The sequence below is a fragment of the Hyla sarda genome, chromosome 5 (assembly GCF_029499605.1).
Source record: "Hyla sarda isolate aHylSar1 chromosome 5, aHylSar1.hap1, whole genome shotgun sequence".
In the NCBI taxonomy this organism is placed as follows: domain Eukaryota; kingdom Metazoa; phylum Chordata; class Amphibia; order Anura; family Hylidae; genus Hyla; species Hyla sarda.
Window position 1 is genome coordinate 257720530 of NC_079193.1, and position 140178 is coordinate 257860707.

At 45.3% G+C, this 140178-nt stretch overlaps 1 protein-coding gene across 1 annotated transcript; it reads right to left on the reverse strand.

Annotated features, from left to right (window-relative positions):
* Nucleotides 1-1728: 1728 nt before the first annotated feature.
* VAPA (VAMP associated protein A) lies at nucleotides 1729-81451 on the reverse strand. Its single transcript, XM_056521563.1, has 6 exons — nucleotides 81069-81451; nucleotides 38342-38494; nucleotides 29797-29900; nucleotides 27912-27992; nucleotides 10255-10401; nucleotides 1729-8087 (listed from the first exon to the last, which is right to left on the reverse strand). Exons 1-6 carry the CDS (start codon nucleotides 81148-81150, stop codon nucleotides 7971-7973), a joined length of 684 nt encoding a protein of 227 aa, XP_056377538.1. The 5' UTR covers nucleotides 81151-81451; the 3' UTR covers nucleotides 1729-7970.
* Between the last annotated feature and the right edge of the window lie 58727 nt (nucleotides 81452-140178).

Here is a 140178-nt window from a genome sequence, read left to right on the forward strand (position 1 = left end):
GCATACTTAACATAAATGTTCAGAACACCGGGGTGCCGGCCCAGAGATCGTAGAGGGATCAGCCGTTGGGACCCCTGTGATCAGACATCTCATACCCCAGCCTTTGCTTATATTCCGGGTGTATTGTAGTTTTCTTTACCTTATAGTTACAGTGGCTGAAGGCTAATGCACAGACGCAACCTCACTCCTTTGCAGCTCCGAGGCGAAGTTTCCACTTTTTTTTTTCTCAGCCTGGGCAGGAGGTACACATTATAGGGGAGAATTATCAAAACCTGTGCAGAAGAAAAGTTGTCCAGTTGCCCCCAATCAGATTGCTTCTTTTATTTTTCACAGGCCTTCCTAAAAACGAAAGAAGCAAGCTGGTTGCTATGGGCAACTGGGCAAGTTTTCCTCTGCACAGGTTTTGATAAATCTCCCCCACTATGCCTGTTGCCCAGCAAGAATAAACCAGTGCTCTGTATATAATATTGGTTTACTTCAACAGTTTGCTGAGCTGAGCGTTATGCACGGGCGCAGCAAGAAAAGGTTAACTAGCACTGATGAGCAGTGCCAGTTAACTTCTTGGGGGTATACGGACATCTATATAGATGGCTGTATACTGTGGGCAGAGAAGTCCACTTACCCACCTTGGTTCTGGTCCGGTGTAGCCCCACCTCTAGTAATGAAATCACTAGAGGCAGAACATTACAGACAGTAATGTGGTAGGTAAGCATGTTATAAATGTATATTGTGAACAGACCCTTTCTAATAGTGTTAGTATAACAACAGCTGGAGAGTCCCTGTTTGCTTTATGCACTCTCTCGTGGGAAGAGCGCCCTAAATGTACTACCTTTATTTTGTCTTTTTCTTTTCTTCTCCCTTCAGATATGTGCATGTGGTGGATTACGTTGGATTCTGTGAATTACGTCAATGACCAACATTTTTTTCCCTTAATAAAATGGTTGGCTAAGCCTGTGAGGAAGTGCTGTTTTTTGTTTTTTTATTTACGAATTGTTTTTTTTTTTTTTTTAATTTACAGGCTTTGTAATGGAAACTAATCGGAGTCCATCACTTAGCCGGGGCCAAGAGTTAGCCCAAAAACAGCTTGTGCTAACCCCCAATTATTATTCTAGAACCCATCACCACAGGGGTACTGGGAAGAGCAAATACCAACAGACCTGGTTCATAAAAAAAACAGTAACAGGCTGGCATTATTCAGGCTGGGGAGGGCCAAAAACAATGGTTCTCGCCCACCCTGGTAATGTTTGGCTGTTGCTACCTGGTTGGTATCTGGCTGACACTATAAAAATATGGGAAACTTTTTTTCTTTTTAATGGCTAACAATACTGCCAGTTAATTGTGGAGGTCCCAGCAGGACACTTTGTGATCACTTAATATCAAGAGACACTTCTAATAAGAGATTATCCAAAGAGGCCAACCACTTTAACCAACTATCATATGTGCTACCAAATATTAACTCCAGTCCTCACATACCAAGTCACAATTTGATGGCATCATATTAGAGAAAGCTTATAGCAATTTATGATACACTGACAATATGTATGTCATCTAAGTAATATTAAGAAAAACATGGGAAAAAAAATGACCTTTTGGATGTACAGGAGGACAAATCACTGTGGCTTTATATGGTTCTCTAGCACGAAGTTACAAAAGCAAGGGTGGCTTTACAATTTACTCCATGTTATAATGCAAAATTACATTAATAAGACAAGCAATCAGACAAAGAAAGACATTGAAGGAACAAAGACAGTTTAATATTTCATAATTTAGTACGGTTGACTTCTTCCAAAGACACTGCTGATAGCAAAATATTCTGAGCATTACATTTTATATACAACATTAAAGAGGATCACTATGAATCAAGGAACAGTCCAAAATTTTACAGCACCCCATGTAAGACTGATGCAATTTTGCACTAAATTTAAGCAAAATCTCCACATGGGACCCTAGGGATGATAACAAATCTTTAAACCAAATTGTGCATATGACCGTAGTCCTGAAATGTCAAAGAAATTGAAATACATAAATCATTACAATACATATTTATAGAAGACAAAAGTCTTTCATTGCTTTGTGAAATGAATTCTCCTTTAGCGTATGACAGTAAGACTAGATATTCTAGTCTTGTACAGTATGGCTGCCAGTTAGGCTATTCACAAAAAGAATAAAGAAGCCACATGAATAAAACAGTCCGGGTTCGAGCAGCACACATCTGAACTTGGACGGTTGTGTGTTCAATTGAAGAGGTCATCCAATATATATTTTTAATCCTTGCTACTTGACTGCATTTACACGGTCACCATCAAACAACTGGAGCAATTTACAAAATATTTAAGGAAAGGTGAAATACACCTCAATGGTCACATAAGCACCTAAAATTCCAAAGTGTATGCCTTAATGTAAACTGCAGTGGAGTACAAGATTGAAGAGGATTCTGACAGAAAAAAAAAAGTGGGTAATAAAGGACATTCCTCAGACAATAAGGATAGATGAAAGCCATTATACATTAAACAGGAATAAGCTTATGTTGGAAGATGAGTATTGGGATGTAGTGTAGTATATATCATAATTGTGCATCAGCTCTCTAAAGCAACCCAACATATCAAGATATAGTACTTTACTGAATAGTCATGCTCCAAGTAGACTATATACCGATCCACAAATATAACATCTACTTCGTACACACAGGATCAACGCACGCAAAACATCCCAAAAGAGGTGAGCCCCTCACATAATCTTTTATAAGAATGTGTCTTTACTTGGTATAGTATATAAACTTCTACTTTATTGAGGCATCTTCATCACGAGCTGGCCAATTACGATAGACTGCAGTCATCTGAATGGTCACTTGACCAACAGCTGTCATTCTCAATCCATAAAAATGCACTATAAGCTTGGCTTAACAGGCATATTAGTTCAATAGGTAAAATAGTATAGTAAAATAATCTAAAAAAAAAAAACCCTTATTTTTCAGGGAATCCAAGCATTAGCTTAGAGAATAGAGAATTGGTTGGCATAACACATTAGAATCTTAACAGATCCCTTCAAAATCTAAAGACTAATATCTAAGGTGTAAAGCTAACTTTCCGATAAATGAAATGCAATAGTCTGCCATACACAGCATTGGAATCAAATATCAGCCCAATTACGGCTATTCTCAGGCTGAACCAAACCTGCATATTGATTTCTGGCACTGCTAATATTAAGGGGGCGGAAAATATAGGTTCAAAAAGGGATAGATGTACACATGTATGTCTAGCTACAAAAACAGTAGGAAGTATAAACAGGATTACTATTTGTAAAAATGGATTAAGTAGACAGATTAAGGAAAATGCAAAAATTAAGACTTTGCCTTGTTAAATGAGTGCTATGCAGGTACATTTTACAACACTTTATACTATTTAAAGGGGAACTCATCTCCTCAAGTTATCACCTATCTACAGGATATGGAATAACTTTCTAAAATAAGAATAACCCTTTTAAGAAGAACTCCTCAAAGTAAAAAAAAACTAAAACAAGATGGCTCTTAATAGTGTCCTTGTCATGTAAATGAACCTCTGACATGTCTGTGTGACATGTAAAAAAATTTAATCAGTTGAGATCTTAGTGCTGATAACCCCATGATCATTGCAACAAGAAGAGAGAAGTGCCCAATAGCATGCTTCTCGCCCTGACTCGTGGCAATCTTCATCCAACTTCACTAGGCAGTCCTATTAGTCTAGTTCTAATGATCCAGGGGTGTCTCAGCAATGAGACCTTGAGCTATCAAATCTTTTCACATGTGAAATCAAAATGTAAACATTTTTTGAATGACAGGTACACTTTAACCTTAATATTCCACTAGCTCAGGGGTTAAAGGAGAACTGCAGCAAAACATTTTTCATTTCCCTGGTGCCCAGTCTGCAAAAACTAAAATAACTCTCCTTCATACGTTCCACCAATATGGGTGTCCCGGTCTTCAAGTGCTGGTCTTCTTCCTGGGGTCGGTGACTCATACTGCGCTCAGCGTATCGCCGGCCACAGCGATGTCCCGCCTCGGCCGGTGATAGAGTAGGAAGAAGGCTGGGCCCAGGCTCCTTACATGACAGTGCACTCAGCCTATCAGCGACCAAGGCGGGACATCGCTGCGGCCGGCGATACGCTGAGCACAGTATGAGTCACAGAGCCCAGAAACCAGGAAGAAGACCAGCACTGGAGGACTGGGACGCAGATATCAGCGCAACAGATAATGTAGGAAGGTGAGTTAAAGTTTTTTGTTTTCTTTTTAGTTTTTGCAGCCCAAGCACAGGCGAAATGAAAAAAATGTTTCTCCTTTAAAGAAATATAGGTGTTGTCGGCTGGGGTCCAAACAAAGTGCAGCTGTCCATTTTCCTCACAGTAACCCCACAGTAGTTGCTTGGTCACCAATGGGGGAAAAAAAAAAACTACTTTGACTATAGAGTGTTTGCTTTACTTAATAGACAGACACAAATAGCTAAAAAGGTACAGCAGTACATTATGGGGATCCCACTAAACAAGTCCCCACTCTTTGCTTCCTGGTATGGAAGGTATACAGATGAATTTAAGAAATGCAATTCTGATTTGCATTTAGAACAGTGACGTCATAAGACACTTCAATAACCAAGGGATTGTGCATTAGCAATCATGTTAGGGGCCCTTTAACTTCTCTACCCTTTTCCTTCATAACTGACTAGAAGTAAAATGCATATGTAATATTTCAAGTTTCTAATAGCCAAAAATTATGTGGATAAGTGATCAATAAAACAAACAAAAATTTACTTAATACCTTATTCTGCTAATTGTGCATAAACCAATACATTTAGGATAGGATTATGGAACAATCAACTTTTAGGGCAAACTAACTAAAAAGATAACAGAACCGATGCAGCATGAGGTATATTCAAGTTGATCCCCATTTGTAAAATCTGTGGGGGTGTGACAAAAAGTAAATTGTAGAATGAACTTTCCTTACAATAAAATAAATCAAATAATTGCTTACTTATCTGGAAGACTAAAATGTGCATGCTTGCCAGGAAAGACAGCTTACTATAGATATTGCGATTACCCAAGTTTGTTTATTATGATCATTTTGCCTATGTGAAATTGTGTATGTGTGGGGGGGGGGGGGGGGGGGGCTAGCTAATTCCCATCGTAAACTATCCTTTGATTCAACAGTAAGGGCTGGTTCAATGCATAATAAAATAGTGGTCAACCGAGAATGCTGAGGCTTTAGGTAAAGCCCTTGACCCCACATGACAATGAATGTCCCAATCATCAGCACCAATGGTTTGTTGGGAAAAAGTGTTCAGTCTCCATTATAGTCTAAGGGAGGCATGAATGCAGCTAACAGAACAGCCATTAGCCATTTAATAGGACCCTTTGTCATTTAATGGACTTTAAATAAAATGTGGGTCTTTATAGGGTTGTCTTGCAGCACAAACTTATCTGGTCCTGGTTGAGAGGCTTCTTGCTTTTGTCTCAAATATAGGGCACTTTTGAGACTGAGTTTGCAGGGGATAAGAGCAGCTGAGAATGACCTTTATTTCCTTTTATATGCCAGTCCAAGCCCATAGACAATGGAGTGGGGCTGGACAACCCCTTTCCCATGATGCAGAAACATTTGTCTGTATGCTCTTTTCTGTCTCAGAAGTGTATGAAGTTCAACAGTTTAGCAGAGAACACAAAGAGCTGTACTGTATGTCACATTGTCACATAGAACAATAAAAAGCAAGGGCCACACAGTTTTAAAGTGCTGAAAGTGTCCCCCAGGTCTGCCCATAACCCCCCACTAGCCTATAAAGAGAAAGTTACATAACAGAGTAGACTTGCCTAGCTGGATTTTAGCATAACAGCATTTATAAAAGTCAGGAAGATCTAATAGGCAAAGACTCACAAATGTGAGGGACATTAAAGTCTGAAGTTATGTAGCAAACTTTTATTAAATAGCTGCAAACATTTAGATTTTTAACTCTGCTGACGAACTATAGGATTAACATTGAATGCTACAGAAGACATTTTTAGCCTGCCTGGTCCATTTGCTATTAATCCATACGAAATGCACAGCTAGCTAGAAGGTAACACCATCTACTTAAATGTCATGGTTAATAGGTAAATATACATAAGGGGGGATTTAAAAAAAGGAAACCAATGACAGCTTGCAGCATTCATGTTCCCATTTGCGGATGACTCCCTGCATAAATTTTACTACACAATTTCTTAATAGGAAACACAAGGGGAAAAAGCTGGACAAAAAGGAGGGGAGGGGGAAGGCACATAAGCCATAAAATAATAGTCAGAATTAGGATAGGTTATTTATCAATATGCAGAATGTATATTTTTAACAATAAAAAGACACTGGATTAGACAGAGGTAAAAACAAGTTGTAGTGTTTCTAATCAGTATGTCCTTATTCTTTCTTCATATGTGCACTGATAAGGATACAAAATCAGTGGGAACAGAATGCATTCCACTGTACAAAAATATTGCAGCCTTTTTTTGATTATAGAAAATTTCACACAATTTTGATACGACAGATTTGCAGAACAGGGAGAACCTGGAATAACTGACTACAAGGAGTCTCTCTACTGAAAGAGGTCTGTCCTAGTGATGAGCCAATGGAGGCTCCTGAAATTTGTGTGCTATATGAATATTGTGTGTTGCCTCCCATTTGACTGTCTAAGTCAGAATACCATACACGTGTCCCCTTTGGCCGCCGAAACACATTTTACTCAGTAGCAGGAAAGAGCTTTTATATGAGCGGTCTAATTGCCACAGACTGTGTAACAGTGAGAGATTGGGTCTAATGTTTATACGTAAAACCCAAACTTAACTTTAAAAGGGTCTTATAGATATCCTAAATTAAAGGGTGTTTTCCCCACCATAAAAAGTTACAGCATATAGAAAAATACATGCTTGAATGGTGGAGACCGCCACAATATGAGTGTCCCCCATTAGCAGTGGAGAGATGAATCTGCATGCATGGGCAATGTCTGATATATTGTATGGGAGATACAGAAACAGCCAAGTGCAATAACAATGCAGAGCGCTTGTGAATAGTTCTCTCCTCTGTGAACTTGGGATCCCATTGTCATGATGAAGCAAATATGGCATATCCTATCCATATGCCATGTTTTTTTGTTTTCAATAAACAAATATTTGGGTGCCCAATAATTCACATAGCTATGCAAAGATCTGTAAAAAAAAAAAAAAATGCAGGAAACCATATTGAATTAGCTCCTGTAGTTAAATGAGAAGGGGTGAGAACAGCGTACCTTATTTAATACTGATCGGTTCTTCACAAGCTTTCATTGCACCTATAGAAGTGACTGTCATAGACACAAAGAAAACCATAAGTACCAAAATCAGTGCAATACACTGAACTTTAAGGTTTTCCATTATACAGACATGTAAATGCTACGCAACAGGAAAAGGGACTTTAATTTTTTCTTTATTCCGTTCGGTGTAAATAAGATGGGAAATAATGGAGACAAAAAGAAATCTGTCTCACACAAAGAAATTAAACTGCTATTACATATACATTGCAAAATAAAGGATTTAGCATTTACATTGAAAATACACCATCCCAGGATACCTCGATCTTATACCTGAATGAGATTAGCAATCTCCGGAAACCATGTTGCAAAAAGTAAACACACAAAATTTAAAACAATTAAAATAACATAAAAAACTTATTAAAACCACAAAGATTGTTGGATTACAGTTTTCTTCCCGATAAAAGGATCGAATGTGTGACAAGTCTTAATGCTGACATATGAACACACACTTTTGTCCCATCGCCAAACAGTTGTGTGTTTTTTTATTTTTCATTTGAACTGTGAAACAGGCGATGCCCATATGCTGCTGTACATAAGCTGACATGGCAGCTAAACAACTTTAGAAGGGAGAAAAAGGGGGGAGGAAAAAATAAAAAAAAAAGAAAAGAAAAAAAGGAAGACCCTTCATGCCTTAATTTACAAGATGAATTTTCCTAAAAAGAAACCAATGAAAATTGCTGCAATAACAACAAGAAGTGATGGGATGGGGTTGCCTTGATCTTTCAGCATTCCTCTGCCCTTCCTCCTCTCATCCTGAAAATAAAAACAAAACAGTGATTAATTTCTATCTTTTTAATCCAATACTTTAATACAAGTGTGAACATAGCAAAGAAGTACCAAGACTAAACCAGACAGTTACAAAAAATATTTGAATAACAGATTGAGAGGAAATGGTCCATAGACTCCCATTCTAGTCTATTATGGTAGGGCTTGACAAATCCCAGACGCCAGGTTGGCTAAGAATTTTGCTGTATCGTCTAGGTTTCTGTAAGTCCTTTCCATTAGGGATTGGGGGAAAAAAAGCTTTACTTACTGTCACGATCACACCCTATCGGTCCAGCCAAGACGCTAGAGAGAGCGTGATGGTGCAAGGGTTAAAGCCGACCAGACCTCTGGGTACCCACTACTAGTCCCAGCAAGTCACCAAATTAACCCTCAGATAAACGTGTTTCCACCCGAGCTGCCTTCAGAAAGGTGAGCTCATATATTTAGAGATCAAAGACCAGAGCTGATTAATTAAACATTTAATCTGATAAAAGGTATCACAGTGCTATGCATAAAAATAAACAAATGACATACAGGTATAAGAATATATATATATATATATATATATATATATATATATATATATATATATATATATATATATATATAAATAAGAGTTTAGCAAGACAAGTTCAGAAAGCAAAAATGAAGTTCTTACAGCACGATGATATTAGCAGTCCATGAGAGAGAGTGAGGTTCCAGCTGTTCTTAGGATGGTCTTGTCAGCTTGTTCCACAGCATTGAACACACACGCTAGCATTGTTAAATATTATATATCTCCTTTTTGGAGGGAGACTCCATTCCCCCCCTCCCCTCTGATCCCACCAGGGGTGCATCTCTCTTCCTGGCCCTCTTATCTGGTTGATTATATGATGGGACCAGAGTGCATGATTTCAAAGGAGATGTAAACACACAGCCAGACCCCCAATAAACTGCAACACACAAAAGACACAGGATACACCGTCTGAATGACCCCTCACCCCCCAGGTCTTAAGTTTATACATAGATGCAATTATAAAACACATGTATGTTTCCATAATCAGGCCTTGGGCCTGACACTTACCTCCAGTCCAATGCTAATCCCCAGTTCTGCCTCTTGTCAGCGCTACAATGTTACATAAGCAGCGGATGTCAGCAGCCAATAAGCAGCCATATTCTATACTTTTGAGTGCACGGCGTGATCTCCAAGCCTGCCGATTGGCTGTGGCAGTCATCTGATGTCAGCTGCTAATGTAACACTGTTGCACCAACCTAAGACAAAACAGGGGAACAGGAGGGAAAGGATGTAATTAAGGCATTTTTTCCCCTATCTATATTGGAAAGAGCTTAAAAACACAAAATAAAATTCTTTGTCACCATTCTTAGTCAAGCCTTACCATAGGAGACTACAATAAGAGCCTATGGAAAATTTTCTCTCAACTGGTTGTTCAAATAATTTCTTTCTTATAACTTATTGACTCCCTAGGGTCAGTCTCGGTACTTATTTGCTCATGACATCGGCTGCTCACATAACACAGTTTGTTTTTTTTCAAAGGTGAGGGCACATTATTGATCGTGACACATGAGGGCGGCACCAGTGATCATAACACGAGGGGGGACACTAATGACTGAACATATGACGTCAAGTTGTGTGACATGCAGCATCCTGGCTCCTAACTTTTTTTTGCTGTCTTCTCGGTTCATAACAAATCTGTCAAGCCCTGTCTATGGTATTCATTACAGAAAAATATATACTGATGTCTCATTTTGATGAATAGGGGCATCTGGAAACTTTTGACATACAGGCTGAGTAAATATTAAAATGGCAGCATAGCTATTCTTTGGCTGACAGCCATCTCACCCCAACTCTTCTTACACACACATACATGCTCATCCAAGTACATTTGTGTATGGGGAGAGCAAAAATTTGTTTAGCTGACAGGTATCAATTTTGTTTGGCCAGCCTTTGTAAGGAGTATGGTTTTAAATGATGCATGGATATAAATAAAGAAACAGTACATACAAGAATAACAAAGAAGTAGAAGTTTAAATCTAACATGTAAACCCCTACTGAAGCATAGACAGAATAGGGCAAATATATGAATTATGACTGATCGGACATTGATGAGAGTTTTCATATGTCAATAACATTTTAGAAAAATCTAAACAATCTTACTTTCAGCAGCTGATTCTCATCTGACAGCTTTATCATCTCAGACTGAAGTCTCTTACACTCCTCCATGAGCTTCCGTGTTTCAGTGTCATCCATTGAAGCACTACCCTTTGGAGGCAGACAAGTAAACAACTTTGTAGATTCATGTGCCTAGAAAACATACCAATAAAGGAATTATGTACAGAATACTTTGCAATGTTATACAATACATTACATACAGTATATTACTTAAAGGGGCATTTCCACATCATATAGCATACTCACAAGAGTAAGCACCCTTGGAAGTTTCTGTAACTTACATAGACTAAAATGGAAGGAGCCTATATCCCTAACAACTGAAGTTAATGGGTAGCGAAATCAGCAGCAAAATACGGCACAATCCTCCCCTTAGGGTGTATTCACATGTACAGTATACTGCACATATTTAATGCGCAGGATTTCAAACTACAGATTTTATGCTGCAGAGTTCAATGTTAACTTGATGACTAAACACAGCTTTAAATCTGCAGCTTCAAATCCTGCGCATCAAATATGAACAGGATACTGTACATGTCAATACACCCTTAATGGGTAGTGTGATGTAACAGGCTTGGGCCAGGCCTTCTTCTTGGTACCCCAGGAAATCGATGTGGTCAGTAATAAGCTTAGTGCAGTGGGACGTGCCAGGACCCAGAATGTGGAGGAAGACCTGGGCTGGAGAATGGGAGGAAGGCAAGTTATTAAAGTTAAAGAGTAAAGCACCCTACTGATAGGAAAGAGAAAAAATGTCTGTCCCCAAGATCACTACTTTATCTCCCCCATCCCCAGTCCTGAGATGCTCCCCATACATCTACATACATGGATGTGACTGATGGCAGCAGCACTTTATCTTGGGCAATGTCTGATAGTTAGGATAAGGGTGCATTCACACCATGTGTTGCGACTCACAGATCCGGTGGGAGATCTGTGCCAGACCCCATTCATTAACAATGATCCAAATGGAATTAGCTAGTAACTCCGTTTGAGTCCTTTTCCAACAATATCAGATTTTCAGCTCGAACTGAGAATTGTGGTCTGCTGTGGTCTCCAGACTGCTGGATCTGTGCCCTGGAGGTACAAGACGTGGTGTAAATGCATCCTTATAATTGACTTTCACTCTCTGTACTTCACATACTGATTGTGAGGAGTGGTGTTAAAAAAAATTCCTGGATACCTTCTAAAAATATACAGCCATGGCCATAAAATGTTGGCACCCCTGAAATTTTTCTAGAAAATTAAGTATTTCTCACAGAAAAGGATTGCAGTAACACATGTTTTGCTGTACACATGTTTATTCCCTTTGTGTGTATTGGAACTAAACTAAAGGGAGAAAAAAAGCTAATTGGACATAATGTCACACCAAACTCCAAAAATGGGCTGGACAAAATTATTGGCACCCTTAACTTAATATTTGGTTGCACACCCTTTGGAAAAAATAACTGAAATCAGTTGCTTCCTATAATCATCAAAAAGCTTCTTACACCTCTCAGCCGGAATGTTGGACCACTCTTCCTTTGCAAACTGCTCCAGGTCTCTCTTATTGGAAGGGTGCCTTTTCCCAACAGCAATTTTAACCCCTTAAGGACCCCTTAAAGCATTTTTCCGTTTTTTGCATTTTCATTTTTTCCTCATCACCTTCTAAAAATCATAACGCTTTCAATTTTACACTTAAAATTCCATATGATGGCTTATTTTTTGCGCCACCAATTTTACTTTGCAGTGACAGTCATTTTACCAAAAAAAAAACACTGCAAGAAACTGAATTTTTTTTTATTGTGCAACATAATTGAAGAAAAAAAAACTGCCATTTTGTAACTTTCGGGGGCTTCCATTTCTACGCAGTTCATTTTTCGGTAAAAATGACACCTTATCTTCTGTAGGTCCATACGGTTAAAACGATACTCTACTTATATAGGTTTGATTTTGTCGTACTTCTGAAAAATATAACTACATGGAGGAAAATTTATAAGTTAAAAATTCTTCTGACCCCTATAACTATTTTTATTTTTCAGTAGCCACAGTTCCCTGTTTCTGCTAGTCCTTGGCAATATTCCTGTTATTACTGGTATCAAAATGGCAATAATGCTGGGAGAGTAACTCAAGGATACCCACATGTTTCCTACAATACACAGACAATATATGGAGACCATATAGAGGGGCATTTACTAATCTTTTACTATGTAGTCTGGTTTTTACCCTGTTTTTTTCTACTTCATTTTTGACTATGTGCGACAAATTTACTAAATTGTTGCACGGCATTAATAAATTTGGCACACAGGCAAAAGTGGGAAATTTACTTCATGTAGTAGAAAAAATAGTCTGTTCCTTTTTCCTGCTGTCTGAATAGGTTTGGCTGCTGGTTTCCTTCTGGATCTTTTGTTTTTGAGTTATTTTTTTAGCTTTTTCACCACATCTAATTAATTCAATAACTACAGTGGTCCCTCAAGTTACAATATTAATTGGTTCCAGGAAAACCATTGTAAGTTGAAACCATTGTATGTTGAGACCATAACTCTATGGAAACGTGGTAATTGATTCTAAAGGCACCAAAATGTCATCCAAAATAGGAAAAAGTGACAAAGAAAAATAAGTAGATAACTAATATAGATAAAGCAAATCCTTACATATAAAAGTAATAAAGATCTGCTGGGAGCTGTAAATTACTGTCTATGTCAGTGTTTCCCAAGCAGGGAGCCTCCAGCTGTTGCAAAACTATAACTCCCAGCATGCCTGGACAGCCAAAGGCTGTCCGGGCATGCTGGGAGTTGTAGTTTTGCAAAAGATGGGGCCACCCTGATTGGGAAACACTGGTCTATGTAGAGGACAGGAGCTTCTTCAGGGTTCCTGTACAGTACAGGCAATGTCCCAAACAAGTAATGGAGTCGCCCTCACCTGGTGTCCAAAATGGCAGCTAACCCTGATACAGGTAAAGTGTACAGAAAATGTAATACCAGACACCAGTCAGTGCATACACTTCAGTAATACAGGGGTTTTACCAGTGAATGCCCATTTTGATTGGTTGGTTCTTCCAGCCATTGACACGTTTCACAGATCTGGACTGTCTGTAGCATTGTATGTTGAGTCTGGTTTCAACTTACGATGGTCCAGAAAAGACCATTGTATGTTGAAACTATTGTATGTTGAGGCCATTGTAAGTTGAGGGATCACTGTAAATTGTAGTCATGGCTCAGAAGTGGTAAACTGTGTTTAGTGTGTGTGTGTGTGTGTGTGTGTGTGTGTGTGTTTATTACATTTTTTTAACACAGTTTTTTTCTCCCTTAATGTACTTACACTTTTTTTTTTTGGTTACTTCTTCTACAGATCTGTGTATCCTGTGGACTCCTTCGGATTCGGTGGACTACTTCGACGACCAGCGTTTTTCTTTGCTTGATGTTAATAAAATGGTTAACGAGGGCTTGTGAGGGAGTGTTTTTTTGTAATAAATTTTTTTTTAAACCTGTTGTGTTTTTTTTTATTTTACTTTACTAGACAGGCTTAGTAGTGGAAGCTGTCTTATAGACTGAGTCCATTACTAAGCCGGGCTTAGCGTTAGCCACAAAAACAGCTAGCGCTAACCCCCAATTATTACCCCGGTACCCAACACCACAGGGGTGCCGGGAAGAGCCGGTACCAACAGGCCCGGAGCATCAAAAATGGCGCTCCTGGGCCTAGGCGGTAACAGGCTGGCGTTATTTAGGTTGGGGAGGGCCAGTAACAATGGACCTCGCCCCCCCCTGGTAACGTCAGGCTGTTACTGTTTGGTTGGTATTTGGCTGAGAATAATAGGGGGACCCTATGCGTTTTTTAAATAGATTTAATTATTTATTTAAAAAAAAAAAAAACGCATAGGATCCCCCCTATTTTCATTCTCAGCCAAATACCAACCAAACAGTAACAGCCTGACGTTCCCAGGGTCGGCGAGGACCATTGTTACTGGCCCTCCCCAGCCTAAATAACGCCAGCCTGTTACTGCTTAGGCCCAGGAGCGCCATTTTTGACGCTCCAGGCCTGTTGGTACCGGCTCTTCCTGGCCCCCCTGTGGTGTTGGGTACCGGGGTAATAATAGGGGGTTAGCGCTAGCTGTTTTTGTGGCTAGCGCTAAGCCCAGGTTAGTAATGGACTCTGTCTATAAGACAGCTTCCACTACTAAGCCTGTCTAGTAAAGTAAGAAAAAAACACAACAGGTTTTAAACATTTTTTATTACAAAAAACACTCCCCCACAAGCCCTCGTTAACCATTTTATTAAAAGCAAACAAAGAAAAACGCTGGTCATCGAAGTAGTCCACCGAATCCGAAGGAGTCCACAGGATACACGGATCTGAAATGAGAAGAAAACAATGGGTTAGTACATTTATTATCACCTGCTCACACATCTCCCGCCCCGCACGACTACAACTGCCAGCATGCCCTTACAGTAAGGACATGCTGGGAGTTGTAGTTGTGTGGTGCAGGAGATGTGTGGGCAAGTGACAAGCTTGTCCCCTGCCCCCAGCTGCAGGACTACAACTCCCAGCATGCCCTTACAGTAAGGTGGGGCGGAGGCCGGGCACAGTGTTTCCCAACCTGGGACTTGTAGTTTTGCAACATCTGGAGGCACCCTGGTTGGGAAACACTGTTTTAGGCCAGTGTTTCCCAACCAGGGTGCCCCCAGATGTTGCAAAACTACAAGCCCCAGCATGCCTGGACAGTCAAAGGCTGTCCAGGCATGCTGGGAGTTGTAGTCTTGCAACATCTGTAGGCAACCTGGTTGGGAAACACTGGCCTAAAACAGTGTTTCCCAACCAAGGTGCCTCCAGATGTTGCAAAACTACAAGTCCCAGCATGCCTGGACAGTCAAAGGCTTTTTGGCTTTGGCCTTTGGCTGTCCAGGCATGCTGGGAGTTGTAGTCTTGCAACATCTGGAGGCACCCTGGTTGGGAAGCTTGCGCAACTTACCGGCTTCCGTAGGATCCAGCGCTGCACGACACTGCCGCGCGACGATCTCCGTCAGCGATCGTCGCTGGAGCCTCGGAAGGGTAAGTGAACGTTTTCGCCGGTCCCCTTCAGCTGTTTAGTTTTGTAACAGCTTGAGGACTACAGTTTACAGACCACACACCAGTGGTCTGCAAACTGTGGCCCCCCAGCTGTTGCAAAACTACAACACCCAGCATGCCCTGATAGCCAAAGCCTATGGCTCTCAGGGCAGGAGCCCGGGCTGACATTACAGTGCAGCCGCCCGGGCTCCTCATACGGCCTCCCCGCTACCCCCTCCACCCCCTTGTCTCCCGCCCGGGCTCCTCATACGGCCTCCCCGCTACCCCCCCCCCCTTGTCTCCCGCCCGCGCCGCTCAGCTCCCGCTGCTACAAGACTACAACTCCCAGCGTGTCCTCACTGTAAAGGCATGCTGGGACTTGTAGTCTTGCAACAGCAGACAGATGGGAGTTGTGTGGCGCTGGCAGGTGAGAGGGGGGGGGGGGGATGTAAATCACTGCAGTGTCCCGGTAGCGCAGTGAGGGTAGCGGGGAGAAAGTATGTCGGAGCCCGGGCGGCAGTAGCTTTTCCTGCTCCATGTTGGAGCTGGAGTAAATTTAGTCAATTTTTACGGCCGTTGCGACACTTTATTGCGCAACTGCGACTGTCTCAGTTAATAAATTCCTGACCACTGCAAGTAAAAACTGAAAACTTGCGTAAATTAAGCGGGAAAAAAAAAATTTGACTTTCTAGCTCTTGCTAGGGAAAGTCGCACAATTTATAGGGTAGGCGCAATTGCGACAATTTTGCGCCAAAAATAGTCAGAAAAAAAATGACTAAACCCCTTAGTAAATGCCCCTCATTGTGGCTGAATGACACAGTCTGGAGGTGGCTGAAGCATGAGGAGACCATATAGTGTCTGAATGGCACAGCCTGGAGTTGGCAGAAGCTTGAGGAGACCACTGAAATTTAAGATTTTGAAATTGAAATTGAGGATTTTGAAATTGAAATTTTAACTCCCAAGTTTTAGTGTCCCTGCCCTGGCATGTGGGTAAAAAGGACCAAATCTATCAAGGAGTCACATGTCAGCACAATAACAGAGCCTGGAGGTGGCATCAGTATGAGGAGACCATGTAGTGGTTGAATGACTGCCTAGAGTTTGTGGCAGCATGGGGAGACCATATATAGTGTCTGAATGGCACAGCCTGGAGTTTGCGGCAGATGAGGAGACAATAGGGCCTCACAATCTCTAAGAATAAAAGATGAATTTTGACATTTCCATTGAAGATAAATGGTACCTAGTGCTACCATAAACATATATAAAGTCCTAGGCCCAGCAGCATCACTAAACCATGTAGTTGCTGTATGACAGACTGGAGCTGGTTGAAGCATCAATAAACCATATATTGGATGATTGGCACAGCCTGAAGGTGGCTGAAGCATGAGGAGACATTATAGTGGCTGAATGACACAGCCTGGAGTTGGCTGAATCATGAGAAGAGACCATATAGTGGCTGAATGAGACAGTCTGGAGGTGGCAGCGGCAGCATCAGGAGTCCTGAAAGTGACCCGGTGACAGAGTGGTGCGGTGGGTGGCAATACCGCAGCCGGTGATGAAGGTGGGTGAAAAAAGGTCTGATGCGGAGGAATGTTTGTAACTGGGGAGCAGCGCCTTAAATCTGTTTGCCACTATCCATATTTCTGAAGTGTTGGTGTGCCACCATGGTCAATCTACTCTCACGCAGCAGGCATTGGTGGTTGGAAATCCTGGCTGATCCATGTCTGATTCATCTTCACAAAGGTCAGTCTCTCCATATCTTCCGTGGACAGACGAGTTCACAATGGCCCTCGCTGCACTAAACACCCGCTCTGATGGCACACTACTGGCCGGGCAGGACAGATTTTCAATGGCAAACTCTGCTAGTTGCAGCCACAAATCAAGTTTGGCTGCCCAGAAGTCCAGCGGATCTTCAAGGTGTGTTGGCACGGGCATGTCAAGGTATGCCACCACCTGCTGGTTTAGGTCCTGCTCCAGGTGTACCTGCTGCTGATGAGTCGCTTCACTATGCGGGTGAAGAAAGCAACTTATCAGCGAATGTAGACTCAGGCTGCTGCTGATGGAGCTGGTACTGCTCCTGCCACCTCACCCCTCCCCAGCAGCCATGGCAGTGAAAGGTGAGCATAGGGGGCCTCCCCATAAAGACCTGCGAGAGGATGGACGATGACTACAAAGGATGCCTCTGTAGTAGGTCACTTTGTCCTCCCTATTTTTGTGGCGGTAACGAGGGTCCAATAAGGTGGAGATCCAGAAGTAATCACGCTGCCGAATAGTGACAATTCGGCTGTCACTACACAAGCAAGTGAGCATGCATCATGCCATTTGTGCAAGTGAATCGGAGGGACTCCCTGCCTCCATCTCCACTAGATCCTCTGGCTGTTCCTGCTCCTCCTCTCCTGTCAGATTACTAGAAAAACAACCCATTTGGCAAAACCTAAACTGTGCCCCTCCCCCTCCTCCAGTAAAGCCCTCACAGGGCTCATGCGGCCGTGGGATGTAGGCGTCACATCTCCAGTGCCCTGACCTACCATCATTTCCAAAACGTGTTATAAGAAATGAAGCAGTGGAATTACCTTGTTTATCCCGTAATCCTGGCGACTTAATAATGTGGCTTCCTCAAAGGGACTCAGCAATCGGCAGGTGTCACGAATGAGCTGCCACTGGTTCACATTAAAGTTACACAGGGGAGTACCCCTATCCGCTTGGATCATCAAGAAATCTGTGAGGGCTTCTCTCTGTTCGTACAACATATGGAGGGTGGAATTCCAACATGTGGCAACGTCACAAATAAGAATATGTTGGGGGATACAGTTATGACGCTGCAGCTCAAGGATGGTGTGCTTTCCGGTGTACGAGTGACTGAAGTACATGCAAAGTTTCCTTCCCATTGTTAGGAACACTTCAGGAACTGCTTCACAACCAGATTGAACATGTGTGCCATGCAAGGTGCATGGCTCAGCCTTCCCAGTCGCAGCGCATGCAAGATGTTCTTCCCGTTGTCAGTCACCATGGTTCCCATTTGCAGTTTTCGTGGAGTAAGCCATGCTCAGATTTCTTTACAAGTGACTTGGCAGTTCCTACCCTGTGTGACTTTTCACCAAGGCAAACCATGTGAAGAACAGCGTGACACCGCCGTGCCCTGCACACATGGTATGCTGAAGGGCCACTGAGACTTGTATGGGCAGTGGAGGCTGAGGACATGGTGGAGGATGAGGAGGCGGAGTCGCACACTGTCATCACAGGACCAACGGCCTGAGAGCGTGGAGGAGGAAGCGGCGTGACCTGTCCAAGTTGGTGTTGTGGCTGTGCAGGAACCACAATCACCCAGTGAGCCGTAAAGGACATGTATTGTCCCTGACCATAGTTACAGCTCCAGACGTCGGCGCTGCCGTGCACTTTGGTACACACCGACAGGCTCAAAGACCAGACTACCTCCTCTTCCACAAAATTGTGCAGGGCTCATACTGCCTTCTTCGCAAAGAAATGACGGCTTAGCACTCTCCACCTCGGCTCCGCACAAACCATCAGTTCTCTGAAAGGTGCATAGTCCACCACTTGAAAAAGGAGGGACTGCAGCACCAGCAACTTGGACAGGAGCACATTCATCTTCTGCGCCATTGGATGAGTGGGCGCATACTGTTGTCTCTTGGACATGGCTTCGCCGATGGATTGTTGGCGGAATGGCTAACAAAGTAGGAGGTGCAGAAGCATCTGGAACGACAGAAGGAGGGTATGAAATACAGCTCCCTTCGGCTGAGGTGGTGGAGACTTGGCTGGCTGAAAGAGGGAGCGGCGTGCCACTGGGTGATGCAGCAAGCTGGACCACTACATCAGAGCCACGGTTCTCCCAGGCCGCTTTATGGTGGCGAAGCATATGTTGACACAGGGCCGTGGTGCCAACATTGGGAACCTGGCCACGCTTCACCTTCTACAGACATATCTTGCATGTGGTTATGTGAACCTCCTCCGGATGCTTGATGAAAAACTGCCAGTAACGCAGAGTAACTGATTTTCCCACCAACAGCCCGCACTAGTTGACTGCCGCCGTCTCCAGGAATCCCTGTTCCACTACCTCCGGGGAAGATAGGCTGCTGCGAAGCAGGTGCTCTCCCCCAGGCACTTTGGCTCCAGAATTTCCACTTCTACCACCATGCTGACTGCCAACCATGCTACCACATTGCTGGCTCAGCTACTGCCTCACGGGCAACTTGCAACTCTCTTCTCCTGATGATGAAGCCCCTTCTGCACACGGCTCCCAAATGCGATCAGATTCATCATCAACAAGTGACTGCACGTCACTGATGTCCTCCTCAGGTTCCTCAACAGTGTCTGCTTCAGGACCCTGAACCCTGGCAACACCGCCTCCCACCTCACTCTCCTCATCACTACTTGCCCGACTAGTGGAGGAAGCAGCAGGTGTCTCCTCCACTTGTTGGCTGGGCAGTAGCTGCTGACTGTCCTCTATTAGATCGTCCTCAGTGAATAGTGGAGCTGAACCCACAGCATAAGATACTTCTGTAGGGGAGGGAACAGTATAAGACAGAGGCAATTGGAGGGCAGGGAACAGCATAGGACAGAGGCAATTGGAGGGCAGGGACTGCTCCAGGGCCATGCCAACTGAGGGTTGTGTCTGAGAAACCCACCGACTGTTAACTGGGGGTATCAGACGTCACTTGTGATGAAGTGGATGACCGTGTTAACCAATCGATGACAGCAGATGGGTTGCTGGTCAAGAAACAACCACTAGCTGATACCGGGAGCTCAGGCCTCTCGCTGCGACTCCTGCTGCCACTCACCCTTAGTCTGCTGCGACCTCTGCCTGATGGATTTAGGCCTCTGCCACTCCTCTGTGCAAATCCTGGCGCTTCTCTGCCTGACATACTTAGTGCGTATATGAGGGGAGTACAATACGCTTTATACAGTATTTGCCTAGAACAGCAGCAGGTGTGTACTTTTGCCTGGACTTTCACAGTATCTAGGCCCTTGTCAGATTAACAGGTTTAAAATAGTACACTACTTAGATGTAGGTATGTGGTATGCACTTATGAGGGCAGAAAAATGCACTACAGTACGCTTAATAAACGTATTTGAGTAAAACACCAGCCAATTACTACTTTTGACTGTCCTTTCACAGTATGTAGGCCTTTGACAGATTAACAGATACAAAATAGTACACTACTTAGATGTGGTATGCACTAGAGATGAGCGAACTTACAGTAAATTTGATTCGTCACAAACTTCTCGGCTCGGCCGTTGATGACTTATCCTGCATAAATTAGTTCAGCTTTCAGGTGCTCTGGTGGGCTGGAAAAGGTGGATACAATCCTAGGAAAGAGTCTCCTAGGACTGTATCCACCATTTCCAGCCAACGGGAGCACCTGAAAACTGAACTAATTTATGCAGGATAAGTCATCAACTGCCAAACGGAGAAGTTTGTGACGAATCGAATTTACTGTAAGTTCGCTCATTTCTAGTATGCACTTGTGAGGGCAGAAAAATGGGCTACTGTACGCTTAAAAAAAAATAAAAAAAGCTGTGTACTAAAGACAAAATTTCACTCAGTGAAAGACTATTAGGAATGGACTGTTATTATACCGTCTACAGACTGGTATACCCAGTAGATGATTTGTAGTGGAACAAAGACACAGAATTGTGCTGAAAAATTATTCCTGCCTCCTCTGCTAAGGTTTATGAAGTTGAGGCATCTTGTTAAAATGTATGAGGCAACACACAGCTCTCTCCCCCTTTCTGTAATACAATGCTGAAGAAAGTAACTGGGAGGTTTATGGCTGCAGTAAAAATCCTTTTTAGTGAAAAAAACACTGCTCTCTGTCCATCATAATGCTGATGTGACTAGGATGTGAAACACTGCTGGAATGAGCTTGTCACACACAGCGATGTCCGTCCTATCTGTATGCAGAGTAACGAATGATATGACGAGCCGCAAAATGGCTGTTGAATATATAGGGCTGTGACATCATAGGGGTGACTGGCTGCTGTTAGGCTGCATCCTGCATGTGATTCAGGGACATCCGGCCTACTTCCCTTCCCGCCTTACCAGCATTCCTTGCCCCATGTACTGACACGTGGATCCGCCATTTTAGATGCCCTGGACAGCAGTAAATGGAGTTTAATGAAGCGATACATGCGCCGATATTCACATTCGATGCGAATCGAATAGTTCACGAAATTCGTAATAAATTCGGGTTCATCAGCTTCAATTCACTCATCTCTAATCCACACCCAGGTAGATTAGCTACAGTGCCATGGGTTGCAAACTTTTTGATAATGTTGCGCACTGTAGACAAAGGCAAATCTAGATCTCTGGAGATGGACTTGTAATCTTGAGAATGTTGATATTTTTCCACAATTTTGGTTCTGAACAGACAGTTCTCTTCTCCTCTTTCTGTTGTCCATGCTTAGTGTGGCACACACAGACACACAACGCAAAGACTAAGTGAACTTCTCTCCTTTTTATCCGCTTTCAGGTGTGATTTTTATAATGCCCACACCTGTTACTTTCCCCAGGTGAGTTTAAAGGAGCATCACATGCTGGAAACAATCTTATTTTTCCACAGTTTTGAAAGGGTGCCAATAATTTTGTCCAGAAATTTTTGGGGGGAGTTTGGTGTGACATTATGTCCAATTTGCTTTTTTTCCTCCTTTTTTGGTTTAGTTCCAATACACACAAAGGGAATAAACATCTGTATAGCAAAACATGTGTTATTGCAATCCTTTTCTGTGAGAAATACTTTTAATTTTTTTAAGATTTCAGAGGTGCGAACATTTACGGTCATGACTGTAGGTTCCTGTACAAAAAGCATTGATAACTACTGCAGGTGTATGCAGGGGTTAACTGTGGTTAAATAATAAATTACAATAATACGTAAAAAAAAAAAAACTTGCTCCTAATTTTTATGCTCCTAGATTTAAAACTAATTTGTCGAGCCCTGCTTGGAAACCAAGATCTTTACAGGGCAGGGAATATTTTCTAGATACTATTGTAATATGGGCATCCTGCTTAGGGGCCCTATCCAAATTAGCTCACATGGGACCATCAAAAGATATATTTCCTCTTAATTGCCGAAGGAACAAAAGTCTTAAATCGGGTTTGGACCACTCTTTCAAATTTAACCCCTTAAGGACCAGGCCATTTTACACCTTAAGGACCGGAGCGTTTTTTGCAATTCTGACCACTGTCACTTTAAACATTAATAACTCTTGAATGCTTTTAGTTATCATTCTGATTCAGAGATTGTTTTTTCGTGACATATTCTACTTTAACTTAGTGGTAAAATTTTATGGTAACTTGCATCCTTTCTTGGTGAAAAATCCCAAAATTTGATGAAAAAAATGAAAATTTAGCATTTTTCTAACTTTGAAGCTCACTGCTTGTAAGGAAAATGGATATTCAAAATATATATTTTTTGGGTTCACATATACAATATGTCTACTTTATATTTGCATCATAAAATGTATGAGTTTTTACTTTTGGAAGACACCAGAGGGCTTCAAAGTTCAGCAGCAATTTTGAAATTTTTCACAAAATTTTCAAACTCACTATTTTTCAGGGACCAGTTCAGTTTTCAAGTGGATTTGAAGGGTCTTCATATTAGAAATACCCCATTAAAAGACCCCATTATAAAAACTACACCCCCCCCCAAAGTATTCAAAATGACATTCAGTATGTGTATTAACCCTTTAGGTGTTTCACAGGAATAGCAGCAAAGTGAAGGAGAAAATTCAAAATCTTCATTTTTTACACTCGCATGTTCTTGTAGACCCAATTTTTGAATTTTTGCAAGGGGTAAAAAGGAGAAAATGTTTACTTGTATTTGTAGCCCAATTTCTCTCGAGTAAGGACATACCTCATATGTCTATGTTAATTGTTCAGCGGGCGCAGTAGAGGGCTCAGAAGGGAAGGAGCGACAAATGGTTTTTGGGGGGCATGCCGCATTTAGGAAGCCCCTATGGTGCCAGAACAGCAAAAAAAAAAAAAAAAAAAAAAACACATGGCATACCATTTTGGAAACTAGACCCCTCAGGGAACGTAACAAGGGGTAAAGTGAACCTTAATACCCTACAGGTGATTCACGACTTTTGCATATGTAAAAAAAAAATTTTTTTTACCTAAAAATGTTTGTTTTCCCCAAATAGCGGAAAATACCCCCCAAAATTTGAAGCCCAATTTCTCCCGATTCAGAAAACACCCCATATGGGGGTGAAAAGTGCTCTGCTGGTGCACTACAGGTCTCAGAAGAGAAGGAGTCACATTTGGGTTTTTGAAAGCGAATTTTGCTCTGGGGGCATGCCGCATTTAGGAAGCCCCTATGGTGCCAGGACAGCAAAAAAAATAAACACATGGCATACCATTTTGGAAACTAGACCCCTCGGGGAACGTAACAAGGGGTAGTTTGAACCTTAATACCCTACAGGTGTTTCACGACTTTTGCATATGTAAAAAAATATATATTTTTTTTTACCTAAAATGCTTGTTTTCCCAAAAATTTTACATTTTTAAAAAGGGTAATAGCAGAAAATACCCCCCAAAATTTGTTAGGCAATTTCTCCCGAGTACGGCGATACCCCATATGTGACCCTAAACTGTTGCCTTGAAATACGACAGGGCTCCAAAGTGAGAGCGCCATGCGCATTTGAGGCCTAAATTAGGGACTTGCATAGGGGTGGACATAGGGGTATTTTACGCCAGTGATTCCCAAACAGGGTGCCTCCAGCTGTTGTAAAACTCCCAGCATGCCTAGACAGTCAACGGCTATCTGGCAATACTGGGAGTAGTTGTTTTGCAACAGCTGGAGGCTCCGTTTTGGAAACAGTGGCGTACCAGACGTTTTTTATTTTTATTGGGGAGGGGAGTGGGGCTGTGTAGGGGTATGTGTATATGTAGTGTTTTTTACTTTTTATTGTGTGTTAGTGTAGTGTTTTTAGGGTACAGTCGCATGGGCGGGGGTTCACAGTAGAAATTTTGCCGCACCTCAAACTTGCAGCCGGATACTTACTGTAATCCTCCGCCCATGTGAGTGTACCCTGTACATTCACATTGGGGGGGGGGGGGGGGGAACATCCAGCTGTTGCAAAACTACAACTCCCAGCATGTACGGTCTATCAGTGCATGCTGGGAGTTGTAGTTTTGCAACAGCTGGAGGCACACTGGTTGTGAAACACCGAGTTTGGTAACAAACTCAGTGTTTTGCAACCAGTGTGCCTTCAGCTGTTGCAAAAGCTACAACCCCCAGCATGTACGGACAGCGGAAGGGCATGCTGGGTCTTGTAGTTATGCAACAGCTGGAGGCATACTACTTTGGCTGGGGATGCTGGGGATTGTAGTTATGCAACAGCTGGAGACACACTGGTTTGCTACTTAACTCAGTGTGCCTTCAGCTGTTGCAAAACTACAACTCTCAGCAGTCACCGACAGCCAACGGGCATGCTGGGAGTTGTAGTTATGCAACCACCAGATGCACCACTACAACTCCCAGCATGCACTTTAGCTGATTGTGCAAGCTGGGAGTTTTAGTTACACAACAGCTGAAGGTACACTTTTCCATAGAAAGAATGTGCCTCCAGCTGTTACAAAACTACAAGTCCCAGCATGCCCATAAGGGAATGCTGGGAGTTGTGGTGGTCTGCCTCCTGCTGTTGCATAACTACAGCTCCCAGCATGCCCTTTTTGCATGCTGGGAGCTGTTGCTAAGCAACAGCAGGAGGCTGTCACTCACCTCCAACGATCCTCGCCGCACAGGTCAGTCCCTCGTCGTCTCCGCCGCCGCCGCTCCTGGGGCCCCGATCCCAACAGGGGCACCGGGGATCGGGGTCCCCAGCACCCGGGGTGCACGTCCTGCACCCGCTCACGTCCTCCGGAAGAGGGGCGGAGCGGGTTGCGGGAGTGACACCCGCAGCAGGCGCCCCGATTGGTCGGCCGGTAATCCGGCCGACGAATCAGGGCGATCGTGAGGTGGCACCAGTGCCACCTCACCCCTGCTGGCTCTGGCTGTTCGGGGCAGTCTCTGACGGCCCCGATCAGCCAATAATTCCGGGTCACCGGGTCACTGGAGACCCGATTGACCCGGAATCCGCCGCAGATCGCTGGACTGAATTGTCCAGCGATCTGCGGCCATCGCCGACATGGGGGGTCATCATGACCCCCCTGGGCGATATGCCCCGATGCCTGCTGAACGATTTCAGCAGGCATCGGGCACCGGCTCCGCTCCAGATGGTTGCGGGGGGCCGGTAAAACACATGACGTTCTCATACGTCATGTGTCCTTAAGGACTCGGAAATGGAGACGTATGAGAACGTCATGTGTCCTTAAGGGGTTAAAGCCTCTATTTTTATGCACTGGGAATGCCGTTTTATGGACATGTATCAAGACATTCAAATAAAATATCATGCACAGTTTTAGGGTCCACAGGTTTTTCCACCTTCATAGTAAGGATCGACCGATTAACGGTTTGGGCGATATTATCGGCCGATAATCCCGATTTTGGGCATTATCGGTATCGGCAATTACCTTGCCGATAAGCCGATAATGACCCCCCAACCCCCCGCACCGCCCCAACCCCATTGCCTCCCCCATCCCCGGTTTTATAATTATCTGTTCCTGGGGCCCGAGGTCCACGCTCTGGCTCCTGCTGCGTCCTGCGTTACGCTGTGCGCAATGACGAGTGTCGTGACGCGACGTGACGTCACCGTCAGTGCGCACAGTGACAGCTCAGGAGGACGCCACCGGAGCCAGATGTAGAGTGGACCCTGGGAACAGGTAATTATAAAACCGGGGATGGGGGAGGCAATGTGGCCGGGGTGGTGCGACGCAGCGCGGCGGTAGGTGGCGCGGAGCGGTGCGGCGAGCGGTGCGGCGGTGGGGGGTGGCGGTCATTGGACTCAGGACCCCCGGACAGGCAGGGGGAGAGAAGCGGGTGGCGGCGGCGGTCTATGGCACCGCAAAAGCCACTGCAGTTCATTGATTTAAAGCGCCCGTTTTAAATCAATGATCTGCAGCGGTGTCGGGGGGGATAAATAGCCGATAACTTATAACGGAATATCGGTATAAGTTATCGGCCATCGGCCCTAACCTCCACCGATTATCGGTATCGGCCCTAAAAAAACGATATCGGTCGATCCCTACTTCATAGTAGGTCTAACAGTCTTAACCAATTGCTCAACTTCTTCCATTAAAAATAACTGCTTTCCTAAAGCCTCTTTTCTTCCACTGACCAATGAACTAGCAGAGCCAGTTCAATCCAATTCCAGTACTTCCTTGTTCTCCGACACATATACCTGCATATACTGCTGAAGATGGATTAGGTTACTCCAGATGCCTCAGCAAATATCAAGCCCAACTCTGGACCTCCTGTCTGATCTTTCCTCCGAAGGACATATACAAGGAGGGAGAGTCTTCCACTATAATCTTTTCCACATATAACTTGCAAGTCAATTTCATGTAATCCACAGCCAAAGTCTTGCTACATCTTACACTCTATAAAATGCGTTTTTTAAGTAGCTTTTATAGTGACCTCCTCGCCCTAAAAGAATAAAATCAGTGTGGCAGAAAACAAGTGGAATAAACTCACCAACTCCAAAAAAAAAAATCTCGTACTGTAGCCTGGGAGAAAACTTGTGTTCCAGAATCCACAAATTCCTTTCTGTTTGGGTCGCCACTAGCAATCATCATGCAGACAAAGTTCCAAATCGAAAGCCAAACAGTTTTCTAACCGCTGGCTCCCTCCAAGAGACTGAATAAGCCAAGCAGCTCATTTAACCTTTCCCTTCCCTGTAGTCTAATGTCTCCTCTTGGTCATCTCCAAGTTACTTATCCTCCATTGTGGTGTTGTGGCAAAGGGGGGGGATTTCATTTTACAACTTTGCAAACCACCAACAGCTGAGGTGAATCCATGTTAATATTACATGCTGCGTCAAAGCTGTAGCAATCACATTACAAAGCAAGGAATTACAGCATAGGAGATTTTAAAAAGATCATGGAATTGTGGCAGTAAAAATAAATATTAAATTGCCTAAGCCAGTGAGGACTATTAAAAAGATCACCTGTTGCTTCAAATGAAAATGTTGGTGGTTTGTGCACAATGCTTGTATCAGAACTTTCTGCATTCAGCACCAGAGAAACAGATTCCTCTTGCAGACACCAACTCCTACTGCTGGCATAGATAAGTGGTGCTCCACACCAAGCTGATGCTGAAACAAAAAAGTTATAAACTTCGCCAATGGGAACTGCCCTGCTGGCAGAAACTACTCTTTCCTGAACCATTGTGGAAAGGTGGGAAGTTCTATATCAGGTTCCCTATCCTTATCCTGGACCCACCCTCATGATATGGTCATAGGTGAAAAGACATCTCTTAGGCTTCTTTCACACTGCCATTGCACCCTGTAGAGAACGTCAACCCCCCCCCCCCCCCCCCCCCAAGTTTGACGGCCGTCAGACGCTGACGTTTTTCAGCGGGAGAAAAAGACTGTGCATGCTGTATTTTTTCCTCCCAATATTTTCCAAGGCGGCCCTTACACTACCACGTCACAACGGTAGTGTGAAAGAGGCCTTAGAAAGGTAATCCTCTCATTAGGTAAAGTGACAAGCCAGAATATAGATTAAAAGGTTTCCTTACCGGCTTCTCATGTTCATGTGGCATGTCAAACACACACTTTAATTTAGAATCCATAAGATCATCAGGTTTAGCGTCTTTCCACTGCAGTAAAAGAAAAATAAATACACAGATTAGAAAAATACAAAGAAACACTGTCCTGTACTACTAGTAAGCACAAACTAAGGGCACGTTCCCACTTAGCGTATTTCACGCCGTGCAAAACCTGCAGCACCAGCAGTGGGAAATACGCTGCATATCCTTCGCTCACCATACACACAAGGCTTTACGGCGGCAGCCCTATGCCCTGTGTGTGTAACGAGTTTTGTAGGCGGAGCTGCATGTCAGTGTCACGCCGGCACACAGCCCTGCCTCCAAAACTCACTACACGCATAGGGCTGCCGCCAGAAAGCCTTGTGTGTATGGTGAGCGAGGGATAAGCAGCGTATTTCCTGCTGCTGCAGATTTTGCCCAGCGTGAAATACACTGCGTATATGCTAAATGGGAACGTGCCCTAATGGTAAGGAAAACAAAATCAAATAAATTTCATTTTTTAACACTTCAGTTTCCTAGTGTTCTGTAATTTTGAATAATGTATCAGAAGTTTCCAAAGCTTTACTTATGCCGTGAAACTGGCATGACATTTTGGGCCTTCACTTAAAAAAAAAAATTAAATACTCGGATAATCCATCACTAACTGCTCAACAGAAATTCACCCACTCAGACAATAGCAATTAGAGCTGATAGGTAAAGCCAAAAATGTGTATCTCTGTATTTTTCTAAGTTATGGTGGTTCCACGGAATTTTCAAACCCCCAATCATGTGACCCATGGGCGCTGCTTCCCCCCCAAAGTCATGAATGACAGTGGCATTCATCACCCGTAGGGCTCCATGTAAAAAAATAAAAAAACATCTATACTTGAAATTTGACTGGACATGGACTTATGGAATAGGCTATTCCATAACTTTCCTCCCTCCATTATATGGATGTATACAAGCCAGAACACTACGTTACCCTCTGCTTAGCTAATAGACCTATTTGGACACATTTAAAGAGTGTCTGTCAACAAATAAAATGTTTAATATAGTCTTCCTTGTGTAATTAGCAGACACTTTTCCATTCACTTGCTTTTAAAATTAACATAAATATGTTTAAAATGTAATAGAAAAAACAGCCACTAGGTGGCTCTGTTCTGTTCCACAATTAATACAGTGAGTTTGGTCTCCTCCCAGACTGGCAGGAGACCAAACTCAGGAAGGGTTTCTCTGCACTGAGCTTTATTAACAGCTGCACAGAGCCTCATTGAAAGCTGCAAAGAGGCTCACTGTCATTTGCATAGAGCCTCACTGAAAGCTGCACAGAGCCTGAGGTCTTCTATTCATCATAGCACTACAACAATGTGAGGATGGAAGTGGTCCCCCAGCAGGCTTCTGTGATGTCATGCCTGCTGGGAGATTGCACTATGTGAGCAAAAGTAAAAAGGTTGGATACACAGCTTCTTTTTTTTTTAAGGCTGGGAGCAGTGTTAGGAGTAGTTAAGGAACATAGCCTGAGTTAGTTTAGAAAAGTTTGTTTGGCGACAGGTACTTTTTAACATTTATTTCAGGAGTACACTAGACATACATTATATGAATCCAGCCTAATGTATATTGGGGATTATAGCATAGGATTGGGCATATTGGGTTTCAATATGCCCCACTGTTTGTTCCCAGTCAAGATAAGTTTCTGTCAAAAGGCCACTGCCGTAGCTTATTCCTCCAAGCCTACTAAAAAACATGATGGTTTGTTTACAGAGGGAATCAGCAGGCTACAGAATCTACTCAAATATTTGCCTTACATATTTCCTGACTTGGGACTGGGCTTTTTGCATTATAATTTTGCAAAGTTAATTTTTTTTTTTTTACTTACCACTGTTTCCATGTCTGTCATATTTGATGGAGCAAAAATGGTCTGCACCATGAACTTGTGCTTACTCTTTTCATTTGGATCATAGTCAAATGGTTGTAGCATTACTGTTTTAATAAAAAATAAAAAATATAAAGTACATTTTAGTAAAATCATCATATATACTGGAACAATGAGATTTATTTTCTTTGGTTAGAAATATTCCAAATCTATGGATCATTTTCAGTCACTGACATTTTTGCTCAGGGGGACTGGAAAGCCAAAAGGAGCAAAAAATGTAATTTAAAAAAAACAATTTTTTTCTCCAGAGATCACACCTTTTGTTGACTCCCACAACAAATTCTGCGAGTCTGTGCCCATTAAAACCGCAGTAGCCTGTTCTTGGTAAAAGGGAACCAGTCAGCACCCTTATGGCTTAGAATCTCTCCCTGGTACTATGCATTTTCAGAATAAGCAACTTGAATCACGGGTGGATCACTTCATCAAACATAGTTAACTGTACATGCGTAAATAGCCCAAATCAGTTTTGTATCCGGTGCAGTGCCGTAGATTGTGATTTGCCTTAGATTGTGATGGAGTGACTCAGCAGTTTTCCCTGCTCGAGCGCTCCGCCTCCATTACATTCTATAGGCTGACACTCGCACACCACCCCCCCAACCATTGGTTACTGCGGGGGCTGGGGTGTGCGAGTGTCACGTGACATATTTAATCATCAGGCATCGCAGCTCACGGCAGTCTCACTTGGGCTATCACAGGGAGAGGATCTCTCCCTGTGATAGCCCGAAGCTGCACGGAGCTCTCATGGCCTTTGTGGCCCGATTTCGAGAGCGGAATGGAGCCACAGAAGTCAATCCATTTAATGTCCTCCCCGCTGCGCCTGTCAGCTTGTGTGCCCCTCGAACAAGCTGACAGTCAGTGTCACCCGCCAGCGCGATCACTATTCACCGCTAACGGGACCCCTGTGCCCGCTAGCAGTGTTGTGATCCCGCCCGCGGCTCTGTTCCCCGCTCCCTGTTAGCTCAGGGAACAGGAAAACAGATTTAAAGGGCTTCGGGTGCAGGGAGTACTGCGCATGCCTAGGTAGGTAGCATAGATTTACTTTTAGTGTAGCGTAGTTTAGGATTAGTTTGAAAGAGACTACAACTCCCAGCATGCCCGGGCATGCTGGGAGTTGTAGTGCAGGGAAGGGCCCACAACTCCCTGCATGCCCAGACAGCTGAAGGCTGCCTGGGCATGCTGGGAGTTGTAGTTTAGCTGATGGGACCACAACTCCCAGCATGCCCAGACAGCTGAAGTCGGCCGAGCATGCTGGGAGTTGTTGTGCAGTGAAGGCACCACAACTCCCGGCATGCCCAGACAGCTGAAGGCTGCCCGGGCATGCTGGGAGTTGTAGTGCAGGGAAGGGCCCACAACTCCCAGCATGCCCAGACAGCTGAAGGCTGCCCGGGCATGCTGGGAGTTGTAGTGCAGGGAAGGGCCCACAACTCCCAGCATGCCCAGACAGCTGAAGGCTGCCCGGGCATGCTGGGAGTTGTAGTGCAGGGAAGGGCCCACAACTCCCAGCATGCCCAGACAGCTGAAGGCTGCGCGGTGATTCTGGGAGTTGTAGTGCAGTGAAGGCACCTCAACTTCCAGCATGCCCAGACAGCTGAAGGCTGTCCGGGCATGCTGGGAGTTGTAGTTTAGCTGATGGGACCACAACTCCCAGCATGCCCAGACAGCTGAAGGCTGCGCGGTGATGATGGGAGTTGTAGTGCAGTGAAAGGACCACAACTCCCAGCATGCCTAGACAGCTAAAGGCTGCCCAGGCATGCTGGGAGTTGTAGTTTTACACAGGTATAAAGTAGTGTTAGCGCGATTTAAGCGTAGTTAGCGTAGCGTAGTGTTAGCTCAATTTTAGCGTAGCTTTAGTTTAGTGTTAGCGCAGTTTTACATTTTTAGCGTAGTGTACATTTAGCGTAGTGTAGTGTAAGCGCACTTTTAGTGTAATGTGTGAGCGTAGTTTTAGTGTATTTAGCGTAGTGTAGTGTTAGCGTAGTTTTAGTGTAGCTTAGTGTTAGCGCAGTTTTAGCATATTTAGTGTAGTGTAATGTAAGCGTAGTTTTAGCGTACCTTAGTTTTAGCGTAGCTTAGTGTTAGCGCAGTTTTAGTGTATTTAGCGTAGCTTAGCTTTAGCACAGTTTTAGTGTATTTAGTGTAGTGTTAGCGCAGTTTTAATGTATTTAGTGTAGTGTAGCGTTAGCACAGTTTTAGCGTATTTAGCGTAGCGTATTGTTAGCGTAGTCTTCGAGTAGTTAGCGCAGCGTTAGTCTAGTTCTAGCATAGTTAGCGCAGTTGTACACGGGTGTAGTGTAGCTAACTTAGTTTTACAGGCAGATAAAGCGTAGTACAGATAGTTTAGCGTGGGGTGTAGCTTAGCTTAGTAATAAAGTAAAGTGGCTACAACTCCCAGCATGCCCAGACAGCCAAAGGCCGTCCGGGCAGGATGGAAGTTGTAGTTTTGCAAAAGTAGCAGAGGCAGTTGCGCTCTGCTACGTTAATGCAGTATACAGCCATCTGTATAGATGGCTGTATACGGTGATCACAAGGCCACTTACCCACCTCCGTTCCTGCTCCGTCACTGGATGTGTAGCAACGCAGGAAGATGACAGAGCTGGAACGGGGGTGGTAAGTTAGGCTCTCCAGGTACTAATCCATTTTTGTGTGTTTTTCTTCTCATTTCAGATACGTGAATGCGGAGGACTACATCGGAATCGGTGGACTACGACGATGACCTGCATTTTTTCTTTTCTTTTAATAAAATGGTTAACGAGGGCTGTGGGGGAGTGTTTTTCCTAATAAAAATGTTTTAACTTGTGTTTGCTTTTTTTAATTACTTTACAGGCTTAGTAGTGGAAGCCGTCTTGTAGACGGAGTCCATTACCAAGTCGGGGCTTAGCGTTAGCCCCAAAAACAGCAAGCGCTAACCCCCAATTATTACCCCGGTACCCACCGCCACAGGGGTACCGGGAAGAACCGATACCAACAGGCCCAGACCGCCAAATATGGCGCTCTTGGGCCTAGGCGGTAACAGGCTGGCGTTATTTAGGCTGGGGAGGGCCAGTAACGATGGTCCTCGCCCACCCTGTTGCTGTTTGGTTGGTATTTGGTTGAAAATGAAAAGACGGGGAACCACACACACGTTTAAAAAAAAAAAAAAAAGGGGGGGGGGTGTTCCCCGTCTTTTCATTTTCAGGCAAATACAAACCAAACAGCAACAGCCTGAAGTTACCAGGGTGGGTGAGGACCATTGTTACTGGCCCTCCCCAGCCTAAATAACGCCAGCCTGTTACCGCCTAGGCCCAAGAGCGCCATATTTGGCGCTCTGGGCCTGTTTGTATCAGCTCTTCCCGATACCCCTGTGGCGGTGGGTACCGGGGGAATAATTGGGGGTTAGCGCTAGCTGTTTTTGGGGCTAACGCTAAGCCCGGACTTAGTAATGGACTCAGTCTACAAGACGGCTTCCACTACTAAGCCTGTAAAGTAATTTAAAAAAAGCACACACAAGTTAAAACATTTTTATTAGGAAAAACACTCCCTCACAGCCCTCGTTAACCATTACTACTACACCAACTATGTTAGAACTGGACTAACACTACGCTACCCTAACTACTCTAAGACTACGCTGCGCTCACTACTCTAAGACTACGCTAACAATACGCTATGCTAAATACGCTAAAACGGTGCTAACGCTACACTAAATACATAAAAAATTCGCTAACACTACACTAAATACACTAAAACTGCTAACACTACACTACACTAAATACACTAAAATTGCGCTAACACTAAGCTACACTAAAACTACGCTAACACTAGACTACGCTAAATACACTAAAACTACGCTAACACTAAGCTACACTAAAAGTGCGCTAACACTACACTACGCTAAATGTACGCTACGCTAAAAATGTAAAACTGCGCTAACACTAAACTAAAGCTATGCTAAAATTGAGCTAACACTACGCTACGCTAACTACACTTAAATCGCGCTAACACTACTTTATACCTTTGTAAAACTACAACTCCCAGCATGCCTGGGCAGCCTTTAGCTGTCTAAGCATGCTGGGAGTTGTGGTCCTTTCACTGCACTACAACTCCCAGCATCACCGCTCAGCCTTCAGCTGCCTGGGCATGCTGGGAGTTGTAGTCTCTTTCAAACTAATCCTAAACTACGCTACACTAAAAGTAAATCTATGCTACCTACCTAGGCATGCGCAGTACTCGCTGCGCCCGAAGCCCTTTAAATCTGTTTCCCGTTCCCTGAGCTAACAGGGAGCGGGGAACAGAGCCGCGGGCGGGGTGGATGGCTTGCGCAGGCGGGGACACAACACTGCTAGCGGGCACAGGGGTCCCGTTAGCGGTGAACACTGCGCTGGCAGGGACAAACATAACACTGCTAGCGGGCACAGGGGTCCCGTTAGTGGTGAATAGTGATCGCGCTGGCGGGTGACACTGACTGTCAGCTTGTGCGAGGGGCACACAAGCTGACAGGCGCAGCGGGGAGGACATCGTAAATGGATTGACTTCTGTGGCTCCATTCCGCTCTCGGAATCGGGCCACAGAGGCCATGAGAGCTCCGTGCAGCTTCGGGCTATCACAGGGAGAGATCCTCTCCCAGTGATAGCCCAAGTGAGACTGCCGTGAGCTACGATGCCTGATGATTAAATATTAAGTGGTGTGCGAGTGTCAGCCTATAGAATGTAATGGAGGCGGAGCGCTCGAGCAGGGAAAACTGCTGAGTCACTCCATCACAATCTATGGCAAATCACAATCTACGGCACTGCACCGGCTTTTAGCACACAGACTGCACCCGTAAATGCTCACAATGTAAAACTTAAGCTTTTGGCTATTTTATTTATAAAAAGTCATCACAGAAGGCAAAATGGTGTACCAAATTACAATGAGCAAATACTGCTTTCTTCAAGCAAAATAACCACTACAGTAGCACATATCAGATTTTTATGATGTACCAGAAGCTGTCTACTTTGTCTCAATGTCAAAAACATATCCAAGTGTGCAAAATCTGAGCAACAATCTCTGGCAAGAGCTACCATAGAGGAACTGGGCTGCTACCTTGAAAGGTTCCTGAATAACAACAGGAGGTAACAAGTGAAGTAAAAAAAACTTTCTTCCAAGCTTTGTTTTATTTTATGTTTAATAGATGTTGTCAGACAAGGAAAACTTAGCATCTGTTGCTGCAGATAATATGAGTAACTTTATCATAAAAATATTCTGCTGCTGCAATGGCGACCTTCCCTAAAAACAGGAAAAAGCCACAGAATGTTGCAAGATATGAAAAGTATACCTATACGAGTCTATTCATACTGCAGAATTACCGCTTGCGGAATTCCGCCTCAAAATTAAAGCCCATTGACTTCTATGGGATTCCGCACTCCCATTCACACTTTCGTGTAACATTCGTGTTTCGTAATTGAGCAAGTATTGAGAGCTGGCACATAGTGGGGAGCACAAAACGGGAAAATTATTCTCCAAGAAGACAAACACTATTGATGTGGCAAGGGAAGATTTTATTATAAGATGATCTGTTTCCCATGACATTCCCTTTAGTGCAGCATGTTATTCTATTTCATGCATTAATAAGGCTTCCTCCTCCATTGTGAATTTCATGTGACTTAACAAACTACATCAAAACAACAAATAAACTCAAAAGTTTAATATTTGCTTAGGACATTTGAAACACTGAATGAAGGTGGTCGTCAGAAAGAAGGTACATTCTTCTGCCAGTTTCCCGCTACATGGTGTAAAAAAAAAAAAAAAAAAAAAAAAAAAAAAGGCAGGCATAACTTATCCCTCTGGTGGTCCCGATGGCCTACGTCTGGGTGTTCCTTTTTATGTTCAGCTCCAGTGACACTCGCTGTCGAGTGCACAAGCTGAGGGTAGGAGAAGATGACGACTCGCTGCAGGAGTAAAGGGAAAATGCAAGGCCACTGTCTGATGGCACACAGACCGTGAGCGGTGCATGAAGTCCGGAGCCAAAGGTGTCCAGTGGCGCAGCATTAAGTTGTTCTCCTGCTGCTTCTGTGAAGTTAATGGTGTATCCGTGTGCAGGAGCGAGCACTCCAGAGTTACAAGGATTCCAGTTCAGACTTTAGGGTAGCAGTGTCCAGTATGGAAGTAGGTGATTTAAGTTAAGCAAACCTACAGTTATTTGGTTTGTCGCGAACCTGGCGGCTCGGCTGTTGATTACTTTAGTCTGCATAAATTAGTTTGTATTTCCAAGTGCTCTGGTTGCCTGGAAAAGATGGATACAGTCCTAGGCGACCTAAGACTGTCATCCCGGACTTTTCCAGGCAACCAGAGCACTTAGAAAGCTGAACCATTTTATGCAGACTAAAGTAATCAATGGCCGAGCCACCAGGTTTATGACAAACCAAATTACTGTAGGCTCGCTCCACATTAATTATGGTTAATGTTGGATAGATTGGTTCAAATTGCTAATAACTAGACATGTTTCAGGGGTTTTGTCAAGACAAAATCAGATAGTAGAGACAAAAAGACAGGGATTAATTGGACATGAGAACTATGTACATAATATATTAAAAGAATCAGGCTATGTATGTTGAAACATAAATTCAGCTATAACCCTAAAAAAAAAGGAGATAAATACACTACTATAAGAATAAGTAATAGCATGGTATATGAATAATAAAATAAAAGAATGCAGCACAAAAAAGATTATAAAACTAACAGCACACGGTTGAATCTTTGGGCTAGACACAGAGGCCCATACTGAACCAGGCTCTCACAGCTCCGGTTACAGAACCTCTGAAATGGACAACTTGCTATTAGCAATTTAAACCAAACTATCCACTTTAACCATCATCACCTTCTACTACCATGCTGGACACCATTACCCTAAACTCTGAACTGGAACCCTTCCGGCCCTGGAGTGCTCACTCCTGCAGAGGGATGCAGCAACAATACCGAAGCAGAAGGAGGACACCTTTATCTCCAGACTTCTCCTCACACAGCACACACTCTGTAAGCGTGCCATGAGACAGTGGCCGCGAGTGTTCCCTTAACTCCTGCAGCAAGACATCTTCTCCTACCCTCAGCTTGTTCTCTCGGACGACCTGCCAGCTGGCAGTGTTGCTGGAGCTGGGCATCAAATAGAACACCAGACCAAGGACATCCGGACCACAGGAGGGGTAGGAGGTGCTAAACGCAATTACTAATTTTACTAACAGGAATCAAATTTTTTCTAAAAAAGCCTAATTTATTGCTGAATATTTAATATTACATTACAGGACATTATATTATGGTGGAAACTAGATCCACTCTAAGGGCCTCTGTCCAGGATGCTTCTCTCTATACATTGTTATTCTGGCATTTAGTTCTAAGGAGTAGCAAAGAAACTTTTATTTGACAGCAGAAAAGTCACAAGACTCCTCCCACTACCTCCAACTTCAAGTAAATAAAGTCCAGAAAGTTAAATGAAACAGTGTAAAATGGCATTGTAGGTAGGGCACAGTGGAAAAAAAAAAATGCCGTACAGCACATGGCAGTAATATATTATAGAGTACAGTGTGTGACGAGGTTACATTCATTTGTGTCTTCATATAGAGAATGATGATCTGCTGCAAAAGTGAGGAACAAGAGTTGTCTGGGGGTCTAACTCTGTAGAGGAGAAAGGTAGCTGGAGGAAGTGATGATAGGAAAAAGAATGACTACAGAGAAGATATCCGAGATGATTGTGTTTTCTGCCCGACAGTGTCCTATCAGCATTGTATTCATTTGTAAGTTCTGCAGGAATAATGGGCGAAAACAATTCCAAGCATACTTTTATCACTGCACAGGTCACACTGGGAGCTGTGTTTTCACATTGTAAACATTTATATGGCACAGTAAGGGTGGGTTCACACTACGTTTTCTCCCATACGGGAGCGCATACGGCAGAGGGGAGCTAAAACCTTGCGCTCCCGTATGCCTTCGTATGCGCTCCCGTGTGTCATTCATTTCAATGAGCCGGCCGGAGTGAAACGTTCGGTCCGGTCGGTTCATTTTTGCGCCGTATGCGCTTTTACGACCGGACCTCAAACCGTGGTTGACCACAGTTTTAGGTCCGGGGGAAAAGCGCATACGGCGCAAAAATGAGCCGGCCGGACCAAACGTTTCACTCCGGCCGGCTCATTGAAATGAATGACACACGGGAGCGCATACGAAGGCATACGGGAGCGCAAGGTTTTAGCTCCCCCCTGCCGTATGCGCTCCCGTATGGGAGAAAACGTAGTGTGAACCCAGCCTAACCTGGTTTAGCAATTTTATATTTTATTATTAAAGAGGGAACATGTTAATTTGAATCCCACCACTGCACATCTATCCTAGGTAAGTGTTAATATATACCACATAGTATGCTAAGTAACAGTTCCAGAAGAACTAATAAATCATAAGTAAAGTCAAAAGTAATGAAGACACACAAAATTCACTCTTCTCCCCAAACACACATGCACATACTGAATATCTATACCTGCATTATAATAAATACCTGAAACAGTTACTGTGGCTCCTGGATCAATAGTGCCACTGTTTGGCCTTACACAGTAGCGTCGTGGTGCTGTAGTTTTAACTTTGAAACATACTTTCTTGTCAGATGGATTCCGCAGTTTTAGGTTTGTGGTGACAACATCTGTAAATGGACCTAAAAAGGTATAAAAGCACAGCGGTTAAATTCCCATTTAACGTGTGTATGCTGTTAGAGGATACTAAAGATTGTATGATCATTTTAAGACCGTAAAAAAACAGTAAACCAAATGACAGATCCTATTTAAATGTAATCAGTCAAAACAAGGTTAAATATCGTATCAGTTTGGTATTCTTGTGACATAACCAAGTTTCTGGGTAAAAGAACAGGCAACACACTTTCCCCAGTGATCTGCCATTTTATTTTAAAGGGAAACTGACAGTAGGTTCACCTGCACTACACCCAATACATGATGCTATAGTGCGGGTGAACCGAATTACCCAGATTCACGGTCCAGTCCTGAAGATAACCGTTGTATTAGCCGGCATTGCTAATCTTGAAATGGCCCGCTTTGTGCAATGAAACTGGGACCCACCAAGTGCTGGGCAGTATACCGGTTTATACCGAATACCGTTGTGTTTTTTTCTGTACAATATGAATTTTTTCCTATACCACAATACCAGTTCGGGGCCCTCCCCTTCAATGAATGAACTATCAGCCGCAGCGCTGTCCCCATATCGGGGAACTAATCATGTTACCCGCAGGCGCTGCTCTCCTCCTGTGAGCCGTGGCGCTGGAAATGAATGAGTTGTGAGCCGCGGGCGCAGGACTACTGTTCGGGGTACGGAAGCTGTCACCTCCGCCTGCAAGCGCAGAAAACCAGTGGGCGCGATCAGAAGCTCTGCAGCGCCGTCTGACTTTCAGTGCTTGCAGGGGGAGGTGACAGCTTCCGTTCTTTGTCCTGTGTCCGCAGCTCACAACTCATTCATTTCCAGTGCCACAGCTCACAGGAGGAAAAGGATAGCATCACCTGCGGGCAACATGATTAGTAGCTGTGGCTGATAGTTCATTCAGTGGGGGGGGGAGACAGAGCAGCACCCGCGGGTCATATAGAATTAGTTCCCCAGTGCACTGCGGCTGATCATTAATTCGGGGGGGGGGGGGTTAGAGAGAGATGAGTGAAACAGAAAAATACTGTGGAACCACCATGAGTTTGAAAGGATACACATTTTTGGTCATACCACCCAGCACTAGACCCACCATACCAAGCTTCCCTTCCTCTCTTCCCTTCCTGATATGCCTGCCCACCTCACACTTACATGGTTCCATGAATATTCATAAGGCTGGCGGGCATATGGGAGCAGAGGGGATAAGAGCAGGGATGCTCAGTATGTTGTGTCCCACCTCCATTGCACAAAACCAACCATTTTCAGATTAGCAATGCCAACTAATACAAAGGGTATCTATCTTAAGGACCAGGGATCGGGGTAAGTGATTCCTTATAGGGGTTATCCAGGAATCAATAAAGCCAGTTTCTTTCAAAAGCCACTCCCCATCTGTCTCCAGGTTGGATGTGGTTCTGCAGTCTATTTCCATCAAATTTAATGGAGCCAAGTTGTAATGCCACACCCAACGTGGAGACAGAAAGGGAATGTTTTTTTAAAGAAATCTCCGTTTTTCGATTCATGGATAACCCCTTTAATGTAATCTGATTCACCTGCACTCTAACTGTGTATTTGATATAGTGTGGGTGAACCCTCTGTCAGTTTCCCTTTAAAGGCATTCTAAATGCAAAACTAAAACCGTGTATAACAAAAACAGAATTAAACATGAAAAAGTCAATTGATGTCCTTTAGTACAGGCTATGGACAAATCACATTTCAAAATATTCACAAGCATCAGTTGACATTCTCATTTTTATTGCAAATTATTTTAATTTTACTTGCACGTATTGCTTGTATGCCAGTGATTGAAACATGTGGCATTAATATAAAGCAATAGAGAACTACAAAACACATCAACATATTCTGTTTATACTAACAAGTAAACTGGAGGTGGGCACACATACCATGAAATATACTGCACCTGACCTAAAGAAAAATGCACTTTCTACTTTATGTACAGTATAATGGACTGCAGATTAAGAAGATTTTAAGAAGATTTAAACACTTTACCAGGAAACCAGAATCTCAGATTAACAGATTTGAGAATACTTCCAACACAGACTAAAGGGATTTAGAAATATGGTTTTATCTTTAATTTCAGAAATCATGAATAACATCACAAAAAACATCAATTATTATTAGTATAGTGAAGGAGTGTTCTCATCTGAATGCGCTTGGAAAAGTTTATTAAAGAGAATTTTGGCAAAAATTCAGAGGATATCCACACGTGCTGCACTAATTTCTATGGGAAAGGAATAAAGTGCCTGCAGTTGGTAGAAAACCTGCGCTCCTCACAGAGATCTGGGGTCCCAGCTCTCGGACCCTCGCTACCAATTAATTACTTATCCCCTATCCTGTGAGGCCCTGCTCACATTGTGAGCCTGCATACAGGACTTCACTTTGCAGACAAACTAAAAGCTTTCCTTTTAGCTATATCAGGCCAGTTATGCTGGTATACTTTTTTTGTTAAGTGTAGTAGACTACTTTATTCCATACCACTGAATAGTTTTAAAAAATTTACTCACGCTCCACAGTGGAAGCCTATTAGCAACATATCCCACTATATGTCTATACTGTGAAATATGTTGTAGCCATCTGGAGGTATACACCAAGAGCCTCAGCTAGTCTGGCTCCCCTCATTTCCAGAACTCATTCCCTCCAGAAAAATGCTTAACCTGTTAAGGACCATGGACGTACGCATACGTCCTAGCTCCCTGGTACTTAAGGACCAAGGAGGTACGCGTACGTCATTGAGAATTTCGGTCCCTGCCGCGTGCCGGGCGGGGACCGGACCGAGGTGACTGCTGATATCGATCAGCAGGCACCCCGCGCAAATGCCCAGGGGGGTCATTAGACCCCCCATGTCGGCGATCGGCGCAAATCGCAAGTGAATTCACACTTGCGATTAGCGCCTATTCCGGGTCATATGGGTCTATGGTGACCCGGAATATAAAGAGGGATCGCGGTTGTCTAAGACACCCACGATCCCCTGAAGGGATAGGAGTGAGGTGGCAGGGGTGCAACCCCTCCTATCTGTGCTATTGGTCGCCAGAAGCGAAGACCAATAGCAGATCAGGGGGCGGGGGGGGGGTTAACTTTCGTTTTCCCCATTCTGCCCACCCACCATAGGTGGGGCAGAACGGGGAAACAACTGGAGGACCAGCGCCGAAGTCCACTTACCCGTCGGCGATGGCAGCGGGACGCGATCGGCAGTGGCAGCAGAAGAGGACGGCGATGTGGCTCCCTTGATCGTACTGAAGCCGCTGAGTTGCCTAGCAACATCTGGAGGGATACAGTCTGAGACCACTATACTGTGGTCTCTAACCTGTAGCCCTCCAGATGTTGCAAAACTACAACTCCCAGCATGCCCAGACAGCTGTTTGGGCATGCTGGGAGTTGTAGTTTTGCAACATCTGGAGGACCACAGTTTGGAGATCACTGTGCAATGGTCTCTAAACTGTAGACCTCCAGATGTTGCAAAACTGCAAATCCCAGCATGCCCAAACAGCAAACAGCTGTCTCGGCATGCTGGGAGTTGTAGTTGCGTACCTCCAGCTGTTGCATAACTACATCTCCCAGCATGCCCTTCGGTGATCAGTACATGCTGGGTGTTGTAGTTTTGCAACAGCTGGAGGCACACTGGTTGGAAAATACTGAGTTAGGTAACAGAACCTAACTGAAGGTTTTCAGTAAGTTTCCTGCTTCAAGTTTGGGCTGCGGCAAATTTTTCGCCGCAGCGCAAACTCCTGGCGGGACACTCACTGTAACACGCCAGTGTGAAAGTACCCTAAAAACACTACACTAACACATAATAAAGGGTAAAACACTACATATACACCCCCTTACACGGTCCGCCCCCCCCCCCCAATAAAAAAAAAAAAACGTATTGTACGGCAGTGTTTCCAAAACAGAGCCTCCAGCTGTTGCAAAACAACAACTCCCAGCTTTTTCCGGACAGCCACTGACTGTCCAGGCATGCTGGGAGTTTAGCAACAGCTGGAGGCATCCTGTTTGGGAATCACTGGTGTAGAATACCCCTATGTCCACCCCTATGCAATCGCTAATTTAGTCCTCAAATGCACATGGAGCTCTCTCACTTCGGAGCCCTGTTGTATTTCAAGGAAACAGTTTAGGGCCACATATGGGGTATTTCCGTACTCGGGAGAAATTGCACTACAAATTTATGAGGGTTTTTTCTCCTTTTACCCTTTATGAAAAGGAAAAGTTGGGGTCTAGACCAGCCTGTTAGTGTAAAAATGTTTTAATGTTTACACATTAACCCCATTTCTTCTGAGTAAGAACATTCCCCATATGTGGATGTAAAGTGCTCTGCGTGCGCACTACAATGCTCAGAAGAGAAGCAGCATCATTGGGATTTTGGAGAGAGAATGTGTCTGAAATTGAAGGCCATGTGTGTTTAAAAAGCCCCCATAGTGCAAGAACAATGGACCCCCCCCCCCCCCCAACATGTGACCCCATTTTGGAAACTGCACCCCTCACATCATGTAATAAGGGGTGCAGTGAGCATTTACGCCCACGAGTTTCTGACAGATTTTTGGAACAGTCCGTGAAAATGAAACATTTTCTTTTGCACAGCCCACTATTCCAAAGATCTGTCAAACGCCAGTGGGTGTAAATGCTCTGTGCACCCCTTATTAAATTCTGTGAGGGGTGTAGTTTCCAAAATTGGGTCACGTGTGGGGGGTCCACTGTTCTGGCACCACGGGGGGGGGGGCTTTGTAAACCCACATGGCCCCTGACTCCCATTCCAAACAAATTCACTCTCCGAAAGCTCAATGGCGCTCCTTCTCTTCTGAGCATTGTAGTGCGCCAGCAGAGCACTTGACGTCCACACTTGGGGTATTTCCATACTCAGAAGAAATGGGGTTACAAATTTTGGGGGTCATTTACTCCTATTACCCCTTGTAAAAATGTTAAATTTGGGGGAAAATCAGCATTTTTGTAAAAAAAAAAAAAAAATACCTTTACACATCCAACTTTAACGAAAAGTCGTCAAACACCTGTGGGGTGTTAAGGCTCACTGTACCCCTTGTTACGTTCCTTGAGGGGTGTAGTTTCCAAAATAGTATGCCATGTGAGGGGTTTTTTGCTGTCCTGCCACCATAGTGCTCCCTAAATGGGACATGCCCCCCAAAAACCATTTCAGCTAAATTTGCTTTCCAAAAGCCAAATGTGACTCCTTCTCTTCTGAAGCATTGTAGTGTACCTGCAGAGCACTTGACGTCCACACATGGGGTATTTCCATACTCAGAAGAGATGGGGTTACAAATTTTAGGGGGCATTTTCTACTATTACCCCTTGTAAAAATGTAAAATTTGGGGGTAAAGTAGCATTTTAGTGATAAAAAAAAATTCATTTACACATCCAACTTTAACGAAAAGTTGTCAAACACCTGTGGTGTGTTAAGGCTTACTGTACCCCTTGTCACGTTCCTTGAGGGGTGTAGTATGCCATGTGTTTTTTTTTTTTGCTGTCCTGGCACCATAGGGGCTTCCTAAATGTGACATTCCCCCCAAAAACCATTTCAGAAAAACTCACTCTCCAAAACCCCAGTGTCGCTCCTTCCCTTCGGAGCCCTCTACTGCGCCCGCCGAACACTTTACATACACATGAGGTATTTCCTTACTCGAGAGAAATTGGGTTACAAATGTTAGGAAGATTTCTCTCCTTTTACCCCTTGTAAAAATTCGAAAATTAGATTTACAAGAACATGAGAGGGTAAAAAATGAAGATTTTGAATTTTCTCCTTCACTTTGCTGCTATTACTGTGAAACACCTAAAGGGTTAACATACTTACTGAATGTCATTTTGAATACTTTGAGGGGTGCAGTTTTTATAATGGGGTATTTCTAATATGAAGGCCCTTCAAATCCACTTCAAAATTGAACTGGTCCCTGAAAAATTCTGATATAGAAAATTTTGTGAAAAATTGGAAAATTGCTGCTATACTTTGAAGCCCTCTGATGTCTTCCAAAAGTAAAAACATGTCAACTTTATGATGCAAACAAAGTAGACATATTGTATATGTGAATCAATATATAATTTATTTTGAATGTCTATTTTCCTGAAAAGCAGAGAGCTTCAAAGTTATAAGAATGCAACATTTTAAATTTTTTCATCAAATTATGGAATTTTTCACCAAGAAATGATGCAAGTAGATGCAAAATTTTACCACTACCATAAAGTAGAATATGTCACGAAAAAACTCTCTCTGAATTAGAATGAAAGGTAAAAGGATCCCAGAGTTATTAAAGCTTAAAGTGACAATGGTCAGAAGTGCAAAAAACACTCTGGTCCTTAAGGCCAAAATGGGCCTGGTCCTTGAGGTGTTAAGTAATATTTGGAAATGAAAAAACAGAAAAGAATATATATAATATATATTATATATATTATATATATATATATCTCCTCTATAAGAAGGCCTATCCCCTCTGGTGATTGCTTTGCTGGTGTATGGGAAATGAGAGGCTCCTGATGGAGAGAAATCACTGTGGATGTTGCAAACAAGTTTCTTGCAACTGCACCTGGGTGAATATTTGTTTAAAGATATTTATCTGGATGGACTGTCGAATTTCAGATCAAGAAGCTTTGGCAAAGTGTCCGTTGATTACAAGAGTGTTCTTCTAGGTTTGATGGACTTTAGCCGGAGTATACAGAGCCTCCAGGTGGCATGTTGAGTACCCAGGTGGACCGTGAGTGCATCCATTCTACTGTGTTTATGGACATATCTACACTGCAAGTGTTATGATGGGCCACAGGGTCCTCAACACTAATGTGGCCAGACTAACATCAGCAGATGTCTTAGGAAGTCCTACGTTCAGCCGCTAGCAGAGAATCCCAAATCTCAAGGTAAAGGAGCTTTAAGATTACATCTCTGGGGAAAGGGTTTCTAGTCTTGCCCAGTGCGCTATGAATCCTGCCCATACAAAAGAAGAGGAACAATAATTGTAACAGGGGCTATACCCCCCTCTTTGTTTCTTACCCTGTCAGATAGGAGGGGCAGCACATCCCCTGGTTGTCCATCCTATGTGCCCCCAGCAGCCCATTCAGTGAAGATGTACCAACACACAATCTTTAACTTCCTGCATCTTTTCTCTGCAGCTATTGCAAGTCTGGCCTTTAGCACGGAGCCTGACAACCGGGGACTCACCATAGCTGCAGAAAGGAGCAGCAGGAAGCAGAAGATGGTGTGTGCTGGGCCCCCTCTTCACTAAACAGGCTGCAGAGAACCACAGTTACATATATAAAGTGATCATCGCTATGTGTATGTGAACTTTAGAAATTGGCTGACCAACTAATCGACCAACCGATTAATCAATTAAGAAAGTAGTTGACAATTAGTTGCAGAGTAATCTATTAGTTGTTTCAGCACTAGTCCGCAATGCTGCAGCGTGATCTCCCCATCCTTTTATCCTCTCAGCAACAGTAGCAGTTCAGGGCTTAGTGTAAGACCTTCCTTGTTGCGATCCTGCTGTTTCTTTTCGTTCTGCCTACATAGCACTTTGAATTAGAGATCGACCGATATCGGTTCTTTAGGGCCGATACCAATACCGATAATCTGTGGAGGTAAGGGCCGATAGCCGATAATTTACACCGATATTCCGGTATAAGTTATCGGCTACTTAACACCCCCCCCCCCCCCCCACACACACACACCACTGCAGATCATTGATTTAAAGCGGGCGCTTTAAATCAATTAACTGCAGCGGCTTTTGCGGTGCTATAGACCGCCACCCGCTTCTCTCCCCCTGCCTGTCCGGGGGTCCTGAGTCCTATCGCCGCCACCGCCTCTACCAAACCCCCCCCCCCCCCCCACCGCACCGCCCCGGCCCCATTGCCTCCCCCATCCCCGGTTTTATTATTACCTGTTCCCAGGGTCCACTCTACATCTGGCTCCGGTGGCGTCCTCCTGAGCTGTCACTGTGCGCACTGACGGTGACGTCGAGTCACTAGTCATTGCGCACAGCGTAACGCAGGGCGCAGCAGGAGCCAGAAGTAGCATGGACCCCGGGTCCCGGTAATTACAAAACCGGGGATGGGGGAGGCAATGGGGTCGGGGCGGTGCGGTGGGGATGTGATGCGGTGCGGCGGGTCGGCGGTCGCGGTGGGGGACGGGGCATTATGGGAATATCGGCAAGGTAATTGCCGATACCGATAATGCCCAAAATCGTGATTATCGGCCGATAATATCGGCCAAACCGATAATCGGTCGATCCCTACTTTGCATGTGAAGGAAGACTGGGAGACTGACGCACTGGGTTTACAATCTAGTATTGTGCAGTGTAACTCATCAGCTTAGGCCCCTTTCACACTATAAAAACACTTCCGTTATGAATGCCCATTAGGAAATCGGCAGTTATACGGCCGGTAAAAAATCTCTAACACCCGTTAGAAAAATCCTATAGACTTTAAATGGGATTTTCTAATAGGCGTTTTAACCCGTTATTGCCAGTTATTAATAACGGACATTATTTTGTGACAGGTGATCGTAACTGGAGAATTAGTGCATGCACTATTTCTCCCGTTCATCCGCCCGTCACAAAATAACGGCAGTTATTAATAACGGGCGATAAAGGGTTAAAATGGCTATTGGAAAAATCCTATAGACTATAATGGGATTTTCTAACGGCCGTTAGCGATTTTGTACCGGCCGTATAACTGCCGATTTCCTAATGGGCATTCATAACGGAAGTGTTTTATAGTGTGAAAGGGGCCTTAGCAACAGCCTGTTCAGCACTATGTCAAGGAAGGAGAAAGGAGATGCGCTTTTAAGAGAACATAAGAGAAAATTAGTCCATGTATGAATACTACTGGAAAACAGTCCAAGCTCTGGTTCTGTCCTTTGAAATAGAGAGAATGAAACATTTATCTAGGTGGCTAGCACCAGTCTGTGCTCTCTCCTGTCTGATAGGACTCCTCGGACTCCTCTGTTCTCTCTCCTGTCTGATAGCACTCCTCTGTGCTCTCCCCTGTCTGATAGCACTCCTCTGTGCTCTCTCCTGTCTGAGAGTAGTGCCAACCCACCCTCACTTACTGGACTTTGTCCATGCCTGTGCTTCAGCTTGGACAAAGTCATGATTTTATAAGCCATGATTTCTATAAAAAAGGAAATCAAATCAATGGGAACACTAAGATAAACACCCTAGATCTGAATGAATGAATGAACTAATAGTATGAAATCAGGGATGTGGAATTCCCATTGCCCGACGCCTGGGACATACAGTTCCGGGCGCCGAGCATGTGAATTTTTCCAGCCCTTAGCCCTGCTTCGGGCAAGCAGTGCCGGACAAGCACTGTGGCATTCAGCAACCTGCATGGAGCGGGCTCCCGACTACAGCCTGCTCCGTACTCTGCCGCTCTCAGCTGTTTTCAGTAGCTGGGGGCCACCGCTAATTGCCAGCATGCTGGCTATTAACCCTTTAGATTACCGCTGTCAAAGCTGTCTAAAGGGACATGTGAATGCTCCCTGGTAGGCTAAGGGGTTGCATTGCTGCAGGGGGGGGGCAATCCACTATAGAGGTAGCTGGAGGGCTTACCTCTGCTTCCCTGGTGTATGTGGCTCTGTCATTGATAGAGCCTGGCTGGAGCACACAGATCAATGGAGTTCAATAGAACTCTATTGATCTGTATAAGGAATCTAATGATTCCTCCTAAAAGTCTTATAAAGTGTTAAAAAAAAAAGTTTTAATAAAAGTTTAAAAGACACACATTAACCCCTTCCATGTTAAAAGTTTAAATCACCCCCTTTTCCTATATAGAAACATAACATTTAGTAACGCTATGTGCGTAATTGTACAAACTATGAAAATATAACATTATGTATCCCATACGGTACATTACGTAAATGTTAAAAAAAATACCAAACCAAACCACAGAATTGCAATTTTTATAATATCCCAGGGGAAAAAAAATTATAAAAAGCAATAAAAGAAAAAAAAGACAGATCAATACCTAAAAATGGTACAGATACAAAAAACAGATCATGGTGTCAAAAAAATTAGCCCTCATACAGCCTGGTATGCGAAAAAAAAGTAAAGAAATAAAATAAAAAAAAGCTACAGGGGTCAAAAAATGGCAATTAAAAAAAAAATAATCGAAAAAGTTCAGAATTTTTTTTTTATTTGTAAAACATGACGGAAACTATACAAATCTGGTATTGCTGTAATTAGGCCGGCCGAAAGTATCAAAACATCATGTTCGCTCAACCACAAGGTAAATGGTGTAGAAAAGAAAACCACCAAATTTACAAAATTATCTTTTACCATTTCAATTTCACTTCACCGATTTTACATATATATATATATATTTTTATTATTATTATTATTATTATTATTATTTTTTGTTTGGAGAATATGTTATTGAAAAATGAAAAGAATCATTATAGTAGGTAGTTATGGCTATTCTAGGGAGAGGAGGAAAAATTAGAGTGTTAAAGCGAAAATTGGTCCGGACAAGTGGATCATCATGGGGGACAAGTAGATTTTGCTCCGTTTTAATCCCGTGGACAAGTAGTTTTTTTTATTGAATTTTACAAGGGGTTTGAGGGTCAGGCTACCTCTGGCAAGCACATGAAGGGCTGTGCAACCCCCCCACCATTACTGACCCACCGCCAAACCAGTGGAGGATGTTGCAGGCAGCAGAATGTTCTCAACGGCGTCTCCAGACTGTCACGTCTGTCACATGTGCTCAGTGTGAACCTGCTTTCATCTGTGAAGAGCACAGGGCGCCAGTGGCGAATTTGTCAATCTTTGTGTTCTCTGGCAAATGCCAAATGTCCTGCACGGTGTTGGGCTGTAAGCACAACCCCCACCTGTGGACACTGGGCCCTCATACCGCTTTCATGGAGTCCATTTCTGACTGAGTGGACACATGCACATTTGTGGCCTGCTGGAGGTCATTTTGCAGGGCTCTGGCAGTAGCAGGGCTCTGGCAGTAGCAGTCCAGTCCAGCTGCTGGGTTGTTGCCCTCCTACGCCTCCTCCACATCTCCTGATTTACTGGCCTGTCTCCTGGTAGTGCCAGCAAACCTTCTTGCCTGAGCCACTTGTGTGGGTTGTAGACTCAGTCTCATGCTACCACTAGAGTAAAAGCCCCGCAGCATACAAAAGAGACCAAAACATCAGCCAGGAAGCATAGGAACTTAGAAGTGGTCTGTGGTCACCACCTGCAGAACAGCTCCTTTATTGGGGGGGGGGGGGGGGTCTTGCTAATTTCCTATAATTTCCACCTGTTGTCTGTTCCATTTGCACAACAGCATGTGAAATTGATTGTCAATCAGTGTTGCTTCCTGAGTGGACAGTGTGATTTCATAGAAGTGTCATTGACTTGGAGTTACAGTGTGTTGTTTAAGTGTTCCCTTTATTTTATTTTTTAACAGTGTATATTAGAAAGATGATTTGCCAAGATGTACAACATATAAAAAAAGTTTTAGTTTCTAACAGTGCCCAATAAAGTGTTGCCATTTGGAAGAAAAGGGGTTTGTATGCATTATGCAAAACCTTTGCTTCTAGACGAATATATTTATGTAATGTAACTTAGATGTCTATTATACCATTCTATAACAAAATTTTAACAAACGCTAGAATCAAACACTGCTGAATGTCTAGCCAGGCAAGCCCTTCATTAAAATCTTATAATTTTAACAATTATCATTACAATCTGACTTATTCAAAATGTTTGCAGCAAAATAGACATATGAATGGACAAAACATACAATGAAAAATTGTTTACCCTTGATAAAAATTGTTAGGGTTTTCCTGATAAACTCCTTAATGGCCACGAGCTCGTGGACGGCTCCCGTTATGTGAAGTGTGTTCAGGAGCTGAGTGTGCTTCATATCCGGCAGGTCCCGGTTGCTATCAGCAACCAGGACCCGCGACTAAAATCGGACATTGCCGATAGGGCTGATGTCAGGGATTAACCCTTTAGATTCCGCCAAAGTTGATCGCGGAAAAAACAGTTGCGAAGAGGACAGCAGGAGGCTTCTTAGGCTCCTTTCACACTATAGAGGTTCACTCGTTATATACACACGTTAGAAAAGCTATATTAATCGAGCGTTAAACAACGCCATTCAAGTCTAAGGTGTTTTTATATTTCACATTATGACCCGTTATAGCACGTCATTAATAACGGACGTTATTTGAGACGGGAGAAAAAAACGTGTAAAGCACATATTTTTTGCCCGTCACAAGAAACATGTAAATTATCCTCTTTTTTTTTTAAACATTGAAGTCTATGGCTGACGGACGTTAGCAAATACACCCGTTAATGCCCATTATAATAACGTCCGTTAGTTTTATTGAGCATGCTCAGTAAAGCCAGAAGTCACATGGTGTAGTGCTCACACCCCCGTGTTCCACCCCCTCTTTTCGTCAGGAAGTGAGCAGGAGGCAACACATCAAAACTGTATGGAAACATGGTGAAATCGCAAAGGTAAAAAAGTCTGACAACAAGAAATCCAACAAACAATACTCTCCCTCTCAATGCTGAAATTCCGACTGCATGCAGCCGGATCATTGTGGCATCCTTTTATACCTTCCCCTTGGAGTAGGAGGCGGAGCTTCAGGTGTTGCAAGGTGTGACAGGTACGAGAGGTCAAAAACGGACGTTAACAGGTAATAACGGGTCAAAACGGTTAAACAATTGTTAATGTACGTTAGAATACATTCACCCGTTATCACCAGTTATTAAACGTACATTAAAGAATACATAATAATACATATCTGTCCTGCTATATAACACGGGGTCACACGGTGACCCTGCATCATATTGCGGCGGGCCTGGCATCATATTGCGGCGGGCCTGGCATCATAGTGAAGCCGGGACCCGCCGCTAATAGCGCGCGGCATTGATCGTGGTGCCGCGCGCTATTAATCCTTTAGCCGCACGCTCAAAGCTGAGCCGCGCGGCTAAAAACTAAAGTAAAAGTGCCCGGCTAGCTCACGGAGCTGTTTGGGATCATCGCGGTATAATCACGGCATCCCGAACAGCTGTAGCACAGGAGGAGGTCTTCTTACCTTCTCCTGGGCTGTCCGATCGCCGAATGAATGCTTCAAGCCTGAGATCCAGGCTTGAGCATTCAATCGCCAAAAACACCGATTGATCCATTCCTATGGAGATGCATCAATCAGTGTTAAAGATCAGTTAATGCAATGTTATAGCCCCCTATAGGAGCTATAATATTGCATAAGAAAAGTGTAAAAAAAAAAATCAAAAAAAATCAGCCTTTCAATTATCCCTTCCCCTAATAAAAGTTTGAATCAACCGGCATTTCCAAGAATAAAAAAAAACAGTGTAAATAAAAATAAGCATATGTGGTATCGCCGCGTGCGGAAATGTCCGAATGATAAAAATATGCCGCTTTTTTAAACCGCACGTTCAATGGCGTATGAGCAAAAAAAATTCCAAAGTCCAAAAAAGCGCATTTTTTGATCACTTTTTATACCACAAAAAAGTTAATAAAAAGTGATCAAAAAGTCTGATCAGAACAAAAATGGTACGGCTAAAAACTTCAGATCAGGGCGCAAAAAAAATGAGCCCTCATAGCGCCCTGAAAACAGAAAAATAAAATAGTTATAGGGGTCAGAAGATGACCATTTTAAACATATACATTTTCCTGCATGTATTCATGATTTTTTTTCTGAAGTGATACAAAATCTAACTTATGCAAGTAGGGTATCATTTTAACCGTATGGACCTACAGAATAAAGATAAGGTGTAATTTTTGCAGAAAAATGTACTGCGTAAAAACGGAAGCCCCCAAAACTTACAAAATACAGTGGTCCCTCAACATACGATGGTAATTCGTTCCAAACGACCCATCGTTTGTCAAATCCTTCGGATGTTGAGGGATCCGTGCAATGTAAAGTATAGTAAAGGAAGCTGTACTCACCTGTCCCCGCTGCTCCGGACCAGGTGCTCACCGCTCCCGATGCTGTCCCGCTGCTATGCATGGTTGCTAAAATGGACAGAGATGTCAGCAGAGAGCACTGTGCTCGTGATGTCATCAGTGCTCCAAAAAGAAAGGAATTTCCTCTGTAGCATTCAGCAGCTAATGTACTGAAAGGATTAAGATTTTTTAATGGAAGTAATTTACAAATATGCTTAAATTTCTGCCACCAGTTGATTTAAAAGAAAAAAGGTTTTCACCGGAGTATCCCTTTAAGCATTTTGCGCTGTCGGATAGCAGTTAATGCGATGGCCCCCAACATATAAAAGCATCGTATGTCGATGCTGACATCGACATGCGATGGCCTCTGAGAGGCCATCGTATGTCGATTTGATCATATGTCGGGGCCATCGCATGTCGGGGGGTTACTGTAATGTTTTTTCATCAATTTTGTCGCACATTGATTTTTTTTCCCGTTTCACCGTAGATTTTTGGGTAAAATGACTAATGTCATTACAAAGTAGAATTAGTGACGCAAAAAATAAGCCATCATAGAATTTTAGGTGAAAATTTTAAAGAGTTATGATTTTTTAAAGTTAAGGAGGAAAATTTTAAAAGGAAAAAAAGGAAAAAGCCCGGGTCCTTAAGTGGTTAAAAACGTCAGATCATGGCGCAAAAAATGAGCCCTCATACATCCTCGTATGCGGAAAAATAAAGTTATAGGGGTCAGATAATTTTAAAAATACTAATTTTGGTGCATGTAGTTACAATTTTTTTTTAAGTACTAAAATAAAATAAAACCTATATAAATTAGGTATCCTTGTAACCATATGGAGCTACAGAATAAAGATATGGTGTCATTTTTACCGAAAAGTGCACTGCATAAAATTGGAAGACCCCAAGTTACAAAATGGCATTTTTTCCAATACAAATTTTTTTTCTGACCGCAGGGGCCCCCCACGATCTCCTGTACATGGCCCCAGCAGCCCGCGGGAAGGGGGCGTGCTGACCACTGCACAAAGCGGCGGCAAAACACACCCCCTCAATACAGCGCTATAGCAGAAACGGAGATTTCCTAAGGCAGTGCTCGGACCCAGCAGTCGGACCCCCCCCAATCTGAAACTTATAGGGGATACGTTTTTCAGAACTTGACGACTACTTTAAAATTGTGAACCTTTATATGTTTTTAATGTGATTGAAAAAACGTCCACTAGGTGGCTCTTTTCTGTTCCCTGCAAAAGTCAAACAATTAGTTTGGTTTCCTCCCGGCCTGGCAGGAGACCAAACTCAGGAAGTGCGTGCAGCAAATGGCGAGGGCACAGCTCTGGCGGGCTTCAGTGACATTGCACCTACTGGGGAACACCCACTTTCTCCTTCCGGAAGCTCACATAATGTGAGCAAGGATTAAAGCTCAGAAATGTATTTTAAGGGCAGGAGGGGTGTTAGGAGTAGTTAGGGAATATAATCTGAGTTAGTTTAGAAAATATGGTTTGATGACAGGTACTCTAATATTTTGTTGCACAACCTTCTGAGGCAGTGACTACAATCCAGAGATTTCTGTAACGCTTAGGGTATGTTAACATTGAGTAATGTGAACGGAATCTCCGCTCGCAGAATTCCGAGAGCGGAGATTTCATCTGGTGGCCGCCTCCAAAATACTTAAAATTCCGCAGTGTGAACAGGTTCGCGGAAGACCCATTCATACTAATTACTCAGTGAAAACATAACATTAGGGTACGTTCACACGTACAGGATCTGCTGCATGTTTTGTGCAGCTGATTTTGCTACCCACTGACTAATGGGTAGCAAAATCAGCTGCAGAAAATATGCAGCAAAAGTACGCAGCAGATACTGTATGTGTGAACGTACACTTAACTACCTTCACCGTATATATACGGAGCGGCCATGCCGCAGGTCTATGAAGCGAGCTCAGGAGCTGAGCTTGCTTCATATCTGTTCGGTCCCGGCTGCTATCAGCAGTCAGGACCCGCGGCTAATGTCGGACACTTGCAAATCGGGCCAATGTCTGGCATTAACCTTTTAGATGCTGCAATCAAAGTTGATCGCGGTGTGTAAAATGCTGTAAATACACTGCCGATAGTTAAGTGGAGCTGTTTGGGATTATCGCAAGGAAATTGCGATGTCCTGATCAGCTGAAAGGACGGCGGAAGGGCCCTTACCTGCCTCCTCACCGTCCGATCAGTTCTCTGTGGCAGGCTGGTGCAACAGAATACTAATAACACTGATCAATGCTATGGCATAGCATTGAACAGTGTATGCAATCTAATGATTGTGATGTAACCTCTTCCCTAATAAAAGTTTACACCTCCCCTGTTTTCCCATTTAAATAAAATAAAAAAATATGTAAACAAAAATAAAACATTAACATATGTGGTATCGCCACGTGAGTAAATGTCCGAACTATAAAAATATAATGTTAATTAAACCGCACGGTCAATGGCATATATGTAAAAATACCCAAGTCCAGAATTGCATATTTTGGTCACTTTTTATTTAAAAAAATTCAGGGTATACAATCAAGAAGTCCCATCAAAACAATAATGACACAGAAATAAAAAAAACTACAGAACACTGTGCAAAAAATGAGCCCTCACACATCCCAGCATAAGGAAATGGGGTCAGAAGAGGACATTTAAAACATGCAAATTTTCGTACAAAAAGTTATTTTAAAAAAAAGTAAAACAAAATAAAACCTATAATTTGGGTATCGTAACAGTATTGACATACAGAAGAAAGATAATGGCCCTGATTTTCTAAAAGTGGAGTGGAGCTTTCTTTGTGGGTTTAATTCCCTAAAAATGTTTTCCATAGTATTCATTAAGGTTTCCCTACATTTATTTATTTTTTAATAAACACATGCTCTGATCTGTAGGGTTTTTCTCAGCTCAAATCCACTACATTTTCCAATGAAACCTTTAGTAAATATGTTATGTTTTTGTGAAAATATTGAGGACACGCCCTTTTTCAGGTTCTCCCAATAAAATGGGAGAGTTAGTCAGGTTTTTTTAAATTCTGGTGCATATTCTGGCGCAGACAGCAATACGTCAGCATCTGGCGCACAACAATATATATCAGGGCCAATGTGTAATAAAGCCAATGTGCGTAAAGCTTTGTAATTGGTAGCGCAAAAAACAAGCCCTCATATGGGTCTGTAGGTGGAGAATTAAAAAAGTGTTATGAGTTTTAGAAGGTAAGGTAGAAAAAAAACTAAAGTGCAACAATGGGAAAAAAAAAAAACAGTGTCCTTAAAGGGGTACTCCGGTGGCCAATTTGTTTTTTTCAGTTTCTACTTACCCTTGCAGGCGAGTTTTCTTGTTATCTCTGGTCTCATGCTTGCTCTTGGTTTGTCTTTCTTTGCACAAGTGTGTCCATGTAGTACAACATCTATTTCCGTTTTTCCTTTGTTTTAGAAACTAGAGCTCCCAGCATGCCTGGTAGCCTGTCTCCTCATTCAGTGCCCTACCCAACTTGTTTTGCGTTGCCACCCAGCCCTGTTTGTGGGCGGCTTCCCCCCTCCCCTTTAGCACGCCCTTTCCCCGCCCTGCTCATTAGTATACTCCTCCCACCCTCACTGTCAGCTTCTCACCCCACAGTCCCCACATCAGGGAATGAATGAATTGCCAGCCGCAGCCCGCTGTCCCCACATCAGAGAACTAGTCATATGTGACACGCACACGCTGCTCTGCTTCCTGACCCCCCCCAAGCGAAGTCCCCGTAGGATTTACTGTGTGCCGCAGCAGCGCTGTACATTCTCCCAACATCAGGGAATGAATGAATTGCTAGCCGCAGCACGCTGTCCCCACATCAGGTTACTAGTCATATGTGACACGCGGGCGCGGCTCTGCGCCCTCTGTTCCCCCGTTGCTACGGTAACGGCTTCACGGCCCTCTGCTGTGATCCTCATGCTGGACATAGCTGCATCGCAGCAGAGGACCGTGAAGCAGTTACCGTAGCAATGGGGGAATGTAGGAAGGCGAGTCAAAGTTTATTTTGTTTATTTTTGCAGCCCGGGCACAGGAATATATGTCACATTCATTAGTACAGATGTCCTTTAACTGTGACATTCTCCCCATGTCGGGGAATTAATGATTTGTGAGCGCGGGCGCAGGGCTTCTGATCAGAGAAGAGAAGCTGATCAGAAGCCCTGCGCCCGCGCCCACAATTCATTCATTCCCTGATGTGAGGAGAATGTACAGCGCTGCTGTGGCTGTAACGTATTGTCCACAACAGTGAACAAACATGGCCGCAGGTGTGGACGACAGTCAAAAGCAACCAGAAAAACTACTGAACTTCCGTCACAGAAAAGAGGTCAGTAAAAAGCAGACATGCTGTGGACAGATGTATAACATGCGATTTACAAAAGTTCTAAACTCACTACAAGCACGCTAGATAACCATAAAACTGATACCGGAGTACCCCTGTAAGGGGATAATGAGACTTCTGCCCTTGTATACAGGTATCTTGGCCCACTCCTCATAAGATACTGATCCAGCTTCCTCAGGTGTTTTGGGTAATTACCTTGGAGGACCCATGACCTGTGACTGAGACCCAGCTTCCTGACACTGGGCAGCATATTTCACTCCAGAATGCCTTGAAAGTCTTGAGATTTCATTCTATCCTCTACAGATTCAAGACACCCTGTGCCAGATGCAGCTATACAGCCCCAAAACACAAGCCAGCCTCCTCCATGCTTCACAGTAGGTACAGTGTACTAAAGATTTTTGTATTTACACTTTTTGTTCCCAGGTTTTTCCCATGGTTGCACCAAATTTATCAAAAAAGGTGCATGCTTATTGATAAATTTGGAGCAGTCAGGTACTTCCACACAAACATCTAGCTCACAATTTTCTGATACACTCTTCAGTGTGTGCAAGTCTGACCAGCTTCAGAGATTTGGCGGGAGAGTGTTCAGGACTGAGGTGAAGCCAGTTAGAGCAGTGATGGCGTCCTCCCGCTCAGGCCAATCTAGAAAGAGCCCACTTATTCTATCTCCCGTATGACAAGTCGGGTATGGAGGGTGCCAGTATAGGTGATGTCACTTGAACAGTGGATGTCAGTGAGGAGACCCCTGATGCAGCATCTGGGGGAGCAAGTGGTCGTCACCGGGGGGTGAAGAAACTTAATTTCTCAGAATGGAAGACGGAAATTATCGTGGGCAAGTTAAGTTTATCTTGAATTGTGTTGTAGGTTTAAAAAAGTTGTTTTTATTCTGGGTGTAAATTCTGCCTCGTTTTCTTGCATGTCCCTTGCCGATGATTCATCATTGTGTGATTTTTTTTTTCTTTTTGTGTTGCTTGGTCCCTATGTTCCTTTTTACAAAAGGTCTATGCCATTCTTTTGTACATTGCTGATGTGTTTCTGATCTAACAGGTGAAACTCGAAAATTTTGATTTTCGTGCAAAAGTCTATTGTATTTCATTAACCCCTTAAGTATAAGGCCCATTTTGGCCTTAAGGACCAGACCAATTTTATTTTTGCATTTTCGTTTTTTCCTCCTCGCCTTCTAAAAATCATAACTCGCTTATATTTCCATCCACAGACCCATATGAGGGCTTGTTTTTTGCATCACCAATTGTATTTTGTAATTACATCACTTATTTTACCATAAAATTTACAGCGCAAACAAATATTTATGTGGGAAAATTGAAAAGAAAACCGCAATTTAGCATATTCTGGAAGGTTTTGTTATCGCGCTGTACACTTTCCGGTAAAAATGACATGTTTTCTTTATTCTGTGGGTCAATACGATTAAAATGATACCATTGTTATATGCTTTTCTATAATTGTACCGCTTAAAAGAAAAATCTCAAACCATTTTAACAAAATTAGTATGTTTGAAATTGCCCTATTTGACCATCTTTAACGCTAATTTTTCCGTATATGGGACGGTATGAGGGCTCATTTTTTGCACCATGATCTGTAGTTTTTATCAGTACCACTTTTGCTTAGGTTTTACTTTTTATAAATTTTTTATTTATTTTTTTGGAATACGTCTTTTTTGGAATAAAATGTGACAAAAAAAAGCAGCAATTTTGGACTTTTTGTAATATTTTTACGTTTACGCCATTCACCGTAGGGGATGATTAACAATATATTTTAATAGTTCAGACTTTTACGCACGGGGCGATACCAAATATGTGTATGATTTATTTTAATTTTTTTACGCTTTTTTGGGGGTAAAATGGGAAAAACTGATGTTTTACTTTTTTATTGGGGGAGGGGATTTTTCAAATTTTTTTTATTTTACATTTTTTTACCCTTTTTTTTATTTATTTTTTTTAAACACTTTTTATGTCCCCATAGGGGACTATTCATAGCAATCAGTTGATCGATAATACTGAGCAGTGCTGTGTCCTATACATAGCACTGAACAGTATTAGCAGTCATCTTCTGCTCTGGTCTGCTCGATCACAGACCAGAGCAGAAGACCCTGGGAGATGGCCAGAGCCAGGTGAGAGGGCCGTGAAGCCGTTACCGTAGCAACGGGGGAACAGAGGAAGCAGAGCAGCGCCCGCGTGTCACATGACTAGTTCCCTGATGTGGGGACAGCGTGCTGCGGCTAGCAATTCATTCATTCCCTGATGTTGGGAGAATGTACAGCGCTGCTGCGGCACACAGTAAATCCTGCGGGGACTTCACTTGGGGGGTCAGGAAGCAGAGCAGCGCCTGCGTGTCACATATGACTAGTTCTCTGATGTGGGGACAGCGGGCTGCGGCTGGCAATTCATTCATTCCCTGATGTGGGGACTGTGGGGTGAGAAGCTGACAGTGAGGGTGGGATGAGTATACTAATGAGCAGGGCGGGGAAAGGGCATGTCTCCAAACCATTGTCTAGGGATAGAGGCATGTAAAAGGGCATTTTGTAAACTTCATGGTTGCTATAGTTACCTGGACTGCTCTCCCTCTACACTGGTTTGGGAGGACACTTATTCCATTAGGGCACTGATGCCCCAAGAAATTTAGGCCACCAACTGTGGCCTAGAGAACGCATCGTGAACGATATGAATAACGAGGAGACATGTAGAAGGATTTGCCGCGTCACCCTGTGCATGGTGTACATTTTCGCCGGGAATCTGCTCAGAAAATCTTTCAGAAAAGGCACAGTTGGTAAAATACCATCCCCAGCATACGTACAATCGAAATCGGGATTGCAACTTAAAATCCTACCTGGCGTATTTTGCTGCGTATTTGCGGCTGCAAATTTTATTTCCCATTGAAGTCAATAGGTAGGAAAATATGCAGCATCAAATAAGCAGCAAAACCGAACCTCATTGTAGACACAGGGCTGCGGCGTGGAAAGTATGGTGTCTACCATTAGCACATGGACAGCATATTTCCCGCTGCTTGGCAGATTTCTCAGTGTCAAATATTCTGCGAATCCGCCCAGTGTGACCCTACCCTAAAAGCTCCAGTTTTGTCTCATCTGTCCAAAGGGACATTCTCTCAGCAGCTTTGTGGCTTGTCCTTTGGAACTGGAGCTTTTTGGCAAGTCACATCAGCTCTATGTTCGCAGATGCAAAAATAAAGGAAAGAGCACTGTTCTGCTTATAACCTGCTCAGATTGCTCCAAGCAGTCAGGTATGTGCACAGACCAAGGGCACATTAAAGGGGTACTCCGGTACCACAGCATTATGGTTATCTAGCATGTTTGTAGTGCGTTTAGAACTTTTGTAATTCACATGTTATACATCTGTCCACAGCCTGTCTTTTTTTTGGACCTCTTTTCTGTGACAGAAATTCAGTAGTTTTTCTGGTTGCTTTTGATGGTCGTCCACACTCTCGGCCATGTTTGTTCACTGTTGTGGACAAGATGTCTGTGCTACATGCGTTGCTGTTTTTTTTTCTCCTGAAATGGTTTTGCCCCTTTTCCACACCCCCGTAATGAATATTCATTAAATTGGTGTTGTTCCGTGATTGGTTGGGCTTACCATTCTCTTCCTTCCTTTTTCCTTTACAAGATGACAGCGGGAGGGATGCATCCTCTAGCTGTCAGTCAGCCCCGCGCCCGTGGCTCACAATGTACTGAATACCCTGTATCAGCACTGCGGCTGACATGTAACCCCTTTCCCACCATGGGGACCGTACACCCCCAGGGGGAATCAGGGGAATCGGCTATCATGATCCCCCCCCCCCCCCCCCTGCAGATGCATGGTCCCCATGGCGGGGGAATTAGTAACATGTCAGCTGCAGCGCTATCATGATTCCCCCCGCGGTCGCACTGAGTTTCTCACCCCTCAGTCCCCACATCAGGGAATGAATGAATTGTCAGCCACAACGCGCTGTCCCCATATCGGAGAACTAATCAAATGTGACCCGCAGGTGGCTGCTCTGCTTCTCCCCCCCAAAGCACTGCACATTCTTCCCACGTCCGGGAATGAATGATCTGTGAGCCGCAGAGGCAGGGCTTCTGTTCAGAGAACAGAAGCTGTCACCTCCTCCTGCAAGCACTGAAAGTCAGTGAGCCACGGGTGTTGCAGAGCAGAAAGCTAGTTTGAGTCGCGGGGATCGGGGCACAGAAGCCCTGTGCCTGCGGGGGATAGGGGAACAGAAGCCCTGTGACCGCAGCTCACGAACCATGCATTCCCCGACATGGGAAGAATGTACAGCACTTGGGGGTGGGGGAAGAGAAGCAGAGCAGCTCCCGCAGGTCACATATGATTAGTTCCCCGATGTGGGGACAGCGCGCTGCAGCTGACAGTTCATTCCCTGATGTGGGGACTGCGGCATGAGAAGCTGACCCGCAGGGGGAGTCATGATAGCAGATTCCTCCGATTTACCCCCCCCCCCCCTTCCCTGCCACGGGGACTGTGCGTGTGCACAGTCCCCGTGGCAGGGAAGGGGTTAAATGTCAGCCGCAGTGCTGATACAGAGTATTCAGTACACTGTGAGCCGTGTGCGCAGGGCTGGCTGACTGCGGGAGGAGACATCCATCCTCCCACTGTAATCTTGTGTAAACACAGGGAGACGGCAAGGATATCTGACTGGCCAACATCCTGGTCACGCGTCACGGACCCAGATGATTGGCCTGACAAAGTGCTTACCTCACAACCAATGCTAAGCACACATCCAGACCAGATAGAAGAAGAAAAGAAAAAAAAAAAGAGGCAAAGTATACTTATGAGCAGGGAAGGGTGGCAACGCAAAACAAGTTGGACAAGGCACTGAAAGAGGAGACAGGCCACGAGGCATGCTGGAAACTGCAGTTTCTAAAACAAAGGCAAAACGGAAATAGATGCTTCACTTCATGGACACAAAGAAAGGAAAAATTAAAGACAAATAAAGAGCAAGCACGAGACCAGAGATAAGAAGAAAACTCACCTGCAAGGGTAAGTAGAAACTGAAAAAACAAATTGGCCACCGGAGTACCCCTTTAAAAGCAGAACTCATTTGGTCCCAGCGGTTGGACTCCCTGCATTATCCCCTATCCTGTTGATAAGGGATAAAACCTTATGTACAGAGTTCCCCTTTAACCCTAACCCATCCCCATGTCTCTGAAGTCTTAAGTTAAAAATTCAATTTAAGGGTACGGTCCCATGTATTGTTTACTCAGCGTATGTAGCGAAATCTGCTGCTGTAGCGGGAAATACGCTGCGTAATCCCTGATCACCATACACACAGGTCTATCCGGCAGCAGCCCTACGTGTGCAGTGAGCTTTGAAGGCGGGACCCCGCGTCACAGTCACACCAGCAAGCGGCCCCGCCTCCAAAACTCACTGCACACACAGGGCTGCCACCAGAAATCCCTGTGTGTATGGTGATCGGGGATTACGCAACATAATTCCCGCTGCAGCAGCAGACATTGCACAGAATGAAACACGCAGCGTAAGCAGTACATGGGACCATACTGTAGAAGAGGATAAAGGACTAGTTAACTGTCACAATTAATATTTCTGTTTAGTTCTTACAGAAGAAAATAAATGATAAGGACCTTAGGTAGTTCGGGAGGAAGACTAATGAATCATTTAATGCATAAGTCTTCACAAAGGAAGAGGTTCTATATAAGCTATTTAAAAGGGGTATTCCAAGAAAAAAAACAGATGTGTAAATTACTTCTATTAAAAAAAAATCTTAATCCTTCCAGTACTTATTAACTGCTGAAGTTGTTATTTTCTGTCAGACTACTCTCAGATGACACCTGTCTCGGGAACTGTCCAGAGTAGGAGCGAATCCCCATAGCAAACATCTTATCCTCTGGACAGTTCCTGAGACAGACAGAGGTGTCAGCAGAGAGCACTGTTGTCAGAAAGAAAAAAGTCTATTGGAACTATTGGAAGGATCAAGATTTTTTTAATAAATTAACTTTCTGGAGCTAGTTTATCAAAAAAAAAAAAAATCCTGGAATATCCCTTTAATGTAAGCAATAATAAGTCACATGGGCCTAATGGGATACACCCCAAATTATTAACCCCTTAAGGACGCTTTTGCACTTTCGTTTTTTCCTCCTCATCTTCTAAAAATCATAACACGTTCAATTTTGCACCTACAGACGCATATAAGGGTTTGTTTTTTGCGCCACCAATTGTACTTTGTAATGGAATTTTTTTTGTTTCACTGACGATTTTTATAAAATAAGTATTTGTGGCGTGAAATAAAAAAAACTAAAAACACGCCATTTTGCAACTTTTTAGGGCTTCCGTTTCTACGCAGTGCACTTTTCAGTAAAAATGACACATTATCTTTATTCTGTAGGTCCATATGGTTACAGGGATACCCAATTTATGTAGGTTTTATTTATTTAAAAAAAAATTATAACTACATGCACCAACATTTGTATGTTTAAAATTGTCATCTTCTGACCCCTATAACTTTTATTTTTCTGCTTATGGGGCTATATGAGGGCTTATTTTTTGCACCGTGGTCTGTAGGTCTGTGGTCCATTTTTGTTTTGATGAGATTTTTTTCACCGCTTTTTTACTATTTTTATGTTATATGAAGTGACCAAAAATTCACAATTATGGACTTATACGGTTTAATTCGTTTTTTTTACCCGGACCAAAAAACGTGGAAGACTATAGTTTTGGGTACAGGAAAAAAAAAACGGACAAAACGTATAAGACGCTAAACGTTTGACATAGGCTTACAATGTTAAGTCAATGCATATGCTTTTCTATACAGTTCCGTACGGTTTTTAACTGCATAGCAAAAACGTGGTGTGCATGCACCCTAAGCCTGACATCAATAATGGGATATTAATGGGAATGATACTAAAGGATTGCAGAACATCTAAAATCCCCCGGATTACTTGTGTTTACTTCAGGGAGATCATTTCAAAATAATTTATTATTGATTTTTTTTTGTTTGGGTGATTAAAGTAATAGATTGCAGAGGTGCAGTAGACATCGCTTACCAAGGTTTTAGTAAAGTTTTTCACTGCGTCCTACATAGACTTAGAAATAGCTACAGTTATATTAATTCCTTTGCAAATATAGAAGCAATATAATTCATAGTACTGTAAAGATTTTGCTATCACTTAAACTGGTCACTGCCCCCACTGAAGGGACACACATGCGCACACACAGACCATACTCACCACCACCGCTCCACACTTCCCTTAGTTAGTGCATAGGTGATGTTCTCAAGACACTCGGCACTGAACTCAACATTCCTGTGCTAATGAGTGAGTGAGGTTGGATGTGCATGGGGACATCATCTGGGCTGTTCACCAAGAATGGGCATATTGCCTTTCATTTTTGTTCTAGAACAAGGTGCCTCTCTTTGGAAAGTAGTACGTACAAGCATGTGTCATCTGTCAGCAAACAGATCAATGGGGATGGTTCCCATCCCCATTGATCTATGCTGATAACCGATTGCTCCACAGATGAGAGCATGGAATAGAAGCAGGTATACATTATACAGGTAAAGACCACTTGAGTAAGAACCATTCTGTCTAAACCTCTTCCATTGGCAAGATTATGTAGCATGTGGCGCATGATTTTTTTTTTTTTTTTTTTACTAAAAACACTATCCGTACATTGCATTCTTTGTTAACAGGTTGTTTGACTTATGTGCCGAATGGACAGGACAAAGTAATATGACCCTTGTCTGATACTGTTTAATTTAAAGGGGTACTCCCCATGAAAACTTTACTGGTGCCAGAAAGTTAAACAGATTTGTAAATTACTTCTATTTTAAAGACCTTAATCCTTCCAGTACTTAAAAGCTGCTATATGCTCCAGAGGATGTTCTATTCTGTTTGAATTTCCTTTCTGTGTTTGAATTTCCTTTCTTTTTGAATTGTCTTTCTTTTTTCCCCACAGTGCTCTCTGCTGACACCTTTGTCCATTTTAGGAACTGTTCAGAGTAAGCGCAAACCCCCATAGCAAACCTATCCTGCTCCAGACAGTTCATAAAATGGACAGAGGTGTCAGCAGAGAGCACTGTGGTCAGACAGAAAGGAAATTCAAAAAGAAAAGAACTTCCTGTGGAGCATACAACAGCTGATAAGTACTGGAAGGATTTTTAAAATAGAAGTAATTTACAAATCTGTTTAGCTTTCTCGCACCAGTTGATTTACAAATTTTTTTTTCCCAGGGGAGTACCCCTTTAAGCAGGATGCACATAAGGACTAAAATGTACTCAAAGTCCATGACAACACCTGGAGACATCCCAACTCAACCACTCTGTCCACAGGGGTGTCCTAACTCAGCCAGTGATTGGCAGATGGGAGCTGAGGAAGATCAGGGCAGAGCAAGAGATATAGATATAGATATATATTTCCTCACCTCCAGTACCATATAATTATTTTTATTACACTGGTATACATTTAAAAAAAAAAAAAATTTTAATGTCTTAATTGCTAATCACATATGCTTTGCATTCACACAAAATTATGTGGGATTTACAAAAATTTACCTTTAGAAAATAAGGTAATTCTACATTGTCAAAGACAATACAATACAAACGTAACACGCTAAATTATTTTATAGCTTTTGTATAAGATATATGCACATTTTCAAAGAAAGGTAAAGAACCTGAAACTACTACTCGCCCTTCAAGCTGTAAAATATAAAACAGTCTGTAATATAAAACTAACCTGACTACTGAAGTGTACAAGTGGAATAGATCCGCATATCATATAAGGAGTGCAAGCCCACACATATAGGGAGGAAAATGTCTCGGCCAATTTTGGCAACAAACTAAGATTGCAAGGAAGCATTTTACAGTGAACTAATTTTAGCCACAAGGCAACCTTCTCAATTTGCAGCAATGCTATGTGAAAAGTTAAGATGCACTCAAGCTATTGCAGGGATTCTACAAGGCCATAGTGAGCTGCCAAAACAAAGTGACTAACAGACTGTAAGCTATTAAAAAGTGTGCTGGGCTGATTAAAAGCACTAATAAGACCAGACATCAACATGAATGTCACTTACATACATCCCGTGACACTTCTGCTACCGCCAGACAGGCAAACACTGTACCAGTGCCATTCTCTAACTCTGCCTGCCAATCGATCTTAAGGGTGAAAAGGCACACAAAGAAAATCACAGCAAGCTGCTGAAAGGAAACACAAGCTCAAGGATATTTTCAGACATGGTACTTACTGAATGTTTATGTTTTTTCAACAAGAGTCCATCAAAGTAGATGCATTTCCTTAAATCCCAGGTGTTTATGATCTCTGCTTGCTTTCTGATTGGAAAGATTCTTAACATTCATCTGTTCACAAGAGCACAGCTAAAAGGGCCGTCTGGTTTAGGCTGGGTTCACACCACATTTTTGCAATACAGTTCCTGTATGAGGTTTTTGATAAAAAAAAAAAAAATGGATTCCTCAAAACCAGACTAAACTGTATCAAAACGTGTGTACAAATTTTTTTCCGTATACAGTTTAAAATGATGTCCGGTTGCATCAGTTTTTTTTTTTTAAAGAAAAGTATAAGTTTTTTACTTTTCATTCCACTATGAATAAAGTTTCACTTGTTTGATTGAAATCCAAGAAAATACTGTGCAAAGTGAAAAACCGTATGGTTCTGTACGGTTCCCACTGACTCCCATGTTTAACCCCTTAAAGGAGTACTCTGAAGCAAAACTTTTCTCCCCCAATAGCAAGCATTGCCAAAGTTATATAACATAATAAATCACCTCCATTGACTTGCAGGCAGCCATCACTGTGTTTTGTGAAAACCGGAAGTACAGCTGGTCTGTGTGGATTATGACTTTCGTTCCCCATTATGCAGCCGTCCGCAACCATCTTGAGAACGAAGCGTCATCATTCTCTGTATCCTCCCTACTGTATGCCGGCCCCCACACCCTCGAGACGGCCACTCCCACTCCTAAATATGCACGCCCCCTTCATTTAGTAAACGCCTCCCTCCTATCATGCTGAGTTGCGCGCGCCTGCGCACTCAGCATTTACTTTGGACCAGGCATGTGATCTTCCTTGTCCAGTAATATCCCTGATAGTTACGCTGGCTTAACTATCAGGATTATTCACAAAAGGACTTACACATAAAAGTAAGGTAAAACCCGTCCTATGCGCATGATCAAATGCAAAACGGACCTAATGATTCACAATAGTCTGCCTATTGGGGAGGGGAGAGCAGGAGGGAGGGGAGGGGCTGAGGAGGAGGGAGGCACGGAGGGACAGGAACTTGAAGCAAGGCAGCATGGGGGATGATGATTTTTACGTCACCCTCCACACCACCATAACCAGGAAGTGCCATGAAATACGGAGCGCTGCACCGGGAGAACGGCTGGACCAATTGCAACAAGAAGTACAGCCATGGGGAACATTTGTGTGATATAAATTTATGAATCAGAGTACTCCTTTAAGGACTTTAAGCGTTTTTCCATTTTCATTTTTTCCTCCTTACCTTTAAAAAAATCATAACTCTTTCAATTTTGCACCAAGAAATCCATATGATGGCTTATTTTTTGCGCCCCCAATTCTACTTTGTAATTACATCAGTCATTTTGCCCCAAAATCTATGGCGAAATGGAAAAAAAAATCATTGCGAGACAAAATTGAAAAAAAAAACGCCATTTTGTAACTTTTGGGGGCTTCCGCTTCTACACAGTACATTTTTCGGTAAAAATGACACCTTATCTTTATTCTTTAGGTCCATACGATTAAAATGATACCCTACTTATATAGGTTTGATTTTGTTTTACTTCTGGGAAAAAAAACTACATGCAGGAAAATTTATACGTTTAAAATTGTCAGTTTCTGACCCCTATAACTTTTTTTTTTTTTCTGCGTATGGGGCGGTATGAGGGCTCAATTTTTGCGCCGTGATCTGAAGTCTTTATCGGTACCATTTTTGCATTGATAGGACTTTTTGATCGCTTTTTATTCATTTTTTCTTGATATAAAAAATGACCAAAAATTCACTATTTTGGACTTTGGAATTTTTTTGCGCGCACGCGATTGACCGTGCGGTTTAATTCATGATATATTTTTATAATTCGGACATTTCCGCACGCGCTGATACCACATGTTTATTTTTATTTAAATTTTTTTTTTTTATGGGAAAAGGGGGGTGATTCAAACTTTTAATAGGGAAGGGGTTAAATGATCTTTATTCACTTTTTTTTTGCAGTGTTATAGCTCCCATAGGGACCTATAACACTGCACACACTGATATTTTACATTGATCACTGGTTTCTCATAGGAAACCAGTGATCGATGATTCTGCCGCTTGACTGCTCATGCTTGGATCTCAGGCACTGAGCAGTCATTCGGCGATCGGACAGCGAGGAGGCAGGTAGGGACCCTCCGGCTGTCCTGTAAGCTGTTCGGGATAGCTAACCGGCATACTTTCACGCGTCTAAAGGGTTAAAAGCGCACGGCAGTGCGATCAATGCCGCGCGCTGTTAGCCACGGGTCCTGGACGTTGTTAGAGGCCGGGCCCGACCTGCTATGACGCGGGGCCACGCCGTGGCCCCGTGTTATAGATTGGGAACGGACTCATGACGTTCCAGTACGTCACGAGTCCTTAAGGGGTTAAAAAAAAAAAGAAAGTATACGTTTCAATATGGTTTTTCACTTGGACCAAAAACCGTGGTAGGCTACAGTTTTGGGTATGGGAAAAAAAAACTGACAAAATCGTACAGAATGCAAAACGGACACAACCTGATGCATCTTTTAGCATATGGTTTTCAATGGAGAGTCAATGCATACGGTTTTCAAATTGAAAACGTATCCGGGAACTGTATTGCAAAAACGTGGTATGAACCCAGCCTTAAACAACTTCACAATCTGAGACGTTTCTTGCAGGGGGTCCTTGTTCACACCAGCGCTGGAGCTCTGTTCCCTGAATCCATTTAAATGACAGAACATGAGCCAAGAAAAAAAATAATACTGATCACTGTTCTTTCCATTCAACTCCTGCAAAACAACATACATCAGACGGACCTCATTCCAAGTCAATGGGACCAATTGTGTAACAGACCGTCCAGCTCCGATGCTTGTGTCTGGAACAGACTCTGTAACAAAGCTACCGGACAGAGCTCCGATGCAAATGTGAACTTACCCTTAACCTCCACTTTCAGCCATTCTACTTCCCTGTCACAACCAGCAGCAATGATTATCACATGGTGATGAAAATCCCTTTAGATTTAGTTTGTCAAGGAAGGTTGACCGAATTTCAAGCAGAGACCATGTCAGAATGATGTTTAGTAGAGGAGGTGCCTTGTGTAGAAAGCCTAAGAATTGTAAGACGTGGTATAGTATCTCAGCCTCAGAACAGGGCTCATCCTATGCTTCTAATCACATATTCCCAACCATTGACTTGTCAAGCCAGTAAAATTGTATACAGCTCAACAAATACATGGTCTACACTACAATCCATTCATTGAGTGCTACAGAATACAGTACATTTTTTAGATTCATACTTCTAATACTCTAAAAGCTATATAATGGCTAGAGATGAGCGAATTTACAGTGATTCGATTCGTCATGAACTTCTCGGCTCGGCGTTTGCTGAATTTATGCAGGGTAAAGTCAGCAACTGCTGAGCCGAGAAGTTCATGACGAATCGAATCACTAACTTTGCTCATCTTTAATAATGGCCTATAATGGTTAGTTGTTTTCTATAATATAAAAAAAAAAAATGAAAATACATACAGTACACACAAAACAAACACACATGCACCCATATACACAGAGTATGGACTGAGTATTAGTATAAAAAAAATCAAAACATGTCCATACTAAGACAAGTGTACAGATGGCACACATACAGCAGCGGCCACATGGTTATATGTGGGCCATCAGAAAACAATGGGCACAAGACAACAGGCTTGTGAACTCTATTGGACAAACAGAAAACACTGCGGATATTTATCAAACCGTGTGCAGAAGAAAAAAAAATCAGAATCTAGAATCATTTATATAAAGGCCTCTAAAACATGGAATCTGACTGGTTGCTTTAGGCAACTGCTCCTCTCCACAAGGTTTGATAATTCTCCCCCAATGTACCGTATTTTTCGCCGAATAAGACGCACTTTTTCTTCCCCAAAACTGGGGGGAAAAAAGTCGGTGCATCTTATACGGCGAATACACACCTATCGCGGCGGTCCCTGCGGCCATCAATGGCCGGGAGCCGCGGCAAATACAGGACATCACCGGTCGCGGTGATGCCCTGTATTAACCCTTCAGACGCGGCGATCAAAGCTGACCGCCGAGTCTGAAGGGAAAGGGACACTAACCCGGCTGTTCAGTCAGGCTGTTCGGGACCGCCGCGATATCACTGCGGCGGTCCAGAACAGCCGGACTGAATAGCCGGTTTAATGCTTACAGGACACCGGGAGGGACCTTACCTGCCTCCTCGGTGTCTTCTCCATTCAGGGATCCCCTGTATGGCCGGCGCTCTCCTTCCTCGTCATCACGTTGTTGTGTACGCGGAGAGCGAGGATACCCGGCCAGCAGCAGAGACGTTCCGGAGCGAAGGGGATACGGCGACAGCGATGGAGCGACATCCAGGGCAGCGGTGATGGGTCCGGAGCGGCAGGGACACGTATTACCTCCTATGCAGTGGTCTTCAATCTGCGGACCTCCAGATATTGCAAAACTACAACTCCCAGCATGCCCGGACAGCCAACGGCTGTCCGGGCATGCTGGGAGTTGTAGTTTTGCAACATCTGGAGGTCAGCAGGTTGAAGACCACTATTGGGTTCAAAATCTTTATTGCCAAAATATTCCCTATTGCTGTACACTGATTAGCCCCTGTTCCTAATGGGGCTCGACTCGCTATCTCCAACACACACTAGGGCCAATCTCATAGGAAAACCATTCAGAAAAGTTCTTTGGCATGCGGCAGGAAACTGCAGTACCCACACCATAAACAAGCTCTTGATCCAGTGTGTTCTAGTCTATTCTGCACATGAAGCTTTTTACAGACTGGCTTTCACAGGTGGAGCAACATTTTGGCACATGAAGGCATTAGAGGAATGTTCTATAGTAAAGTCATTCTCCACCTGGGGTATGCTGCTACTAGACAACCTCTAGGCCTATACCACATACCTGCGAGTGTTACATCTGACCTTCTATAGAAAATCGTGAGGGCTTGTTTGTACTGCAAAGAACAACTTCAGTGAGTTCACTGTTTTGTCAGGCAGAGTTCACAGAGCATTTTGTCCTCATTTTGGTCACCACTGACCAAAAACAAAGCGTGAACTTAGCTTTAGGTCAGGGGTCTTAAACTGCTGGCCCTCCAGATGTTGCAAAACTTCAACTCTCAGCATGCCGTTGGCTGTTTTGCAGCATCGCAGTCACTAAAATGGATGGTCGGATCGCCCGCAGCGCTGCCGCGACAATCCGATCATTCAAACGGCAGACAGAGGTCATCTGCCTCCGCTGCCTTCCACGGGTCTCCTGCTCTGATCTGCGATCGAGAAGACCAAAGCAGAAGTTGACGGATAACACTGATCAGTGCTATGTCCTATGCATAGCACTGAACAGTATTAGCAATCGAATGATTGCTATAAATAGTCCCCTATGAAAAACCCCCTCCCCCAATAAAAACGTAAATTCCATTTTCCCTATTTCACCCCCAAAAAGTGTAAAAAAAAAATATTTTATATACATATTTGGTATCGCCGCGTGCGTAAGTATCCCAACTATTAAAATAAAATGTTAATGATACCGTACGGTGAACGGGGTGAACGTAAACAAAAACAAAAAAGTCCAAAATAGCTGCTCTTTTATAACATTTTATTCCAAAATAAAATTTATAAATAAAAAGTATTAAAAGTTTTATATAAGCAAATATGTATCAATAAAAAGTACAGATCACAGCGCAAAAAATTTGCCCTCATACCGCCGCTTATACGGAAAAATGAAAAAGTTATAGGTCTTCAAAATAGGGGGGGTTTTAAACGTACTAATTTGGTTAAAAAGTTTGTGATAAAGTGCAACAGTAATAGAAAAGTATGTTATCATTAGTATCATTTTAATCGTATTGACCCAAAGAATAAGTCATTTGACCGTAAATTGTACGGCGTGAAAACGAAACCTTAAAAAATTAGCAAAATTGTGGTTTTCTTTTTAATTTCCTCACACAAATAGTATTTTTTTGGTTGCGCCATACATTTTATGGTAAAGTGAGTGATGGCATTACAACGGACAACTGGTCGCGCAAAAAACAAGCTCTCATACTAGTCTGTGGATAAAAAAATAAAAAATAAAGAGTTATGATTTTTTAACCCCTTAAGGACCCAGCCCAAATATACCTTAAGGACCCGGCCATTTTTTGAACATCTGACCACTGTCACTTTAAGCATTAATAACTCTGGAATGCTTTTAGCTTTCATTCTGATTCCGAGATTGTTTTTTCGTGACATATTCTACTTTATGTTAGTGATAAAATTTTGTCGATACTTGCATCATTTCTTGGTGAAAAATTCCAAAATTTGATGAAAAAATTGAAAATTTTGCATTTTTTTTACTTTGAAGCTCACTGCTTGTAAGGAAAATGGATATTCCAAATAAATTATACATTGATTCACATATACAATATGTCTACTTTATGTTTGCATCATAAAATTGACGTGTTTTTACTTTTGGAAGACATCAGAGGGCTTCAAAGTTCAGCAGCAATTTTCCAATTTTTCACAAAATTTTCAAAATCAGAATTTTTCAGGGACCAGTTCAGTTTTGAAGTGGATTTGAAGGGCCTTCATATTAGAAATGCCCCACAAATGACCCCATTATAAAAACTGCACCCCTCAAAGTATTCAAAATGACATTCAGTAAGTGTGTTAACCCTTTAGGTGTTTCACAGGAATAGCAGCAAAGTGAAGGAGAAAATTCAAAATCTTCATTTTTTACACTCGCATGTTCTTGTAGACCCAGTTTTTGAATTTTTACAAGGGGTAATAGATGAAAAATCCCCCCAAAATTTGTAACCCAATTTCTCTCGAGTAAGGAAATACCTCATATGTGTATGTCAAGTGTTCGGCGGGTGCACTAGAGGGCTCAGAAGGGAAGGAGCGACAATAGGATTTTGGAGAGGGAATTTTGCTGAAATGGTTTTTGGGGGGCATGTCACATTTAGGAAGCCCCTATGGTGCCAGAACAGCAGAAAACCCCAACATGGCATACCATTTTGGAAACTAGACCCCTCAAGGCACGTAACAAGGGGTCCAGTGAGCCTTAACACCCCACAGGTGTTTGACGACTTTTCGTTAAAGTCGGATGTGTAAATGAAAAAAAATTTTTTTCACTAAAGTGCAGTTTTTCTCCCAAATTTACCATTTTTACAAAGGGTAATGGGAGAAAATGCCCCCCCATATTTGTAACCCCATCTCTTCTGAGTATGGAAATACCCCATGTTAGGATGTAAAATGCTTTGCGGGCAAACTACAATGCTCAGAAGAGAAGGAGTCACATTTGGCTTTTTGAAAGCAACTTTTGCTGAAATGGTTTTTTGGGGGCATGTCGCATTTAGGAAGCCCCTGTGGTGCCAGAACAGCAAAAAATACCCACATGGCATACTATTTTGGAAACTACACCCCTCAAGGAACGTAACAAGGGGTCCGCTGAGCCTTAACACCCCACAGGTGTTTGACGACTTTTCGTTAAATTTGGATGTGTAAATGAAAAAATTTTTTTTTTTTTACTAAAATGCAGTTTTTCCCCAAAATTTTACATTTTTACAAGGGGTAATAGGAGAAAATGACCCCCAAAATGTGTAACCCCATTTCTTCTGAGTATGGAAATACCTCATGTTAGAACGTAAAATGCTCTGCTGGCGAACTACAATGCTCAGAAGAGGAGGAGCGCCATTGAGCTTTTGGAAAGAGAATTAGTTTGGAATGGTAGTCAGGGGCCATGTGCGTTTACAAAGCCCCCCGTGGTGCCAGAACAGTGGAACCCCCCACATGTGACCCCATTTTGGAAACTACACCCCTCACAGAATTTAATAAGGGGTGCAGTGAGTATTTACACCCCACAGGACTTTGGAACAGTGGGCTGTGCAAATGAAAAAGTTTATTTTTCATTTTTACGGACCACTGTTCCAAAAATCTGTCAGACATCTGTGGGGCGTAAATTCTCAATGTACCCCTTATTACATTACGTGAGGGGTGTAGTTTCCAAAATGGGGTCACATGTGTCGGGGGTCCATTGTTCTGGCACTATGGGGGCTTTGTAAACACATGTGGCCTTCAATGCCGGACAAATTTTCTCTACAAAATCCCAATGGCGCTCTTTCTCTTCTGAGCATTGTAGTTCGCCCGCAGAGCACTTTAAATTCACATATGGGGTATGTTCTTACTCAGAAGAGATGGGTTTACAAATTTGGGGGGGCTTTTTTCCTATTTCCCGATGTGAAAATGAAAAATTTAGGGTAACACCAGCATTTTAGTGAAAAAATATAATTTTTTTCATTTTCCCATCCAACTTTAATGAAAATTCGTCAAACACCTGTGGGGTGTTCAGGCTCACTATACCCCTTGTCACGTTCGGTGAGGGGTGTAGTTTCCAAAATGGGGTCATATGTGGGTATTATTTTTTTTTGCGTTTGTCAGAACCGCTGTAAAATCAGCCACCCCTGTGCAAATCACCAATTTAGGCCTCAAATGTACATGGTGCACTCTCACTCCTGAGCCTTATTGTGCGCCCGCAGAGCATTTTACGCCCACATCTGGGGTATTTCTGTACTCAGGAGAAATTGCGTTACAAATTTTGGGGGTCTTTTTTTCCTTTTACCACTTGTGGAAATAAAAAGTATGGGGCAACACCAGCATGTTAGTGTAAAAAAAAAAAAAAAATTTACACTAACAGGCTGGTGTAGCCCCCAACTTTTCCTTTTCACAAGCGGTAAAAGGAAAAAAAGCCCCCAAAATTTGTAGTGTAATTTCTCCTGAGTACGGAGATACCCCATATGTGGCCCTAAACTGTTTCCTTGAAATACGACAGGGCTCCGAAGTAAGAGAGCACCATGCGCATTTGAGGACTAAATTAGGGATTGCATAGGGGTATTCTACGCCAGTGATTCCCAAACAGGGTGCCTCCAGCTGTTGCTAAACTCCCAGCATGCCTGGACAATCAGTGGCTGTCCAGAAATGCTGGGAGTTGTTGTTTTGCAACAGCTGGAGGCTCCGTTTTGGAAACCCTGCCGTACAAGACGTTTTAAATTGTTTATTGGGGGGGGGGGGGGGGGGACAGTGTAAGGGGGTGTATATGTAGTGTTTTACCCTTTATTAGGTGGTAGTGTAGTGTAGTGTTTTTAGGGTACATTCACACTGGCGGGTTACGGTGAATTTCCCGCTAGGAGTTTGCACTGCGGCAAAAAATTTGACGCAGCCCAAACTTGAAGCAGGAAATTTACTGTAAACCCGCCCGTGTGAATGTACCCTGTACGTTCACATGGGGGGGGGGGGGGGGGGGGGGCAAACCTCCAGCTGTTTCAAAACTACAACTCCCAGCATGTACTGACAGACCGTGCATGCTGGGAGTTGTAGTTTTGCAACAGCTGGAGGCACACTGGTTGGAAAACCTTCAGTTAGGTTCTGTTACCTAACTCAATATTTTCCAACCAGTGTGCCTCCAGCTGTTGCAAAACTACAACTCCCAGCATGTACTAATCACCGAAGGGCATGCTGGGAGATGTAGTTATGCAATAGCTGGAGGTACCCAACTACAACTCCCAGCATGCCGAGACAGCTGTTTGCTTTCTGGGCATGCTGGGAATTGCAGTTTTGCAACATCTGGAGAGCTACAGTTTTTAGACCACTGCACAGTGATCTCCAAACTGTGGACCTCCAGATGTTGCAAAACTACAACTCCCAGCATGTCCAGACAACAAACCGCTATGTGGGCATGCTAGGAGTTGTAGTTTTGCAACATCTGGAGGGATATAGTTTAGAGACCACTGTATAGTGGTCTCAAACTGCAGCCCTCCAGCTGTTGCAAAACTACATATTCCAGCATGCCCAAACAGCTGTCTGGGCATGCTGGGAGTTGTAGTTTTGCAACATCTGGAGGGCTACAGTTAGAGACCACGGTCTCAGACTGTAGCCCTCCAGATCTACTTACCGGCTTCCGTAGGATCCCGGCAGCCGTCCTCTTCAGAAGCACGTGACGCCGCCCGCCGATCAACGTCGCCGCAGCCTCCGGACGGGTAAGTTGGACGTCGGCGCCGGTCCCCTTCGGTTCCCCGTTCTGCCCCGCCTATTGTGGGAGGGCAGGACGGGGAAAACGAAAGTTAACCCCCCCGCCCCCGGTCTGCTATTGGTCGTCGCCTCTGACGATCAATAGCAGACCAATAGCAGGGATAGGAGGGGTGGCAACCCTGCCACCTCACTCCTATGCCTACAGGGGGATCGTGGGTGTCTTGGACAACCGCGATCCCCCTTCTATTCCGGGTCACCGGGTCACAATAGACCCGTATGACCCGGAATCGGCGCAAATCGCAAGTGTGAATTCACTTGCGATTTGCGCCGATCGCCGACGTGGGGGGGTCTGATGACCCCCCTGGGCATTTGCACGGGGTGCCTGCTGATAGATATCAGCAGTCATCCCGGCCCGGTCCCCGCCCGGCGCGCGGCGGGGACCGAAATTCCCACGGGCGTATGGATACGCCCTGGGTCCTTAAGTACCAGGACGTCAAGGCGTATCCATACGCCCTAGGTCCTTAAGTGGTTAAAGGAGAGGAGGAAAAAACTAAAACGTAAAAAATAAAATTGTCTGAGTCCTTAAGGCCCAAATGGACTGAGTCCTTAAGATGCTAAAGGACATCTGTAGTGCAATATAACTTATCCCCTATCCAAAGGCTAGGGGATAAGTTATAGATCGCGGGGGGTCAGAGCGCTGGGGCCCCCCGTGATCTCCTGGATGGGGCTGCAGCAGTATGCTGGAAAGGGGGCGGTCAATCCCTGCATGACGTGGCGGCCGACATGCCCCCTCCATGTACCCCATAGAGATACATGGAGGGGACGTGTTTGCCGCGGCTTTCTGCTGGGGACAGAACTTCACTTCCTGCAGACTGCCGCGGCCCCGTCCAGGAGATCGATCCCGGGGGCCCCAGCGCTCTGACCCTCCGCGATCTATAACTTATCCCCTATCCTTTGGATAAGGGATAAATTACTTTGTGCAGGAATACTCCTTTAACACAGTATCCCACTGTATGTGACATTCCATTGTCATATACTTTGACTTTACTGGCGGAGGTGAACCTTCTCAATGTATACCTCCAACTAAATGCTTGAATGCAATGGGCACAGATCTTCATGCTGTATGCATGCTTGCACTCAGGAGCTCTGTCCTCCCATCCATCCTTGGGTTTGGAATCCAGCTCATAGGAGAAGATAAACATTCCTAGAGGCAGAAAATTATTAAATCACTTTAAGATGTGGATTAACCTGAGTGATGAAAATTCCTAAGCATGAAGTTTGCCCTAAGGGTATGGCACAAGTAGCGGCATCAGCATGTGGGTGCACCAACAAATGGTTAGCACAGTTTATATTTATTGGTGGTTAATAGCCGGAAAATTCTGCATGTGAATAATCCAAAAAACGTGCAGCTGGTAACACTAGAGTTTAAAAAACCCAACAACAACTAAATATGGAAACAATCTTAGGTCACCGATACATGTGTCCTTACTCTGAAATAAACCTTGAGATATTATACGACAGTTTAAAAGACCACGAAAATACAGTAAGAAGACTAAGAGACTAATAACCATATATCCTAGAATAATAGAGCTTTCACTGTGCAATCATGTGGCATGTCTTGTGCCCACTCTCACATGAGACTCGGCAGTAAGCTTACCCATCACACAACACACCAGTACTGCAGCCACATCTCATTTACTTCAATGTGCTAGTATCATGATGCCTAACTGGTAATAACATACACTATTAAAGTTTACTACAGTACATTTGGATTTGTCTAAAAATGTAGTAATTAAAAATTACAAAACAAAAAATAAAATGTAAGCAAAGCAAACACAGAAAAAAAAAATTCACATTAAGATTGTGCTATATGTGGCAGATATATTTTGACAGTTTAAATGGGCCCTGTCAGATACAAAAAACATTTATATGTTGTACATCTTGGCAAAACATTAACCTTTCTAATATACTTCATAAGAAAATTTTATTTCCTTTTTATAGAAATCATGGCTTATAAAATCATGGCTTTGTCCAAGCTGAAGCACAGGCATGGACTATGTCCAGTAAGTGAGGGTGGGCTAGCACTCGTCTATGCTCTGTCTGATAGGACAGGAGAGAGCGCGGGGGAGTCCTACCAGACAGGAGAGAGCGCGGGGGAGTCCTACCAGACAGGAGAGAGCGCGGGGGAGTCCTACCAGACAGGAGAGAGCGCGGGGGAGTCCTACCAGACAGGAGAGAGCGCGGGGGAGTCCTACCAGACAGGAGGGAGCGCGGGGGAGTCCTACCAGACAGGAGAGAGCACGGGGGAGTCCTACCAGACAGGAGAGAGCGCGGGGGAGTCCTACCAGACAGGAGAGAGCGCGGGGGAGTCCTACCAGACAGGAGAGAGCGCGGGGGAGTCCTACCAGACAGGAGAGAGCGCGGGGGAGTCCTACCAGACAGGAGAGAGCGCGGGGGAGTCCTACCAGACAGGAGAGAGCACGGGGGAGTCCTACCAGACAGGAGAGAGCACAGAAAAGTCCACCCTCACTCACTTGACCTGTGCTTCAGCTTGTATAAAGCCATGATTTTATAAGCCATGATTTCTATAAAGGGGAAATAAAATTTTCTTATGAAATATATACGAGAAAGGTTGATGTTTTGCCAAAATGTACAACATATAAAAAGTTTTTGAATCCGAATCACCCCCCCTCCAATCTCGAGAAACTCTTCCACTAGAATGATGCTCCATTCCGTTTCTATGGGATTTGCCAGAAGCAGCCAAACACTATACTCCTCATAGAGAATGAATAGAGTAGCAAAGTGCATGCACAACCCCCGCTCTATTCTAGTGGGGTTTCCAGTGGTCGGACCACCACGATCAGCCAGTTATGCCCTTCAAGGATATGTTCACACACTGCAAACGATCTGCAAATGATGTGTTTTGGTGCAGAAACACTGCACATTTTATGGAGCAAATCTGCTGTGTTAAAGTGCCTTAGTAGGTGTACTAGGAAGTACTCAGTAAAATATTCAGGGCACCAGCCAATGGGCTTTAGATTTGTACTTAAAGGAGTACTCCGGAGCTAACCTTTCATGGGGGAATTGGAGCATGAGGCAAAGTTATATAACATTCTCATATACTCACGTTTTCCATATGGTCTTCTTCCCGGTCTTCTCCTCGCTTTTCTCTCTGGCCGGAAGCTGGGTCTTTTGATGACGCTCGACCTGTATTTCTTCTTGATCCGCCGCCATCTTAGCCCGGTGACTCATCGCTCCCATGAGTCACTGCGGGCTGTGCCGGCCTCCCCGCCCGGAGTCGGCTACTCCCCCAAAGTTAATTTATTCTGCGCATGCGCAGTACTACGCAAATAGCGTAGGGCTAACGCTAGGCTCCTATCGCTGCCTACGTTAGCCCTACACTATTTGCGTGGTGCTGCGGCATTCTTGTGACACCGCTAGTGCACCGTTTCCCAACCAGGGTGCCTCCAGCTGTTGCAAAACTACAACTCCCAGCATGCCCGGACAGCCGAAGGCTGTCCGGGCATGCTGGGAGTTGTAGTTTTGCAACAGCTGGAAGCACCCTGGTTGGGAAACGCTGCACTAGTGGGCACATGGATGGGTAGATCAGTGGGCTAGTGGGAACATGGAGAGGGCTGATGAGCTGGGAGGGGGAGGAGATAACCACAAGAGAAGGAGCTGTGGGCGTCACTTTATTATAATTTATTATAATTTCCTGGGGGGGGGGGGGTTGTGAGAGCAGCAGCTAACAGGAAGCTGGCGCAGGGAATCATGGGAAATGTAGTCTTTAAGACATGGCTGCTTACGGCTACAGGTGGCAATTACAAGAGAATGGCTGGGCCAAATATGACAAATGAGGTATCGTTGGAAAGGTCTTTGAAAGAGCTATCAGATGAGGTATACTTTTTTTTTTTTAAGTACCAGCGCTCCGGAGTACTCCTTTAACATTGATCACCGAGCACCCCCGGACCACTCATCCGTCCAGCGAAGTCAAATACCTCCAGCGATGCCAGGTCACTCACACAACCAACATGCCAACAACGCATTAGACTAAAGTGATAGCAAAATTACTGTCAACTTTAGAAGCCAGTGACCTAACATCAGGTACCAATTCTCTAGCTACAGTTACAAAAACTTCCATAAAAGTCATTTAAAAAAAAAAAAAAAAAAAGACAAAAAGTGAAATTCTGGAGGCAATTGCTATGGCCCTGTTCGTGCTGGAGCCAGTCAGCTAACACTACTGCATGGCACCAAAAGATGTTAGGAGGAGATCTCAGGCCACAATGTAAATGATATACCGGCTGAATGGTGACGCATGCCATGGTATACAATGACTGTGTAGGATATATAATGACATGTCACTGCAGCTGTCATCTATAGTGGGTGCCAAAGATTGGTGCCACCTTTACCTCTACAGGTTCCCACCATGTGGCATAGCAGATGTACTACAGCTGGGTCTTTACATAGGTATGCCATCCCATACATGGCACAGCCTGTAGCTCTAAAGAAGTAGTCAAACTCTGAGCCTCTAGATCAGTGGTATACAACCTGCGGACCTCCAGATGTTGCAAAACTACAACTCTCAGCATGCCCGGACAGCCGTTGGCTGTCCGGGCATGCTGGGAGTTGTAGTTTTTCAACATCTGGAGGGCTACAGGTTGGAAGCCACTGCTCTAGATGTTGCAGAACTACAACTGCCAGCATGCTGAGAACTGTATCTGTGACAAGACTGTAGAGAGCTACAGGTTGAAGCACAGTGAAGTAGGTAAACACTTGAATTGCCCTGTTATTGGGTCAGTCTATAGCAGTGTTTCCCAACCAGGAAGCCTCCAGCTGTTGCAAAACGACAACTCCCAGCATGACCGGACAGCCAAAGGCATGCTGGGAGTTGTAGTTTTGCAACAGCTGGAGGCCCCGTGGTTGGGAAGCACTGGTCTATAGGGAACACATTCAGGTGTAGAGCCGCCTGAATATATATATATATATATATATATATATAGAGCAGCTCCAGGGCCGCCAGCCCTCTCCCCAGCCTGCTCTCCTCATAGTGCCGGGGTGCAGTGCGGAGCCCCGGCCGGCCTCCCATCATGCCTCGGGCAGCCTTACCTTTGAATTTGAGCTCGTGTGGCGGGTCGAGTACCAGGACCTGCTCGTGCTTCGACATGTTGGCCCCTCCGGCAGCACACATCCACCTCACAGCTGGGACACGGGGAAAGGAGATGCGGGAAGAGGCCTCCGGTACGGGGTAATGAAGCGGGGCCCGGCACAAAAAGCCACCAGGCCGGCCGGGTAAGTGAGACACCGAGGAAAGACGGAGGCCGGTAGGTAGCGAAGGCAGCAGGGTCGGTGCTCGCCGCTCCACCCCCTGCGCTCCAGGTCACCGCTGACTCAACACAGTTGCGGCAACCGCACAATGCTAGCACAGTGCACGTCAGCGGCAGTAGTGACAGGGAGCACGTGACGTCAACACGTTGAGACTCACTGCCCACCTTGAGCCACGCCCTCCTCTTTGAAACCACGCCCGGATGGAACGTCACAGATTTTTTTTTTTTTTTTTTAATATGAAACTTTATTTAATACCATGATTTCCACAAGAGATGAGGGCGAAAAGACTCCAAACCGATGTTTTCCCAAACACTGTGCCTCCAGCTGTTGCCAAATGACAAATCCCAGCCTTCGGCTCTCCGGGCATACTAGGAGTTGTACTTTTACAACAGCTGGAGGCACATTGTTTGGAAAACCCTGCTTCAGACGGTTCCACATTCTTATAGCAGGCTGAAACAGACCAGAGCTGTTTTTGTGCTGTTCTGCCTCAGGCCGAAAATGAACTAGTACCTCCCATTGAAACTTATATGTTGGGGGAGACTTATCAAAACCTGTGCAGAGAAAAAGTTGCCCAATTACTCATAGCAACCAATCAGATCGCTTCTTTGATTTTGCAGAGGCCTTGTTATAAATCAGTGCTTCTCAAATAGTGGGGCGCGATGCTCCGTAAAGGGGGGCCCGACTCACTCGCAACCGGTGTCCCACACAGCGTCGGTTGTCTAGCAACTCTATGGCTGGATCTTACTTACGGCCCTGGGTTGTCAGTGTGGCTGCCTGGGAGAGGCGCTTTGAACTCCGGCGTGGCGCGCTGCTACGTTCAGACGTGAGGTCACGTCACCGGGGTGACGTGAGCTCATGTCTAAGCGCAGCAGCCCACCATGTCGGAGTTCACTGTGCCACCGAGCAGTGTGCCTACCACCCTGCTCTCTCTCGTACAGGCCCTGCTTGTCCTCAGGTACAGATCCCTGCTTGTCCTCCATGTCAAGAACCCCGCATGTTGTCAGTATATAGAGCCCCGCTTGTTGTCAGTGTACAGAGCCCCGCTTGTTGTCAGTGTACAGAGCCCCGCTTGTTGTCAGTGTACAGAGCCCCGCTTGTTGTCAGTGTACAGAGCCCTGCTTGTTGTCAGTGTACAGAGCCCCGCTTGTTGTCAGTGTACAGAGCCCCGCTTGTTGTCAGTGTACAGAGCCCTGCTTGTTGTCAGTGTACAGAGCCCCGCTTGTTGTCAGTGTACAGAGCCCTGCTTGTTGTCATTGTACAGAGCCCTGCTTGTTGTCAGTGTACAGAGCCCCGCTTGTTGTCAGTGTACAGAGCCCCGCTTGTTGTCAGTGTACAGAGCCCCGTTTGTTGTCGGTGTACAGAGCCCCGCTTGTTGTCGGTGTACAGAGCCCCGCTTGTTGTCGGTGTACAGAGCCCCGCTTGTTGTCAGTGTACAGAGCTCCGCTTGTTGTCGGTGCACAGAGCCCCGCTTGTTGTCGGTGCACAGAGTCCCGCTTGTTGTCGGTGTACAGAGCCCCGCTTGTTGTCGGTGTACAGAGCCCCGCTTGTTGTCGGTGTACAGAGCCCCGCTTGTTGTCAGTGTACAGAGCCCCGCTTGTTGTCAGTGTACAGAGCCCCGCTTGTTGTCAGTGCACAGAGCCCCGCTTGTTGTCAGTGTACAGAGCCCCGCTTGTTGTCAGTGTACAGAGCCCCGCTTGTTGTCAGTGTACAGAGCCCCGCTTGTTGTCAGTGTACAGAGCCCCGCTTGTTGTCAGTGTACAGAGCCCTGCTTGTTGTCATGTCTAAGCGCAGCAGCCCACCATGTCGGAGTTCACTGTGCCACCGAGCAGTGTGCCTACCACCCTGCTCTCTCTCGTACAGGCCCTGCTTGTCCTCAGGTACAGATCCCTGCTTGTCCTCCATGTCAAGAACCCCGCATGTTGTCAGTATATAGAGCCCCGCTTGTTGTCAGTGTACAGAGCCCCGCTTGTTGTCAGTGTACAGAGCCCCGCTTGTTGTCAGTGTACAGAGCCCCGCTTGTTGTCAGTGTACAGAGCCCTGCTTGTTGTCAGTGTACAGAGCCCCGCTTGTTGTCAGTGTACAGAGCCCCGCTTGTTGTCAGTGTACAGAGCCCTGCTTGTTGTCAGTGTACAGAGCCCCGCTTGTTGTCAGTGTACAGAGCCCTGCTTGTTGTCATTGTACAGAGCCCTGCTTGTTGTCAGTGTACAGAGCCCCGCTTGTTGTCAGTGTACAGAGCCCCGCTTGTTGTCAGTGTACAGAGCCCCGTTTGTTGTCGGTGTACAGAGCCCCGCTTGTTGTCGGTGTACAGAGCCCCGCTTGTTGTCGGTGTACAGAGCCCCGCTTGTTGTCAGTGTACAGAGCTCCGCTTGTTGTCGGTGCACAGAGCCCCGCTTGTTGTCGGTGCACAGAGTCCCGCTTGTTGTCGGTGTACAGAGCCCCGCTTGTTGTCGGTGTACAGAGCCCCGCTTGTTGTCGGTGTACAGAGCCCCGCTTGTTGTCAGTGTACAGAGCCCCGCTTGTTGTCAGTGTACAGAGCCCCGCTTGTTGTCAGTGCACAGAGCCCCGCTTGTTGTCAGTGTACAGAGCCCCGCTTGTTGTCAGTGTACAGAGCCCCGCTTGTTGTCAGTGTACAGAGCCCCGCTTGTTGTCAGTGTACAGAGCCCCGCTTGTTGTCAGTGTACAGAGCCCTGCTTGTTGTCATGTCTAAGCGCAGCAGCCCACCATGTCGGAGTTCACTGTGCCACCGAGCAGTGTGCCTACCACCCTGCTCTCTCTCGTACAGGCCCTGCTTGTCCTCAGGTACAGATCCCTGCTTGTCCTCCATGTCAAGAACCCTGCTTGTTGTCAGTGTACAGAGCCCTGCTTGTTGTCAGTGTACAGAGCCCCGCATGTTGTCAGTGTACAGAGTCCCGCTTGTTGTCAGTGTACAGAGCCCCGCTTGTTGTCAGTGTACAGAGCCCCGCTTGTTGTCAGTGTACAGAGCCCCGCTTGTTGTCAGTGTACAGAGCCCTGCTTGTTGTCAGTGTACAGAGCCCCGCTTGTTGTCAGTGTACAGAGCCCCGCTTGTTGTCAGTGTACAGAGCCCTGCTTGTCAGTGTACAGAGCCCCGCATGTTGTCAGTATATAGAGCCCCGCTTGTTGTCAGTGTACAGAGCCCCGCTTGTTGTCAGTGTACAGAGCCCCGCTTGTTGTCAGTGTACAGAGCCCCGCTTGTTGTCAGTGTACAGAGCCCTGCTTGTTGTCAGTGTACAGAGTCCCGCTTGTTGTCAGTGTACAGAGCCCCGCTTGTTGTCAGTGTACAGAGCCCTGCTTGTTGTCAGTGTACAGAGCCCCGCTTGTTGTCAGTGTACAGAGCCCTGCTTGTTGTCATTGTACAGAGCCCTGCTTGTTGTCAGTGTACAGAGCCCCGCTTGTTGTCAGTGTACAGAGCCCCGCTTGTTGTCAGTGTACAGAGCCCCGTTTGTTGTCGGTGTACAGAGCCCCGCTTGTTGTCGGTGTACAGAGCCCCGCTTGTTGTCGGTGTACAGAGCCCCGCTTGTTGTCAGTGTACAGAGCTCCGCTTGTTGTCAGTGCACAGAGCCCCGCTTGTTGTCGGTGCACAGAGTCCCGCTTGTTGTCGGTGTACAGAGCCCCGCTTGTTGTCGGTGTACAGAGCCCTGCTTGTTGTCAGTGTACAGAGCCCCGCATGTTGTCAGTGTACAGAGTCCCGCTTGTTGTCAGTGTACAGAGCCCCGCTTGTTGTCAGTGTACAGAGCCCCGCTTGTTGTCAGTGTACAGAGCCCCGCTTGTTGTCAGTGTACAGAGCCCTGCTTGTTGTCAGTGTACAGAGCCCCGCTTGTTGTCAGTGTACAGAGCCCCGCTTGTTGTCAGTGTACAGAGCCCTGCTTGTTGTCAGTGTACAGAGCCCTGCTTGTTGTCAGTGTACAGAGCCTCATATACGTTAATAAGGATACAGTGTTATGCAGAGGTGTACTTATAACAATTTTATAGACAAATGATACTATTTACAGTCGCGCGGGGGGGGCGCAAAATGTTTTCTTCTTCCTAGGGGGGGCATGACAGAAAATAATTGAGAAGCACTGTTATAAATGAAGGAAGCAAACTGATTGGTTGCTATGGGCAACTGAGCAACTTTTCCTCTGCACAGGTTTTGATAAATCTCCCCCAATTTGTGTAGAAAATTAGCAGCATATCAGGGACCCACCAAAGGATACTGCATACATCTACACTGCTCAAAAAAATAAAGGGAACACTAAGATAACATCCTAAATCTGAATAAATGAACTAATCGTATGAAATACTTTCGACTTTACATAGTTGAATCACACAAAAATGATCAATGGAAATTAAATTTATCAACCCATGGAGATCTGGATATGGAGTCACACTCAAAATCAAAGTGGAAAACCACACTACAGGCTGATCCAACTTTGATGTAGTTACATAGTTAGTATGGTTGAAAAAAGACATATACGTCCATCAAGTTCAACCAGGGAATTGAAGGGAAGGGTGTAAGGGGATAAGGGAAAGGGATGTAGTTTTATAATTCTGCATAAGCATTAATGTTATTTTGTTCCAGGAATGTATCTAACCCTGTTTTAAAGCTGTTAATTGTTCCTGCTGTGACCAGTTCCTGAGGTGGACCATTCCATAAATTTACAGTCCTCACGGTAAAGAAGGCGTGTCGCCCCTTTAGAATAAACCATTTCTTCTCCAGACAGAGGGAGTGCCCCCTTGTCCTTTGGGGGGGTTTAACCTGGAACAGTTTTTCTCCATATTTTTTTTGTATGGGCCATTAATATACTTATATACGTTTATCATATCCCCCCTTAAACGTCTCTTCTCAAGACTAAACAATTGTAACTCCTTTAATCGTTCCTCGTAGCTAAAATGTTCCATGCCCCATATTAGTTTAGTCGCACGTCTCTGCACCCTTTCCAGCTCCACAGTGTCCCTTTTATGGACAGGCGACCAAAACTGAACAGCATATTCCAGGTGAGGCCGTACCAATTCTTTATAAAGGGGGAGTATTATGTCCCTGTCCCTTGAGTCCATGCCTCTTTTTATACATGACAATATCCTGCTGGCCTTGGAAGCAGCAGCCTGACATTGCATGCTATTCTGTAGTCTGTGATCTACAAGTACACCCAGATCCTTCTCTACCAGTGACTCTGCCAGTTTAATCCCCCCTAAGACATACGACGCATGCAGGTTATTAGTACCCAGATGCATAACTTTACATTTATCCACATTGAACCTCATTTGCTAAGTGGATGCCCAGACACTTAGTCTATCCAAGTCATCTTGTAACCTATACACATCCTCTATAGACTGTACCGTGCTACAAAGCTTGGTATAGAAACAGAGCTGTTAATGCCATCCTCTATATCATTGATAAATAAATTAAACAACAGCGGTCCCAGTACAGAACCTTGGGGTACACTACTAATAACCGGGGACCAATCAGAGTACGAATCATTGACCATCACTCTCTGGGTACGATCCATGAGCCAGTGTTCAATCCAGTTACAAACTAAAGTTTCCAAGCCCAAAGACCTTAACTTACCTGTCAGACGTCTATGAGGGACAGTATCAAATGCTTTAGCAAAATCCAGAAACACTATATCCACAGCCATTCCTCTGTCAAGGCTTCTACTCACTGTCACGATGCCGGCTGGCAGGTAGTGGATCCTCTGTGCCAGAGAGGGATTGGCGTGGACCGTGCTAGTGGACCGGTTCTAAGCCACTACTGGTTTTCACCAGAGCCCGCCGCAAAGCGGGATGGTCTTGCTGCGGCGGTAGTGACCAGGTCGTATCCACTAGCAACGGCTCACCTCTCTGGCTGCTGAAGATAGGCGCGGTACAAGGGAGTAGGCAAAAGCAAGGTCGGACGTAGCAGAAGGTCGGGGCAGGCAGCAAGGATCGTAGTCAGGGGCAACGGCAGAAGGTCTGGAAACACAGGCAAGGAACACACAAGGAACGCTTTCACTGGCACTAAGGCAACAAGATCCGGCAAGGGAGTGCAGGGGAAGTGAGGTGATATAGGGAAGTGCACAGGTGAACACACTAATTGGGACCACTGCGCCAATCAGCGGCGCAGTGGCCCTTTAAATCGCAGAGACCCGGCGCGCGCGCGCCCTAGGGAGCGGGGCCGCGCGCGCCGGGACAGAACAGACGGAGAGCGAGTCAGGTAGGGGAGCCGGGGTGCGCATCGCGAGCGGGCGCTACCCGCATCGCGAATCGCATCCCGGCTGGCAGCGGAATCGCAGCGCCCCGGGTCAGAGGACGTGACCGGAGCGCTGCCGCGGGGAGAGTGAAGCGAGCGCTCCGGGGAGGAGCGGGGACCCGGAGCGCTCGGCGTAACAGTACCCCCCCCCCCTTGGGTCTCCCCCTCTTCTTAGAGCCTGAGAACCTGAGGAGCAGACTTTTGTCTAGGATGTTGTCCTCAGGTTCCCAGGATCTCTCTTCAGGACCACAACCCTCCCAGTCCACTAAAAAAAAATTTTTCCCTCTGACCTTTTTGGCAGCTAAAATTTCTTTGACCGAGAAGATGTCCGAGGAGCCAGAAACAGGAGTGGGAGGAACAGATTTGGGAGAAAAACGGTTGAGGATGAGTGGTTTGAGAAGAGAGACGTGAAAGGCATTAGGGATACGAAGAGAGGGAGGAAGAAGAAGTTTATAAGAGACAGGATTAATTTGACACAAAATTTTGAAAGGACCAAGATAGCGTGGTCCCAACTTGTAGCTAGGGACACGGAAGCGGACATATTTAGCGGAGAGCCATACCTTGTCTCCAGGGGAAAAAACGGGGGGGGCTCTTCTTTTCTTATCCGCGAACTTCTTCATGCGTGATGAAGCCTGTAAGAGAGAATTTTGGGTCTCTCTCCATATGATGGAAAGGTCACGAGAAATTTCATCCACAGCGGGCAGACCACCACGAAAAATGGGGATTTGGAGGAAGACTCAGAGACCCTGAAGTTATACGAGAATTCGGCCCATGGGAGGAGATCTGCCCAGTCATCCTGGCGGGAGGAAACAAAATGTCGCAAATAATCACCCAAGATCTGGTTAATCCTTTCTACTTGTCCATTGGACTGGGGATGATATGCAGAAGAAAAATTTAATTTAATCTTGAGTTGTTTACAGAGAGCCCTCCAGAATTTAGACACGAATTGGACGCCTCTATCCGAGACAATCTGCGTAGGCAACCCGTGAAGACGAAAAATGTGTACAAAAAATTGTTTAGCCAACTGAGGCGCAGAAGGAAGACCAGGAAGAGGGATGAAATGTGCCATTTTGGAGAATCGATCAACGACCACCCAAATAACAGTGTTGCCACGGGAAGGGGGTAAATCAGTAATAAAATCCATACCAATCAGAGACCAAGGCTGTTCGGGGACAGGCAGAGGATGAAGAAAACCAGCGGGCTTCTGGCGAGGAGTCTTATCCCGGGCACAGATAGTGCAGGCTCGCACAAAGTCCACAACATCCGTCTCCAGAGTCGGCCACCAATAGAAGCGGGAAATGAGTTGCACAGATTTCTTGATACCCGCATGACCTGCGAGATGGGAGGAGTGACCCCATTTGAGGATTCCGAGGCGTTGGCGAGGAGAAACAAAGGTCTTTCCTGGAGGAGTCTGCCTGATGGAGGCAGGAGAAGTGGAGATCAGGCAGTCAGGTGGAATGATGTGTTGCGGAGAGAGTTCAACTTCTGAGGCATCCGAGGAACGAGAGAGAGCATCGGCCCTAATGTTCTTATCGGCAGGACGAAAGTGAATCTCAAAATTAAATCAGGCAAAGAACAGAGACCACCGGGCCTGGCGAGGATTCAGCCGTTGGGCAGACTGGAGGTAGGAGAGGTTCTTGTGGTCGGTGTAGATAATAACAGGAGAACTTGATCCCTCCAGCAGATGCCTCCATTCCTCAAGTGCTAATTTAATGGCTAGAAGCTCTCGATCCCCGATGGAGTAGTTCCTCTCCGCTGGAGAGAAGGTCCTAGAGAAAAAACCACAAGTGACAGCATGCCCGGAAGAATTTTTTTGTAGAAGAACAGCTCCAGCTCCCACTGAGGAGGCATCAACCTCCAATAGGAAGGGTTTGGAAGGGTCAGGTCTGGAGAGGACGGGAGCCGAAGAAAAGGCAGACTTGAGTCGTTTAAAGGCGTCTTCTGCTTGAGGAGGCCAGGACTTGGGATCAGCATTTTTTTTGGTTAAAGCCACGATAGGAGCCACAATGGTAGAAAAATGTGGAATAAATTGCCTGTAATAATTGGCGAACCCCAAAAAGCGTTGGATAGCACGGAGTCCGGAGGGGCGTGGCCAATCTAGGACGGCAGAGAGTTTGTCTGGATCCATCTGTAGTCCCTGGCCAGAGACCAAATATCCTAGAAAAGGAAGAGATTGGCATTCAAACAGACATTTCTCAATTTTGGCATAGAGTTGGTTGTCACGAAGTCTCTGAAGAACCATACGGACATGCTGGCGGTGTTCTTCTAGATTGGCAGAAAAAATTAGGATATCGTCCAGATATACAACAACACAGGAGTATAACAGATCACGAAAAATTTCATTGACAAAGTCTTGGAAGACGGCAGGGGCGTTGCACAGTCCAAAGGGCATGACCAGATACTCAAAGTGTCCATCTCTGGTGTTAAATGCCGTTTTCCACTCGTCCCCCTCTCTGATGCGGATGAGGTTATAGGCGCCTCTTAAGTCCAATTTAGTGAAGATGTGGGCACCTTGGAGGCGATCAAAGAGTTCAGAGATGAGGGGTAAGGGGTAGCGGTTCTTAACCGTGATTTTATTAAGACCGCGGTAGTCAATGCAAGGACGTAGGGAGCCATCTTTTTTGGACACAAAGAAAAATCCGGCTCCGGCAGGAGAGGAGGATTTACGGATAAAGCCCTTTTTTAGATTCTCCTGGACGTATTCGGACATGGCAAGAGTCTCTGGGGCAGAGAGAGGATAAATTCTGCCCAGGGGTGGAGTAGTGCCCGGGAGGAGGTCGATAGGGCAATCATAAGGCCTGTGAGGAGGTAGAGTCTCAGCTTGTTTTTTGCAGAAAACATCCGCGAAGTCCATATAGGCCTTAGGGAGACCGGTTACTGGAGGAACCACAGAGTTACGGCAAGGGTTACTGGGAACCGGTTTTAGACAGTTCTTGGAACAAGAGGACCCCCAACTCTTGATCTCCCCAGTGGACCAATCCAGGGTAGGGGAATGAAGTTGAAGCCAGGGAAGTCCAAGGAGAATTTCCGAGGTGCAATTGGGGAGGACCAAAAGTTCAATCCTCTCATGATGAGATCCGATGCTCATAAGAAGGGGCTCCGTGCGGAAACGTATGGTACAGTCCAATCTTTCATTATTTACACAATTGATGTAGAGGGGTCTGGCGAGACTGGTCACCGGGATGTTGAACCTGTTGACGAGAGAGGCCAAAATAAAATTTCCTGCAGATCCTGAGTCCAAGAAGGCCACTGTAGAGAAGGAGAAGGCAGAGGCAGACATCCGCACAGGCACAGTAAGACGTGGAGAAGCAGAGTAGACATCAAGGACTGTCTCACCTTTGTGCGGAGTCAGCGTACGTCTTTCCAGGCGGGGAGGACAGATAGGACAATCTCTTAGGAAGTGTTCGGTACTAGCACAGTACAGGCAGAGGTTCTCCATACGGCGTCGTGTCCTCTCTTGAGGTGTCAGGCGAGACTGGTCGACCTGCATAGCCTCCACGGCGGGAGGCACAGGAACAGATTGCAGGGGACCAGAGGAGAGAGGAGCCGAGGAGGAGAAACGCCTCGTGCGAACAGAGTCCATATCTTGGCGGAGTTCCTGACGCCTTTCGGAAAAACGCATGTCAATGCGAGTGGCTAGGTGAATAAGTTCATGTAGATTAGCAGGAATTTCTCGTGCGGCCAGAACATCTTTAATGTTGCTGGATAGGCCTTTTTTGAAGGTCGCGCAGAGGGCCTCATTATTCCAGGACAATTCTGAAGCAAGAGTACGGAATTGTACGGCATACTCGCCAACGGAAGAATTACCCTGGACCAGGTTCAACAGGGCAGTCTCAGCAGAAGAGGCTCGGGCAGGTTCCTCAAAGACACTTCGGATTTCCGAGAAGAAGGAGTGTACAGAGGCAGTGACGGGGTCATTGCGGTCCCAGAGCGGTGTGGCCCATGACAGGGCTTTTCCGGACAGAAGGCTGACTACGAAAGCCACCTTAGACCTTTCAGTGGGAAACAGGTCCGACATCATCTCCAGATGCAGGGAACATTGGGAAAGAAAGCCACGGCAAAACTTAGAGTCCCCATCAAATTTATCCGGCAAGGATAAGCGTATCCCAGGAGCGGCCACTCGCTGCGGAGGAGGTGCAGGAGCTGGCGGAGGAGATGGCTGCTGAAGCTGTGGTAGTAACTGTTGTAGCATAACGGTCAGTTGAGACAGCTGTTGGCCTTGTTGCGCTATCTGTTGTGACTGCTGGGCGACCACCGTGGTGAGGTCAGCGACAACTGGCAGAGGAACTTCAGCGGGATCCATGGCCGGATCTACTGTCACGATGCCGGCTGGCAGGTAGTGGATCCTCTGTGCCAGAGAGGGATTGGCGTGGACCGTGCTAGTGGACCGGTTCTAAGCCACTACTGGTTTTCACCAGAGCCCGCCGCAAAGCGGGATGGTCTTGCTGCGGCGGTAGTGACCAGGTCGTATCCACTAGCAACGGCTCACCTCTCTGGCTGCTGAAGATAGGCGCGGTACAAGGGAGTAGGCAAAAGCAAGGTCGGACGTAGCAGAAGGTCGGGGCAGGCAGCAAGGATCGTAGTCAGGGGCAACGGCAGAAGGTCTGGAAACACAGGCAAGGAACACACAAGGAACGCTTTCACTGGCACTAAGGCAACAAGATCCGGCAAGGGAGTGCAGGGGAAGTGAGGTGATATAGGGAAGTGCACAGGTGAACACACTAATTGGGACCACTGCGCCAATCAGCGGCGCAGTGGCCCTTTAAATCGCAGAGACCCGGCGCGCGCGCGCCCTAGGGAGCGGGGCCGCGCGCGCCGGGACAGAACAGACGGAGAGCGAGTCAGGTAGGGGAGCCGGGGTGCGCATCGCGAGCGGGCGCTACCCGCATCGCGAATCGCATCCCGGCTGGCAGCGGAATCGCAGCGCCCCGGGTCAGAGGACGTGACCGGAGCGCTGCCGCGGGGAGAGTGAAGCGAGCGCTCCGGGGAGGAGCGGGGACCCGGAGCGCTCGGCGTAACACTCACCTCTTCATAAAAGCAAATTAGATTGGTTTGACAACTTCTATCCTTAGTAAACCCATGCTGGTTATCACTTATAATACAATTATCCCCTATGTATTCCTGTATGTAATCCCTTATAAGTCCTTCAAACAATTTACCCACAATGCACGTTAGACTTACCGGTCTATAATTGCCTGGCGAAGACCTAGAGCCCTTCTTGAAGAATGGTACAACATTCGCCTTGCGCCAGTCCCTTGGCACAATACCAGACACCAGTGAATCTCTAAATATCATGAACAAGGGTACAGATATTACTGAACTTACCTCTCTAAGAACTCTTGGGTGCAATCCATCTGGCCCTGGACATTTGGTTACATTTATATTACTTAACTTACCTTGTACCATCTCTACATTAAGCCAGTTCAGTACATTACATGATGTGTTACCAGCACTGACCTGGCCAATGTCAGCTCCTTCTTCCTTAGTATATACAGAACTAAAGAACCCATTCAGTAGCTCCGCCTTCTCTTGATCGGCTGTGACAACCTCCCCATTATCATTATTAAGGGGTCCTACATGCTCCGTCCTTGTTTTTTTTTTGTATTTATATATCTAAAAAAATATTTAGGATTAGTTTTGCTTTCTTTGGCCACCTGTCTCTCATTTGGAATTTTTGCTGTTTTTATTACATTTTTACAGATTTTATTAAGCTCTTTGTACTCTTTAAATGTTATAGCTGACCGATCAGATTTATATTTTTTAAAAGCCATTTTTTTGTTGTTTATTGCTCTTTTAACATCATGTGTCAGCCATGTAGGATTTAGTTTCAATCGTTTATATTTGTTCCCCTTTGGTATATATTTAGCTGTATAGTTATTTAGAGTTGATTTAAAGATGTCCCATTTACCTTCTGTATCAGTATTTGAGAACACCTCCCCCCAGTCTATGTCCTGTAGTGCAGCCCTCAACCCAGGGAAGTTTGCCTTTTTAAAGTTATATGTTTTTGCCTTCCCCGCCTGTCTTTGTTTTCTACATTTTAAGTCAAAAGTAACTATATTGTGGTCGCTATTACCAAGGTTTTCCCGCACAGTTACATTACCAATCAGCTCTGCGTTGTTGGAAATTATCAGATCCAACAAGGCATCACTCCTTGTTGGGTCCTCCACAAACTGACCCATAAAATTATCCTGCAATAAATTTAGGAATTTTCTCCCCTTTGTAGTTTTAGTCAACCCCCGACCCCAATTTATATCTGGATAGTTAAAATCTCCCATTATTACCACTGTACCTGCCCGGGCGGCCCTCTCAATTTGTTTATACAGCCGACCTTCTATCTCTTCAGTGATATTAGGGGGTCTGTAGATTACACCAAATATTATTTTTTCAGTATTTCCCTCCTTTTGTAATTCTACCCACAATGATTCCACATCCTCAGAATCATCACACACTATGGCATCGTTCACACTGACTTTCATACCACTTCTTACATACAGACAGACTCCACCACCTTTTCTGTTCATTCTATCCTTGCGAAACAATGTAAACCCCTGCAGATTGACAGCCCAGTCATGTGAGGAGCCCAGCCATGTCTCAGTGACCCCAACTATATCAATATGTTCCTCCAATATCAAGGCCTCAAGCTCCCCATTTTATTTGCCAGGCTTCTGGCATTTGTGAACATACACTTTACATTTACATTAAGTTTTACACATATAGTCTCACTAATGGGATTTTCTGAGTTATTGGCGTTAATGTTATTATTTGAGTTATAAGGGCTGTAATGTCCTTAAAACAAGTCAAAATGAGGCTCAGTAGTGTGTGTGGCCTCCATGTGCCCGAATGACCTCCCTACAATACCTGGGCATGCTCCTGATGAGGTGGCGGATGGTCTCCTGGGGATGTCCTCCCAGACCTGGACTAAAGCATCCGCCTACTCCTGGACAGTCTGTGGTGCAACGTGGCGTTGGTGGATGAAGGGAGACATGATGTCCCAGATGTGCTCTACCGGATTCAGGTCTGGGGAACAGGCGGGCCAGTCCATAGCATCTGTGGTAGCCTGGGGGATGTAGGGTATGGGGAGTGTAGCTGTGCGGGTATTAAAGGGTGCTTGTTAACCCTTGCTATTCGTGATGCCAGGGTGAGGGCTTCTCTTTAAATCTTTTCCTACCGCGGCCCTTCCCAGGAACGTTAGGGAGGTAGATGGTAATGGGTTTGAGGTAGTGATTAATAATGGATTGTCCACAGCCGGAAAGCAAACTGCTTTAACTTTACTGAAGATTTTCTGTACACTCCATTAACATAACAGTCTCTTATCAATATAACAGCTTCCTTTTGGAGATTAACAATGGTTGGGACTTTAGCTTTGAAAGTCTTTAGTCTATTGCGCTGTTCCACTGGATTTAGGGGAATTAGTTGCGGTCCAGTAGTAACACTAGCATTAGCAGGAGTTAGGGTAAAACTCATGATTTTTGGTTCTGCTGAGGCCGTAGGTTTTGAGGCCTAGCGTGTCTTTGAAAGTTGCGTAGGACACCGTCCTGTTAGTCCGGCATCCACGAGAGCAGCAACCCAAGAGAGCGATAATTGGACGCAGCTCCCTTATATGGGCAGGGGCTGGACTAATGCTAATTGGTCCAAACGGATGTCAATCACCTTTACAGAGATTTGTGGGTAACACGTGACCCAAGGACCTCCTAAGTTCCTGCAACATACCATAGAGTTTACTAGCATGGTCACATGACCAAAGGTCCTGAGACGCTGAAGAAGGTAAGTACTATACATTCCTATACAATATAGATATACTTATTAATATATACATTTATGAACATTAAAGTTAGACTTAAGGAGAGGCGACTAGGGGCTGTCCCACCTGAGGAACCCTACCTGAACGTAGTTACTCTGACTTTGGGGACCTCTACACTAGGTACTGGATGCAATACGGTACCGGGACACCACACATCAATGCCTTGCTCTTGCAGGAACTACTGACACACTCCAGCCACATGAGATCTAGCATTGTCTTGCGTTAGGAGGAATCCAGGGCCAACCGCACCAGCATATGGTCTCACAAGGAGTCTGAGGATCCCATCTCGGTACCTAATGGCAGTCGGCTACCTCCGGCCCCAAAGAAATGCTACCCACACCAATACTGACCCACCCCCAAACCGGTCATGCTGGAGGATGTTGCAGGCAGCAGAACATTCTCCACAGAGTCTCCAGACTCTGTCACATCTGTCACATGTGCTTAGTGTGAACCTGCTTTCATTTGTGAAGAGCAGAGGGCGCCAATGGTGAATTTGCCAATCTTGGTGTTCGCTGGCAAATGCCAAACGTCCTCCATGGTGTTGGGCTGTAAGCACAATCCCCACCCGTATACGTTGGGCCCTCATACCACCCTCATGGAGTCTGTTTCTGACCATTTGAGTGGACACATGCACATTTGTTGCCTGCAGGAGGTCATTTTGCAAGACTCTGGCAGTTCTCCTCCTGCTCCTCCTTGCACAAAGTTGGAGGTAGCAGTCTTGCTGCTGGTTTGTTTCCCTCCTACGGCCTCCTCCACGTCTCCTGATGTACTGGCCTGTCTCCTGGTAGCGCCTCCATGCTCTGGACACTACGCTGACAGATACAGCAAACCTTCTTGCCACAGCTCGCATTGATGTGCCATCCTGGATAAGCTGCACTACCTGAGCCACTTGTGTGGGTTGTAGACTCCGTCTCATGCTACCACTAGAGTGAAAGCACCACCAGCATTCAAAAGTGACCAAAATATCAGCCAGGAAGCATAGGAACTGAGAAGTGGTCTGTGGTCATCACCTGAAGAACCACTCCTTTATTGGGGGTGTCTTGCTAATTGCCTATAATTTCCACCTGTTGTCTGTTCCATTTGCACAACAGCATGTGAAATTGATTGTCAATCAGTGTTGCTTCCTGAGTGGACAGTGTGATTTCACAGAAGTTTGATTGACTTGGAGTTATATTGTGTTGCTTAAGTGTTCCCTTTATTTTTTTGAGCAGTGTATATATAAGCACCCATGCACAGTACTGGAGTAGGGTTGCCGCTTTTCTTGCAAAAAAAAATTGTATTTTGCATAATTAATTATAGATGCGTAACATCACAGGATACACGTATGCAGGGGGAATTTGGTCCTATTCTGACCCCTTTAAACTCATTTTTTGCACCCCGATCTGTAGTTTCTAACAGTGCCGTTTTTGTATTGATCGACTTTTTGAATGCTTTTTTTATTTTAATTTTATTTTTTAACATATACGGGAGTTGCAGTTAGTTACTAACTACAACTCACAGCATGCTCTAATACAGCCTGTGGGTCAACAGCTGCTCCAAACGAAAACTACAACTTCCAGCATGGTGGACTAGTATATAGTATATAGTATAGGTATAGGTCAGTGTTTCCTAACCAGTGGTGCCTCCAGCTGTTGCAAAACTACAACTTCCAGCATGCCCGGACAGCCAAGGGCTGTCCGGGCATGCTGGGAGTTGTAGTTTTGCAACATCTGGAGGCACTCTGGTTGGGAAACACTGACATATACTATACAGTAACCCCCCGACATGCGATGGCCCCGACATATGATCAAATCGACATACGATGCTTTTATATGTCGGGGCCATCGCATCAACTGCTATCCCAAAAAAAAAAAAAAAACAGCGCAAAATGCTTAAGCTGCTGTCGGATAGCAGTTTAAGCATCCCGGACAGGTTCACTTACCTATTCCCGCTGCTCCGGGTCCACTTTGCGATCCTCCGGCATCTTCTGCATCTTCTCCGGAGTCGGGGCCTCGCTTTCCGGCGTCGTTATTACGTCGCTGCGCACGCTGTGCGTAATAACGTCACCAGAAAGCGAGGCCCGGACCCCAGAGAAGATGCGGAAGAAGCCCGAGGATCCCGAAGAAGACACCGGAGCAGCGGGACAGCATCGGGAGCCCCTGGGACAGCATCGGGAGTGGTGAGGACGCGGTCCGGAGCGGCGGGGACAGGTGAGTATTAAATGCACTTTTTACATTGCACGAATCCCTCAACATACGATGGATTCGACAAACGATGGGTCATTTGGAACGAATTACCATCATATGTTGAGAGACCACTGTATACTACTATATAGTCCAACATGCTGGGAGTTGTAGTTTTGCAACAGCTGGAGGCTCTCTGGTTGGGAAACACTGGTATAGCATATGGTGCAACAATCCACAAGTTGGAGGATTGGTTGGATAAATACAGGCCATTGCATGGCTGGTATTTTTAAAATAAAAAACAGCAGGGTGGCCAAAATACCGGCTGTGCCGGTAAAATACCGGCAAGGTGGCAACCCTATACTGGAGATTCGGCTACAGCAGCTTCCTATTGTCTTCAATAGGATTCTACGGCGCTGTGCACGCTAAGGAATTTGCACAGCGGAATTTCAATTCCTGACTATGCCAAAAGAATAAACATATCCATTCTTTTGTTGGGAATTCTGCCCAAAATTCCATTGCCGTCAATGGGGATGACACATGTCAAAGCGGTAATAGTGCCAATTTATTCCAGTGGCATCTGCTGCGCTTGGAATCTCCACCCACAATTCCAAATAGTCACAGGATTACCAAATAATGTCGTCATTCTGTGTCTGTGTCTGGTTGTCATTTGCAGGTTATGGCGTAAATGGAGCCAACAGTACTGAATGAGAGATGAAGGAATACAGCCCTGTCACAGCGCATGATGATGACATCACAATTTATGAATTTGATAGCAATGCCTCTTGTAATATCACTATTCCATATTATTACATCACAATGCCATATTAAAAAAAAAAATGGTGATAGTATCAGATAGGGGGTTAAAAAGATAGAAATAGAAACCTTTGTGGTGTCGGGGTGCGATGTGAGGTGTATGGGCAGATGGTATTACCACCCAAAGGTAATCCCTTTAGACCTAGGTAAGGCAGAGGTAAATAATAGTTCAAGGCCAGGTGAACGTTAGCGGTAGCTTTTACTGAAGTTGAACAGGTATAACAGTCTTTACAGGTTAGTAGGGTTCCCAGAGTGGTGACCAGTAACACGAAGGACCTCGCAGCTTGCTGGGACTTGCAGTGACTTGACAGACTTTAACGCAGCCACGCTGACTGATTTGAGGTGACTGAAGATAGTGACAGCAGACAAAGATGACTTGACTTACTGACTAGTGGCTACAATTTAGGCTTGAGGCCTCCAGATGTGCTGGACACTGGCTCTGAAACGTCTGGACTGGACTTGACCTTGGGATCTAAGGCCCCTTTCACACTATAAAGTTGCTCCATTAAAAGACCTGTTATAAACTTCCGTTAGAAAAGCCTACAAAACGGATGTTAAACGGCCGTTACAAAAGCCCATTAACCCCTTAAGGACCAAGGGCGTACAGATACGCCTTTGCTCCCTGGTACTTAAGGACCAAGGGCGTACCTGTACGCCCATGGGAATTTCGGTCCCCGCCGCGCGCCGGGCGGGGATCGCGCCGGGCGGGGATCGCGCCGGGGTGACTGCTGATATCTATCAGCAGGCACCCCGCGCAAATGCCCAGGGGGGTCATTAGACTCCCCCATGTCGGCGATCGGCGCAAATCACAAGTGAATTCACACTTGCGATTTGCGCCGATTCCGGGTCATACGGGTCTATGGTGACCCGGTGACCCGGAATAGAAGGGGGATCGCGGGTGTCCTAGACACCCACGATCCCCCTGTAGCGATAGGAGTGAGGTGGCAGGATTGCCACCCCTCCTATCTCTGCTATTGGTGGTCTAGACGCGACCACCAATAGCGGATCGGGGGCGGAGGGGTTTACTTTCGGTTTCCCCGTCCTGCCCTCCCACAATAGGCGGGGCAGGACGAGGAAACCGACAGGGACCGGCGCCGAAGATCCACTTACCCATTGGCGACGGCAGCGGCGACGATCAGCGGCGGTAGCGGGCGACGATCGGCGGAAGAAGAGGACGGCGACGCAGCTCCCTGGATCCAACGGAAGCCGGTGAGTTACTTAGCAACATCTGGAGGGCTACAGTTTGAGACCACTATAGTGGTCTCTAAACTGTAACCCTCCAGATGTTGCAAAACTACAACTCCCAGCATGCCCAGAGAGCTGTTTAGGCTTGCTGGGAGTTGCAGTTTTTCAACAGCTGGAGGTCTACAGTTTGAGACCACTGCAAAGTGATCTCTATACTGTGCACCTCCAGATCTTGCAAAACTACAACTCCCAGCATGCCCAGACAGCAGTTTGCTGTCTGGGCATGCTGGGAGTTGTAGTTTTGCAACATCTGGAGGTCCACAGTTTGGAGACCACTGTGCAGTGGTCTCTAAACTATAGCTCTACAGATGTTGCAAAACTGCAACTCCCAGCAAGCCTAAACAGCAAACAGCTGTCTCTGCATGCTGGGAGTTGTAGTTGCGATCCCTTCAGCTGTTGCATAACTACATCTCCCAGCATGCCTTTCGGTGATCAGTACATGCTGGGAGTGGAAGTTTTGCAACAGCTGGAGGCACACTGGTTGGAAAATACTGAGTTAGGTAACAGAACCTAACTGAAGGTTTTCCAACCAGTGTGCCTCCAGCTGTTGCAAAAGTACAACTCCCAGCATGCACGGTCTGTCAGTACATGCTGGGAGTTGTAGTTTTGAAACAGCTGGAGGTTTGCCCCCCCATGTGAACGTACAGGGTACATTCACACTGGCGGGTTTACAGTAAGTTTTCTGCTTCAAGTTTGGGCTGTGGCAAATTTTTCACCGCAGCGCAAACTCCTAGCGGTAAATTCACTGTAAACCCGCCAGTGTGAACGTACCCTAAAAACACTACACTACACTTACACATAATAAAGAGTAAAACACTACATATACACCCCCTTACACTGTCCCCCTAATAAAAAATAAAAAACGTATTGTACGGCAGTGTTTCCAAAACAGAGCCTCCAGCTGTTGCAAAGCAACAACTCCCAGCATTTCCGGACAGCCACTGACTGTCCAGGAATGCTGGGAGTTTAGCAACAGCTGGAGGCACCCTGTTTGGGAATCACTGGCGTAGAATACCCCTATGTCCACCCCTGTGCAATCCCTAATTTAGTCCTCAAATGCGCATGGTGCTCTCTCACTTTGGAGCCCTGTCGTATTTCAAGGAAACAGTTTAGTGCCACATATGGGGTATCTCCGTACTCGGGAGAAATTGCGTTACTAATTTTTTTTTCTTTCACCCCTTATGAAAAAGAAAAGTTGGGGTCTACATCAGCCTGTTAGTGTAAAAAAAAATTTTTTTTTACACTAACATGGTGGTGTTGTCCTTTGCTTTTTATTTTCACGGGAGGTAAAAGGAAAAAAAGACCCCCAAAATTTGTAACGCAATTTCTCCTGAGTCCGGAGATACCCCATATGTGGGCGTAAAATGCTCTGCGGACGCACAACAAGGCTCAGGAGTGAGAGCGCACCATGTACACTTGAGGCCTAAATTGGTGATTTGCACAGGGGTGGCTGATTTTACAGTGGTTCTGACATAAACACAAAACAATAAATACCCACATGTGACCCCATTTTGGAAACGACACCCCTCACGGAACGTAACAAGGGGTATAGTGAGCCTGAACACCCCACAGGTGTTTGACAAATTTTCATTAAAGTTGGATGGGAAAATGAAAAAAAAAATATTTTTTTCACTAAAATGCTGGTGTCACCCTAAATTTTTCATTTTCACAAGGGAAAATAAAAAAAAGCCCCCCAAAATTTGTAACCCAATTTCTTCTGAGTAAGAGCATACCCCATATGTGGATGTAAAGTGCTCTATGGGTACACTACAATGCTCAGAAGAGAAGGAGCGCCATTGGGATTTTGAAGAGAAAATTTGTCCGGAATTGAAGGCCACTTGTGTTTACAAAGCCCCCATGGTACCAGAACAATGGACCCCCCTCATATGTGACCCCATTTTGGAAACTACACCCCTCATGTAATGTAATAAGGGGCGCAGTGAGCATTTACGCCCCACAGGTGTCTGACAGAATTTTGGAACAGTGATCCGTGAAAATGAAAAATGTAGTTTTCCATTTGCACAGCCCACTGTTCCAAAGATCTGTCAAACGCCAGTGGTGTGTAAATGCTCACTGCACCACTTATTAAATTCTGTGAGGGGTGTAGTTTCCAAAATGGGGTCACATGTGGGGGGGGTCCACTGTTCTGGCACCACGGGGGGCTTTGTAAATGCACATGGCCCCTGACTACCATTCCAAACGAATTCTCTTTCCAAAAGCTCAATGGTGCTCCTCCTCTTCTGAGCATTGTAGTTCGCCCGTAGTGCACTTCAGGTTCACTTATGGGGTACCTCCATACTCAGAAGAGATGGGGTTACAAATATTGGGGGCTATTTTCTGCTATTAACCCTTGCAAAAATGTGAAATTTGGGGGGAAACACATTTTAGTGAAAAAAAATATATATTTTTTTACATATGCAAAAGTCGTGAAACCCGTGTGGGGTATTAAGGCTCACTTTATTCCTTGTTACGTTCCTCAAGGGGTCTAGTTTCCAAAATGGTATGCCATGTGGTTTTTTTTTTTGCTGTTCTGGCACCATAGGGGCTTCCTAAATGCGACATGCCCCCCGAGAAAAATTTGCTCTCAAAAAGTCAAATATCACTCCTTCTCTTCGGAGCATTGTAGTTCGCCCGTAATGCACTTCATGCCAACTTATGGGGTGCCTCCATACTCAGAAGACATGGGGTTACAAATTTTGGGGGGTATTTTCTGCTATTAACCCTTGCAAAAATGTGAAATTTGGGGGGAAACACACATTTTAGTGAAATTTTTTTTAATTTTTTTTACATATGCAAAAGTCGTGAAACACCTGTGGGGTATTAAGGCTCACTTTATTCCTTGTTACGTTCCTCAAGGGGTCTAGTTTCCAAAATGGTATGCCATGTGGGTTATTTTTGCTGTTCTGGCACCATAGGGGCTTCCTAAATGCAACATGCCCCCCAAAAACCATTTCTGAAAAACGTACTCTCCAAAATCCCCTTGACGCTCCTTCGCTTCTGAGCCCTCTACTGCGCCCGCCGAACACTTTACATAGACATATGAGGTATGTGCTTACTCGAGAGAAATTGGGCTACAAATATAAGTATACATTTTCTCCTTTTACCCCTTGTAAAAATTCAAAAATTCGGTTTACAAGAACATGCGAGTGTAAAAAATAAAGATTGTGAATTTTCTCCTTCACTTTGCTGCTATTCCTGTGAAACACCTAAAGGGTTAAAACACTTACTGATTGTCATTTTGAATACTTTGGGGGGTGTAGTTTTTATAATGGGGTAATTTGTGGGGTATTTCTAATGGGAAGACCCTTCAAATCCACTTCAAACCTGAACTGGTCTCTGAAAAAATGCGAGGTTCAAAATTTTGTGAAAAATTGGAAAAGTGCTGCTGAACTTTGAAGCCCTCTGGTGTCTTCCAAAAGTAAAAACACGTCAATTTTATGATGCAAACATAAAGTAGACATATTGGAAATGTGAATAAAATAAAAAAATATTTTGAATATGCATTTTCCTTACAAGCAGAGAGCTTCAAAGTTAGAAAAATGCAAAATTTTCAAATTTTTCATCAAATTTGGGGATTTTTCACCAAGAAAGGAAGCAAGTTACCACAAAATTTTACCACTATGTTAAAGTAGAATATGTCACGAAAAAACAATCTCAGAATCAGATTGATAACTAAAAGCATTCCAGAGTTATTAGTGTTTAAATGTGCAAAAAACACTCTGGTCCTAAGGTGTAAAATGGCCTGGTCCTTAAGGGGTTAAAGTCTATGGGATTTTTTGATTATCCATTATGACCTGTTATGAATAAGGAACGTTATTAGTGACGGAATAAAAAAGTCACATGTACAAATATTTCTTCCGTCACAAGAAAAGTGTAAATTAACGGCCGCTATTTTTAACATTGAAGTCTATGGCAAATGGATGAGCCTTTATGTCATCCGTCTGCACCTGGTTTATAATATCCGTTATTACTTCTGAGCATGCTCAGAAGATGTGACATCAGCAGACTCCTGCAGTGCTGAGGGACTACTACTACTCCCATCATGGAACAGACTTGTTTCCATTATGGGAGTAGTAATTCCCCAGCTGCGGGAGTCTGTTGGTGGCTGGGGAGGCTACATTAGTGTTTGTACTACTACCCCCATCATGGAACAGACTCTGTTCCATGACAGGGGTTGTAGTACATAGGCTGAAGGATTGATCACACCAGGTCTCACTTCTGAGACCTGATGCAATTAGAAGTTATTGTGACGGATCCTCCTGCTGGTTAACCTCTTGGCCCCAATTAGAACATTGTGGTTAACCGCAGACACCTCTCCATTCCATTCGTACAGGTGGGCGTCGTTCGCCATCCACGAGGCGGCGGCCGTTTTTGGGACCCGAGGAAAAATCAGCAGTGTTCGGTACAAATCCTATGGAACTAAAAACGGAACCTTTATCTACCAAACACCGCTGGAAGCTGCCGCCCCCCTTCTATTTTGCCATTTATATGTTTCAATGTGTTTTCTTGTTGTGTTCTGGGATGGCGATTGTCTCTGTCCTGGGAGATAATTGGATTTCTTCGTCCTGTGAGATAATTGGATTTCTTCCCAGTTGCCTGGGGGATAGAGAGGAGGGAGGTATGGGTAAAGTGGGGAAGGGCTTATGTTGAAGCCACTGCGCTTGGCTACTGTCCACTATGTTTTACAGTCTTCCATCAGGTCCCCTAGGGGAGTGTCCACCTGGTGGAGACCTGCATAAATACCGGGCAGTTGCCCCATTAAAGTCATTCCTGTTTGACCCTCAAGACGGAGCTGGTCTCGTTTGTGGGGGGAATTACTATTGGTACAGCGCTGTCAGGATCCGGGTACTGTGAGGATACTGGTGGTGGATCCTCTGTGTCAGTGGGGTGATGACATGGGCCGTACCAGGGGAACGGAGTCTAAGGGGTTACTGGTATTCACCAGAGCCCGCCGCAAAGCGGGATGGACTTGCTGAGGCAGCTAACCCCCAGGTCGTTCCACCCGATAGTGACTCAACCCCGACTGACTGCTGAGATAGGCGTGGTACAAGGGATTAGGCAAGAGCAATGTCGGACGTAGCAGAAGGTCAAGGCAGGCAGCAAGGATCGTAGTCAGGGGCAACGGCAGGAGGTCTGGAACACTGGCTTGGGACATACAAGGAACACTTTCACTGGCACAATGGCAACAAGATCCGGCAATACAGGGAAGGGGAAGTGAGGTAATATAGACCAGTGCACAGGTGAATTCACTAATTTGGACCAGGCCACAATCAGCGGCGCACTGGCCCCTTAAATGGCAGAGAGCCGGCGCGCCCACACCCTAGGGAGCGGGGCCGCGCGCACCGGGACTGAACAGACAGAGGACGGGTCTGGTAAGCAGGCTGGGATGCGAACTGCGAGCGGGCGCGTCCCGCATCGCGGATCGCATCCCTGCTAGAGACACTATCGCAGCGCTCCCGGTCAGCGGGTCTGACCGGGGCGCTGCGAGCAGGTAAACGCTGCGAGCGCTCCGGGGAGGAGCGGGGACCCGGAGCGCTCGGCGTAACAAGCTCTTTCGTTATTTCCAGCTATGGAAGGAGTTCAACTGATTTGCTGATCGGGAGCGGCCGCGTTCGTATCCTCCGGTCGGGAGTTGGACGGTGGGCTGGAACCAACCTGCATTCCTGGAGAAGGGGATCATTCCAAGCGGCGACTTCCTCTACCTGTCGGGGAGTGTCGTAACAATTGGTGGCAAACGGCTGGAGGAATCCCATCGCCCAGAAGGCCAGCTACACATCCCAGGATGGAAATGCAGTATGGAAAATTAAGGCTGGCTACCCTTAAAGATATATTGGAACGCAGAGGACGATCAGCGAGTAATCTCAAGAAAAGAGAGATTATTGCCATATTATTGGAAATGGATGCGGCACAGGGAATGGAGAGAGCAAATGTGCCTGGCATACTGGATTTAACACCCGAGGAGGTACAATTTAACCGGGCAGTCCAGATAAGGCTGGTACACTTCGGCCCCAACCCTGCAGCAGATATTGTAGTGCAGGTGCAAGCAGCAGTAGCAGCACAACAGGCGCCCCAGGGAAGAGGAGCTGCAGCAGCAGAGGTACCCAATAACAATATTGGAAGGAGGAATGTACCCTTTGTTGCATTTAAAAATGTTGTTGAATCAGAAGGAGAGATTGACGAGTTCCTGGCTGATTTTGAAAGGCAGTGTGCCTTACACCAGGTACCCGCAGAAGAATGGGTCACCATCCTCTCTGGGAAGTTATCCGGCCGGGCCATTGAGGCGTTTCGGGCCATCCCAGAGGAGGAAATTACAAGTTACTGGGCAGTAAAGGATGCCCTTTTGGCCAGATATGCTGTAACCCCTGAGGCGTACCGGCGGCGATTCCGGGACACTAACAAACAAGCTGGCGATTCCTATGTGGAGTGGGCATGCAGACTACACCGCACCACAGTTTTTTTTCGCACTGATCTGTGTATAACACAATTCTCCAGCCACAGCACCACAGCCCACTGGATGACAGGGTGCCAAGCGGTAACCGGGGAAGAGGTGCTACAAGTGTTTTTGTTGGAACACTGCTTTAATCGTTTACCTGCAGGAGTCCGAGAGTGGGTTAGGGACCGCAATCCCGCTACCTTGCCCGAAGCTGCTCGTCTGGCTGATGAGTACACAGATACACGGAAGCTGGACCAGGCAACAACCAAGGTCCCTACCCGAGTGGAGTACAGGCTGGCAGCACCTCCAACCTCTACTGTGTACCGACCCCCAGCGCAACGCATCCCCACAATGCTACCAGCGAACAATTATGTTCAACCAGCCTGATTCAACGCCCGGGATTACTCCCAGCCTATCCGGTGCTATGAGTGCAAACAATTAGGGCACAAGAGACCAGAGTGCCCGTTGAGCAATTCCAACCAAGCCCAGTCATGGAGAAGACCAGCCAGCGGAAATGAGCAGCCACCCCAATCCTCCGCTCACTTTCTTGAGCAGGAGGAAGTTTGGGGTATACAACATGAGGCGGACCAAGTACAAGCAGCCCAGTAGGATAACCGTCAACAGCACAGGCAGACCGTTAAACTGAATGGCAAAATGGTCACTGATCTGAGAGACACCGGAGCCACTATGACCCAGCTTCAAAAGAACCTGGTTTCTGAACACCAACATACTGGAAATACGGTAGCAGTGAGGATAGCAGGAGGCGCCGTGTTCTGTCTACCTGTTTCCCGGGTTCATTTGGATTGGGGAGCGGGCTCTGGACATGTGAATGTGGGGGTCATGAAAGACTTACCTGCCGATGTTTTGCTCGGGAATGACTTGGCCCCTTTGGTTTCCGCTTATGCTCCAATGGGACCTGCGGATGTTAACCCAGTGACTACCCGTGCTCAGACCTTTGTTAGCTGGGATTCCCCGGAGGAGTTTGGGAGGGAAACCCAAGCAGATCCGACACTCCAGAAGTATAGAGACAGGGCGGATACTGGAGAAGAAGGAGTAGAAGGAGTAGGGAGCGGTATGAGTGGGTGGGGGACAGGTTATAGAGGATCCCTAAGCCTTCCCCAAGGAGTGTTGCCCCTCCGCCGAATCGACAGCTGGTAGTACCCGCAAAATACCGGCAGGAGATTCCGCGGATAGGGCATGATGTTCCGCTAGCTGGACATCTAGGATCCCGCCGCACAGCCTATAGGATCCTGCAGAACTTATTTTGGCCAAATTTCAATCAGCCTGTGCGGATATATTGTAGTACGTGTGAAACTTGTCAACGGGTAGGAAAACAGGGGGACTACCCAAGAGCTAGGCTTATGTCTATGCCTATCATTGGGGAGCCCTTTCCCTGCATAGCCGTTGACATTGTCGGTCCACTGGCCAGGGCTAGTCCATCCGGTAAGAAATATATTCTCACCGTGGTGGACTACGCCACCCGCTACCCAGAGGCAGTAGCGCTGTCTAATATAGAGGCAGAGACAGTTGCTGATGCCCTGGTTAGGATTTTTACCAGGGTTGGGTTCCCTAAGGAGATTCTCTCCAACCAGGGAACCCAATTTACCGCTGTGCTCACCCAACAACTGTGGAAGGTGTGCAGCATTAAACCACTGCTTAGCTCACCTTAACATCCACAGACTAACGGTCTCTGCGAGTGATTTAATGGCACCCTCAAACAGATGTTGAGGACCTTTTCCGACACTTGCAGAGACTGGGAGCGATTCCTGCCTCATCTGTTTTCCTACAGAGAGGTGCCCCAGGAATCTACTGGATTCTCCCCCTTTGAGCTGCTATATGGGAGAAGGGTCCGCAGACCCCTAGATCTCATTAGAGGCCACTGGTAGGGGAAGACAGAGCAAGCAGGTACCCACATAGTGCCGTATGTCCTGGAACTCTGGGACCGCATGGAGAAACTGTCTCTGATGGAAGGAGAAAATCTCCAAGTGGCCCAAAGGAGACAGAAGAGGTGGTACGATCAGGGTGCCCGACAGCGAGTCTTTCAGGTTGGGCAGAAAGTGCTAGTGCTCAAACCTGTGAAGGCGAACAAGATGCAAGCATCTTGGCAGGGCCCGTATAAGGTGTTAGCTCAGGTATGTGATACTACCTACCTTATAGCCAGCTGTTCAGATGACAGGATCCAGCAATCCTTTCATGTGAACATGCTGAAGGAGTATCAGGAGAGACCGGAAGATATCACTGCAGTATGTGCCCCTGCTGCAGACGACACAGTGAGTTTACCCTTACCCGATTTGTTAGAGAGGGACTCCCAGACTGACCTTACCAGCCTTGTACAGCTAGGTGACCGATTGAGCCCCACAAAGAAGGGACAGACAAGACAGCTTCTGTGGGAGAAGCAGGCGACGTTCTCCCAAGAGCCCTGCTACACTACCCTAGCTGTACATAAGGTAGAGACCCCTGGACAGAACCCTCTGCGACAACCCCCTTACCGTATCCCTGAAGCAGTCCGAGAAGGAATGCGGAAGGAGATACAGGAGATGACCCAGCTTGGGGTCATCGAACCCTCCGATAGCCTGTGGGCTCCGCCTGTAGTCCTGGTGCCTAAGAAGGATGGGACCACCCGGTTCTGTGTGGACTACAGGCGACTCAACGAGCGGACCACCACTGATGCCTACCCGATGCTTCGGGTAGATGAATTATTAGACCGAATTGCCAGGGGGCGCTATCTGACCACCATAGACCTGTGTAAAGGCTACTGGCAGATTCCCCTGGCCAAGGATGCTATCCCCAAGTCGGCCTTCGTCATCTCATTTGGCTTGTACCAATTCAAGGTCATGCCATTTGGGATGAAGAATGCCCCGGCTACCTTCCAGCGCATGATGGATAGACTTCTCGATGGATTCCAGGAATTTGCTTGTGCATACCTGGAAGACATTGCGATCTACAGTGGGTCCTGGGAGGAACACCTGGTGCATGTAGGGGTAGTCCTGGACAAAATTTGGGCCGCTGGCCTGACATTGAAGCCAGAAAAGTGCCATTTAGCCATGGCTGAAGTGCAATACCTGGGTCACAGAGTGGGGTGTGGGAGCCAGAGACCCGAGCCAGCCAAGATAGAGGCAGTAGCTAACTGGCCCACACCTATCACTAAAACCAAGGTGCTAGCCTTCCTAGGGACAGCAGGGTACTATAGACGCTTTGTCCCCGACTACAGCACTATTGCTAAACCCCTAACTGACCTGACCAAGAAAAATCTCCCTAAGCAGGTCCTGTGGTCTCCAGCTTGTGAAGTTGCGTTTCAAGCCCTTTAACAAGCTCTTGTGAATGCCCCTATCCTGGCTGCCCCAGTCCCTAACAAATGGTTTCTCGTCCACACAGATGCTTCCATGTTTGGACTGGGGGCTGTGCTGAGCCAGGTCGTGGAAGATGGAGAACACCCTGTTACATATCTCAGTAGAAAGCTATTACTCCGAGAAGTGAGTTATGCGGCAGTGGAGAAGGAATGCTTGGCCCTGGTCTGGGCATTGAAAAAGTTAAGCCCTTATTTGTATGGACAGAAATTTTACGTTGTGACGGACCACAATCCACTGATCTGGCTTAACTGGGTTTCAGGAGACAATGGAAGACTGCTGCGGTGGAGTTTGGCCTTGCAACCATATAACTTCACCATCAGCTACCGACCTGGTAAGCAGAACGGGAATGCAGATCGATTGTCTCGGCAAACAGACGTTCTTACCACCTCCTAATCCAGTCATCCCCAAGTTGACCCGCCAAAAGGGTCAAGCCGGGTCTGTCGGAGTGTCCCACAAGGGGGGAGCTGTGTGACGGATCCATCTGCTGGTTAACCTCTTGGCCCCAATTAGAACGTTGTGGTTAAGCGCAGACACCTCTCCATTCCATTCCTACGGGTGGTCGTCATTCGCCGACCACGAGGCGGCGGCCGTTTTTGGGACCCGAGGAAAAATCAGCAGTGTTCGGTACAAATCCTATGGAACTAAAAACGGACCCTTTATCTACCAAACACCGCTGGAAGCTGCCGCCCGCCTTCTATTTAGTCATTTATATGTTTCAATGTGTTTTCTTGTTGTGTTCTGGGATGGCGATTGTCTCTGTCCTGGGAGATAATTGGATTTCTTCATCCTGGGAGATAATTGGATTTCTTCCCAGTTGCCTGGGGGACAGAGAGGAGGGAGGTATGGGTAAAGTGGGGAAGGGCTTATGTTGAAGCCACTGCGATTGGCTACTGTCCACTATGTTTTACAGTCTTCCATCAGGTCCCCTAGGGGAGTGTCCACCTGGTGGAGACCTGCATAAATACTGGGAAGGTAGCCCCATAAGGCTAGGTTCAGACTACGGAATCTCCAGGCAGAAAATTTCCGCCCGGAGATTCCGAGTTCCGCCTGCGCCGACTTAATTAGTCGGCGCTAGGACCGCGCGGACACTGCAGTCTCCTATATACTGCTATGTGTTCCGCTAGGATTTCCGCCTGAAGAAAGAGCAACCCCTTTCTTCAGGCGGAAATGTTCTAGCGGATTTTTCATCCGGATTTTCCGCTTCACAAATTCCGAAGTGTGAATTTGTGAACAGAAAACCATTCACTACACTATGCATTATAGTAAGCGGAATTTCTGCCGGCAATATCAAAGCGAAAATTTCAGCGGAAATTCTGTAGTCTGAACCTAGCCTTAAAGTCATTCCTGTTTGACCCTCAAGACGGAGCTGGTCTCGTTTGTGGGGGGAAGTACTATTGGGACAGCGCTTTCGTTATTTCTAGCTATGGAAGGAGTTCAACTGATTTGCTGATCGGGAACGGCCGCATTCGTATCCTCTGGTCAGGAGTTGAACGGTCGGCTAGAACCAACCTGCGTTCCTGGAGAAGGGGATCATTCCAAGCCGCGGCTTCCTCTACCTGTCGGGGAGTGTCGTAACAGTTATTAAACAGGGGAGCAGGCGGCATGCTGCGCCCCCTACAATGAATTTTACTTTCATTTTTAAATCCCCCGCCAGGAGCCCTTAATGGCCGGTACATATGAGCCATTCAGGGCTGCTGGCAGAGTTTTTAAACTTCAGTGTTCTGTATAATCACATAATTTTATTCACCCCCCCCCCCCCCCGCCCATGTGTATATGTATGATTCCGCCCCTGCCTGCTGCCCGGTCATCTTCTAGCGCTGTCACGGCACACAGCAGGGACATGCCATTCCATTCCCTGCTGCTCATCTCCATATCTGACAGAGGAGCAACGGAAAATGGAGGGACCTGTCCCCCTTGTGTGCTGTTATAGCGCTCCATTACCGACGGAGATGAGCGGTGGGGAATAGACTGACATGTCCCCGCTTTGCGCTCTGATTTCGCTCGGAGCAGGGCAGCAGCAGAACATGTCGGACGGCGGTGGGGAATATATGAATGAGGCAGCGCATTGGGGGTACATGTCAGATACTGGTGGTGGCGGGGAATGGAATGCTATAACAGCGCACAGGGGGGACAGGTCCCTCCATTCTCCATTGCTCCTCTGTCAGATACGGAGATGAGGGGCAGGGAATGGAATGACATGTCTCTGCTGTGCGCTGTGACAGCGCATGAAGATGAGAAGATGACTGGGCAGCAGATGGGGGGGGGGAAATAGGGTATGAATATACACATGGGGGGAATAAAATTATGTAATTATAGCGTAATGATGTTCTGAAGTTTAAGAACCCCGCCGGGAGCCCTGAATGGCTCATCTGTACTGGCCATTCAGGGCTCCCAGCAGTGAATTTAAAACTGAAAGTAAAATACATCGTACATCACAGGGTAGTGGAGCATGCCGCCCGCTACTCTGTTTAATAACTTCTAATCACATTGGGTCTCAAAACTGAGACCCGGTACGATCAATCCCTCAGCCCCTGTACTACAACCCCCATCATGGAACAGAGTCTGTTCCATGATGGTGGTAGTACATTAGTAGTACAAACACTAATGTAGCCTCCCCAGCCACCGGCAGGCTCCAGCAGCTGGGGAACTACTACTCACATCATGGATACAAGCCTGTTTCATGATGGGAGTAGTAGTAGTCCCGGCTGTGGGAGTCTGTAGGCAGAGGTGTTAAAACGGCCGTATATGAGGGATGTTATAACGGGTCTTAATGGATAAATATGCCCGTTATTTTGACAGACGTTATTAAGCCGTTAGCACCCTTTATTTCATCCGTTATTATATATCCATTTTACACAGAAAACAGATGTTTAATAACGGATGAATACTCATAGTGTGAAAGTAGCCTAAGAGCGTGTAAGACAGCGATTGTATTACCTCCCCCTTCTTATAAAGGGGTGCTGAGCAAGGAGCCCATAGGCTAACTGCGGGTCACCTGGCGCTCCCTGGGTAACAAACATATGGCTTAAACATGTGACAAACATTATCATGTGACTAACAATTATGTGAACATATCAAAGGTCCTTTACCCTTAGTACCTTAGTGCATAACTTATACACATTATGGGGGAACACTGCATGTCAGCCATGAGGCCGTACAAGGACTCAACATGACAGGACTGTAGGAGCATATCCCGTAGTGGGACATCACACTTTTATTTCTCCAGAAGGATTACAGAAGTTAAACTTTCAGGAGAGACAGGCACTGACACAACTTAAAAATAATAAGGAATTAATAATTAAAGCTTCTGATAAAGGAGGAAACATAGTTTTGCTCGATAGAACCAAATATGTACGCATGTGTAGAAGACTACTGGATCAATCAATTTAGGGACAGTGTAGATCCTTTAGGCCCACGCCTTGGTCCCGCCCCCCCCCCCCCCCACTATAGGGACCCCCTTGGTTAGGGACTGTCCCACCTACTACCATTCACCCTGCTCAGTTTGGGCCTTTGTGGAGATGGGGGTGAATTATAACTATCCCCCCCCCCCCCCCCCAGCTCTACAATACCTTCCACTTTTACTCAGGACTGTACTTGTATACATACCCTGCCCTTGGTTTTAATACACCCCTTACTCATGACAGATTTAGGCGCCTCTCTCTACTGTATTAATGTTGCACTAAATGCACAATTTGACAGCTACATTTACATAAAAGTAACTTTATCTCAGATGAATTGTCGCAACTTATTCCCTCTCAAAAAACTGGGGTTGGTTGCGACAATTTAGTAATGTATTAATAATCTCAGTGCCCATGAATGTAGAAATTGATGCACGGCTAAACGGCCTATAAGCCCTAACTTTAAAATCGTCATAATCCGGAACGGAGGCTTCAGAATGAATGCCACTGTATATCCTTATTGGACACGCCCCCTCTGTTCAGCGCGTCACAGAGAACGGGCGCAGTGGCGCGCATATAACCTCCGGCCCTTGCCGGAAGTGACGACAGACGCCGACAGTTCACACACCGGAGTGAATAGAGCTGGACGGAGCCAGCTCCCTGCGCCACAGCAGGTTGTCGCGCCCGCCCCGCAAACCAGGGATCCGTGAGTAAACTTTGGATCAATGATGATACGTGATCCAGACTTTCTCCTGCAGGGCGCAACCTTGAATAGTGTATTTTTGCTTTTCTTACAGGTGGACCAACGGATAGAGTCCTGGCTTATAATACAGGGACAGAGTCTTGTTATTTATATATACCTGCTGCTTTTCCCTACAGGATTTATAGTGATATGAGAATATTGTTATTGCAGATGGATGACCTGTTTCCTACGCCAAGGACCTCTTTAATACTTCCTTTGATTTGATATACCGATTGTATATACATAATACCTGTCAATCTGACTTATCTTCTCTGTACATATTATATGCCTCCCTGAGGACGCCATATAAATTTATGGCAGAAACGCGTCGGTGGTTTAATATAATAGTGGTATGATATGCTGCTAACTTTGGTAACTTATAGTTACTAAGTAGCTGTGGCACAGTTTGAGCGTCTCCTCCGATCCTGGAAGGTTACTGCTCCTGATGGTCTACATCTATTCTATTTTTTTTAATGGTGTTGGAATCAAACACGGTTTTTTTTTTTGGGTGACTTTTAAATGACCCAAATAAAAGTTAATTTTTATGCACTACCCTGAACACTTATACTTTTTCTGTTCTTTTGACATATTCAAATGCTGGGTGGAATTACGCTTAAGCGTGGTCTGACGTGGGACCTAACATATTTACGTCTAGTTGATTATTTCGGATTACATAGTGAAGCAGCATCTTTAACCCCTTAAGACACGGCCCATTTTGGCCTGGAGGATGCAGCAAGTTTCTTTTTTCGCATTTTAGTTTTTTCCTCCTCGCCTCTTAAGAGACACAACTGTTTTATTTTTCCATTTACAGACCCATATGAGGGCTTGTTTTTTGTGCGACCAATTGTAATTTGTAATGACACTTTTTATTTTATCATAAAATGTACAGCGCATCCCAAAAAATGTGGAGAAAACTACAATTTATTTATTTTTTCGGGGAGGGGGGGAGGTGGAGTTATGAAGTGCACTTTACGATAAAAATGTAAATATTTATTTATTTTGTGGGTTAATGTGATTAAAAGGATACCCATAGTTACATGCTTTGTACTGCTTGTAACCCCTTCTCGCTATAAGACATATGCATAAATTCTATTTGCGAGTACGTTCCCCAGAACATATGCATATGTCCTACTGATCTACTGCTCTGCAAAGCGTGCTGCAGGAGATCGAGGGCTAGACCTGGCTGTCAATCACAACCAGTGTCCCCCCCGCATCTGCCCAGACCAAGATGATTGTGCTTTCAGCAGTGTTAACCCAATAGATGCCGTGGTCAGTACTGACCACGGCATCTATAGGATTGACAGGGGGAGAGGGCTCCTGCAGTCCCTCATCCGCAACCCCGCAATGCCATCGGAAAGGTCCCGATGGTTGCTATGGCAGCAGGAGGCCAGCTGAATGGCTCCAATTTGACAAGTACAGACACCTGTGAAGTCCAGCCATAGGCTGGATCTCACAGGCTGAGTGTCAATGTAATACTGACAGTTATGCTATGTTTCAGTACAGATGTAAATCGTCTATGGTGCCCTCCCCAAGAGTTAGCCTTTCAAATCTAAGGCCTAAGGCGTCCTCCCCCGGAGTTAGCCTTTGGAATCTATGACCTGCAGCACCATCCCCAGGAATTAGCCTTCGGAATCTATAGACTGCCAAACGCAGCTGAATATAATACAAAGAAACAGTGCAAAAAAATAAAAACATTCTAAATAACCTTATGTACCCTTACTGCCCCGTCAGGCAGCCTCCCTACAGTGTCCCCCCCGTCCCCCCATGTAAATATATTTCTAATGTATTATACCATGTAATGTGTTCAGAAAGCATTGTCACTTTAGGACTGTTTACCATGTGACTTCTCATGTGATTGTTACCCAGGAGGTACCAGTGACCAGGGGATCCCAAGAGTGACCTATGGGCTCCCTGCTAGTCTCCCCCATATAAGCCCTGGGTAGAGCTAGCTCTCTCTCTTTCCTTACAAGTCTTTGCTGAGGTCAAGTCGAGTCCTAGAGAGTGTCCAGAGTCATAGAAGGCCTCAAGTCCAGTCTGCAGCCACATGCAGCTACATGTAAACCACAGTCTCAGTATTATCAGTCATCAGTCAAGTCAGTCACAGTCACCATTTGTCACGTCAACATGGCCTGCATTAAATTTACACGATCTACTCCAAGTCCCAGCAAGCCCTTAAGGTCTCTGAGTCACTGGTCACCTCCGTGGGCCCTGGCTGAACTGTACAGACTGTACCATCTGTCTACCATCAGTAAAGCTACCATTATCCGTAACTTGGCCTCAGAGTCATTGTTGCCCCTGTGCCTAGCCCAGGATCTAGCTGTATACCTTCAGGTGGTATCGAGGATAAACCACACCCTGGCGTCACGAATACAAGGGGTTAATGCCATCTGCCCCTAGGGTAATTCCATCTGCCCTTTGCATCACACCCTCCACCACACTTACAAAAGAGCAAAAATAGACAATGTTTGAGATATATAATCAGTCATTAATAAATACTGCCATAATATATCAGTCACCCACTTTAAAGGGGTACTCCGGTGGTTAAGCTTTTGGGCTATATTGCATCTTCTTTTAATGTTCATGTTTTTTGCAATTGACATGTATTATATGTTTGAGTAGTATGTGTCTTTTTTTCTTACTTGTTTGTGGGCCAGGAAGTTCTGTAGTTCTATGTTGGATCTCTTACTGTTGTCCACGGGTTAAGATTAGGCTGTGGACAAGATGTCATAGCTTTTTTTTTTCTCTGTTCTTTCAGGTCTGCATGAGAGAGATAGGCCACGCCCCCTCATCTCCTACTCCTGGAGGACGCAGGTGTGCATAAGAGCAAGAAGCTCCTACACAGCTCCTCATCCCCCCTCCCCCTGCTTTGTCTTCTGAGGAGGCAGGTCTGCACTGAAAGAAGACAGAGAAGATAAGAATGTTATGTGAAGGGATAACAAGGTGCACGGGCTGGGGATGTATAGACTGCAGGGGAATAAATCTCGGACTGGGGATGATTTCTATGTGTGAAGGGGGGGGGACTCCTGAATGACACATGCTGGGAGTTGTAGTCCCTGTTATGTGTGTGTATGCTAGTGTTTACAAACCAGTGTCCCTCCAGCTGTTGCAAAACTACAATTCCCAGCATGCCTGGACAAAATTTGGGCATGCTGGAAGTTGTAGTTTTGCAACAGCTGGAGGCACACTGGTTGGGAAACACTGTGCTAGCCTATTCAGCATACACATCATGTTACACCAGTGTTTCCAAACCAGTGTGCCTCCAGCTGTTGTAAAACTACAACTCCCAGCATTCCCTGACAGTCTTTGGGCATGCTGGGAGTTGTAGTCTTGCAACAGCTGGAGGCACACTGATTGGGAAACACTGGCCTAGCCTATTCAGTATATTGCAAACAAAGTGCATTGTTTCCCAACCAGGGTGTCTTCAGCTGTATCAAAACTACAACTCCCAGCATGCCCAGACAGCTTTTGGCTGTCCAGGCATGCTGGTAGTAGTAGTTTTGCAACACCTGGAGGCACCCTGGTTGGGAAACACTGGTATATGCCCTATAGAGGTATGGTGAACTACATCCCCCAGGAGACTACAGAGGCAGCAGACTGAAGACTCCTGAATGACACATGCTGGGAGTTGTAGTCCCTGTTGTGTGTGTATGCCAGTGTATCCAAACCAGAGCTGATTATATTAGTGTGCTGTGTATAAGGGGGCCAACCCGGGAAAATAGTAGGGTGGGTAAAGGGCGGAACAAAAAAAAAAAAAAGGAGCCGCCACAAACCAGCAAGGCATGCTGGGATTTGTAGTTTTCAGCACAGCAATAAACAGGAAATAGAAGCAAAGTTAAGAAAAAAAAGTGGGGGATAAAAAGACAACAAAGAAGGAAAATAGAGTAGGCTAATCAAGAAGAATAGAAATGAAACAAAACAAATAGGGTAAGTCAAAAACGGAAAAACACGTTGACCACCGGAGTACCCCTTTAAGACTCAGTGGACCTCATTTACTAAGAGTGTCGGTTTAATCTCTGAGTGTTTTCCCTGAATTCTCTAAGTGAAAATCTCCATATTTACAAATCTGTCGCCCGACAATTTTTTTTTTGGCGCACGGATTTGGAAATGTGTCCCATGGGTTGGAAATTGTGTCGCACGGTAAATGGTATATATGTCCCCCGCACAGCGAATGTATATATGCCCCGTACAGCGCATCTATATACAGCGCAAGTTATATATGCCCCGCACAGCGCATGTATATATGCCCCGCACAGCGCAAGTTATATATGCCCCGCACAGCGCATCTATATATGCCCCGCACAGCGCAAGTTATATATGCCCTGCACAGCGCATCTATATATGCCCCGCACAGCGCAAGTTATATATACCCCAAACAGCGCAAGTTATATATGCCCCGCACAGCACAAGTTATATATACCCCGCACAGCGCAAGTTATATATGCCCCGCACAGCGCAATCATATGCCCCGCACAGCGCGTTAAATATGCCCCGCACAGCGCGTTATATATTCCCCGCACAGCGCGTTATATCTGCCCCGCACAGCGCGTTATATATGCCCCGCACAGCGCGTTATATATTCCCCGCACAGCGCGTTATATATGCCCCGCACAGTGCGTGTATATATGTCCCGCACAGCGCATCTATATACACATGCCTCTGAAGCGTTATCAATGACTAATGCAGTGGTCTCCAACTTGCGGACCTCCCGATGTGGCAAAACTACAACTCCCAGCATGCACGGAGCATTCAGGGAGTTGTAGTTTTGCAACATCTGGAGGTCCGCAAGTTGGAGACCACTGGCTAATACTTGTCAATGATAGCGCTTCAGAGGCATGTGTATAGAAGCAAAGTGGGGAGCAGACATATAGCGTTATCTTGTCCCCACTTCGCTACAATACACAATCCTCAGCCATCACCGGAGCTTCCCCATCACCTCCCCCCATCCCTGGTGTTATAATTACCTGTTGCCGGGGTCCGAGGTCCGCGATGCTCCTGGCTTCGGTGCTCTGGCTGTGCGCTGTCACTGTGCTCACTGATGGTGACGTCCCCAACGCACGTCGTGACGTCACCATCAGTGCACACAGTGACAGCGCACAGCAAGAACGCCGAAGCCAGGAGCATCGCGGACCTCGGACCCCGGACCCCGGCAACAGGTATTTATAACACCGGGGATGGGGGGAGGCGATGGGGAAGCTCCGGTGATGGCTGAGGATTGTGTATTGTAGCCAAGTGGGGACCAGATAACGCTATATGTCTGCTCCCCACTTCGCTTCTATACACATGCCTCTGAAGCGCTATCGTTGACAAGTATTAGCCAGTGACCTCCAACTTGCGGACCTCCAGATGTTGCAAAACTACAACTCCCTGAATGCTCCGTGCATGCTGGGAGTTGTAATTTTGCAACATCTAGAGGTCCGCAAGTTGGAGACCACTGCATTAGTCATTGATAGCGCTTCAGAGGCATGTGTATATAGATGTGCTCTGCGGGGGCATGTATAATATATATCTGCATGTGCTGCGGGGGGTATATAATAGCGCGGCGGGGGACAAGACATATTGCGCAGCGGGGGGCAAGATATGTGTGAAGCCTAATTAGGCTGTATTTGTGGGAGGGGCGTGAGGTATATAACGCACCACGCCCCGCATCCAGGTGCGTGTGTTGCGTTTGGCGGTTGTACTTGTGCACCGCTGTGAGCTCCCACGTCTTCCAAGCTGAAGCTGTTTCTACCATCTCGGAGAAGAAGCGCCATCTCGGTAGGGTAAGCCGCCGCAAGGCATGTGTTATAGGGGTTTTCAAATGTCTGCACTATGAGGTCTCACGTTTTCCCCGGGCTTCGGTGGCCGGCCCACGTGTCACGTTAGTGACAGTTTCCCCATTCCAGGGCAGGAGGGAGGGAACAGGGGAGGGATCCCGCACTATTCAGCGCAGGGAGCCGGTACTCACGTGGGGATCCGGGCGGGTACCGGAGCGTCTCGTTTTTGCTGGTTGTCTGGCGGGGATCTCGGGGGGGGGGGGGGGGCTCCGGTGTCTGGCATGCTCCCGGCCAAGACCACCCGGCGGTCGGGGGCAGTTTCCCTAGCGTCAGGCGCAGGGGAGGCGTGACTATCCAGAGGAGGGGAGGGGCCAGCGCCGCACCACGTGGTCAGCGGCACCATCCACACGCACCTCTCGGCACCCGGGCGGTGCGGACGGGGAGTCTCGTCATTCCTGTCGGTCTAGTGTCCGGCGGGGGTGTCGGGGCGCTCCGTTGGCATCTCCCTCGCTGGGCCGGGGCGAACCCCAGCAAGCCGGGAACTCCGCCCACCTGTTTCTCCTCACAACTGGAGGGGGGCGTAGTTTGTCGGCCGAGTACCGTGCGGGGCCGGCGTCGATCCATGGGGGCACACATGGAGCGGCGCCGTCCACGTACGGCCACGATCGGCAGTTGGTCGGTGCGGACGGAGAATCGCGGCATCCCTGTCGGTCTGGCGTGTTGCCAGGTCCGGCGGGGATGCCGGCAGGGGCTAATTCTGCGTTTTTCCTTTGCTGGGCCCGGGGAGTCAGCGTCCCCCATGCCGGCCGGGGGGGGCGGGGGATCCCCGGCAGGCACCTGAGTGGGTGGGGCCAGCACCGTACCACATGGGGTCAACAGGTCCAACTCTAGTTATCGGGGCATCTTCGCTCCACTCGGAGGGAGGGGGGGTTGTCCGGTGGGGCATCAGCGGCGTGGCCATTCACCCGCCCGCCGCGGGTGTCCCGCAGGGCGCCGGCAGGTCTGGGGGGGGGGGGGGGGCAGCGGTCAGGGACGGTCCAAGGCAACAAGTATTGTTGCCGGTGGCCGGTACGGCAGTCAACCATTTCCCCAGCATGTCAGCATACACAACCACTCTCAGAGTCAGATGCGCGCAAGCTCCCGATTCACAACTTGATCACGAGCCATGCTACCAGAATCACTATAGGTTCCCCAAACAATCAGGCACTCGTATCATATTGTCACAACCACAATGTGTAGACATGACACAATTAAATGATGATGATAATTATGATTGGAAACATCCCATTCACAGGCACGTTGATAGAATCTGATGCAGTTATTTTAAATTTGTTTGTCACACAGCACGGGTTGTTAGTTTCAAGCAAGTTACAGCACGGTCCATGTCCTTGCCGTGGACAGTTGTCATCAGGTCAGATCAGGTGGGTTGAATACCACAGATAGGTAACAGGTCATCGGTAGTCATGAGGCTTAGGTTGCCAGGCTCGTTGTCACGAATCACACTGCCACATGCGTCACAATGATCAAGGATAGGCAGTAGTTGTTACCGATATCCTGGCTCGCCTTCCAGGGGAGACTACTGTGGATTGATGTTACTGACATGTCTTCAGAGCAATCAATAAATCTTACATCGGACTACTGATACATCCTGACTCATCTTCAGGAGCAACCGCCTCAATACTGTTACTGACACGCCTTCGGAGCAGTATGAGTTCCGTCACAATCACGGCTATCGTCACGCTCAACATCTCGGGCCACAGCACACAAGCTCTCACATAGGCAGTCGGTTTTACCATTGACTCTGACACGTCTTCAGAGCCAGGGGCCTCTGCACAGGACCGCCGCCAGGTTCTGGGTCACGTCGTTTGTTACACATAGACCGTGGTTTTACCGCTATACCTGGCACGTTCTTCAGGGGAAGCCACGGTTGCTATTGTTACCGACACGTTTTCGGAGCAATAGTCTTGTTACATGTTGCATCCTAATCCATGTGACATGTGCACCGGCCCATAAACACATGGAGGCACAGGCCTCAACACCGTCACATGACCACACTCGGCTATGGCACCACACAACAATACCTGCACGCTTCCCCCTTCTTAGGAGCCATCAGGCTCAATTCACAGTTGTCTCTGCGGGGCACCTACCGTTCTAGCAAGTTTCCATGTTTTGGGGGTCAGGTTAAATTACATGTCTTCTGTTGTCTTAGGTTTCGGTCATTGGACGTTTATTTTGGTTGTATCAGCTAGGGAGTGGCAGGTCAGAGTGTGGCAATATGTCTCACGGATCAGATATCGAAGATCCTTTATCGGTTCCAGATACCCCTGCCAGAAGCTCCGAACGCGGAGCCACGTCCTCCAAGTACCGCACATGGACCACACCGAAATTGATGGAGGAACTCCGTAGGAGGAACGTTCCTTTTCCGGCATCAGCCCGCAAATCCGAACTATTCAAGTTATTGATGGCTGACCCAGGGGCAGGGAGTAGTGGGGAAACAGGCCCAGGGCAGTCTTCATCAGCTACCCTTGACGAACTGCATACCATGATGACCTCCGTGATGTCATCAATTGCAGCGTTCAACTCCAGACTGGATTCACTGGAGCAGGGCAGTACCCGGGATCCGGCGATCCGCGACAGGGGGGCTACCCTTTCAACCCCCCAAGCCGCAGTGTCAGGTACGCACGAGGGAGCCCCCAAAATTGCCCCGGCTCATTTCGTGCCTGCCTCTATCCGCAAGGACATATTAGAGGGGAAAGACATAAACTTAGCATCCTTGCTTATCACGTCTCAAGACCTCACGGAGACAAAGACAGTCGCCTGCGGTGAGCTGTCAGTAGTACTAAAGAGCAAGGATGCCAGGCTAAGTCGCAAACTGACTTTCCAAGAATTCGTCCTGGCATTCAGTATGTACAGGGACATAATATGCTCGGCAAAGCCAGAACGTAGGGAGGAGCTGGATCTATACCTCTATCAAATCACGGAATTTTCATATAAGTACGGGGGAAGTCATTTCTACGACTACCACCGATCATTCTCCGCCAAGGCGGCAGCAGCGCACAGCCAATTCGGTTACATTACCGACTGGAGCTTGGTGGACACAGTGCTGTTCTGCAAGCACTTCGTAGGCCTGAAATCACCGGCCTGTGCGACTTGCCAATCCATCTTCCATTCCACAGCCTGGTGCAGCAACCACCAGCCCGAGGCCAGCACTAGCAGAGGTGGCACGTCCGGGTCAGGCTCCAATCCGAAGGTCACTCCTACAGTTGACAAACTAGGGCGGCCGGTCCGATATTTAGGACGCAGTCAAATCTGCAACAATTACAATTTGAACACGTGTAATTACAACAATTGCAGATTGTTACATGTATGTTTCCTATGCTATAGGGCCCACCCAAGTACAATGTGCTTCCCCGACCAAAGCTGGGTCAAGTGGTTGATCAATGGATTCACCCATGGGTTCCACACTGGTCTAGTGGCTTTGCCCCAGTGCACTTTCGAGTGCAAAAATTTGCGTTCAGCTATCCAGGAACCCCATGTAGTATCGGATCTGCTCAAGGTGGAGCTCGACCGAGGTTACATCATTGGGCCTTTTCTGCAACCCCCCTTTGAAAGTTGTCGGGTAAGCCCGGTGGGCGTAGTGACGGGCAAATTCAACAATAAAAAAAGAATGATCTACGATTTGTCCGCGCCCCATTCTTTGGCAATTCCTAGCTTAAATTCACTGATTCCATCAAACGAGGTGTCGATGAAATACACTTCCGTCGATCAGGCCATCCAGCTGGTACTACACCTAGGTCCGGCAGCATGGTTGTCCAAGGCGGACATCACAGATGCCTTCAAATTACTGCCGATACACCCCGACCTCTGAAAATGGCATGGCATTAAGTGGCAAGAAATATACTATTTCGCGACCAAACTAACATTCGGATCAAAGAGCAGCCCATGGCTTTTCGACCAACTCGCACAAGCATTACACTGGGCTTTAGTAAATACTAGGAACTGTCACCACGTTCTACACTACTTAGATGACTTCCTGCTTCTTGAACCTTCCACTTCTCACCCTGCGGATCTATCCAGCCTCTTACAGCTGTTTTCTCTTCTTGGTGTTCCAGTGTCCCCCAACAAGACGGAGGGCCCCACCACAAGGTTAACCTTCTTGGGTATTGTCCTAGACTCAGTTTCACTACAGGCCAGCCTCCCTCCCGAGAAACTAAACAGGATACAAGAGATGGTACACAAATTCACAGTCACCAGGGTCACCACAAAGGCAGAGCTCCAGAGCCTACTGGGCATGTTAGCCTTCGCCATGCGGATCATACCACAGGGCAGAGCTTTCACTTCCCGTCTACTTGCCTTACTTCCAATAGGTATCACCCAAGACAGTCCCATCCATCTCGACCCCCAGGCCATGGCCGACTTGGTGATGTGGGACAGTTACATCTCACAATGGAACGGGATCTCCATGTTAATCCCTGCCGTCTCGGATGATTCACCCAGAATCATCTCGGATGCATCAGCATCTGTTGGTTTCGCTGCAATATTTGGCAGTCACTGGTTGGCAGATCGCTGGCCAGTAGAGGTGCTATCCATAGCCAGCTTCCTCAAGACATCAGCACTTTTCGAAATTTACCCCATAGTAGCAGCGGCCCAGACATGGGGGCACAGTTGGACAGGACAGACGGTCCAGTTCTCCTGTGACAATGTGTCCACAGTCGAGATCATAAACAAAGGGAGATCTAAGTCACCTGAAATCATGAAATTTATGAGGAGATTGGTATGGCTTTCGCTGCAACATAAGTTCAATTTTGTCTGTAAACATGTGGCGGGTGTTGTGAATCTGGCAGCTGATGCCTTGTCTAGATCTAAAGTAGACGTTTTCTTCCAGTTGATGCCCGAAGCGGATCTCGCGGGTTATCCGGCACCACCATGTGCCACGCTAAGGATGGATTAGCTCATTATTCAAATGTCACGCTTAAACTTATAAAGAAATCTCTCGCTCCTAGCACCAAGAAGTCATACGACGCCGCTCTGTCTTCATACAAATATTTCCTCACCACATTCAACATTCCTTTTTCTTACGATACACAAACCATATTATCATACATAGGCTTCTGCCATTTAGCCCGCAATCTATCACCCTCCACCATCAAACAACATTTAGCCGGCATCCAACACTTTATCTCCCTCTCTTACCCTGACAAACCATCCATCATGTCAGTACACACAATCAAGGCAGCACTCAAAGGGGCTCAGCTCAGCAGAACACCTGCCAGCCCAGGCCGCCTTCCCATTTCAGCAGAATTGTTCCGTTCCATGTCAGACCTTCTGGACAAGAGCATTCTATGGTTTTCTCCGGCCAGGGGAATTAACGTGCAGGTCAGTACACTCACCAGCCTTGGCCATATCACAATTGACAGGGGTAGAGGGCCAGTTTGAGCTAAGCCTTAAGGTCACGAAGACGGCCAGGGGCGGGGCTGTTATCAAATATTTTCCCTCAGAAAATCCCTGGTGCCCCGTGGCTGTACTATCAAGTCTAACGCAAGCTTTGGGAACAAAACCTGGCAATTCACCTTTGCTGCCATTCAATTCAGCCGCACTCACCACGTCACAGTTCTGTAACCATGTCCGTATCCTGATCAATACCCTGGGTCTGGAAGCAAATAAGTTTTCGGGCCATTCATTCCGCATTGGCGCAGCTTCCTCAGCTTCTGCACACAAGGTTCCACCTCACATCATTAGGAAGTTAGGCAGTTGGAGTTCAGTCTGCTTTGCCACATATATTCCAGATCCCCGAGTAGAGATGGCTGACGTGTTTAAACATTTGGCTCTTTAATTCAATAAACCACTTTTCTTATACCCTACTTAACTGTCTTTCATTTTTGCCCTCTTAAGGCTGATCCTCGGTCACGGTTTCCAGGCACAAGTTCAACCGTATATACATGAGTATTGGTATTTAATGTTTTATTACAGGTGAAGGCGAGTTCACTACATACAGGTAAGTCATTCTTACTCCTTCCCAGACCTTAGCACGCGGTTAGCACTGACCACAAGTGTGAAGCCTAATTAGGCTGTATTTGTGGGAGGGGCGTGAGGTGTATAACGCACCACGCCCTGCATCCAGGTGCGTGTGTTGCGTTTGGCGAAACCCACCCTTTCCCCCCCCCTCTTTTCATAAATCCTTACATAGGGGATGCCCTCTTAAGGCTGATCCTCGGTCACGGTTTCCAGGCACAAGTTCAACCGTATATACATGAGTATTGGTATTTAATGTTTAATTACAGGTGAAGGCGAGTTCACTACATACAGGTAAGTCATTCTTACTCCTTCCCAGACCTTAGCACGCGGTTAGCACTGACCACAAATAGAAGCTGTGGGGACATATACATTCCCCCCAGCGATTCTATATATCTTTCCCCAATGCAGCTTGCAGGGATCCCTGAATGGCTCCTCAGTACGGGCTATTCAGGGATCCCGGCTGGGAAAATGAAAGTAAAACACATCGCACATCGCTGGGGAGCGGACCATGCCGCCCGCTTCCCTGCTTAATAACTTTTGATCGGATCGGGTCTCAGAAGTGAGACCCGATGCGATCAACCCCTGTACTACTACCCCCAACATGGAACAGACCCTGTTCCATGATGGGGGTAGGATTCACTCAGTTTTCAGTCATTTCTGAGCTCTGAGCTGTCGGGTTTTGGTGAAGAAAAATTCACAGGTTTTCCCGTGAGTTTTTCATCATACTCCGAGTGTTTTTACTTTTTTGTCGGGAACACGTCCCTTTTTGTGATAACCACACCCATTTTGACGGGTTTAAAAAACATGATGATATGTTTTGTTGGGTTGTGCGACACAAATTTGGTCGCACAACCCGACAAAAACTGTCGGTTTCACATTAGTAAATGAGGGCCAGTATATACATATAAAGTCCCCCCCAAAAAAAAGGAGCCCCATAACTACCACATAAAATGCTAAGATAATACTGACAACATTTTTAAATACAACAATCATCTGAAATGATAAAACTATCATAGGCATGTGTCCCGTAAATAGAAAATAAAAATACTGGCCTCCTCCGCCCCCAGCCAGAACTGCCATGGAAATCATCTTACTGGTTAGAAAGTGTAAAAAAAAAATTTTTATTAAAAAAAATACACACTACTGTAGTAGATATATATTTTACTTTCTAAACATTTCAGACTGATGCCTATGACGGAGCTCAGTTTCAAATGGTACCGCCATATAACAGTCTTGTTTCGCCAAAAGTGTAAGCCTGTTAAAGGGGTTCTCCGGTGCTTAAACATCTTATCCCCTATCCAGAGGATAGGGGATAAGATGCCTGATCGTGGGAGTCCCGCCGCTGGGGACCCCCGGGATCATGCACTCGGCACCCCGTTTGTAATCAGTCCCCGGAGCGCGTTCGCTCCGGGACTGATTACCAGCGACTACAGGGTGGGCGGCGTGTGATGTCACGCCTGCGCCGGCGTGTGACGTCACGCTCCGCCCCGCAATGCAAGCCTACGGGAGGGGGCGGGCTGTCTTGCCAGAAGGGGAGGTGCTTTGAATTTCCCGCCAACGTGGAAGCTCCAATGGCCGTTTGCCCTCTCGGAGCCTCGCTGGGTTACCGCATATCGATGTGGCCGTGTCTTGGGACTTGATCCTGCCTGTGATCTGTGGTGGTAAGGCCGCGGCTTACCTTCAATGCTGAGGTTGCTGCGGTTATGCATTATAGTTTGTACAATGGGGGAATAGAGGGATGGGGAGGTCTGCGCAGCAGCCGTCAGCTGCAGCCAGGGTGTCCAGGAACATCTCCTTGATGCTCGGGGGGTGAGGATGCTGAGCGGCCGCCAGTATGTACGTCGGCTAGGTCAGCACTCGGCAAGGGTTTGGCGGGAGGAGAAAGTCAGTCCGGTTCAGGACATGAGATCACAGGGAGTCCCCGTATCTCATGGCTTTGCCTTCTGGACAGGAGAGGGCATTAGCAGCATGGACAGGTGCGGGCTGATCACCGGCCTGGCTACACTTACGGCCTGCGCTGCACTTAGAATCTGGTCCTGTTGCCCAAGCTTGCTAGTAAGGATCGGGAAACTGTGTCAGCGAGGCGACAGCACCTGACCATCAACCCAAAACCCTTCTCTGCTAATATTGCGGGCAGAGCTTGTCTACCCAGTGGCTTTTATCAGGGTTAGGGTCCATTAGCAGGAAAGGTAATATGACGCAATCACTCACATCCTGGCACACTGTAACGAACCCTCAGTTGTGATCCGGGTACCTACTGTTGGGCTTGCTACTCTGGCTGCAAGTAATATAGGGAAATATGTGTTTTTGAGGTCTGTTAGAACAACACAAGATACTCGCATGGTGCACTCTATTAACCCCAATATTCCAACCTGAAATACGTTCACATTTACACATGTTGTACGTAAAAAAAAAAAAACACCAATAAAAACGCCCATTCTGCCACATGGCGTTTTTTTTTCTTTCTTTTGTGTGTGTGAAAAAACGCTGTGGCCAGATGTTAGCTGCAAGTCTATAGGGAACTGCAAAATGCCATATCCACTTCGCGTTTTTCAGTTTGCCATTTTTTCAAATCCTTTTGATATTTTTTCACTCCTCTTTGGTGTTTTCCTGCTCCTTGGCAGTTTTTCAAAATCGCAGCATGTTGAGACTATGGCTTTTTTTCACAGAAATCATGGCGTTTTTCACCCATAGAAGTCTATGGGAGTAAGAAAACACCAAGAAAAACACCATGTGGGTTTTAACTTTGGTGTTTTTGCGGGCACATTACAGAAGAATACAGTTCCTGGCAGGGAAGCAGAGAAGTGCAGCCGTGCGCCGGCTTCTATAGATTAGAAAGGACGATCGCCATGGGGTGTCAGGAGTGACACCTGCTGCGATCTGTCTATTAATGCAGGTACTATAACTCCCAGCACGGAACAGAATGTGCTTCATGTTGGGAGCAGTAGTAACATAGTTCATAAGTTTGAAAAAAGACCAGAGTCCATTAAGTTCAACATATAACCCTAATGAGTCCCTACTGAGTTAATCCAGAGGAAGGCAAAAAACCCTCATACTAGAGGTAAAAATTCCTTCCCGACTCCAAATATGGCAGTCAGAATAAATCCCTGGATCAACTTTCTGTCCCTATAATTCTAATATACATAACCAGCAATGGTATTATTCTCCAAAAATGCATCCAGACCTCTTTTAAATTCTTTTACAGAGTTCCCCATGACCACCTCCTCCGGGAGAGAATTCCACAATCTCACTGCTCTTACAGTAAAGAACCCTCGTCTGTGCTGGTGTAGAAACCTTCTTTCCTCTAGACGTAGAGGATGCCCCCTTGTTATAGATACAGTCCTGGGTATAAATAGATCATGGGAAAGATCTCTGTACGGTCCCCTGATATATTTATACATAGTTATTAGGTCTCCCCTAAGCCTTCTTTTTTCTAAACTAAATAACCCAAATTCTGATAATCTTTCTGAGTACTGTAGTCCTCCCATTCCCCGAATTACCCTGGTTGCCCGTCTTTGAACCCTCTCCAGCTCCACTGTATCTTTCTTGTACACTGGTGCCCAGTACTGTACACAGTATTCTATGTGAGGTCTGACTAGTGATTTGTACAGTGGTAGAATTATTTCCTTGTCGTGGGCATCTATGCCCCTATTGATGCACCCCATAATTTTATTTGCCTTGGCAGCAGCTGCCCGACACTGGTCACTACAGCTAAATTTACTATTAACTAAAACTCCCAAGTCCTTTTCCATGTCAGTTGTCCATAGTGTGCTCCCATTTAATACATAATCCCAGCCCGGATTTTTCCTCCCCATGTGCATTACCTTACATTTATCAGTGTTGAACCTCATCTGCCACTTCCCAGCCCAAACCTCCAACATATCCAGATCCATTTGTAACAGTGCCCTGTCCTCTATTGTGTTTACCGCTTTACAGAGTTTAGTATCATCTGCAAAGATTGCTACTTTACTACTCAACCCCTCTACAAGGTCATTAATGAATATATTAAGTAGGACAGGACCCAATACTGACCCATGTGGTACCCTACTAGTAACAGTCACCCAGTCAGAATAAGTACCATTAATAACCACCCTCTGTTTCCTATCACTGAGCCAGTTACTTACCCACTTACACACATTGTCCCCCAGCCCCATCCTTCTCATTTTATGCACCAGCCGTCTATGTGGAACCGTATCAAATGCCTTGGAAAAATCCAGATATACGACATCCAGCGATTGCCCCTGGTCCAGTCTGGAGCTCACCTCCTCGTAGAAGCTGATCAGGTTAGTTTGACAGGACCGATCCCTCATAAATCCATGCTGATATGGAGTCATACATTTATTTGTATCAAGATATTCCAAAATAGTATCTCTTAGAAAACCCTCAAACAATTTACATACAACAGAGGTTAAACTAACAGGACTATAATTTCTGGGGTCACCTTTTGTTCCCTTTTTAAATATTGGCACCACATTTGCCATGCGCCAGTCCTGGGGAACAGTCCCTGTCACTATAGAGTCCCTGAATATTAAAAATAGGGGTCTGTCTATAACATTACTTAATTCCTTTAGAATATGGGGGTGAATGCCATCTGGATCTGGTGATTTGTCTATTTTGATTTTTTGTAGGCGGCACTGTACTTCTTCCTGGGTTAGACAGGTGACCTGTACTGGGGAGTTTACCTTATCACACTGTATTTCATCTGGCATTTCATTTTCCTCTTTGAATACAGTGGAGAAGAATCTGTTTAATATATTTGCTTTCTCCTGATCCCTGTTTATAATTTCTTCTTTATCATTTTTTAAAGGGCCTACACTTTAATTTTTGACCTTTTTGTCATAATCCTTTTGTCCATTTTGTCATAATCCTCCTCAGACCTGCAGTAAGGGACAGATCATAGCGGGTGTCACTCCTGACACCCGTTGCGATCGTCCTTTAGATTTCTTAGATGCGGAGCGGCTCATTGCTGCGCTCTGCATTTCAGCTGTGAACTCCGGTCAGTGATGTAAATATAAATTCACATCACTGATTCATATATCCCGCTGAGAGTGGTGATTGGCTGGCACCATCTGGCCAATCCCCTCTCTGAGAGGCAAATATGAATCAGTGATGTGAATTTCTATTCACATTACTGTCTGGAGTACAGAGCAGAGATGCAGGGCACAGAAGAGAGCTTCTCCACATCTCAGCAATATAAAGGAGGATCGCAATGGGTGTCAAGAGTGACACCCGAGGCGATCTGCCTATTAGTATGGGTACTACAGCTCCCAGCATTGAACAGTCTGTTCCATGCTGGAGGTAGTTGTAGTACCTAAATAATGTATAAAATAAAGAGAATAAAGTTTAAAACAAGTAAAAATCGCACACACTTTATAAAACACATCATTAAAATACATTATTAACCCCTTAAGGACCGAGCCCTTTTTCACCTTAAGGACCAGAGCATTTTTTGATCATCTGACCACTGTCACTTTAAACATTAATAACTCTGGGATGCTTTTACTTATCATTCTGATTCCAAGATTGTTTTTTCGTGACATATTCTACTTTAACATAGTGGTAAAATTTTGTGGTAACTTGCATCCTTTCTTGGTGAAAAATCCCCAAATTTGATGAAAAAATAGAAAATTACGCATTTTTCTAATTTTGAAGCTCTCTGCTTGTAAGGAAAATGGATATTCAAATTAAATTTCTTTTTGGTTCACATATACAATATGTCTACTTTATGTTTGCATCATAAAATTGACGTGTTTTTACTTTTGGAAGACACCAGAGGGCTTCAAAGTTCAGCAGCAATTTTCCAATTTTTCACAAAATTTTCAAATTCAATATTTTTCAGGGACCAGTTCAGTTTTGAAGTGGATTTGAAGGGTCTTCATATTAGAAATACCCCATAAATGACCCCATTATAAAAACTACACCCCCAAAGTATTCAAAATGACATTCAGTCAGTGTTTTAACCATTTAGGTGTTTCACAGGAATAGCAGCAAAGTGAAGGAGAAAATTCCAAATCTTCATTTTTTACACTCGCATGTTCTTGTAGACCCAATTTTAAAATTTTTGCAAGGGGTAAAAGGAGAAAATTTTTACTTGTCTTTGTAACCCAATTTCTCTCGAGTAAGCACATACCTCATATGTCTATGTAAAGTGTTCGGCGGACGCAGTAGAGGGCTCAGAAGGGAAGGAGCGACAAGGGGATTTTGGAGAGAACATTTTTCTGAAGTGGTTTTTGGGGGGCATGTCACCTTTAGGAAGCCCCTAGGGTGCCAAAACAGCAAAAAAAAAAAAAACACATGGCATATCATTTTGGAAACTAGACCCCTTGAGGAACGTAACAAGGAATTAAGTGAGCCTTAATACCCCACAGGTGTTTCATGACTTTTGCAAATGTAAAAAAAATAAATAAAAAAATTATCTAAAATGCTTGGTTTCCCAAAAAAATTACATTTTTACAAAGGGTTAAAGCAGAAAATACCCCCCAAAATTTGAAGCCCAATTTCTCCCGATTCATAAAACACCCCATATGGGGGTGAAAAGTGCTCTGCTGGCGTACTACAGGTCTCAGAAGAGGAGTAGTCACATTTGGCTTTTTGAAAGCAAATTTTGCTCTGGGGGCATGCTGCATTTAGGAAGCCCCTATGGTGCCAGAACAGCAAAAAAAAAAACACATGGCATACCATTTTGGAAACTAGACCACTCGGGGAACGTAACAAGGGGTAATGTGAACCTTAATATCCCACAGGTGATTCCCGACTTTTGCATATGTAAAAACAAAAAAAATAATTTTTACCTAAAATGCTTGGTTTCTCAAAAATTTTACATTTTTAAAAAGGGTAATAGCAGAAAATACCCCCCAAAATTTGTAACACAATTTCTCCCGAGTACGGCAATACCCCATATGTGACCCTTAACTGTTGCCTTGAAATACGACAAGGCTCCAAAGTGAGAGCGCCATGCGCATTTGAGGCCTAAATTAGGGACTTGCATAGGGGTGGACATAGGGGTATTCTACGCCAGTGATTCCCAAACAGGGTGCCTCCAGCTGTTGTAAAACTCCCAGCATGCCTGGACAGGCAGTGGCTATCTGGCAATACTGGGAGTAGTTGTTTTGCAACAGCTGGAGTCTTCGTTTTGGAAACAGTGGCGTACCAGACGTTTTTTCATTTTTATTGGGGAGGGGTATGTGTAGGGCTGTGTAGGGGTATGTGTATATGTAGTGTTTTTTTCACTTTTTATTTTATTTTGTATTAGATTAGTGTAGTGTTTTTAGGGTACAGTCACACGGGCGGGGGTTCACAGTAGTTTCTCACTGGCAGTTTGAGCTGCGGCAGAAAATTTGCCACAGCTCAAACTTGCAGCCGGATACTTACTGTAAACCTCCGCCCATGTGGGTGTACCCTGTACGTTCACATTGGGGGGGAGAAATACCTCCAGCTACAACTAACTACTACAACTCCCAGCATGTATGGTCTATCAGTGCATGCTGGGAGTTGTAGTTTTGCAACAGCTGGAGGCACACTGGTTGTGAAACAGAGTTTGGTAACAAACTCAATGTTTTGCAACCAGTGTGCCTTCAGCTGTTGCAAAAGCTACAACCCCCAGCATGTACGGACAGCGAAAGGGTATGCTGAAACTTGTAGTTATGCAACAGCTGGAGGCATACTACTTTGGCTGGGGATTGTATTTATTTGGAGACACACTGGTTTGCTACTTAACTCAGTGTTTCATAACCAGTGTGCCTCCAGCTGTTGCAAAACTACAACTCTCAGCAGTCACCGACAGCCAACGGGCATGCTGGAAGTTGTAGTTATGCAACCAGCAGATGCACCACTACAACTCCCAGCATGCTCTTTAGCTAATTGTGCAAGCTGGGAGTTGTAGTTATACAACAGCTGAAGGTACACTTTTCCATAGAAAAAATGTGCCTCCAGCTGTTGCAAAACTATAAGTCCCAGCATGCCCATAAGGGAATGCTGGGAGTTGTGGTGGTCTGCCTCCTGCTGTTGCATAACTACAGCTCCCAGCATGCCCTTTTTGCATGCTGGGAGCTGTTGCTAAGCAACAGCAGTAGGCTGTCACTCACCTTCAACTGCAGATCCACGACGCCGCCATGCAGGTCAGTCCCTCGCGGCCGCCGCGGGCCCCGATCCCAACAGGGACGCCGGGGATCAGGGTCCCCAGCTCCCGGGGTTTTCTTCCCGCACCCGCTCATGTCCTCTGGAAGAGGGGCGGAGCGGGTTGCGGGAGTGACACCCGCAGCAGGCGCCCTGATTGGTCGGCCGGCCAACGAATCAGGGCGATCGTGAGGTGGCACCAGTGCCACCTCACCCCTGCAGGCTATGGCTGTTCGGGGCCGTCAAAGACGGCCCCGATCAGCCAGTAATTCCGGGTCACCGGGTCACTGGAGACCCGATTGACCCGGAATCCGCCGCAGATCGCTGGGCTGAATTGTCCAGCGATCTGCGGCCATCGCCGACATGGGGGGACATAATGATCCCCCTGGGCGATATGCCGGGATGCCTGCTGAACAATTTCAGCAGGCATCCGGCACCTACTCCCCTCCAGCTAGCGGCTGGGGCCGGAAATGCGCAGGGCGTATCCATACGCCGTGTCCTTAAGGACTTGGAAACGGGGGCGTATGGATACGCCCTGTGTCCTTAAGGGGTTAATAAAAAGTTTTACAAAATTAATTTAAAAAATATGTTATTTTTACAATTGCATGTCCCCTTTATACATTTTTAATACTGCCGGCTACATTTTTATGTCCCTACCTGCTTACATAAATTGGTCCCTGATTGAAAACTAATAAAAATTTATTTCTGAAAAATATACATTTCTTTACCTTCAATTTTATCCATCCCTACGGCATCATTTTTATTATTTTACCTTTTTGGTACCCAACAAAATTCTTACAAAAACGCGCAGGGAAACTGCCAAAGGGGCCAAAAATGCCGTTTCCTCACAAAGGTAAAAGACACCATAAAAAAATAAATAAATAAACGCAGGAAAATGCTGTGGCGTTTTTTTTCTGGCCAGGAAAAAAATCGACTGGAAACTTAGAGAACCAAGTAGCCAGCGTGGAATAAGTAGAAATTCCCATTGTCAATCAAGGAAGTGTGTCCATGACGCATGGACACAGCAGGACTAGTATGTGTCCAAGCAGGCAAGGGAGGGGGGGCAATTGTTTGACTGGCTTTTTCAGTATGAAATACTGAAAATTTTCTAATGAAAGCAATTGCAAAACCTATTGGTTTTGCATGCTTTACAACATATCAAAAGTTTTTGTATCTGACAGTGCCCATTTAAAAATAGTCCATCACCTTTGTAGAAACTCTCCACAGCAAACATTTTAATATGATGTACAATACAAAATGTGAGTGCTTCTTTTTTACACATCTAATAGTAGTGTAAATGATTGTTCACTTTTACAATAGTGTTAGTCCCCGGCTTCTCTTTTCCTATATTGAACCTATGTGATTTTCCTTTGAAATCAATCAAAAATTGTAGTGGAAATCTGCAATTTGACCATCACATTTTTGGGATTCACAATTTTGGGATGTTTTCAATTTCCAATTTAGTTACAGAAAATTCTGCAACTGTTCTATACATCTGAATGGAGTTTGCAACAATTGGAGATTCAGAAACAACCCAATTAAAGGGGTTATTCAATATAAGGTGACTTTAGTAATTAAGTGTCATACAGTAATGGACATGCTTACCAAAGATTTGTGTTTGTGGTATATGGCTGTGTCCCCCATCACTCTGCTGATTTGTTTTTGGAAACTGGCTACTTCCTGTCTCTGCAGCCTCTCTCAGACTACAATCCCCAGGATCCTTTATTTCCCCCAACCATTGCAGCACAGCAACACTCCCTTTGATCACATGACTTGCCCAATATCACCTGACACACAAGCTGTGGATCTGTGAGATGATGAATTCACCCACGTGTGCAAGTAACATCATCAGGAGGCTGGCTTCACACACAACAGACAAAGCAGCCAAGCGCCCTTTCAGCACCTGACTTGTGATGTATTGTCTCAGGCGGCACAGGAAGCTGGAAAAAGTTCAGAGACAACACTCATTTTGTAGGCTGCAGAAAATGAAATTCCGGGGAATAAAAAGAAAGAAAGTTGATACCAGCCACCAAACACAGGTAAGCAAAGTATATTAGTAACCAGACTAACTTTGCTGTCCCTGTCTCACATTAAAAGATCCATCAATCCTGGAATACCTGTAATGTCAGTGTATCTGTATTTTGCATTTTCTGCTTTGGGTCCTGTTCAGACATTATGTTTGTGTCTGAACAGTTTCTGTGTTAATTCTCCCTGGGATGGAAAGAGTTAACCTTCTTGACTTCAGCATTGGGAGGATATATAAGACTGCTGTTCTGTGCTGGTGATTAGACCTTTATTCTGGCCATGTTGGCATTATGTTCACTATGTCTGTCTGTATCCTGTATTTTAACCATGGTTATCTGTCCTGTTTGATATATAGATTTTAGCCTACTTTGTTTTAGTACATTTGTCAGGTTTTAGTATTGTATGTTCGTCCTGCATTTGCTTTTTGTTGCCTTAGTCTGTATTCACACTGTGAGTTTTGTCAGTCCTGTTTTGACCTTGTTTGATCCTGCAACTCCGAAGATAGAATTCTGTTCTGAGCCTTGGGCTAATACGTCTATCTAGGAGTTAGTGAGTCGTGTGCTTGTACCCTTTTTTCCTTTTATTTAGAATTTTTGTTTCCTCCTAGGCCAGTATCCTAAACACTCGTTGGAGAGTGCCCGCAGGCTAGGACCCTATTATTCTTTGGATTGATGTCCCTCCATGCTTGGAGTGGAGTGTCTAGTGTGTTCCTAGTGGAGTCCAGTGTGAACAGTGCTCTTGATTTCCCGACCCATTAAGTGTTCTGACATTCAGTTAACCTGTTCATCCCCTGCATCTCCTGGTTTTGTCTGCTGTAAACTTATCCTCATATCTAGTCTTGTTCATATTATCATATCTGCTGTTAATCTTGATGAACTGTATGTTAGTATGCTATGTCCTGCTTTGTTTGTATTTAAATATCTGATTGTTGGTTCTGATATGTTCCTGACTTGTTTCCCGACATGTACATTTGGTTTGTTTTGTTGACTTCGACACCAATGCACTTTAGCACAAGGAATGGACCGGCTCCAAGTTGTCAATCCGTCATTTAGGTCAGATGGGCAAATAGCCTCTTTAAAATGGGATGGAATAAACTGTTGGCATCAAAACTGCCACCTATGAACATTGTAGCGATTTTGAAGGGCCACCTTAAGATTGCATACATAAAGATGTAACCAATGTCTAAATTAAGTTTTCACACTTTCAGTGACAACCCTTAAAAAAAGTTTATTCACTTGTTATATTGTTGAATAAAGTCAGAAGCACATAACAAGTATAATAAATGGTAATAAACATATTTTCCGTGTGTTATACATTAAGGTAAAAATTGGGAACCAGCCCAGTCTTAGTTTTACAGAGCAACACAAATCATGGAATTATCCAACATACCAACTCAAATGTTTGATAAACTAAAAAAAGTTTAAATAAATGAGGTTAAAGTAGCATAATGCATCTAATACATAACAATAGGTCAGATCATTCTGTATTCACTGCTTCAGTAAACTCAGTATTGTTTTCTACCATGGCTATTGTTAGAAAGTTTTCAATAAATTCACGTTGCTGTGCTTTACATGCAACATTTGTCCTTCTATTAACACAAATAGGTGATTACTTCTACTATACCAAAATAGCCCATTTCTATGCATTTGTCTAAAGAGTGCTATATGGTTAAAAAAAAGGGAGAGAGGTTTATCCAATTTTGGACAAAATCAGCCTCCCAATGAGGCAAAGAAGAACATACCTTTATCTGCTCTATTATAGTATATACTAGATACTAAGAGCTTGGAGCAGGGCCAAAGTGTTAAAAAAATGGGCTACATTAACATCAGTTGAAAAGGGCTAGATAGATGCAGCCCCTACATTATAAATTGCAATATCTGTATGTACATGTGGTGTCACCAGACTATTTTAAAGTATTAGGTTCCTACATGTTATTTGCTATCTCCCATTATTTGAATTATTGCACAGACAATAGAACCAGTAATAAAGTTTGGCTCATGTATAAAACTGGGGCATATAAAAGTGTGCATGCTGCCTATGGCAAACACTGTTTATCTGGAAGGTGATAGCAGTGACTGGTTTGGTTGCTATAAACGTTTCACACGATTTTACTGTAACCTACATTTAATACAAGTAAATACGAAGTAAAGTGAAAATGGTCTTTGAAGGTGTCCATGGGTTGTAGAGGTATTTTGATCATAAAAATGTACTCAAGAAGTAACATAATTATTATGCATTTAAAAGAACAAGGACATAATAGATCACAGATTCCTTTCTTCTGACCCTTACAGATACTAGGCATTTGGCCAATATCCCTTTAAAAAAAATGTAGACAAATTATTGTCAATGGAGACAAATTACATTGCTACTAAAAACTGTAAGATACGGTAATCTATGTTAAAGGTAATGTCCCACTAAGGCCTTTTTACATCTGCATCTCTTCAGAGTCAGAAAACAGGGATGGATCTCGACAGGTCTCATGCAACAGAGCACACACTTTCCCACAATCCCCCTTGCTTACTTATGCATGACTATCTGCCAATACTTTCTGAAGACTGCAGTTGAACTAAACATGTGTGATCACCTTAGTCGATCGATCGTGACCAAGGACAGCAAGTTATCAAAACAATGCAGGCACATGGGGGATTAAGAAGTTAAGAATGTCTCTCAAACAGTACATTTTCAGAAATCCTTGTACATTTTAAATATGTTTAATTTTATAAAATGCATTATTTTGTACCTGTTTTTCTTAATTGGACATCTTCTTTATTGTAAATTTACTTACCGTAAAAAAATCCCTAGACTGAACAAAATATAGCAATAATGGTGTAAAATTACATTATGCTTTCTAAAACATTCTGTCATCTATGTTCACTTGGTAATCATGCTAGAAGTATGAATAGTTTTTCACTGTATTTTATTTTAAATATTTAATTTAGGTGTTAACAATTAAAAATGTTGACATACAAGTGCAAATGATGGTAAACAAATGTATTAAAAGGGTACTCCACTGGCCAGCATTCAGAACATTTAGTGACATCACAACTCGCCCCCTCAATGCAAGTCTATGGGAGGGGGCGTGACGGCTGTCACATCCCCTCCCATAGACTTGCATTGAGGGGGTGTGGCCTGATGTCAGAATGCAGCTGATTGGTCCAGTTTTTTAAGTCCTTGATAAGCATAGGTATTTAACACCTATTCAAATGTATACTGTGGACGAACATGTCTTGGCCTCCAGAGTAGGTGACAGTCTTTGTAAGTGTCTTTCTGCTGTGACTAATAAAAGGTCCTGAGCAGGAAGCCTACATTTATTAAATCTATATTCAGTAACAGGAAATTAAAATTTATGTTGTCCAACAGGATGGCTAATATTATAAAAGTTAAAATATGAATTAAAATAATGAGAAGGAATCACACATGGCTAATAGATGTGAGTTGTAAGTATAGGGTTTACAATTAACTAACAACTTCCTAAAAGAGCATTTAAAAATTGGTTTTCTAAACAAGACCAGTTAGTGTTCCATATTTTCTTACTAGAAATGAACCCTTGACCTTTATTTTTTTTTAATAAATAGAATTTCTTGACGCTTAAATGGAATCTGTCAGAATCTGCATGTTATAAGCTGCAGACATGGGCAAACAGATAATGGAGAAAGAAAATCAATCACTTCTGTCCCAGCTGATGGTTTTGCCATGGAAGAAAGCGCCTAGGAGGTGGGAAAGAGCTGCTAAAGGGCTGGAACAATGGCCCAGATTTATCAAATTGTGTGAGAAAAAAAGTAGAGAGATTTTCCCACAGTAACCAATCACAGCTCAGCTAACGAGCTCTGGTAAAGTGAAAGCTGCGTTGTGATTGGTCGCTATGGGAAAATCTCTCCACTTTTTCTCTCACACAGTTTGATAAATCTGGGCTATTGTTCTCCTCCTTGGTCCCCCTTCCTTTCCTGTCTCCAGATCACATGCCTACACCATATGTGTCCTGTATGTCAATCATGAAGGAGAGGGAGGGGGAGATAAGAGGCGAGCAATACTGCGGGACTTCAGCAGCACTTGACCCATTATGTGTCCACCCATGTTTTTGCCCACATTGCCACTGTTACCTGGAACCCTACCTTAAAGGAGAACTATCACCAAGTTCACCCACACTAAACCTAATACACTGGGTTATAGTGTGGGTGACCAGGAGTTTCTAAAGGGTTCACTTACTTTTGAAAGTTTTGCTTTCGCCGAGTTAGCATTCTGTAAAGTCTTGTAATTGACCTCCTTTGTTGTGTTCTGCAGATGGGTTTCCCGCCAGCAGTCTTTCTTTGGGTCTCGGAGGTAGGCGCCGAAGCCCGCCGGCAGTCTTACTTTGTGTTTCGGAGGCAGGTGCCCGAACTCCGCCCCCCTTTTTGCATATGTATTTTGTGCTACTCCACGTCCTAGTGATGTGGAGTTATCCGACCCCTGAACGCTGTGCTCTGTCTTCAGAGCACATGCACTAAAATTTTTACCCAGCTTTCACGTCCTGATGGCGAGGGACCGGCGCATGCGCAGTTAGGCTGGGCAGAGCGACTCTCCCGACGCACAGCTCTCACGTCATCAGGACGTGAGAGTTGGGTAAAAAATTCAGGGCATGCACTCTGAAGACAGAGAACAGTGCTCAGGGGGGCGGATAACTCCATGTCACTAGGACGTGGAGTAACACAAAATACATATGCAAGAAGGGGGCGGGCTTCAAGGGCCTGCCTCCGGAACCCAAAGTAAGACTGTCGGTGGGGGACCCGCCTGCAGAGCGCAACAAAGGAGGTCAATTACAAGACTTTACAGA

Excerpts from the sequence above, each read along its gene's own strand:
- VAPA (XM_056521563.1), bottom strand. The coding sequence starts at position 81,150 with ATGTGTGCTGCCGGAGGGGCCAACATGTCGAAGCACGAGCAGGTCCTG. Across the intron at positions 38,495-81,068 it reads ACACGAGCTCAAATTCAAAG|GTCCATTTACAGATGTTGTC; the intron begins GTAAGGCTGCCC and ends ATACCTTTTTAG. Across the intron at positions 10,402-27,911 it reads CACATGAACATGAGAAGCCG|GCACATGAATCTACAAAGTT; the intron begins GTAAGGAAACCT and ends TATGTTTTCTAG.